General features: G+C 42.2%; 1 protein-coding gene across 1 annotated transcript; it reads right to left on the reverse strand.

The window, feature by feature from the left end:
• Positions 1-24893: 24893 nt before the first annotated feature.
• On the reverse strand, positions 24894-111796 carry CAB39 (calcium binding protein 39). The gene is made up of 9 exons (XM_060015955.1): positions 111437-111796; positions 75753-75908; positions 49317-49481; positions 46848-46966; positions 41540-41708; positions 34437-34496; positions 30782-30847; positions 28076-28219; positions 24894-27449 (listed from the first exon to the last, which is right to left on the reverse strand). The coding sequence occupies exons 2-9, from the start codon at positions 75864-75866 to the stop codon at positions 27261-27263; spliced, it is 1026 nt and encodes a 341-aa protein (XP_059871938.1). The 5' UTR covers positions 75867-75908; positions 111437-111796; the 3' UTR covers positions 24894-27260.
• Between the last annotated feature and the right edge of the window lie 32383 nt (positions 111797-144179).

Here is a 144179-nt window from a genome sequence, read left to right on the forward strand (position 1 = left end):
TATCTAATATATATATTCTGAAGTGATGATTTTATGGAGAAGTATAAGTGGCCAAACGGACTCAAGAAGTAGAAGGGGACTTCCCTGGTTGGCGCAGTGGTCAAGAATCCGCCTGCCAGTGCAGGAGACACGGGTTTGAGCCCTGGTCTGGGAAGATCCCACATGCCGTGGAGCAACTAAGCCTGTGAGCCACAACTACTAAGCCTGCACTCTAGAGCCTGCATACCACAACTACTGAGCCCTCGTGCCACAACTACTGAGCCCGCACCTCTAGAGCGGGTGCTCCACAACAAGAGAAGCCACTGCAATGAGAAGCCCGTGCACCACAACGAAGAGTAGACCCTGCTCACCGCAACTAGAGAAAGCCCGCGCACAGCAACAAAGACCCAACGCAGCCAAAAATTAAAAAAAAAAAAAAGTAGAAGATCACAATGCCCTATAATAAAGGAAGCTACTGGAAAAAGTTCTCAAGCAATTATCTCAAAAAATGGTTCTGAGCAGCCAGGCCACTTAACTGGATAATTCTTTCCAACTAAAGCAATAGTTAATTCTACTGATGCTTTGATTAGTTTCAGGTACAGTTTATGTCTTCTGATACAAAAATCTGACAAATAAAAGAGAAAAACATAAGTTTAGTTATGAATAGAGATACAAAAATTCAGCAGTACCTCACAAGAACAGTGAAATGGCATATAGGACTTCTCCTAAGAATAAAGACACAGATTTCATGTTTGGAAACCTATTTGGGGAGAAATTGCTTAGTAAAATAATGCTTAAAAGTAATAGTTATTCAAACTTGAAAAGCAGAGAAAAGCATAAAGAAACAAAACAACTATTATGACAAAACCCACAATAACCACTGTTAGTGTTCTGTTATTTTTTTCTCCAATATTTCTTACTCTCTGTGTGTATGTTTGTGCTGTGTTTTTTTTACAAAACTGGAACCACATTTTGTGTGTATGCCTGTGTGTGTGTGCGTGTGTGTGTGTGTGTGTGTGTGTGTGTTCTCAACTGAGGGCAATTTTGACCCTCAGGGAACACTTAGCAATGTTTGGTGACATTTTCAGTTGTCACAGTGAGGGAGGAGGAGGGGGCAGGGTAGGTGCTACCAGCCTCTAGTGGGCAGAGAAGCAAGAGATACAGCTGAGCATCCTTTAATGCACAAGACAAAAAATTATCCAGTGTAAAATGTCAATAGTGCCAAGGTCGAGAAACCCTGATTAATATCCTTTTTTCTTTTAAAAATAATTTCAGCGTTTTCTCACGTGGTAGGCAGAATACCCACACACCCCCGCGCCCCAGATCCTAATTTCTGGACCCTGTGAATTTGCTACCTTGCATGGTGAAAGGAACTTTGCAGATGTAATTATGGTTATGAACCTTAAAATAGGGAGATTATCGTGGATTATCTGTGCAAGCCCAGTCTAATCACACAAGCCCTTAAAAAGCAGAGAACTTTCTCCAGTTAGAGTGAGAAAGATGTGGCAGAAGGAGGATGGAGAGAGATTTGAACTATGAGAAGGGCTGGATGCGGCGTTGCTGGTTTGAAGATGATGTGGGCTGGGGGGAGGTGTTGTCAGGGAAACAGGTGCCCTTAAAGCCAGGAGAGAGGCTCCCAGCTGAGAGCAAGAAAACGGAGACCTCGTCCTACACCCACACAGAACTGAGTTCTGCCAACAACCTGAGTGAGCCTGGGAGAACATCCCCCTCCAGAGCCTCCAGATAAGGAGCCCAAGCTGACTGGAACCTTGCTTTTGACCTTGTGAGGCTAGGCACAGAGGAAACAGCAGAGCCCACCTGTACTGTTGACCTGCAGAACTCTGAGTTGAGGAAGCTGCGTTGCACTAAATTTATGATAATATGTTACAGCAGCAATATAAAACAAATACATCTGGCATGATTAAAAATTGTCTCATATTCATGAACCTCTTTGTGTGTAAATCTTTGTCTCATCTCACAGACTTTTTTTTCAAACATTGCCGTGGTCCTCTCCAGAATTTTTTTTTCAGTTTATCATCAGCCATATTTGTGGGAAGTGGCTATACTACCTTTGGTGAAGTCATTTAAAATGTGTCCTTTAATTTGATTAGTAAAAACATATACCTCAACATTATAATTTTTTAAATTGAAGTATAGTTGATTTACAATATTGTGTTAGTTTCAGGTGTACAGCATAGTGCTTCAGTTATTTTTTCTGATTATATTCCATTATAGGTTACTACAAGATATTGAATATATTTTCCTGTGCTATAGAGTAAATCCTTGTTGCTTATCTATTTTATGTACAGTAGTTTTTAATCTGTTAATCCTATACTCCTAATTTGCCCCCCGCCACCACTTTGGTAACCATAAGTTTGTTTTCTACATCTGTGAGTCTGTTTCTGTTTTGCATATAGATTCATTTGTATTATTTTTTAGATTCCACATATAAGTGATATATAGCGTTTGTCTTTCTCTGTCTGACTTCACTAATCATGATATTCTCTAGGTCCATCCATGTTGCTGCAAATGGCAATATTTCATTCTTTTATATGGCTGAGTAATATTCCATTGTATATATACCACATCTTCTTCTTCTTCTTTTTTTTTTTTGCAGTACGCGGGCCTCTCACTGTTGTGGCCTTTCCCGTTGCGGAGAACAGGCTCCGGATGTGCAGGCTCAGCGGCCATGGCTCACGGGCCTAGGCACTCCACGGCATGTGGGATCTTCCCGGACCAGGGCACGAACCCGTGTCCCCTGCATCGGCAGGCGGACTCTCAACCACTGCGCCACCAGGGAAGCCCTACCACATCTTCTTAAGCCAGTTGTCTGTTGATGGGCTCTTGGGTTGTTTCCATGTCTTGGCTATTGTAAATGGTACTGCTATGAACACTGGGGTGCATGTATCTTTCCAAATTAGAGTTTTCATTTTTTTCTGGATGTATACTCAAGAGCGGGGTTGCTGGATCATATGGTAGCTCTATTTAATAATATAACATTTTGTCAATTTTTTATTCAAAAAATTTAAAGTGCCAGATATTTGCTAATTATGTATATTTTAAAAGAACGTCTTAGATTTATCAGTTCTGTTTTTCTGTTTTCTAGTTACTTTATTTCTGCCTTTTAAAAAAGTGAATATTCTTTTTTCTTCAGATTTGTTCTGTTCTTCTTCTTTAACATTTTTTTTTTATTACTAGTGAAGATAAAACATTTGTTCTCATGTTCATTATGTCTCTGCCTACCAATTGGGGTAAATATTACCTATTTCATAGGTAATAATGATTAAGTGATAATATTAGGCATAAATGAGATAATAAACAGCACAGAACTGGAGGTATCATAACTCAAATAACTTTCTGCTGCCGGTTATTGTTGGGATTACTTTCAGTTTTTCACTATTATAAACAATGCTGCAGTGAACATCCTCACTACTCTTCACAAAGGGCATACAGTTCAAACCCCACCAGCTCTGCCACTACTGCTGCTTCCTCTCTGTAGCCTCCCCAGTTGGTGGCGGTGGGGGGGGGGGGGCGGGTGGGAGGTAAGTTCCATTTAAATCATTTGAAAAAGAGTAGTACTATTTTATCTGAATTTTTCAGAACACTGCTCAGAAAAAATAAAAATATCATCAACAGGTATACGAATTTGAAATATATATATATATATATTTTTTTTTTCCGGTACGTGGGCCTCTCACTGTTGTGGCCTCTCCCGTTGCGGAGCACAGGCCCCGGACGCGCAGGCCCAGCGGCCATGGCTCACGGGCCCAGCCGCTCCGTGGCATGTGGGATCTTCCTGGACCGGGGCACAAACCTGTGTCCCCTGCATTGGCAGGCGGACTCTCAACCACTGCGCCACCAGGGAAGCCCTGAAATATATTTTGAATCATGTTTTTTTTTTTACCCCATCACGTTATATGAGACTTAATTTCTAGTAAAATTTTTTAAAATTTAAAATGGAAATATTTTGTTTTTCTGAGGATGCAGTAAATATTTGCATATTGGAGAAATCTCAGACAATATAGGAAGCCAGCTGTATTAGTTAGCGAGGGCAGCCATAGCAAAGTATCACAAATTGAGTGGCTCAAACAATGGAAGTTTTTTGTTTCATAGTTCATAGTCTCATAGTGCCGCGGTTGGTTTCTTCTGAGGTCTGGAGGGAGAATCTTCTCCACGCCTCTCCCCGGGTTCTGCTGATTAACTGGCAATCTTCGGCGTTCCTTGGTGTGTAAAAGCATCACCCAGTCTCTTCCTTCATCTTCACGTGGAGTTTTCCATGTGTATGTCCATGTCCAAATTTCCCCTTTAATAAGGGCACCTATCATATTGGATTAAGGCCCATCTTCATCAGCTCATCTTAACTAATTACATCTGCAACAACTCTATTTCCAAATAAGGTCATATTCTGAGGTACTGAGGGTTAAGGACTTCAACACATGAATTTGGGGGGCACAATTCAACCCATAGCAGCAGCCTTGTCCAAAATTACGCTTTGCTAGGATAACTTCTGTTATCAGTATCGATACACAATTGGTGTATATTCTTCTAGGTCTTCTCTACATGCATATATATACTCACAAAGTTTATCCTGTAAAAAAATGGAATTACACAGTTCTCTAATCGGCTTTTTCAGTTAACAAAATGTTCTGAACAGCTTTCCATGTCATCAAATACAGATTGTAGTTTAATGAGTGTATAGAATTGTATCCTTTGATGTGCCATATGTTACTGATTGAAGAATATTCCAAAATGTTGTTCTTCCAAGCAAAGCAGCCATGAAGATACTTGTATGCTGTGTGCTTCCTTGCTTCCTAGCTTGCTATTTTCCGAAGATACATTGCTACAAGTGGGTCTGCTGGTTTAAATGGCCTACCTCTTGCGAAATATTTTGATACATATTGACAACCTGCCCTTTAGAAAAGCTGTGACTGTTTATACTCCCTTCATCAAAGCACTTCCTCTTTCATACCTGCTCCTCCCCAGTCTTCCACACTTGAGCGAGGACGACTCTGTTCTAGCAGCTAACGCCAGATCTTGATCATCCTGGTGCCTCTTATTTGTCTCCCACCCCGCACTGAATCTACCAGCAACTTCCCTGGTCCAAAGTCTATCCATATCCGACCGCTTCTCCCACCTTGGTCCACGCCATCACCTCACCTGGTCTTTCTCCCGACCCTTTGCAGGGTCCTCCCCACCTTTCCCGGCCCCCGCAAAAATCTGTTCTCGCTTCAGCCGCCAGAGGACGCACTTTTAAAAGTAAATCAACCAAGCCCTGCTTCTCCCCAAGCCTGCCTCTGACTTCTCAGTTCATTCAGGATAAACCCCACAACCCTGGCCAGGCGGCTCCTGACCCTACTCTTTAGGGTTCTGCCTGTGTCCTTTCCCAGTTTTTCTACTCGTGTGTTTCTCTTCATAAAAAACAGAGATCTCTTTGTATATTAGGAATATTAGCTCTGTCCATCAGAAATCACCGGTGTTTTTCCACTTCGACACCTGCATTTTGATTGCATTCATGGATTATTTTGATATAGAAATCCCTCAGATTTTCCATTATGATTTCTTCCTTGCCTGCACACTTAGAAAGACTCTCTTGACGATTGTAACGTATTGGCTTTTCAAGACACATTTTAGAATGAATTTTCGACTTGTCTGCAAAAACCTATTGGGATTTTTATTGGATTTGCTTTAATTTGGGGGAGAGTCTACATTCCTATCCAGAAATATGGTTTGTCTCGCCATTTAAGCTTTATGGTCCCCAGGAAAGTTTTGTGCCTTTCTTTACACAGGTCATAAAGCTGATTCCTAGGAATTCTGTTTTGTAGTTGCTTTTGTGGGGGAAATATATTTGCAGCCAGCCTTCTTCCTGGGAACCCCATCGCAGGTCGGGCCCCTCTTCCTTCCGTCGGGGTACCTGGAGGGAAGAGGGGCACGTTTGGGAACGAAGAACCTGGAAGTGGCGGTGGCCACGCCCAGGGTCCGCCGGTCCGGGCTGAGATTGGCACCTCCCCAGCCTGCTCAGGGCGATTAGGTGGCGCCTCCTGGTGGCCACCTCCAGGGCGGCGCTTCTGCTAATTTTCAATTTCACCTTCGCATCACCCCCCTCGATTTTACTTCCCTGATAGAATTTCGAGACACCTCTCATCAAAGAAGGCAAACATTTTCAACGTTTTTGATTCAGAGAAGTACAATTTGGTAGATGAACTTGTAAAAGTCACTCTAAAGCCAAATCGACTCATAAATGTAGCAGCTATTTTTTCATGCACTCAACACCCGCTGATGGAGGGTGTCTTATGGGCCGGGCTGTAAGGATTTAGGAGTGAATCAAGACAGGCAAGGACCCTACCTTTCCCTTGCATCTTCTATTCTAATGAAAAGAGACCAGAAATAATCAAGTAAATAAATGTGATTATTCCCGAGTGTTACATGCTTTGAAGAAAATAAAACAGTGATGTTTAAGAATGGAGAAGGGGTCAGGGTGGGCTTCCAGGAGGAGGTGTCACTGAAGTGGAGAGCTGGATGGTGACGAGTCATTGCAGGAGGACAGCTGGACTAGAGATTAACCCTCTTATCAAATACGGAGCCTGTATTTTTTTCAGAAGTGGAAATTCAATCAGGAGACAGTGGAATTATATGAGTCTTCGTTGCCTTGTCCATTCTTTCATATTCATATTTTACGATGCAGCTATGTTTCACCCACAAGGTTAAGAGTGAAGTTCCTGTTTGTCTGCAGACCCCACCATTTGTACTTGTTCAGGGAATGTGGATGTTGTCAGCTTTGACCTGGGTGTGGGACGCATCTTGCTTTAGACCTTGAGCTGTCTTTCAGGCTGTGCTTAAGGATTTCCTTTTTTTCTGTAATTATTGCTGTCAATACTAAAAAGAAAGTCTAGGAATTAACGACTCATAGTGTTATGAGCTAAATTGTCACCCCCCCCAATTCCTATGCTGACGTTCTAACCCCCAGTTCCTCAGAATATGACTGTAGGTGGAGGGAGGGCCTTTAAAGTGGTGATTAAGTTAAAATGAGGCCGTTAGGGTGGGCCCTAATCCCATATAACTGATATCTTTAAAAAAGAGGCGATTAGGACACAGACGTGTACAGAAGGAAGACCACGTGAAGACGGCCGTCTACAAGCCAAGGAGAGAGGCCTCAGAAGAAACCAGCCCTGCTGACTTGAGCTTGGACTTCTACCTCCAGGATTATGAGAAAATAAATTTAGGTGGTAAAAAAAAAAAAAAAAAAAAATTTAGGTGGTTTAGGCCAGCCGGTCTCTGTTACTTGTTATGACAGCCTTAGCAAACTCATACACTTAGATGAATGTTATCTTTAGAATGAAATTTAAAAGAATCAAAGCATAATGGTTGAAATAAGTGACTTACTGTAAGAAATACTTGTAAATTTGGGCTTAGAAGGTTGAGCAGCATCCTACTAGGGTTGGGCCATGAGATTATAATGTGTTGAAACCCAAGAAAGCTGAGAGTTAACTAACCATGCTGCACCCGGGCGGGGTGAGGAAAGACTATTAACAGGAAAGAGGCAGAACACGGAGCTCAACGGGCAGGGACCAGACGGCTTTCAGAAACTCATCCATTCAGCCAACTCAAGTAAGTGTCACCTACTTGCTAGAGGATGGAAGTGAATCAAGTTCAAGGGAGGGACGCATGAAGTCAGGAGCAAACTAGACAACAGGGTGAAGCCGTCAGGTTTTCTCACACTGCTGAAAAAGACCATCAAACCATCCTAAGCAACCTTCTGGTTTCTAATTTAGCTTTCCAAGTCCCCTGACCTGGGAAAGAGGGGTTCATCCTCCACCCCAAGTTTTGTTTATTGAACATCTACTTTGTCCCAGGCCCTGAGACATACAGTGAGGGATATGGAGAGAAGTGGGTAGATTCGAGATCTGTTCGGAGGTAGAATAAGAAGAACTTGGAGAGAGATAGGAAGTGTGGGGAGGTGGGAAGGAGAGAGATGACTCGTAGGTTTGGGGCCAAGGGACCGGATGGATGGTGGTGAAATGAGAAGCTGTAGGGAGGACAATTAAGAGCTCTCCTAGCCATATTGGGTTTGAGATGCCCTTCAAGCATCTAGGAGACATCAAATAATTTGATATGTGAGTTCTGGGCGGAGGCTGGGCTGGAGATATAAATTTGGGATTCAGCAGCTTAGATATGGAATTTAAAGTCGTGGGACTGGATGAGGTCCCAATCACATCATCAATCATAGATGGAGAAGCCAAAGGCCAGGATAAATTTTGTTGTGTTAGGTTTTAATTTCCACTTATATCAAAATATTTTCTTATTTTCCTTGTGATTTCTTCTTTGACACATGGAATACTGTGAAGATTGCTTTTTAATTTCTAAATATTTGGAGATTTGAGAGAGATCTTATGTAATTGACCGCTAATTTCTTTCTACTGTGTTCAAAGAACATCCTCTAACATAACGCTGTATAATTTCAATCCTTTTCCTTTCAAGTTTGTTGAGAATCACTTTATAGTCCAGCGTATAGTAGACATTGACAAACATTCCATGTGCACTTGAAAAAACTGTGTAATTTGCAGTTTGGGGTTTAAAGTTCTATTAATGTCCATTACGACAGGTTGTTTGATAATATTGTTCAAATCTCCTGTATTCTCACAGACTTTTTAAAAAATTAACTTTTTTTAGAACAGTTTTAGGTTTACAGAAACATTGTAAATATAGTATGGAGAGTTCCATATGCCTCACACCCCATTTCCCCTCTGTAGGGACCTTTTACATTTGTATGGTACTTTTATTACAATTAATGACTCAATATTGATACATTATTATTAACTAAAGGTCATATTTTATTCAAATTTCCTTAGTTTTTACTTAATGTGCTTTTTCTCTTCCAGGATCTCACTCAGGATCCAACAGGACATTTAGTTATCACATGTCCTTAGGCTCCTCTTGGCTGTGACAGTTTCTCAGATTTGCCTTGTTTTTCATGACTGTTGGATAGTTCTGAGGTATTTTGTAGAACGTCCCTCTAAGAGGGGATTTGTCTGATGGTTTTCACATGGTTAGATAGGGGTCATGGGTTTGGGGGAGGAAGATCACAGAGGTAAGGTGCCATTTTCATCACATCACATCAAAGATACACGTCACAGCATCATTTATGGCCGACGATATTGACCTGGCTGGGGTGATATTTGTCAGTTTAACCAGGCGTCCTGTACTTCACCTGGTAGCCCCCTCTAGTGGTCCTCTGGGACTCTGCCGTATGTCCATTTGGAACATCAGGGACGTAAGGTGGTCTTCAAAAGATTAAAGTTCTTCCTCAGTATTTTTTGTCTGATGTATGAAATGCTTTTCTTACATTATCAAGGTTTCTTTCAGCCAAGAGAGCTCTTAGCCACATTATCATGAGCTTTTTCTCTCATGGGAAATAAGCTGGCTTCAGTAATAGCCCATGAGTCTTTTGAATTCTTCTGATGGAATTTTGGCTTGTACGCTGTAGGTATCCAGCCCAGCTGACCTTGCCATCTGCTTTGGAAAGATTCTCCTATGACGTTCAACAGCGAATTCTCTCTAGATTGGTTTACTTGGCGAACATTCGTTTATTTTTCTTGCTGTAATTCAGGAAGGACTTGAAATTTCTGCTGGTATTATCGCCTCTCCCTTTTTGCGTTTTTCTAACTTCAGTGAAGCTTTCTTAGTTTGAAGACTTTAAATATGAGAGCACTGGCTATTTCATCTGCTTCGACGAATTTAGTGTACATTCTATTTCTTTTAAAGTGTTTTAAAATAACCCTTTCGTTGAGTGGCATCAATCAGTTTCTTCAAAAGTCCTTTTGATTCATCTTCTAAGAAGTCTCCTGTTTTCTGGTGCATTCGTTATAGCTGACTCCAAGCTCCCACCATCCACCTTGTCTTCTAAGAACGCCAGCCAATTGCTTCTCTGTAGCAAGTGGCCACTTGAGGCTTGATCAGATTTTCTTCAGAATTCTCTAACATTTCATTGTGTTTAATATGTTCACTCACTCTCCCTTTTCCTTCTTTGGCTTCTTGTGAAAGCAGCTTCATGCATCCCTACAAATCATCATTTTCATCCAAAGCATCTTTTAGCATTGTCTAAAGCTCTTCTTTTTTTCTTCTGATGCATTTTGAAGCCTGTTGCAGTTGCAGGTACTTGATATCGGATGTGTTTTGATGAATCTTCTAAAGACTGAATGTTTCGTGTAATGCCAGCCATCACCTCAACTTGTTCTGTATGTTTAGATTTCTCTTTGATACATCCTTTTCTAAAAGCCCCTATTTTAAGCCCAAGTAAAGAGTTGTCAGTTTCCAGCTCTTCAATAATGTCCTCCACTTTCTTTTTTTAAGAATTAATTTTCTAGAGGAGACTAGATTCACGGCAAAATTGAGTGAAAGGTATCCAGATTTCCAGTATGACCCCCTGACCCCACACATGCATAGCCTTTTCCCTTATAAACATGCCCCCATCAGATGGTACATTTGTTACAGTTGATAAACCTACATTGACACATTGTTATCACCCCAATTCCATAGTATAGATTAGGGTTCACTCTTGGTGTTGTACATTCTGTGGGTGTGGACAAATGTATAATAATCTGTATCCATCATTATAGTATCATATAGAGTATTTTCACTGCCCTAAAAATCCTGGCCGTTCTAATAGGTGTGTAGTGGTATCACGTTGTTTTAATTTGCATTTCTCTGATGACATATGATGTGGAGCATCTTTTCATGTTTATTTTGCATTTGACTATTTTCTTTGATGAAGTGTCTGTTAAGGTCTTTGACCCATTTTTTTAATCATGGTGTTTGCTTTCTTATTGTTGAGTTTTAAGATTTCTTTGTATATTTTAGATAACAGTACTTTGTCAGATATATCGTTTGCAATTATTTTCTCCCAGTCTGTGGCTTATCTTTTTGTTCTCTCTGTTTTTATTTTATTTATTTATTTTTGGCTGCGTTGGGTCTTCGTAGCAGCACGCGGGATCTTTCATTGTGGTGCAAGTGCTTCTCTCCATGTGGCGCGGGGGCTCCAGAGCGCGTGGGCTCTGTAGTTTGAGGCACACGGGCTTTCTAGTTGTGGTGCACGGGCTCAGTAGTTGCGACGTGCCAGCTTAGTTGCCCCGCGGCATGTGGGATCTTAGTTCCCCGACCAGGGATCGAACCTGCATCCCCTGCATTGGCAGGTGGATTCTTAACCACTGGACCATCAGGGAAGTCCCTCTCTCATTCTCTTGATACTGTCTTTTACAGAGCAGAAGTTTTTAATTTTAATAAAGTCTAGCTTATCAATAATTTCTTTCACGGGTTTTGCTTTTGATGTTGTATCTAAAAGGTCATCACTATACCCAAAGTCATCTAGGTTTTTCTCTACATTATCTTGTAGGAGCTTTATAATTTTACATTTCACATTTAAGTCTATGATCCATTTTGAGTTAATTTTTGTGAAGGGTGAAAGGTCTGTGTTTAGATCTTTCTTTCTTTCCCTCTCAGTCTCTCCCTCCGTCTCTCCAACCCTCCCTCCCTTCCTTCCTTTCTTTTGCATGTAACTGTCTAGTTGTTTCAGCACCATTTGTTGAAAACAACATCTCTGCTCCAGTGCATTGCCAGGGGCACCCAGGCCTTGTCCAGCTTGATGAGTAGTTTGATGTTGTTGATAATGAGTCTGCAGGTTGGCCGGGATTGACTAACTTGGGCTGAACTTGGTTGACAGTTCTGCTGACCTCAGTTGAGCTCACTCCTGCATGTCGGGGCCAGCTGGAGGTTGGCTGCTCTCTGCAGGCCTCAGCCTGGTTCTCTCATGAATCTCAGGGTCAGCTGGAGGTTGACTGATGCTGAGATGGGCTGGGCAGCCCTGCTGATCTTGGCTGGGTTTGCTCGTGTGTCTCAGGGTTGCCTGGGTGTCTGCTGAGGTGGGCAGGGCTTAGCTGGGTGCTCGGCTATTCAAGGCTGCCATGGCCCAGGGACCCGCCTCTAATTGCTGAAGGGAGCTCAGGTGGCCCAGAGCTCCTGCCACCGAGCTCTACCCAGCACCCAGTAATAGCCCCTCAGGGCTTCTTCCTCATCAAACATCTCACTCCTGCAGGAAAAGCTAAAAATCAGGCCTTCCTTGCTCAGGCTGGCCCGTACGTTCTTGAAGAGCCATGTGTCTCTCATCCGCCTCCGAGATGTCAACTACTCTTTTTTTTTTTTGGTCGTTAACAACTCCCTGATTTTAGCCTTGAGTTTCTTTTTTTAAAATTAATTAATTAATTTATGGCTGTGTTGGGTCTTCGTTTCTGTGCGAGGGCTTTCTCTAGTTGTGGCAAGTGGGGGCCGCTCTTCATCGCGGTGCGTGGGCCTCTCACTATTGCGGCCTCTCTTGTTGTGGAGCACAGGCTCTAGAGTGCAGGCTCAGTAGCTGTGGCTCACGGGCCCAGTTGCTCTGCGGCATGTGGGATCTTCCCAGACCAGGGCTCGAACCCGTGTACCCTGCATTGGCAGGCAGATTCTCAACCACTGTGACACCAGAGAAGCCCTCAACCACTCTTTTAACGGCCTTTTCTTTTCTCTTCCTGAAGTCATCATCCCCAGGAAGATGGTAGATTTCCGAAACCAGGATACAGAGTAGGAGCAGAGCAGGTGTAGTCACCCATTTCTTCTCCTTTTCTTATTTCTCTTCCTCCTCCTCCTTCACAGCTTTATTGAAGTATATTTGCTATACAACAAGCTATAGATATTTAATGTATACAATATGATGAGTTTGGACCCATTTCTTCTTTTGTTTCTGTGGCTCGCATCACCTCACCACCCACTAAACAATAGAAAACACATGAAAAAAAATCCCTAGCCTAGCGGGGCTCCAGCGAGTGTGGACACTTCCTCCTTGGCAGGATTGGGACCCTTTTTTTCTGATAGAGCTAGTTTTTGACCATCATAGCGTTTTCACGAAGGAGTAAGTCAGCATCCGCGTCAAAGCTGCGTCTGCTGCTGTGCCGTCATCCCCCCTACACCTTGTCCAAAGGTTACACGCCTTTCATTGTTGCCCTGGAAGAACAGCTGCAGTAAGAGCTCCAGAATCTCAGCCAACTGGACAGCTCGCTCCTCACCTTCTCTTGTTTCCACCTCTCAGAGTCACTGGCCCTCGTTAGGGACTTCCCACGACCCCTCCTTTGGGCTGGGCAGCTGCAGCAAAGTGTGTGGGTGGGGGTGTGGGCATACAGAGGATGCCGTCCCCGTGTGGTAAAGCTGCTGTCTTCACTGGCTTTTGTCTGCTGGTTCCAGCAAGTACTACGAAAGGTGTGTTTCAATGATGGATTGCTGCATAACAAACCACCCTACAACTTCATGGCTTAAAACAACTCATCGTTCCCCATGATTCTGTGGGTCCACTGGGCATTTCTTCTTGTTGAGGTGTTAGCTGGTGTCACCTGTACAGTTGCAACCATCTGGAAGACTCACTCACATGTCTGAGGCCTTGGTACTTGTTGCCTAGGTCGCAACAGCTGTCCTCCAAGGGGCTTCCCTGTCTCTCATATTCAATAGTCTAGTCCAAGAGAGTGAAAGAGAATCTTCCATGCCTCTTAAGGACTTGGGCTGGAATTGATATAGTGTCACTTCTGCTAAATTCAGTTGGTCAAAGCAAGTCACAAGGACAGTCTGGGTTGAAGGAGCGGGAAAACAGCTCCATCTCATGTTGGAAGGCATGGCACATGGTTGGAGGATGGAGGAATTGGTACTGGCTGTCTTTGGAGGCAATCTTACCACAGGGGAGTTGCCTATCCAACGATGACTGTGAATTTAACTATTTCCCACTTAGTTCTGTCAGTTTTCGTTTCACGTATTTTGAAACTCTGTTAATAGGCACAGACATATTTAGGATTGTTATGTCATCTTGATGAATGGACCTATTAATTACTAAGAAATATCCCTCTTTATCTCTGGTAATACTTCTTGCCTCAAAGCCTACTTTATTGATATTAATACGGTTACATCAGCCTTCTTGGAATTAGTGTTTGCATTTGTAATTTTTTCATCCTTTTACTTTTTTTTTTTTTTTTTTTTTTTGCGGTACGCGGGCCTCCCACTGCTGTGGCCTCTCCCGCCGCGGAGCACAGGCTCCAGACGCGCAGGCTCAGCGGCCATGGCTCACGGGCCCAGCCGCTCCGCGGCATGTGGGATCCTCCCGGACCGGGGCACGAACCCGCGTCCCCTGCATCGGCAGGCGGACTCCCAACCACTGAGCCACCAGGGAAGCCCGTCCTTTTACTTTTATATGTACCTTTATATTTATAGTGCACCTATTATAAACAACACGCAGTTAGGTCTTGCTTTTCTATGCAGTCCGACAATTTTTAATTTTATGCAGTCTGACTAGTAATACATTTAATGTAAGTATTTATGTGGGTGAGTTTCAGTCCATTATCTTGCTGTTTGTTTTCTATTTATCCTATCTGATCCTTGTTCCTGGTTTCTCTTTCTCCGTCTTCTTTTGAATGAATCAGGTATGTTGTAGTATTCTATCATTGATTTTGCAGCTGTACTTTCTTAATTTTCATTTATTTGAATTTTTTTAATGGTTGCTTCAGAGATTAAATAAAGCATGTATTCTTACAGTGTATGCTTAATTAGTATTAAGAAACTTCTGCATAACACAAGAAACTTGCAACGATACAATTACTCCTCTCTTGTCTTTCCCCTGGGCTATACCGTGCTTCTATGTATGTTATAAACTCCACAATTTGGCATTATTTTTGCTTTAAAAAGTCAACTGCCTTTTAAAGAAATTAGGAAAGAGAGAAAATAGTCTTCTATGTTTACCCATGTATTTGCATTTCTGGCACTCTTTATTCCTTTCTATTAGATCTGCATTTCCATCTGGTATCATTTCTCTTCAGCCTAATGAGCTCCCTTTAGCGTCTCTTGTACAGTGAGTCTGCAGGCTATGAATTCTCTCAGCTGTAATTTTTCTGGAAATGTCTTATTTCACCTTCATTAAAATTCTTTTTGGTAAAATAGAAATTATTCTTCTTTATGTCCATTTTACAATGATATTTTACCATGACTTTGTACTAGAAAAGTATTATCAATTACTACTTTATTTCCCAATGGATTATATTTAGGCAATAGAAAAAAAATACAATTTTTTTTTTTTTTTTTTTTGCGGTACACGGGCCTCTCACTGCTGTGGCCTCTCCCGTTGTGGAGCACAGGCTCCGGACGCGCAGGCTCAGCGGCCGTGGCTCACGGGCCCAGCCGCTCTGCGGCATGTGGGATCTTCCCGGACCGGGGCACGAACCCGTGTCCCTGCATCGGCAGGCGTACTCTCAACCACTGCGCCACCAGGGAAGCCCTACAAACAATTTTTATTTGTATTTTAAAGTGTTTCCAAACATTAAGGCAGATGGATAGAAGCAAAATATTCTGTCATATATCTTTTTTTTTTTTTGGTTGTTAAATGTATACTTTTTTCAATTCAATAATTTTTAGTAAATCTGTAGCTGAGCAACCATCTTCACAATCCAGTGTTAGAACATTTCAACCACCTTAAAATGTTCCTTCATGCCCATTTGCAATTCATCCTTTCTCCCATCCTCACCCCTAAACAACTGCTGATCTGCTTTCTCTCTCTCATAAATTTGGGACATTTCATATAAATGAAATCAGATAATATGTAATCTTTTGTCTGGATTCTTTCCATTCGCATAATTTTTTTCAGGTTCATCCATGTTGTAGCTTATGTCTGTACTTCTTAACTGCCGAATAGTATTTCATTGTATGAGTCCATCACGTTTTGTTTATACGTTCATTAGTCTTTGGACATTTGGATTGTTTCAAGATTTTCATTATTATGGATAATGTCTTCTGTGAACATTCAGGTCCATGGTTTTGTGTGGGCATATGCTTTCACTGTTCCTGGGAAGATTCTTTGGAGTGGAATTGCTGGGTGACATGGTAAGTTTATGTTAACTGCATGGTTTATCTTTCTCCATCCTTTTACTTCCAACCTATTCGTGTGTTTGAATCTAAGGTGTGTCTTCTGTAGGTAGAATCTAGCTGGATATTGCTTTTTCACCCAGTCAGACAACATCTGCCTTTTGATTGGGATGTTCAGACCATTCACATTTAATGTAATTATTAATACGTCTGGATTTATATTTGCCATTTGGCTACTTGTTTTTTGTATGCCTTTTCCCCCTCTGTTCCTCATTACTGCCTTCTTTTGTGTTAAATACATATTTTTAGTATACCCTTTTAATTCTTTTGTTGATTTTTAAATGACATTTTAAGTTTCTTCCCCCCACAGTGATTGCTTTAGGCATTACAATATGCATTTAACCACAGATTGACACTAACTCAATTCTGGTAAAACACAGAACATTTGCTCCAGTCTAGTTCAATTCCACCCCCCTCTCCTCTGTGCTATTATTGTCATAGACAACAAGTCATTCTATCTATTTACCTATCATCTATCCATATGTATATATGTCATAAACGCAACACTACAGTGTCATACTTATTGCTTTATGCAAACATGTCTTTTGGAAGTTAAGGGAAGAAACAAGAGAAAAACATGTTTATCTGTTACATAAACCTACATATTTACCATTTCTATTTCTCTTTACTTCTTCCCATGGATTTAAGTTAAGATCTGGATTCATTTCCTTTCCCTCAGAGGACTTTATATTTCTTGTAAGGCAGGTCTGCTAGCAATAAAGTCTCTCAGTCTTCATTTATCTAAAAATCTCTCTATTTTACTTCATTTTTGAGGAATCGTTTCACTGGATACACTATTCCTGATTGACAATTTTTTCTTTGGCATTCTGAATATGTCATTCCACTGCCCCAGGCTTCCATCCTTTTAGACGAGAGAAATCAGCTATTATTGTATTGTTGTTTGCCTTTACCGACGAGTTGTTTTTCTCTTGCTGTTATTAAGATCTTCTCTTTGTGGTTTCAACATAATTGAGGTCCTACTATATGGATCTCTTTGAATTTATCTTACTTGGTATTCATGCAGTTTCTTGAATGTGTAGAATGATATTATTGTATATACACTCACGTTGACTATAAGCACTTTCTTCCATCTGGTGCAGGGGTGATCCTTCAGATTCCTCCTAGAACAGGATGAGCTTTGCCTCTCACTGCTGTGGCCTCTCCCGTTGCGGAGCACAGGCTCCGGATGCGCAGGCTCAACGGCCATGGCCCATGGGCCCAGCCGCTCCGCGGCATGTGGGATCCTCCCGGACCAGGGCACGAACCTGCGTCCCCTGCATCGGCAGGCGGACTCCCAACCACTGCGCCACCAGGGAAGCCCTGGGCTGCAGTTTTAATTCCACCATGTTCTCTGTGGTTGGCCCAGTCCCCAGTCTCCTGGGACACCGACTTTTTTATTTTATCGTTTGAACTGGGAGGCATTTGGCTTCAATTTCAGATATTTTTGGTGCATCTTCGGATTCAGCTCTGGCAGAGCCCCAGAATCCAATCACCATAAGAATGTTTGGGATGATGCTGTTTCCTTCTACTTACCATCCTCTACCCTATTGCTGTTTTCTTGGCAAAACTCACAGGAGGAAATTTCTGGGCCAAGTGTCCTTGTGTTTGGTGCTCTTCCAGACTCCAATCTGTACCACAAACCCACTCTGTTTTCCAAGATCTGGCTGATTTCCCCTTATCTTTGCAAAGTCTCTCCATCTATGGCAGCATTGCTCTTACCCAGACCAGGTTATGGAAGCTGCCTCAGTTTCCTGCTCACCTATGAAAGTCTCAGTCCTCTTGGGAATTTAGTTCATCAAGGCTTCCTTGTGTTCACTTTTTGCTAGCTTCATAGAAACATATAATTTCAATTTTGTTTGTTTGTTTTCCTTCTTCTTATCACAGGAATAGAGTCTTTTGAGACCTGGAAACCTTGGCTGCAAGCAGAGGTCAAATCTGGAGTTTCTACTGGGTGTGCTGAACTGTAGAATGAATGCTCTCAACCGCTCTGTTTTACTGTTATTTGAGTCCTGCCCTCATAAGGCTCTGGTGAGGATTAAATGAGCTGATGCACGTACACCCTCAGCCCCATGACTGGCAGGCAGGCAGCGCTCAACAACCAATAGCTATAGTGATGATTACTAAGCACAGTAGCCTTGGGCAGGGCAGATGCTGGGATGTTCCTGAGACTTGCTTTTAACCATCAGCCAGTGTGATGAATCAGGGTAAGGCAGTATTATTCTGAAGGACACTGCTAAAAATGTGACACCTGATGGTTTTTCCAAGCAAGTACTTATTGAGGGCCTACTATGTGCTGGGCACGCTCCCAAGTCCTCATAAACACGGGCTTGTTTCATCCTCATAGAAAGTCTAAGAGGAGGGTTTTACTCTCCCCACTACACAGAGATGAGGAGACAAAGGAGAGAGGAAATGCATATACGGAAATTTTACTCAAAGTCCTGTATGAACTTGACTTTTTGTCTTATACATTTTCAAAATACAGTAATATTTAAACTGACACATTCTTTCACTGAGACAGTTATTAAACCTCTGACCTTCACAAGTGCAGGTCTGGTGTTATAGATTGTATGCTTGTGTCCCCCAAAATTCAGATGTCAAAGTCTAACCCCCAATGTGATGGTATTAGAAGGTGTGTGTGTGGGCCTTTGGGAGGTGATTAGGTCATGAGGGTGGAGTGCTCACCAATGGGATTAATGCCCTTATACAAGAGGCCCCAGAGAGCTCCCTCACCCTGTTTCTGCCATGTGAGGACACAGGGAGAGGGTGGCCATCTGTAACCCATAAGAGGGCCCTCACCAGAACTGACCATGCTGGCGCCCTGATCTTGGCTTCCAGCCTCCAGAACTGTGAGAAATAAATGTCTGTTGTTTGTAAGCCAGCAGTCTACAGCATTTTGTTATAGCAGACTGAAAGGATTAAGACATCTGGGTCAAAGTCCAACATCCTGCAAGAGGAATAAAGGATTTCCCGTCACACTGGCCTCTGTGACATTCCCTCGACGTCAGGGAGCAGCCACTTGGTGGGTGTCCCTGGGAACAGCTATCCATCCCTCCCACTGCCCACACCTGCAGTGGAGTGTTGAACCCCTCCTACAGGGGCCTCGGGGACCCTTTCCTTAGGGTGGTGTTTGGATGGATGTGACGGGAAGCCCACAGTGGCGTGGCTGGACCAAACAAGGGTGTGTTCTTGTCACTTACACACAGTCGGAGTGGGATGTCCAGGCCCGGCCGACTCAGAAAGGCACCACAGCTCCGAGACATTTACCTCCTGCTCACCATCCTTAGCCGGCTGATGCACTCCTGGGCAGAGGGGGTTACATGCGTGGTGTGGATGCAACAGGGCGAGCCTCAGCGAAGGAAACCCCGCCCCCGCAAGCTGCTTCCAGCTGAGTCGCTGCGAGCTGCACACTGAGCTGGGGAGGAACAGCTGGAGCTGCCAGAGGTCCCAGCCCTCCCGGGACTCCCTCGGGGGAAGCGAGCGCCTCGCGTGCTTCCCTGGGCCCAGCCCTGGGCGTTCGCTCTGCGCTGCACCCACACCGGCTGGTGCGGAATGAGGAAGGACCGCAGAGCCCGGAGGAACGTTGCTGCCTCTCAAGTCTCGTCTTCCTGCACCTCGAGCAGGACAGAGATTTGCTGCCCCAGTGTCAGCCCGTAAAGCTGCTACCAGCCAGACTCAAAACCCCGGCCAGTGGCAGCTCGGGAATGTCCTCCACGTGCTGGAGGCACGTGGCCCTCCCGGAAGGCCTGATGGCAGGGTGGACGCCCACCTGTCCCCACCGCCAGAGGCTGGACCTTCGTTAAGGCTTGGTTCACAGTTGCTCCAGCACAGTGTGCCGGTTGCGGCTCCAGGCTCGGCCTCAAGACCCAGGAGATCTCAAGTTCCCAGGGTGGGTGGGCAGCCGCCTCCCTCTTCAGCAAGTCTGAGCACCTGGCCCCAGGGGCGGGGACCGCAGCTACCGGACGACTGGGGTTTTGTTCATTCATTGGGTCAGCGAGAGGCGGCCCCGACGGTGTTTCACGGGCGCTAAAATAAAGGCGCTTCACTGCCGCCTGCTGGAGAAGCGTCGAATTAAGTAGACAACCTGGGGACCATCCGACTGTGAACGGCGCCCCCTGGAAGTGTGCAGCTGCGGCCGCCTAGGTGGGCTGTACCTCTCGGCTGAGCCTGGAGTGAGGGCGGAGGACATAAAGGTGAGTGATATCCCTCCCCCCCACCCCCGGCCGCTCCCCATTCCTGATCCTGAGAAGCTCCTGGTCTGAGGGCAGACGCATAAAAATAAACCGCGATACCATGGTGAGGGATGCACAACACGCTGCGGGCGCCCTGCATCACTCTTCCGCCCAGCCCAGCCCCGCGCCTTCTCTGGGTGGCCGTGCACAGCTCCCTATGGGAGCTGGGTTCAGGCCTGACTCAGTCCTCTGGCCCCCGAGGCTGGTCCACACCACAGCCCAGCCCCCCAGACCTCTCTGGTGGCCACGGCTCAGTGAGCTCTCCGAGACCCGGCATCTCCGCCACGCCCGGTCCCCTGCGTGCCCTCATCCTGGAGAGGCCCGTCCATCTCAAACCCGGACACTTGCCGGAGCTGCTCCTCCTTACTCACTTGCCCTGCCAGGCCTCGCCAGCAGCTGGTTCTGCGGCCAACCCCAGGAGCTGGGTAATCCACACTTGTTTCTTGGCACCTGCAGCTGTCACCTGCCCTCTCTTGCTCTTCCAGGTGTGGTCCTGGGGCCGTAGCACCCTGGGAGCTTGTTAGAAAAGTAGGATCTCATCCCAGACAGACTGGATGCGAATCAGCTTTTAATCAAGGCCACACCCCCGCCCCCCGCCCCGCCCCCCCCCCCCAGTGGCATGTTCATTTCAGGTTGAGAAGCTGCTCTTAGCCTTGCCTCATGGTTCCAGGAACCTGTGAGAAGGGTGCCAGACAAACGGCCTCTCCTCCTGGGCGTTTAATGTAAACAGTTGGTCAGAGTGGGTGAGATTCTGAGACCCACTTTGCCACTGCTCACTGGGCCTCAATTATCTGCTCTTGTTAATTTTGGAGGAAGGCAGGCACTTGGAAGAGGATGTAGAGTGTAAGACTGAGAAAGAAGAAGAGAGATGCTGCCTGCTGAGTCCACTTCCGGCTCTGCCACCTACTGCTGTGTGGCCTTGGCTGAGTGGCTTAACCTCTCTGTCCCTCTGTTTCCTCTTCTGTAAAATCAGGATAACAGAGGGCCTAACCATCTGAGTGTTACGAGGATTAAGTGAGTTAGCCCTTGTAAAATGCTTGGTAATCACTCAGTCAGTATTAATGAGGACTGTTGGCAGTTACTGAAGAACCTTGAAAGAATGTTGACATGGGTGCTTTAGGAAGATTTAGATGGAGATGGTTAGCAAACATTGGGCCGCCAAAATGTTCGTTTGGGTTTTCCGTAACATCTTACTTTTTGGCCAGCCCAATATTTACCTACTAGTTACCACAAAAATAAAGTTGATATGTATTGCATCATCATACAATTAAATTTCTAAGTCTGTTTCCTAAGAAGGGAAAAAAGCTTTCTTATAATTTTAGAAGTCTTGTTATAATTGTTGCAAGGACGTCTGACCTGAAACCTTGAGACCAAAGCATTTGGAGGCAGAACCAACAGGATTTGCTGTTGACTGGATGGGAGGAGATGGTGGGAGACAAGGCAAGGAATCAAGGATGACTGTTGATTTAAGCAACCAGAGCCCTGAGCCTGGAGGGTGGGAGGCCTGCATGAGTTCTGGTTTGGACCTGGTACGTGTGCTGGACACACACGTGCAGTGGTGAAGATGCTGCATGTGCTGCTCTGTCCCCTCACATCCTGAACACCGGAGTGGCCTTTCACCTTGCATTCAGCCACACACGCTGGGTGAACACCACACCCTACCCTCAGCCATTTTTTGGATCCGTGATTTTGTTTCGTTTTATTATGAAACGTTTCAAGCACAAAACGTTTCAGGCAGAAAACTGAAAGGATTTTACAGGGGAAAACGATATAACGGGGGGAGGAAAGTCAAAGCTCCCATGCAGAAAAATTCCAAGAAATATATGTAGGTACTTGCTTCTAAGGAGATGGAGCCTAACCCCCACCCCTTGAGTGTGGGCTGCTTATATCGACTGCTTCCTAAGAGGACAGACTTGAAAGAGGGAAGATGAAAGAGCAGCTTTGCATTGGAGAAACCTGACAACACTAGCTCAGCCAGGAGATCAAGGTCAGCATCGACAGGAATAGGTCCTGGTGACACTGTGCATCCTTGATATGCTGTGATGAGGATGTCTTCCTCCCCTAAACCCATAATCTCATTCGAATCACGAGGAAAACATCAGACAAATCCCACCTACGGGAGATTCTACAAAATGCCTGACCAGTGCTCCTCAAAACTGTCATCAAAAGCAGGGAAAGTCTGAGACTGCACAGCCAAGAGGAGCCCCCGGGGACATGATGACTAAATGTCATGTGCGATCCTGGATGGGGTCCCGGCAGAGAAAAAAAGACATTAGGGGAAAACAAACGAAGGATACCTGCATAAAGTATGGACTTTAGTTGATAATAACACGTAAGTATTACGTGTTCATTAATTGTGACATTAATTGTGACAAATGTTCATTAATTGTGACAAATGTCCCATACTAATTTAAGATGTTAATAATAACAGAGAAACCAGGTGCGGGGTATAAGGGAACTCTCTATACTATCTTTGCAATTTTTTTCTGTAAAACTAAAACGCTTCTAAAAAGTAACGTTTCTTAAAAAACACAACAACCATATACCCATCATGCAAATCCTACCCTTCACACTTTACTATCCTTATCATACTTCACATCTTTATCACACATCTGCCCTATCCTTTTTTTTTTTTTTAAACAGCCTCGCTTGACTGCTTCTTCCTTTTTGCTCAGAACGGCACTCAGGAAGCCCGGGACCCGCGGCACCCACCTGCCACAGGATCCCTGGGTCCCTTCACATTGGTTAGGCTGGCTTTGCTTTCCGGACGCCCCATGCCCCAGGCTTGGCAGCCGCTGAAAACAAAGAGCTCTACTGCCACCTAGTGGATCTTTAAAGGTAAAGCGTTGAGTGCAGGAAAACGGGAAGGAGGCCCAGAGTTGATTCCACCCTAGTCCCTTCCACACTGATCCCCATCTCAATTCTAATTTAGACCCGGACATTTCCTAACTCTGGCCCCGATTCCCAACTGTGCAATCATTTTGTAGGGTTATACTATACTTTACTAAAAAAAGAAAAAAACTCTTTTGGAAGCGGGCAGAGCATGAGGGGATTGGGAATTTCCCTTTTGCTAGCAGTTTTGACGCTTGGGGACCGAGGGAGGGTCCCCGGGCAGCGCGCGGACACCGGCCTTCCGTGCACGCGCTGCACCCTACCGCCGCAGCGCGGACCGGAGCCGAGGTCCGGTGTGCGGCCCCCGCCCGACGGCCACGCGGGGACCCGGGCTGCGCCATCCCCCGAGGGTCACTGTGGGGCCTCGTGCAAGCGCGGGACCGCGCGGCCCGCGAAGCAACAGCCGGCGCCCCGGAAGGCGTGAACTCCGGGAGGCGGCAGTGCCCGCGAGAAGGTGTAAGTCTCTGGTCGCGTTAACCGTCTGGGGCTAAGTGCCCGGCGGCTGCGAGGGACCGGAAGAGCGCGCTGGCGCCGGAAGCGGGGTCGCCGCTCGGCGGGAGGGAGCACCTTGAGACTGTGGTGGGGAGTCTCACCTCGTCCTTCGTGCCTTCACTTCTCTGGCGGGAGGGTCGTGAGGTGTGGGGAGGACACAGGAGTGGCGGTGCCCCGCCTCGGGGCCTCTGCGGGGCGCGCTGGGCGCGGGGACTCCCGCTACCAGAACAAGCGCGTGAGCGCGGCCGCCCTCCTCGCGCCTTCGCCACCACGGTCTGTTTGACCGTCACAGATGAAGGGAGAAGCCGGATAACTTCAGCTGCGGGCGTGGGGACGGGGGGCGGGGCGGGGGCTGCAGGAGGAAGCGGAACTCGCGTGAGAGCCCGAATCCAGGCCTCGGTGTGGACTCTCCTTCCGCGCGAAGCGCGGCTCCCCGCTCACCCTCAGGAGCGGCAGCGTCGCCTGGTCCCGTCGTCTTTGGAGAAGCGCGACAGACACGTGGGTTGCACTACCTATAAGAGATTATAACAAGCAAAACGCTGTTATTCAGATTTCAGATGAGTGCTTTTGGCAAGAACACGTCGGGGAGGATGAAGACCCCATCCGCTGACAAGGGTTACAATAAACCTCGAGGGCAGGGTTGTGTGCCACGTCTTAGCAGGTGGCCTGGAGGACGGACCTCCTTGCAGGTGCCGTTTAACATTGTGCTTCCTTCCATAGTTCTTTCAACCTTCATTATAGTTTCACTCAAGGGACTTCGCCAGTGGTCCCAGGGTAGAGAATCTACCTTCCAATGCAGGGGACTCGGGTTCAATCCCTGGTGGGGGAACTAAGGCCCCACGTGCTGCTAGGCAGCTAAGCCCACGCAGGGCCACTACTGAGCTCCCGCACCTCAAGGCAGCAACTAAGATCCAACACAGCACCGCCCCGCCCCCCCAAAAAAGAAAATATAATTTCACTCAAGTAATTTATAAAGAGTCCTGCCAAGTACTCACTTTTATCTTAGCGTATTAATAATCACAGAACCAGCAACAGGATCTACTCCCCAAATGCTACGGTCTAAGAAGCAACGCTTGCATAAGGCTTAATAATACTTAACTGTGAAAGGAAAGGCCAGGGAGCTATGACCTAAATGAAAACCACATTTTTGACAACAAAAATAAAACCTCGAAGGGGAAAAAAAAGACTTAGAGGCTTGTGTATTAACTGTTCCCGGGTACAGTTTGTGACAAACTTTGTGCTACTGTGTCTCCTGATGGTGGTGTTCACAGTGACACAAATGAATTTATCTATGACATCATAAAACCAAAAAACCGACAATGCTGTTTCTCCAAAATTTTATTTTAATTTAAATTACAGGGCCAGCCAGATAATCTGATAAGAAATTTACTTTTCCTCAAGAGAAAGGAAACGCTTCCATGGCATTGTTAACAATTGTATACATCTCCACCTTTTTTAAGGGTTAAAAAATCACACATTGAGTAACTGACTTATGTAAAATGAAACCTTTATAACACAAAAAGAAACCACTTCCAGTATAATAGTTTTGGTAATATGAATATATTAAATGATCATAACTTCAAATGCAACTTTTCAACTTTGAATGTTTTCACATTTTAACAACAAAAACCCCAAAGTCTTAACTATCCCCAGATTCCAATGCAATAGTAATACATCAGTGTTTTCTTTGACACACTGCACCCCTGTCTTCCACACAAAGGCTCTAGTGCTATGACAGCATTGCCAAAGTGGAAGCTGTTGTTTCAAGTTCTAAGAACCAGCTTGGCAAGGAAACCTTTCTTCCACTTGGTGTAATTAATGTTTGCACACGGAATCCGGATACCCAGCACTGGACCACAAGAACCAGAATGATGCATTGCAGCCAAGTCTGCCTTCCTAAACATCTTGGATATTTTCATTTCAAGGAGCTTGGATTGCTTTCTCTAGTTCCGATAGAAAAACATGAATTATTTTACACAGATTTTGGTAAAGACAGCCTCAGGAAAACCAATTATAAGTGTAGACTGCCATTTCAATTAAACAGAATAAAATATATCTATGTTTTCTGGAGCTGTTTTCCTAACTGGTGCTCCTAGAAGGAGATCTTAAAGCCGCTGAAACATCAATTGGGAGTCTCACTTTACTGGCTGATAAATAATTCAATTAGTAAGAGAGGCTAGCAAAGAATAATTATATAAATTTCTTAATCAGCTACAGCCATGCTGAATTCGAACTGACAAACTCTGATTTGTAAGTTGTTAGTTGTGATCTTCATATCACTAAGATGAACAGATACCATTCTAATAACTTTACATAGATATATTCTAGGAGACGTTGTTCTGCCGTGGTCACAGTAACAAAAATGTGGTGCAAAATCAGTTACTTTATAAATACTGATAATTTGCAGCATTAAGGAACAGGACATTAAAAAAAATAAATTTCCCCATAGGACACCTATGACTAGGAACTCTTCTTTTCCTAAGAGAAGCCAAAGTTTTAATTATTCAGTTTCACAACTATTGTACTGGATTACTTTAAGAAAGAAAAGGTGCTCTACAGAGGTCTCCCCCACACACAAAGAATCGGCGTTAATTTAGCATAATCGGTATCATTCATGGATCTGGAGAACTCATGACTCATTTTAAATGAGTAAGGCCAATATTATGCAGGAAAGTGTAGCTGACTGAGTTCCAGATCTGTATTGTAGCCTACTGATGGCACCCCATTGGATAACTGAATACAAAGGACTGGTTTACTTTTTCTTTTAATGCTGTGATACTTAAATCAGCATTTTCAGGTGATCTGAAGTATTTCAATTACATATTATGAGCATTCATTTTTTGCAAAAACTCAATATTAGGTAATAGTTACATACTAATACAATAACATTCCTCTGCTGTACAAATTAAATCATTTAAAAGAAATGAGCATTCTAAGAATTATATACAAAAGGAAACTGTAAGCATTGTTGAAATGAAATGCGAGGTGTCGTTGCTAGCTCTACTGTTTTAAAATACCTTCAAAAAGTAAAATTAACAAATACCCTTCAACATATCCAGGTTTACAAGTCTCAAGAAAATCAAATGTCAAAAAATTCTAGAAAGCTGTGAAAAGCATATATACATTTTCCTTATGACCTTACGAAGCTTCACAATTTTGAGAAGCTGCTAAGTTTCAGTATCAATTTATTCGTGTGTCAACTTTATCCACCCAAGAAGCTCACATCTTGGATATAGTTCCCCTATGATTTCAAATAAAGCTCTGCACAGTCTTCCATTAGTGAAGGCATATAATCTTACCAAGAATCCACACCCAGATCTTTAACAAAGATAAATGCAAACAAGCAGGTCTGCTCTGATAATATCAGTGCCCTCTTCCCCTAACACACACTATCATCTATGCATTTGCCTTCATGAACCTAGCCATGTTCAGAACTTCTACAGCAAACGGAGTCTTTGAATTCTGAAATGACACAAAGATCAAGAAAAAGTCCACGTGTGCTCTAGTGTGCAAGAAAGCAGCAGCTACGTTCTCCAACTTGGACTAAAAAAAACAAACAAGGTAAAATGAAAACCGTTCACTTAACAGCAGATTAGCAGTAATGTTCCTCATGAATTGATAACAGTGCCTGATGCTGAATAGCTAACAGCAAATGCTGAATTTGGATTTAATATTTTAGATGTTTACAGGAAATTAGGCTTCTTGCTGAGCTGGTCTCTTCAAATCCCTGATCTGTTTAACTAAATAGGTCTTCTCATCGTTAAACTGTTCATCCTCGGTCCTGTCATTCTGGAACTTGCTGAGGAACTCTATAAGTTTGGTCTGGTTCTTGAGGAGGATGTCTAGGATGGGCTGCGTCTTGTTAGGATTGGCTACAAACACCTGCACAGAGAAAATTCAACATCAGCCAAAGGGAAAGAACAAGACACGGGGACATGTATGCCGCAGTTAGCAGAGCACATGCTATACACATCCAATGCTTCCCTGGGGCCTGTGGTGAAGCCAGGATTATTAATTCAGAGGTCTTCGCTTTGGAAGACCTTATTTTACAATTTAAAAAAGGGGGAGAATTACATGTTTAGCACAAAAAGGACTGACATATTCACTCATGCTCTGAAACTCAGCAGTTGGTATTAAATATAGACTTTGACTGTAGAATAAAATGAGCAGGAGTTATTTCTGGGCAGAGGAGGTCAGAATGGATTTTAAGAACAAAAAGCTCCGTGGAAAGCATTAAGAAATGGATTACCCTTTACGTGATGATTAATAATCTTCTACGCCAAAGATAAACGACACCCCTCTACAAATAAACTTTTCTTGTTCCCAAATGCGAATGGTATATACCCTGTTTCTGGGTCTGTTTTTGTTTAAATGTTGTACCACACAACTATGAAAATTGACTGAACTGAGCTGTGTCACTGAGATTACCAAAATGAACCTAATAAAACTTCAGTAATTTGTAAATGAAATGGGATGAACAACTAGTGTTTATGCTTTTAGTACTCTACCTTAAAAACGTGGAAGGCCTCAAACTGGATGTTACGGCTTTTGTCTCGTAGAAGGTTCATCATTAACTTGAGGTTCTCAGGTTTACTGATGTATTTTGTCATAATTGTGAAGTTGTGTCTGTCTAATAGTAGCTCACCGAGAAGCTGAGAAGACAAACAATTACTCTTCCATTATCATTTAAGATTTGAAGTAAAACCAAAGTTTTAAAAACAATTCATTAAATTATCATCATTATTAAGCACAGAATATTAGTAGGCACTCAAAAGACTGATGAACTGAACTGAATTACGACCTAAATGCTAACGAGCGCCTCCTATTTGTTACTTGAACACCTACCTCTTCTTCTGGGGTTTAAACCTATGGTGAGTCTGACACTGCTCTCTGAAGAGGACATTCAAGTCACATTTGGCCCAGAATCTGAGACTGTCAGAACCTAGTCTTTAAATATGCATTTGTGTTATCTCAGTAAAAAGAAACTGGTCAGACGATAAGTTACTGAATAACTATATACCTTAGCTTAATTTAAAAATAATTTTACTATTTCTTATTTTATTTATCTGAACTTTACAGGACAAAGGGTTTCATGTACAAAGTTTTCCACATACTTACCCCTAAACACACCAAACTTATCATTTTATCTTATCTGATTCAGAAAGGTTTATAAAAACAAATACTTTTCTGTTCCTTCTTAAGCAAGGTATCCTGAAGATACTCTAAGCTTTTCTTAGTGACTCCTCAACATTACTAAAAATGACATTAATTAAGCTAAAAAAAAGTTCATGCCTTCAGCTAAGTCTGTGCTTCCTGAGTTCTACGGAGTTGACTATACCGTATCAGCCCTTAATTTTAAAATTGTCCCTGCTTGTTCTAGATTTCTCTTTTTCTGAAGCCAGCAGTCACCTCTTCATGCTGTCAGTGTGCCAACTTCTAGTCAAGGACTAGTGTGCAGGTGGTATAACCTGCCTGGGGACAGGGACCAAGCTGTGGTCCTTGTGGACACAGGCAGAAGCAGAGCAGTGGAGAGCCTGGCCCCTGGCACCAGCCTGGGTTTCAGTCCTGACTCCCTGCTCCCTGTGAATTCTCTAACCTTGAGAATGTTATTTAACTTCTCTGTGCCTCAGTTTTATCATCTGTACAGTGGGAGTGGATAATGGACCTATATCTTATGAGAGTATAGTAAGAAATAAAAGCATGAATACATGAAAAGCACGTTGGACCCGAGTCTAAAAAGAGACATGGAGTGAGGTCTAAGGGAAGGAAAATGCATGGATAGAGCTACTTTGCCATGGTTTACTTGCTGTTATTAATTCCTTTCTGGGTTCCTGGCTACGCTCTAGATACCTGAAGTTTCCAGATAACTGATCTCTAGATAAATAACATGTCATCATAGTAAATCAAAAATAACCTGATGTGCAGGAAAACAAATCTATTCTACTTAGGATTTATAAAGAATTTAGAGGAAGAATTCAAAAGCTCACATAGGTTTCACATCAAATCTGAATCACAAAATATACAACTTTCAAAGTAAGAAGCCCAGTATTTACTCTTACGGAGGCTCAAAAGGTAGTATTAAGTATGTATAGACTTATTGGGTGTTAATTTTCTGTCACAGAAACCAAATAAATACTGAAAATGACTCATTTCAATGTGATTATTTAGAGAAGGATGACCAGTAATTTAAAGAATTTCTTTGGACATAAAAATAAAAAATTGGGGGAATTACTTGGCAGTCCAGTGGTTAGGACTCCACGCTCTCACTGCCGAGGGCCAGGGTTCATTCCCTGGTCTTAGAACTAAGATCCCATAAGCCATGCAGCGGGGCCAAAAATAAACAAGCAAAAACAAACAAACAAACAAATAAATTGAAGCTTGGTACAGGGAATACAAATTTGCTGGTAAAATAAATATAGGGATAAATAAATGCCAATGTGGCAGCAAAAAGGAGTACAAATTAAAATACATTTTTAGAGTACCACTGGTCCTCAAAATTTCTCCATGTGTTCATGAGAAACTGTAGGAATGAAAGACTTGCTTCATATCCATTCCTTCGCTAGCCATACAGTGTCTCTGGGGCAACGATTCAAATCTGCTGTTGCAGCCGAAACAGCCACAGACAATATGTAAATAAAAGAATGCATCTGTGTTCCAATAAAACTTTATTTACAAAAATACACAGTGGGCTGGATTTGGTAGTTTGCCAAACCCTGTTCTAGAGTTTTAAATATTTAAGTTTCAAATGGAATTGTCCACATCCTATTTTGATACAAAGCAGCCAAACTCGTCTACGGTTCACAGTGTCACTGCTCACGGCCACCCCTCTCCCTTCACACAGCAAGCTTGTGCCATCTGGGCAGCATTCTGGGGAACAAAACACCTGCAGCGCCTTCAATTTGGTGATACGATTCTAAGTTTTAACAATAGGCTCCCAAATCTAAAATACCTCATTACTAAATGATTAAATCCTCTTCAAAATTCTGTATGTTCCATTTTGGTATCTCTAACACATGAGGAGGTGAGCAGGGGCAGCTGCCCCGCAGGAACCACTGCTGAACCCAGCCTGTTCCTTTCCACAAAAATCTTGACCATGGGCAAGTCTATTTTCCCTGTAAAGGTCTAGAACCTATAGCACCATATCTCCCTTTCCCCAAACACACATTTCAAATAAGGGGTGGAGAGAAATGAATTACTTCAATAATTTGTCATACCTTGAGTGACTGTCTTTTTGTCACATAATTTTCTGAATGAAGTAACTTCTCATATTCACTGAAGAACTAAAAGACAAGAAAACACGTATCAGAGTTATTTTTTTAAAGACCAGTAATAACATTAAAAAGCTTGAGTACAAACTTCTAACAGCACAAAGGCCAATCGCTGCCCAAGCTCAGCCCCTCCTGTCTGCTTCACACCCATCCTCAAGGTGATACCCACTGGTTACCTCCACGAAGAAGGCTCCTGGCCCCCTCCCAGCTCTAGCCAGGTGCGCATATAGCTTAAATCTGGTCCTCTTCTGTCCAAAGTCCATATGCACACAACATAACTCCCGTTCCCCCCACTGTTTTCTCACTGTTGAGTCAGCTCTCATTTCCTGGTGTTAGATTAGAAAATTCCTATTTTTTACAACTCAACTAGTCCAAAGCACAAGCACAAAGAGAAAAGTTGCCTGTTCTTTCAAAGCAAGAAGAGAAAATAATTAAAAATAGGAGAGAGAAGAAATTTAGCACTTTTAAAGAGGCAGGTGTCCCACAGAAGGTAGGACTTGAGCTCAAACTTGAATAATGGGAGAGATTTTGTTCAGAAATGGGGAGGAGAAGAGATACTCTTGGGGAATAGAAAGGGAAGAACACAGCATGAGCGAAGACCTGGAAAATGCAAAATGATACAGATTTTAAGAGCTGACGAATGTCCACTAGATTTACAAAATGGTGCTCCCTAACAAGAACAGTGTCCCTGGAATGGTAAGGAGCAGAAGCAGAGGAAAGCAGGGAGGTGGGAAACAGAAGTGAAGGGCACACAAGGGCTAGGGCCACACTTCCCAAAAGTTAGAAGAGAAGGCCACTTAGCTGTTTGTTTTAACTACAGACAGGTTTTAAAAGTTCCAAAGTTTTGCAGTACTAGTATGACTCTGCTGGGTATCAGTGCTTTACTGAGACCTTTCCTTGGTTGTGGTGGGTGGTAGAGGATGCCTGCTTTGTAATTTGTCCATGCTAAAACCGTTTCTACCTTTGCTTTATGATGGGTTCTCATCAGCCATTCGTCTGTGGTTTAGAGCAGGGGTTGGCAAACTACAGCTCATGGGCCAAATCCAACCCACCGTCTGTTTTTATACAAGTTTTATTGGAACGCAGCCATGCTCACTTGTGTATGGTAAACAAATTCAGTTTATGAACTCTTTATGGCTGCTTTTGCAGTAGAACAGACAGGAGAGCTGACAGAGACTGCATGGCTATGAAACCTCAAATATTTACTATCTGGGTGGCCCTTTAGAGAAAACGTTTTCCAGCCCTTGGTTTAAAGCTAACCAGAACTGCCTATGCATTCATTCTGTTGCTTATCTCTAGGCAGAGGTGGGATGGCCATCTATTTAGTATGCAAGCAACTAAAACTCTTCTCTTCAGAGATGGCTGTTAACCCTACCTTCTCTCAAATGATCGTCAAGCCAATGATCAAACAATTGGGTCTGCCTTTAATCAATAATGCAGAAACAGGAACACCTCAAGTTCTCGACAGAAAATGCAAGTTAAGATTTTCTGCTGCATAATTTTTAGGGTAAGCTTGGTTGCAAATTATTCTCAAGGAGAACTGCCTGGTTAGATTTTATCCCTGGGCCAGCAATAAAGGACTAGGAGAGACAGAGGTCAGGCACTGTTTGGGCCCCTCAAAGATTTGCTCTCCGTGAGCGCCATTCTATTTACTGCAGAGGCACGCTCGGTGACTGCGTCCACTACATGACACTGTAATTCAATTCCCGTCTAAGAATGTCGATGGAAGAAATTTGTTCCAGGTCCCAGTGCTAGAAAAGGCTGTTTCTTTTGAACAAGCTTTACAGATACTGTGAGCTTTTCCTTGGTTTTGTTTCCCTCTATGCTTTAATTATTAGAAAGCTCAGAGTCAAGTGTACAGATTCTAGAGCATGTGTCTTTGCCCAGTAACTCCACCTCGGCTTAGTTTAAATTGCCTGCACCTCCCCACTTTCCTTCTCCTCCTTGGATCTGACTGCACTGCATGCACATTTTTGTCAGCTGCTGCACATAAATTGGCTAAAATCCTGTTAACCAATGTCACCCATTAATAACATACAGGAAAATATTTTATCACAAAATTAAAGCGACATCATTGCCGGTAGCAAATTTCTGGGAAATTAGTTTTTATCTTTGGTAGGTTTTAAATTAAGATACTCATATGTTTAATTAAAAAAAAAACCCTTGAGACCATGTGGTAATAGAAATAATAATGCTAATGTTTATTAAATGCCTACTGTGCTCCAGGCACTGTGTCTTGCATTTGACACACACATTCTTATCTAATCCTCACAGCAACCCAGTAGTAAGAAGGTGCTATTATGAGCCTTCTTTTAGAGCTGAAGATCCTAAAGGCACAGAGGGTGAATGAAGGCTGCTGCCCAAGAGCTAGAAGCACACGGTGGAGCTGGGACTCGAAGCCAAACTCCACGCAGTCTGGTGCCAAAGCCCACGCTTCTAACTACTGTAAAAGGCACCAACAAAATGACTGTGCTTCCGATTTAAACCAACAAATGCACAGGAAAAAAAAACACACCCACATCCCAATGTACACGGGCAGAAAAAAAAAAAAAGACCAGCTATGTTTAAGCCATTGATGAGGCTATTTATGAGGGAATTACTATGTACTCAGCACTGTGTTATGATGTTACTGGGAGTGGGGGGGAAAGACGGGAAAAGGAACACAAGAGAATTAGAAAGCATAGGTTTTGCCTCCAAGAATCTTCTAATTTAGTTCAATGGCACAGTGAACAATGAAGTATTAACAATACCTAGGATTTTAAAAATTCAAACAACTAGTGGAAGAATGCAAACCTAAGCCAAATGTTGGGGGAGAGAGAGAAATTTTAAGTGGATTGTTACTATCATAACTTCTCCAGGAGCACCTATGAGATCTTGGACAATGCCTACATTAAACTAGTACAGCATAAGGAAGTGCTCATGGGAATTGTGGAGAGCAGAGCTGACACATGGTGGAAGAGAACACATGACGCTACTGCTGTGATGATCAAGGGCAACCAGGTTATCAGAGCACCCAGCACTATTCACAAACCTCTGGGGGTTCTACTACTAGCTCAATCTGGAGGGGGCCTTAAGGCTGGGCTAATCCAATGTCTTCATTTTACAAATATGGACAGACTTCTGAGTCCCCCAGCGGGCCTTGGTCTTGGTCACAAGGAGTCAGCAGCAGAGCAAGGGCAGAACTGGCTGCTGTGTCCTCTAGGCTAGAGTTCTGCCCATCTACCTGCTGCTGTGCCCCTTTCTCTCTATTTGTAAGCAGCAGGAATGTGAGCAACTAACGGAAAGTAAGGGGAAGATAAGAAGTCAGACGGTAATTTTCTTTTTATCTTAACTGTATATTATCATTCAGCAGCAAAGTGCTTTATTTCCCTCTTCTAAAGCGAGAAAAGATGCAAAGTGCAGTGTGTCGTCAAAAAGATAAAATTCTGTTCTGACCACGTAACGCTCTATACCTTGTTTTAGTAGAGAAATGACTACAGCATCAATTAAAAACATTGTATTTCCAAAATAAATACTCTGGTACAAAATCTAATTAAAATCTTTCATTTCTGGTAACAAAACTTACAATGTGCTATTTTAAAATAGTGTTTTATGTACTTACTCTATCATAATGTTGTTCCAAAAATTCTGCGCTGAGCAATTTATGTCTTGTAAGTAAATCCTAGGAAAAGAAAATACACTTTTTACAGTTGTTTGGCATTCAAGTTCTTTTAGAAAAGAGAATCCTAAACATTCCACGCCATTTTACCTGATAAAAACTGTTGTTAAAAATTACTATACTTAAAAACACTTGAGCATGAATTGTACTGAAAATGTTGATTCTATGTAAGAGCAAATAAAATCATTAATAATCAAATTGTGATTGTAATGATTGTCACAGGCCTACAGCTCTTAGAAGGAAAAATTAAAAAGAAAATTTATAAGGCAATGGAGATAAAAACTCAAAGAAAGGGAATCAAGAATTGAAATGAAATAAAAGTAAAACGGTTGTGATAAAACGTCAAATAGTATACTGCTCCTGGTGGCGAAAGAGGACATTTCTTTTATTAGAAAAAGTACTGGAGGTTCCATCTTCTTCCTCCTAAATTGAGTTACATTCAGTTTCATACTGAATGCAATCTTTTTTCAGAGGTAGAATGTTTTTTAAAAGCCCCATCATATTATAAACATTAGCTCCTAAGTAAGCAGACTAATGCTGCAAACATGTAGCACCAGAAGTTAGTATGACCTAGAGTCCAATTGTGCACCCCTATGAAATCGAGCTTATGCCTCACCCCATGAATTTCCCTGGAAACAACTCAAGGATCATTCATTCAGAAAACACCTACTATGTGCCAGATAAAGTTCTAGGTGCTGGGGCTACAAAGACAAAAAGATATGGTCCTTGCCTTCAAGGACATAGAAGTTAGCAATGAATTAGGCTTGGTCTCACAAGGTGGGAACAAGAATGGAAACACGTGACAGCAGGAACAGCCAGTTCATCTTCGGTGAATTAATGAATTAAATTCCTTTACAGCTGCCCACTGGAGAGGTCACTGCCAATAATCGCTTTTCTGCAAACCAACTTTCCTTTAACTTGTTTTCTTTGCTGTGTATGTTTGACTTACCCAGGTTACAATGAACTAGTGTTTCCTGAAGTATGTCCTGAGAAGTGCTCTAAGGAATGCTCCATGGTCAACGAATGAGGAAAGAGCTACAGCTCTGGTGCCCTCGTGGGGATCCATCAGGTTTCAAGAGATTTTGCAGGGAGCTCTTTTGCTGCCTGCTTGTTAGCACCCTTCCCTGAAAGGCCTCCTTTGCATAGGCTTTCCCCTGGCCTAGTTACTTCCAACCTTTGGACCTCGACTCAAACATCGCCTCCATGGGGGACCCTTCCTGACTGGTCACTGGCACCAAAGCATGGTCACAGTTATGACTTGACATCTGTGGGATTATTTTATTAATGTCTCTCTCATGATAGGCTGTAAAGTCTGTACATACAAGGGTCATGTCTACGAAGTCTATACATACAAGGGTCATGTCTATTTTTACTAACCTCTGAATCCCCAGCACCTATGCAGTATCCAGCACATAGTAAGAGCTTAATATTTAATAAATAAATGAATGAACCAACAGAATCAGGGAACATGTTTGGGAAAACAGCACATTAAGCAATCTTCAAAGTATGCTTTTAAGAAGGCTTCTAACTCTACCCCAAAGATTTACAGGTGTTCAAACTGCTGGATGGGGTATGTGTCCTATGCCCATGGAAGGTCTACCCAATTTTTCCTAAATCCCCCTTGGGGATTAAACAGGCAAAATTAGAAAACCTGGAGTTTGAGTACCTTCAAGCATCTGGAAAGAAATGCTGAGGCTTCCCCACATGGGAAGGAGGAGATGGCAGGGCTAGAAGAATTTATATTATCTATTGGTCCATGGGGTCAGATGTGAGGGAGACAGGAACATGAGAACCTTATGGGAATGTATCAAGCATGCTTGTTAAAGAGTGTGTCCCGCCTCTAACACGCTACTGTGTGGTCTATGACGGTCTCCCCTGAGTTAGGAGCCTCAAGGGCAGGCGTTTGTCTGGACAGATCACTGCTGAACTGGGAATTCCCTGGCAGTCCAGTGGTTAGGACTCTGCACTTCCACTGCAGGGGGCCCCAGTCAGGGAACTAAGATCCCACAAGCCGTGCAGTGTGGCCAAAAAAAAAAAAAAAAAAAGAGATCACTGCTGAACCTCAGGACCTAAAGACACGAGCAGGCACTCAGAGACTTGTGGAATGAACTGAATGAACAATGAAAAAGTGAATTTAAGGACTGCTGTGGCTAGATCCATGCAAGACTGAGTGTCACGTCTACTTTTTGTGGCTGGGTCTTTCTGAAGGCCACTGTGAGGAAGTACAGAGCCAGGAGCCAGGTGCTCACCACTCTGTCATGATATGACGAAACAGAATGCCAAAGGAGGGGGTCTCAGAGACAACGGCTCTCCACTGGGGTTGGTTTCTTAGGAACAGGTAGGTAGAAAGTATTACTCTGAAAAGCAAAGATCCTAAATATGCTGCGCCAGAGTTTTTTCTTTAGGTCTGAGTAAGGCGACTATTTACCTTGAAAGCTGTACCTCCAGCAGCAGCAAGAGGCTCACAGTTGGGCCACACATGACAAGGGGGAACCTCAAACATCTCCCCATCAGAGATTCTACTTGTTATCATCTGGTTTAAAGAGACCAGGAAGCTCAGGAAACCACTGCCAATCTAGGAATCACTTCTCCATGGCCTTGGGGTAGGGACACTGGAAAGGGGTGCTGAGGCTGCTAAAGCAGCCCTCCTTTAAGGAGAGTAAAACATGGGCAGGGAAGGAACCACTGCCGGGAGCCGGTAAAAAGGCTGATACTAAGCTGGGAAAAGAGGAAGTGGGGACTTGCGCAGAGCCTCTGTCTCCTGAGAGGTGGGAGAAGACCTTACCCTTGGAACTAGAGCCGAGAGCTCTGGAGAGCTCAAACCAGGCTGGGGTGGGGGTTGCGGGGGGGGCAGAAACCGACAGATCAGAAAACGAAGGCAAGTGGTCATGCAGCCAGCATCTGGTAAGCGACCTGCAGAGTGGACAGGGTGCACGCGGTCCCAGATCAGCAGAGCTGCTGGGCCAGACAGCAGGGGGACAGAAAGAACCTGTTAAATTCCAGTATAGCCGAGACCCTGGTATTACCTGGAGAAAGGTCAGGGGTCATCTCCCAAGTCCAGCAGGTTGAGCAGCCGACTTTTAGGGTGGGCTGAATTAAAAAGATTCCTAAAAGTTATGTGAGTTTGGGTCCCGAACATCATGTCACAAAGACAGCCCTGGAATCCCTGAAGAAATGCTGCTCACCCGGGGGCTATTTTCACAGAGGCTTGGCAAGTCATGTGGCCCAGTTTCGTACTTGATGACTGTCTATGTCCAAGGACAAGAGACTCAGTTCTTCCAACTGTGTGGTTCACCTTTGGAGCTCTGAAAGTCAGAAAGTTCCTCCTGTGCTAGAGAGTCAAAACCTATCCCCAGGTTATTTCCAGAAAACTGTCAGAGTCAACAGAACTAGGTTTAGTACATTTTCTCTAGGACCCACTTTAAATACAAGTGGTGCTCTCACGCAAGTCCCTACCGAGTCTCCTCTTCTTCAGGCTAAATACGTCCAGTTCCTTTAACCACTCCTCGAATGACAGGTTCTCAGTCCCCCTCACCATCTACTGTCTTCTGAAAGTCATCTATTTGTCTATGTGCCTCTTAAAGTGTAGCGCCTGGAATGGAACACATTTATGTGTTGTTACCTTATAAGCTTATAGTGGGGTTGAGACCATCGACAGCTCCTTAGGTCACACATTCTGTGGTCACAGGTAGCTTAGGGGCAGGGCAACAGCATCATACTGTTTAATTTTACCGGACGTACTCAGAATTTTGTTTACTCAGGGTGGGCTCTCTAGTCAGACTGCCTGGGTTCAAATTCTGGCTTCCCCATTTATGGTCTGACTTCCCCCAACATTTCTAGGCTTCAGTTTCCTTATCTGTAAAGGAGATAATAACAGTATCTCCTTCATAGGGTTGAGTATGATATGACGTTACCTGCCTTTTAGTCATTATTACACTCTGTAACAATTACACCTAGCATTACCTATTATTATTATGCCTTACTCCCACATCTCATATTGACAGAGCTGAGTCCTCAGGAGGACGACCTCAGTTCATCCGTATTTAATTTCAACCTGTTATCTTCTGGCCTCTCTGGATCTTTATGAGGCCTTATTTCAGGATCTCTGTTATCTGCCTTCTATCCCCTCATGGTATACATTTGTTATCACCCTTTATCTAAGTCTCTAATAAAAATGTTCAGCTGTGCTGAGTAAAGACAAATCCACTAAAAATTCTGCTCCAGGAGGGTGGCAATCCATTTTCTGGCTCCTTATGGATATGGCGTTCAATTAATTATGAACTGCTACCCTGAAACTCCATCTAGCTCCTACCTTTTCATTGTTTCCATGAAAACAGACCTGTACAATTATTCAACATCTAATATATCCACATTGTCATAAAGGAATAATTCTAATAGCTACTGTTCACTGCACCCATACTATGTGAAGACACAATAACCCTGACATACTAGTATTACCTACATTTTGACAGATGAAAAGACTGAGGTTAAATCAGCAGCAGAGCTGGGAACTGAATCCAGGCAGCCACACCCTTAGCCCCCTGATCTACTGGCGTCTATGAGATTAGTATGACTGAACTTACTCTTAGTGAATCCATGCTGGCTGTGGGTACACGGTTTCCTTTCCAAAATGCTCAGAAATCATCTCTTTAGCAATACTTTCTAGTACCTTACACAGGTATAATATCGAGCTCCACCAGCCTCTCTGGGGAATCTACCTTCTTTTACTCTGGAAAATTGGAAATATATTTGTTGGCCTTCTGATGTCCCTCCCCATCTCCTTAATTCCTCAAAAAAAAAAAAAAAATCACGAACAAATATTTGGCCACTGATTTACTATCTCAGAACCCCATTCGTTCAAGCTATGAATCTTAGACATATTTCACGCAGGTAGTTTTAATTCCCTTTTAAGACTCAGCACCTGTTCCTTGGACTTTAAATCCAGGGTTATGGATAAGCTGCATTTGTCTCAAAGTTTTTGTGTGTAGAATGCACTTTCTGGGAAGGTAGCTCTGGTCATATTCTCGAAGGAGAGCACGAACCATCTACTCTTTTCTGATATAAAAATGTTCTTTGCAAAGAAGACATTAGCAAACCAGAAGAGGAGCGGTCCTCCCTCCCTGCTTGTCAGCACCTCTGGTGTGAAAGTGAGACCAGAGCCGACCAGACATTTTAAGCAGGGGTGGGTGGTACCTTCGGCGTGTTTGGTAGGTCTGTGCCTCTCTTATATTGTCTTAGTTTTGGGCTCTACTTAACTTTGCTTCTTGGAGAGCTCTCCATTCAGGAGGCTCTTTAATCAGCTCTGCCCCTTCTGAGTCATCGGGAGCAGCTGAGATACAGAAGCCAAGCTCGCTCCTCACTGCTCTCTCTTCTAGAGCTCATCCTTAGAATCCTACATGGTTTTAAAGTTTCTCTTCTTCAGGTAGGGACTGCCTGACTCTGCCCAATCCTTCCCTCTCTGGCTACCACGACCTGACAGGGCTGCTTTACCCACAGTGATTCCATCACCACCGTTTTCTTCTTGGTGAGAATTTCATTCAAAAAAGCAATCCTATCTGAGATGGAATTATCAGCAAGGCCAATCAGGGACTCACATCTGTGGCACAGAGTTAGTCAGCACATCTCTCTCACCTCTGAGCCAACTGCGCCAGGAGCGTGTGACCTGTGCTCTTCTTGGTCAGGCGGTCTGGCTGCATTCTCCCACCCCACTGCTGCTCCTCTCCTCTGCCCTCACCCTCCTCCTCCCAGAGTGTCCCACGCTCAGGCTTCTGGCTTTCTTCCCACCCAGGAGTATCCCTTCTTGACACATGGTGCTGCTACATCTCCCTTCATTACAGGTCTGCTTCTTTTGAATGGGGCGTCCCCTTCCATCAATATATCCCAGGTCATGAGTCCCATCCCACCAAGTGCAGTGATACGTAAGATGTCATATTTTCCACTCTATGTTATAATCTCATATTCATTTCATTTTGCTTTGTACATTAACATATAAATATCTGAGGTCTTCTGACATCCTCTCTAATAATCCCTAGGCGGCCAAGTTCCCAGGCTTTCATCCCATTTTGAGGGTGTTCATTCGCTCTGAGGGACAAATTTTATTCAGAGACCAAGATGTGCTCATTATCTCAATGGCTCTTTATACATAAAAGTGAACCTTCACAAAAACAGTGGCCACTTCTCACTGTAACAGTGTTCATCGTTTCTGAGCACAGTAGTCTGCAGGTTAGTATATTAAATTCTGATTATATTAAAATTACAGTTCTAAATATTCACTTATGAGGTCAGACATTTTACATAAGGGAATATAACGTATAAAGGCTTGCTCTCATTGTGAAAAACACTAAAAAACATTACTGCTTTATCTACATACCTTAAACAGCACAGAACTTTGCAACTCAAAACAAAAATGTGCATGTTGTACAGTGGTATCGTATCATCTGTGTATTTAATTTACACAAACACACAACAGGGAGACAAGGTAGGCAGGGGAGGGGGGAGTAGTAGTGCTGGTGATTCTGCACCCCCACCCCTTGTGTTTAATAAACAAGCTCTGGCCTGAGCAGGAGATGGGAGAGAGAAGTCCACTGTGCCCTTGGGCCTGTCCACAATAGGGAAATCTCTGTCCTGAGTGTGGTTCTAGTATACTGCAAATTAACAATGGCCCTGAACAGAAGCCAACTACTTTGTCTGATGCTTAATCAAAGAAACTGCTGCAGTATGTTCCAACACAGGAGAAAAATCTGATTTTCACATGTAGTGCATATCTATATACTGTACTTGATGGGTAATTTAACAGAAAAGTGTACTTTTGACCGTACAGGACTTTTGCCTTTTAGACAGACTTTAGAATCTAACTTTTCTACCCTTTTTAAGCTGTGACTCTACTGCGTATACCTGAGTCACAATACATATTTAAATATATCTTCTTTCTTCCCGCTAGAGGGCAGCCATGTATAGACTTGGAGGGTAGAGAAGGTTTAGGAAAAACAGCACACCTGTTAATCTCATTTGTATGTATATTTAGAATTCTACAGTTTTTATGTTACCTTGAATGTGGCAAATGCATCTGAAGCTATATCAAATGTTGACATTTCGACATATCTGAAGAAATCATAAAACTGTTCTGACCACAAAATGATTTTTGCAAGTGGCTCATGTCTGATGCATTCTCTCAACATTATTCCACAATTCAGAGCTATTTCTGGAGACTCATATCTGCAAAAAGAAAAGACAAAGATGACTGCTTTTTTTCCCCATCACTGTTCTTTTAAAAACTCTAACAGTTCCAATTTTTAGAACAGGAAGTTTCAGACATGTCCTAATTAAGTGACAGAGCAGGTTACGAAATGCATCTCTCTCAGAGTAGAATATGTGCTCAGAGGGATTTAGTCTAGAGGGCACACACACATTAGTTGGTCGTGACTGCTTCAACCCGAAGAAAAATAACAGCCGTGAGAGCGATCATGAAAATAAAAGCTTATTACTTAAGCTAAAAGATCTGAAGAGACGTCTACAGGGTCACACCTCCAAATACGGTTTAGTTTTACATGTGGTGCTCTCACCACTTCAGAAAAACCAAAAAACAATATGAAATAAGCAAAATAGTTTCCTAAAATTCATAGTATCTAAACGGGTCTATCAAATATACAGCATTTATACTTGTTTCAATTCAGTACTCAAAATAGTACTTTCAAGACCGTTGGCAGCAACACATAAATGCTACAAAGGATGTCACCAAGTGCCTAGTCAGGGATGGCCCGAGGGCTCTCGCAGTGGACACAGGGGACTCCACGGCATCCCTCATCAGCTTTCCGCACAGCCTTCCTCTACACCCACCTCAATGTCTCTTGCCTCTTCCTTCCCCGTGATCAGAAAGAGAACCTTGTTTTCCTCTCAGCCCAGCAGACTCTTCCATTCTGATGTACATCAAACCCCTTGGACTGGACTCTGCTATTCTGCTCAAACACATCACTCTGTTCCTCCACCTCCTTCCAAGCTGCACACACAGGCTTAATATCCTTCCCCACTCAGTGTCCTCTACTTTCCTGCCATCGAATCCATTTCCTAACGTTTTACGAGTAAATGCCTCTGCTTCGCTAAAACAAATGGTCTTTTCTCATAAATTCTGCTATTTAATTTCCTGACAATGCAGATCGTTGCATCTCTCTCTTTAAAAAAAGAAAAGTTCTCCCAGCTCTCCTTTCTACCTCCTCTGTTTCTATTTCTCGCCTGGCTGAGGTCCTTCCTCTGTTGCCTCTGGCCTGCTAGTGAATGCTCCTACGACCTCATGGTTCCCTCCATGGCTCCTAAATTGCCCCAGCTCAGATCTACCCTGGGCTGTAGTGAGGCATTTTCTGTTGCTTCTGGACAACTTCAGTTAAAGGCCTACCATAAACTCTACAAGTCTAATATGGCATCACTATTTTGCTTCAGATACCTGGGTCTAAAACAGGTTTAACAGAACTTTCTTTGGTAATGGAAATGTTCTATAACTATGCGGTCTACTGAGCACTTGAAATCTGGCTAGTATGACTGAGGGACTGAATTTTAAATGTCATTTAATTTAAATTAATTTAAAATTAAATAATTACATGTTGTTAGTAGGTACAGTATTGAACAGCACAGTTCTAAACCTTCCCCTCTTTACCTACTCCCAACCTTCCCATCCTCAATGTCACCACCCCCCTTTTAAATACTTCTTTGCAATATCTCAGTTTCATTTTCTTTTATCCATTCCCAGTGCTGCATGAAGTCACACCTAGTCACTCAAGTGACCCCTAACCAGCACCTTTGTTCAAGCTCTGTCTTAACAAATCTATCCGACGACTAGTGTTATCAATAGCCTTTCCAGCTTAGGAGCTTATAATGATTTCTTCTTGCTAATCAAATAGACAAACTTTGATGCCCAGGCTTCCCCACATCATAGCTACTCTTCTGGTACAAATCCTCTCCCACTATGCCATAAAACACTCTGACTATCTCCTTCCTGTTGTCAATCACTGTGTTCATTCCTGCCCTTGTACTCACTCTTTTTTCTGCCTATGCAAATTTGAAACTATCTGGAACCTCAATCCTAAGTCCATCTTCTGTTACCAACTCTTGCCTTATTGACTAAACCCACATTTTATCCCCTGAAATCCACTAGTAGTGTTATCTAGTAGAATTATCCTTCTGTTGTACATATGTTCATCACAGATCCCCAACAAAAGCAAAACCACGTTCCTTTGTATCACTTGTGGCATGGCAGCTAGAAGGCTTACTGGCTCTTAGGTGTTATTAAAATGTCTGCTCCCAACATGGCTGATCACACAATTCATTTCTGCTGATCTGTAACAGGCAGGAGACTAGAAAGACAAGGGTAAGACACTTTGGTGCAACAAGTTGGGCAGGTTTTGATGGCAGTTTGTCAAGCTTGTCTTAAACAATTAAATGTAAACCCGTGAGTACAAGGTAAACAGTTACGCTGTACAACCTGTTAGCACATTAACATTTAAATCGCCAGTGGAAAAATGATTGCTCCAGATTTAGACTAACACTAGCAACAGGATTATTTTCAAATGCACACTAATACTGTTAGCATAACTCCCCCAAATGTCTAACATCAAAGTGTCAATACTTATAGCCTGAGTGGCTAATCACATTGCGTTAAAGTAGTCCAAACTAATTAATCAACAAAAGCAGAAAAATCTTTTTATTTTTTTGGCCACGCTGCATGGCTTGCAGTATCTTAGTTCCCCAACCAGGGATTGAACCTGGGCCCTCAGCAGTGAAAGCGCCGAGTCCTAACTACTGGATTGTCAGGGAATTCCCAAAAAAGCAGAAACATCTTAAACAGGTAGTTTCAACAGGGCCCCTGGAAGAAATGGCTGTTTCCGGGTCTGAGGCAGGATCTGTACAAAATGAGCAAGGGACATCTTGTGCCAGACTGCAAGGAAGCCATCAAAGACGAATGGGGTCTTGCCAAAAGGACATAGGAGCCAATTTGAAGGAGCTCCCAATAGCCCAAGACGGGGCAATTTGGACATAAAAATTTGGTCATAATGACTGCAACGGACTGAGACACATCAAATATATTTTAAAACCCCCTAAAACTTGAGGTCATAATGGTGCTTAAGACAATAACATACTCATTGCTCATCTAAGGAAGTGGCTAGGGCACCAATCGATTATACTAAAAAATGATACAGTGGAAAAAAATCAAGCATCTATTCTGTCTTTCCTATAGAAATCACTGCTGAGGAACAAAACACATTTAATATACAGAGAAGGAATAACAGAATTAGGAAATCACCATTTTGAACCTAGACAATGATCCTCAGTGGATACTAAAACCATTAGGTGAAGGGTTGATGGAGGACTTTATAATGGACAGACTGACAACACCTACATCCACTGATCAATCTAAATATCACCAGAAGTAGGACAACCTGCGTTGCCCAACAGGAAGCAATCCCATCACAATCCCATCCATGAAGAATTCCTGCCCCCCCAAACTGAAGCTGAATCTAATCAAACTAACTTGAAAGAACAGAGGATAGAGGAACATGGTTACAGGTGAAACCACAGGATGCAAATCCCAAATATGTGGTTTCCCTGCAAAACAAATGACCCAGTTGCTTCAACAAATAAATGGTGTTAAAAGAAGGGGGCAGGAACTATTATAGATTAACAGAGTTAAGAGTCATATCAACCAAATTCAGTTTGTGGACCTTGCTTGAAAACTGATTTAAACAAAATGAAAAATGACATTTTTGGTGAAAATCAAGGAAATCTGAACAGTGACTGGGCATTAGATAATATCAGGTTTTTAAATGATATTATGGTTATGTTAAAGAATCCTTTATTATGTACTAGGGATGCATACTGAAGTGATGTTATGTTTGAGGAGGAAAAACAAGAGGCAAGGAATAGATGAAACAAGAATGTTAATAAATGTTAGTAATTGTTGAAGCCTGGTGACAGGTAGGAAAGGGGTTGTAAGGGGTGGGGGGACGGCTTCTGTGGGATCCCAACACCAATGGCTTCTCCTCGCCTCCGTAAACTGAGGTTTCTGCTCTGGTCAGCTCAGTTGAGAGCTTGAAACCTTTCTTTAAATATTACCTCAAAAGTCTTACTTTACATGACATTAAACAATGTTCATATCATATCCCTGGCCACTCTAAAGTGAAAACACAGGCAGAGTTAACTAATTCATAGATTTTAACAACCGCTGCTTTCTATGGAAAAAGGAAGACTGGCTTTAAAAATACACAAAGGCATCTGGCAGCTGCTCTAAGAACACTAAAATTTCAGACTACTCACTACATGTTCATACACGCAGCTCTGGATTGATACAACAAAAAATCAGATGCCAAAAATTCCGTATGGCAACATCTGAAGAAGCAACATAGATAGTTAGAACTAGAAAGAAGGAAATAGAATGCTGGCATCCAACACATGCACTGACTCATGCTTTGTCTAAACGAGTTTGAACTTGGGGCAAGTGTTAAACCACAGAGATATGAATCAGAGTGAGGCAAGCTATAAAGCTGGGGTAGGAGAGCAAGCTGATTCACGCCACCAGTCATGCCAATAAAACAGCTGCCCGCCAATTTAACAGAACGCCACCAGTGCACACGTACCCAGAGCTGGCAAACAACTCTGGTGTGAAACAACAGGAGGTTACTTTGCCAATCAGCGATGACAGAGAAGAGGACTTTTTTCTTAACTTTTAGTTTTAAGGCTTTTTTGGTTTTTGTTTGATTTTTTTTTTTTGAAACTGACAGGCTACCCAAAGATAAATGCCTGCTTAGTTCAACAGTAATTCCAGGAAGATGCACTGTGAATTACCAGATTAAGTGGGTAAGTGGACACACACAGGTGAAAAGCAAAGGGAAGTACGTCATAAACATGTACTTTGTTGACTGTTGACTGAACAAGGTTAAGCTATATAGCATCCAAGCTCCATTTACTGGGAAGCCTTTACTGCAGTACCGTGTGCATGTACGTCCAAAGAAGATGTCTTTAAATACATGATTTAGCTGATATTTCAACAATTAAGGTTTTTACATCTTAGAGAACAGAAACAAGAACACAGAGGACTTATTTTTTTCTTCAGTCATGTATGGTTTGAGAATTTAAAGGCTCACAATTCACCTAACTTTAAAATCCCATGGGCATTTTCAAATTCAGTTTAGCTCACAGGTTAAATTTTAAGGAGGGAAATGTGTTCCAGAACTACGGGAAAATGAGCTGATGAAACTACAGAGGAAATGCTTTCTGACATTCACCATCCTGTTTTTGCCCAAGACCATCTTTCCTTTTTATTTTCCAAGTCAAAAATATAAATCTTATTACATTATACTTTATACATACCCTTTCAATAACATGAACAAAATATTCTGTTGGGTGCAGATGTATTCAACAGTAGGAGTTCTTGTACCAATTTGTCTTCTGAGAATATTGTTGAAAATCTGAGCCACGTCTTTCTTGCCCTATTAAGGAAGACAAAAATATCAAAATGCCTGACTAAATGCCAAAATGCCCTAAATAAACTCAAATCTAGGTACTGTATATTTATAATTATGACTGAATATCTGACTTTAAAATGTTCGTAGACATTAAATTTTCTTATTTTATTTCTTCCTTCGTAATTTCAAATTCTAAGTTTTAATAGTGAATTTTTTTTTAAAGATTTTTTTGATGTGGACCATTTTTTTAAAGTCTTTATTGAATGTCACAATATTGGTTCTGTTTTATGTTTTGTTTCTTTGGCCTCGAGGCATGTGGGATCTTAGCTCCCCGACCAGGGATCGAACCCACACCCCCTGCACTAGAAGGTGAAGTCATAACCACTGGACCACCAGGGAAGTCCCTAAGTTTTAATAGTAAAGTATTTTTGACATGAATAATGTGTTGACAAAGTGAAATCTTACTATATATAATTTCAATGATTTCTAACTCTCAGAATCATGCTGACTCAGATATGAAAAACAAAACCTTGCTATTTGCTTACATTGTTCAGGGATCCGATTCCCACCCAAGCAGCTTCAAATAGGATGCTTGTATTGTAAACAATACATATAGCTTCCTTTTATAGTGGTGGAAGGAGGAGAAACTGTATTGTTAGTGTAATAAAAATGAAAGAATTCTGTAAGAAGTTGAGCTTTAATGGCAAGTAGACATATCCTCCTACTAAACTAGGTGTAATTGGGAAAAACTTTATATATAGATAATTAAGGTACTAAGTATCACATGATGCAACAGTTCAGAGATCAGTGTTACACCACTGTACTTCACGAAACAAAATAGGTAGATGTTAACACAATACAGCGAAACTTATAATCAGAAAGCTGCACAAGAAAGTAACAAATGCAGAAGTAGACCCCAAGAGATGTTTCAGAACTGCCACTTTATAAGGCTGACAAGTCTGCAGGAGAGTGAGTGAAACGCTAGCTTTCCAGCACTAGAGATCACCCTGGGGCCTATGCTAGGTCAGGAGTAGTAATGGCAATCTCGAAGAACCAGTCTCAAGGGCACACATTTCTTTTAAATTAAATTTATGTCTCTAAAGTCCCAAATGAATATTAAGTTCAAGGTCCAGGTTGGGGAGTGGGGTGGCAAGACGAAGGAGAAGGAACTGGATGGTCCAGTGCACTCCCACCTTTGTAGTGGAGATAAAAATCCTTGTTGTTGGAATTTGACACTCTATTAAAGATATATGAAACCAGCTATATAAATGGAAATATCATAGTTCTGTCTGTTCTAAAAGACAGAAGTAAATTTTTATTCTCTTTTATTATCTATTGATAATACATTCAAGTAACCTATGAACCACATCTTCCCCACCCTTCTCTAAAACTGAATCTAGCTACAGGTGTCTGTCATTTTCTCCCCTGGTTTTCCAAGTACCTGAATAGACATACAATCCCTCAGGACGATAAACACTGGGGCTTAAACAAAGCACAGCCATAACGAAGAGTCGAAGAGGAGACTGCTCACGACTATGCCAGAGCCCTTCATTACACACTTCTCAGACTAGTTTATTCAGACTGGTATCAGGGACCATTCTTCTCACTAATAAATGCACTAAATATCCAACATGGGATGATCTGGCTGTATAAGCCTGGGCACCAATCTCAAACGCCTACCAGGGACGAGCAGGAAATGCAAATGAGCGCAGCAGGCCGAGGTAGAAAAAGCACGCTGTGCCGTCTGTGGCACACCCAAGTGTGGATGCCAACGTCACGGGCTGAGGGGCCACACAAGACTACAAGGCCCAATGTTGCCAAATTTTCCAAGGGAAGCCAGAAATTCAAAATTGTGTATAAAATCTCCTGCTGTTTTAATGTTATCCTCATTTAAATGTTTAAAAGCAGTGCCAAGCAAACAAAACACATATAATCTCGACTGTAGTGAGTTCTCAGCAGGTTAAAAACAAACAAACAAAAAAACCTAGATGTTCTCTAAGATCTCATCTACCTCAAAAATTCTAACACTCTATGGTCTTCTTTAGATTGTTTTTTCCTTGAGAGCCAAGAACCAGTGAATTATGTAAACCAGCAGCTGTTTATTAAATACAGCCTAAATGAAAGGGCATAACAAATACCTAAAAAACTTCATATACGATGTAGTGAAAGAGGGGGAAAAAACCTGGCCTAAGTCCGAGATACCCTTGAGTTCCTGAGTTGGCCCCGCTAATCAGACAGGCAGCCCGGGTATGCTTACAGGTCAGTACCCCTGAGCCAAGAGCCCAACAGGAACCTTAAAATGTTTCAGAGAGAACATACGGAAAATGACTACGAATAGTTAGTGTTTTTGAAAAATAAAAAACTGATTTCTTACCTCAAAGTCAATGAGCTGTAAATCAGCTACTAGGGTGCTAAGGAGCCCACTATTATACAGTTCTTGAGCGAGCTGTGCCACCGCTTCTGTCTGTGGCTCCTTTTCATTTGTGCCATACAGAATTTCTTTCATGGCAACCAGATTTTTGGAAACTTCTTCTGTAGCCTGATTTTGGGGGAGAGGAGAAAATTCATTTTCACAAACATATATAACACATCTACACTTGCTAAATACCTTCTCTATATATTACATACCCCCAGACCCCTGTACAAGACACAAAGGTGGGCAAGCCCCATCCTGGCCCTCAGGAGTCAAAAACTGCATGTGTGTGCACAGGTGGGGACTGACGTATGTGCTCGACAGGGAAGGCCAGCAGATTCACAACCTGTATACTTGAACGCTGAAAACAATGTTGTTGTAGTAGAAACAGAACAGGGAGAAAAAGTTCAGTTCTGCTCAAATGGGAGGGAAACAACATGGAAGAGGCACCTGAGCTGACCATGAGAATGGAGAGACACTGCCAAGCAAGAACTGGCTGGGGAGAAGGAGACTGAGGGGAACGAATGGCATGAACTGGGGATGAGGGAGAGGAAGCAGCACAGGGCCTGTCAGAGAAAAGGTGTGGAGGGAATAAGCGAGTGACAGAAGAAATGAAGCTGAAAGAGGCTTTGAGTGCAAAGCTAAAATACTGGCAATAAATAAAAAGTCACTAAAAACTTCCACTTCTGGCAGGATGAAAAACAAGGGTCAGATTTACCTTCCCCCATGAAAAAGACCAAAAATTGGAGGAAAATATTTGAAACAATGAATTTTAAACATTGAACTTCAGGCAGCACAGGAGAGTGATTCCTGAGAGAAGGGAAACAGACGAAATGAACGTCACAATTGCCCCAGCTTACTGCCTGCCCGGAGAAAATTTCCAGGCCACGTCACAGGGAGAGGGAAGCCAGGCAGAACAGGCAAACTCCACGTGAGGAGACAGAGCTGGTAATCTATGGAGGCCAAGGAGACTTGGAACTTCTGCAGGGCCAGGTACCAGAGAGGAGACAGCTACGCTGAAGAGAGTGTTAGAGACCTGCAAAGACTCACTTGCTACTCTATCTGAGTACTGGTAAGCACATGCATGCGAGTAAGTACCCAAGGCCAGGGAACAGAGCCATGGAGCTCACGCAAGGCTCCCATCAACCTGACGGAAAACCTCATATTCACAGGCATAAAGCAGAGCTCTCAAAGGGTTTTGTCTCTGCTGTTATAAAAAATTAGCCCTGGACTAAACTCTGCTCTCCAAAAAGCTTAAAAGCAAGCCTGGAAAGAATCAAAACTGGAAAACACAACCAATAATGAGGAGGAAAAACAGTCAACAGTAACAGCCCTGCAAAGTGACACAGATGGTAGAAATCAAACAAGGACATTAAAAGTTACTATAACTATAGTCAGTACATTCAGGGAAAAAACGAGCATGTTAAGTAAAGGTATGGAAGACGTAAAAAAACCCCCACCAAAATCAAACACTTAAAAATAAAAACTAAAATTTCTGAAATAAAAATTACACTGGATGGGATCAATAGCAGAGCAGACAGTGCAGAAGAAATGGTTAGTAAATATGATGACAGAGCAATGAAAGCTATTCAAAATGAAACACAAAGAGAGGGAGACAAAAGACAGCACAGCAGTGAGCTACAGGATGACTGTAAGCAGTCTGATACATGTGTAACTGCAGTCCCCAAAGGAGGGGGAAGGACAGACAAAATATGTGAAGACATAATAGCTGAAAATTTTCCAAATTTGATGAAAACTATAATCCCATGGAGCCAAGAAGTTCAAAAAAAATTCCAAGCACAAGAAACAGGAAGAAAACTATGCCAAGCCATTTGCTTAAATTGCAAATGCTTAAATTCAGTGAAGAGAAAATCCTAAAAGCAACCAGAGGGGGGGAAAACATTACAGACAAAGAATCAAAAAATAACAGACTTCTTGACAGAAATGATGCAAGTCAAAAGATAGTGGAGGAACATCATTAAAATTCTGGGGGAAAAACAAAACTAAACTGCCATTGTAGAATTCTATACCTAGTAAAAATATTATACAAAAATGAAGGTGAAATAAGAATTTTTAAGACACAGAAAAGCTGGAAGATTTTGTCACCAGCAGACCTGCACTATAGGAAACGTTTAAGGAAGTCCTACAGGAGGAGATTCAAGATGAAAATCTGTGTATACAGAAAAGAATGAAGAGCACCGGAGACAGAAATGTGGATAAATGGAAATGATTTTTCCATTACTAAAAAAAAGTCTCTAAAAGACAACTGGCTGTTTAAAGCATAAATAACTGTATTTTGGGGTTATGCCATATGTAGAACAAGAATATGTGGCAACAATAGCTCCAAGGGGGGGCAGTGTTAAGGTTTTTATACATGAAGCAGTATAATATTTCTTGAAGACAAACCACAAGTTAAAAGGCATACACTGTAAGTTCTAAAAGAAACACTAAAAAAACCAAAAGAGTTATAGCTAATAAGCCAACGAAGTAGAATACTAAAGATATGTAAGAAAAATAAAGGCTATAAAAAGCTAAATAAATGGAAATATTTATGACCAGAAATTACTTCAGGGAGATTACTTAGCACAGATTCAGAGGACATCAGCCTTTAATGGTACCTAAAGAATCATCTAGGTCCACGGTATTCCCTTCTACAACCTTCTAAATCTTCTTACCAAATGACCACATTGCTTCACCTTAAATATTTCCAGTGTCCAGTAATGCAGGATTAGCAGACTTCAGAATCAGACAGCTGTTAGAAAATTTCATAGTGAAACGAACATTGCCTCACTATAGTGTCGGCTGGTCCTGGGTCTGCACTGCAGATAAGGTAGTATCTTCATTGGCTCCTCATTGAAAACAGCTTGCCTGTCTTCCCTAAATAGTCTTCTCCAGAAAAACCTCCTCTCAGCTACTTTAACTATCCTCCTAAGAAAGACAGGATTAATGTTTCAACTCTATCCAGATGGAATGATGCACAAGACACCGGACCACCATTTCCCTGCAAATGTTGCAAATTTAATGTAGCTCAGGGCTACCTTTAAGAATTTTTGCAATTATATCATATAATTCATTCAAAGCCAGATCTTCGGAATAAGCACTGCAATGATGGCTTTAACTCTTCTCACTATTTAATTTAATCTCATTAATAGCCCATCATTCAACACTGTGGAGGTATTTCTGAATTCTGAAGGACATCCAAAATGCCAGCTATTGTACCCATATTTGTATCATCTGAAATCTGATAGGTAGGTATGCCTCGCATGGCCTCAATCATTAACCAAAATGCCGAAAAGGAAGTAACTGAATGGAGCCTAACATTATGCCTTTGAATCATCATGCTCTTTTCAGTAATGATCTATAAATAATCTTTGGGCATGGCTGCTCAGCCACTTACATATACACTTATTTCCAAATGATATTCTAAAGGCTTTTTGTTAAATATTCTGATAAAATAAGAATATACTATTTCCTCCACATTTCCTGAATATAAGGAAATGAAATAAAGTTAATTTGGTACGACCGTTTTACTTAAGTCTATGCTGATTTCTACTGACTACTGCTTTCTTTTCTAAATGCTTACAAAGTACCTTCCTAATAATCCCATTATGAAACCTTATTCAGTGTCAATGTAAGCAGACCCTTTACCTCTCTGAGTCTGCTGTCACTACCCTATTCTGTTAATGTCTTAGATTTCTGACAGCAGTTTGTTGTCATCCCATATATAAATTGTAAGTACCCCAGAATGTACTTTTTCTGGACCAGGAGATAAAAATCATTTATCAACAGTAAATGTTCTCTTATAATCTAATTACATGTGTTGCCTTTACAATTTCATTTTATTAATCTCTATTCTTAAGATGATTCTCTTTGACAGGGAAGTATCTAACATTTAGTAGGTTTTCTGAGTATATTATCTGCTGAATTTACTCACTGACCCTACTACGTCATAGACCTTAGCCCCGTCTGCTTCTCTGACTAGATCAAAGTTTTGAGGTTCTTAATAACCCTTCATGTGTCTCAGTTTATACTCTGCTTTGAAAATCTGAGATCAGACCATACTCTATGCTTTCTGATAGTAAAGGATGAAGAAGTGCTCACTATGAACAAAAGATGAAGATCAAAATGCTCACTATGTTGGGGGGAAGGGGAGTGATAGCTACAGTATGGGGTTTCTTTTTGAGGAGATGGAATTTTAAAAATTGATTGTGTTGTTTGTGGTTGCACATTATCGGTGAATAAACTACGAACTACTGAATTGTACACTTTAGATGGGTGAACTATATGATATGCAAGCTGTATCTCAAAAAAGCTGTTTTTAAAAAATGGAGGAGAGAAGCGAGGAAATAGAAAGCTACTTATGGTGCTTCTAAGATGAAAGGCACCCTGGATTCAAACATAAAGCCCTCTTCTTCCCTTTCAGCAGATGACACTGTTACTACATTATGAGCGGGGAGGAAAACACCATCGAATTCTCTCCTCTGCTAACCATTATACTCACCTACCTATATTAACCCTCCTTGCTTCTAACCATTATACTCACCTACCTATATTAACCCTCCTTGCTTCTGGATTCCACTCATCTCCTGCCTTCTCAGGATCTCATCCTGTCTGTTACCTTATCTCCTCATATAGTCGACTCCCCTCTTACCTGATTCCTCCAAACTCAATTTTAAATATGATCTATTAGATTCCCACTAACAAAACTAAACAAGCTCTCCTTTGACTCCATAACCCCCTCCCAGCTACTGCCCGCCATAATTAAGCCTCTCAGAACACCTCCCTGTGTCTGTTACAGCCCACATCTCTTTCCTATTCACTCTTCAGCCCAATCCCGTGAGACTTCTACAGCCAGTACTTTATAGCTTTCAGACAGCCACCAACGACCTGCCTGCCATTAAAGACAATTTCTAGCCTTCATCATGCATGAGCTCTCGGCAGCATTTGAAGTTGGCTACACTCTGCTTTTAAAACCGCTCCTCCCTGTCCTCTGTGACTTACCAACACCCTACTTTTTTTCTTCCTGTCTCCCTGGTTGCTCCTCTGTCTCCTTTTTGGCTCATCCTCCTGGAGTGGGCCATTTAAATATTGGGAATTCCTCCAGGCAGAGTACAGGGCCCTCTTCTTCTCATTCTATCATCTCTCCCTAGGTAACCTCATCCACACACAACTTTAATGAACACCTAAATGCAGATGCCTCACAGATTCCTATCTCTAATCCAGTTCTCTTACTAGTATATTAAGCAACCTGCTAGAAGTGTCTCTACTTGGATGTCTCAAGGTACCTCAAACCTAATGCATCTAGAACAGAACTCATGCTCTTGCCCCAAAGCCTATGTTCTTCCCTTGTTCCCTATTTCTGGGAATGAGATGCCACTACTGATGCTCTTAACGTGTCAGAAACTTAGGATTCATCCTCGACTCTTCCCTCTTCCTCACCCTGCCCCGATATCTAATCCATCACCAAGTCTCCAAAATCCATCCATTTATACTCCACCATCACCACCAAAGTCCCCATAACTCTTGTCTGGACGACTAAGGAGCCTACTGACTGGTTTCCTTGAATTCCCTACAGTCCATTTTCCACATCACAATTAGAATGATCTTTTCATAACACAAATATGATTAAGATTTGTGCTTAAATCCTTTGTCTTAAAATGCTTAAATCTTTGTGTTTAAAATGCTTCAATTACCTATTGCTCTTAGGATGGAGAAAATTCCCTTTTAACATGGCCCATAAAACCCTGCATGGTCTGACCCTACCTCTCTGACCTCACCCTGCACTGCAATTCCTCCCCCACTATCTATATACCAATGCTCTGGTCACACTGGGCTCCTTTCGGGCCCCTGCACATGTGGGTGCCTATGCCCACAATGCTCTTCGTGCTCATATTCCGCCCCACCTCCCAGCCAACTCCCGCTCTTCCTTCACTGCTCAGCTCAACGATCACCTCCTCAGAGAAGTCTTTCCAAGTCAATTCTATCATACATTCTCCTACTACCTGGTACTGCTTCACAGTGTTTCTCACAGCTGTACATAACTCTGCTTTTCCTTGTATTTCTAATGAATGTCTGTTTCCTTCTGCTCCAGTAGCAGCCCAGTGCGTGCAGGTGCTCCATTCATGCTTGATGAGCGGCTGAACGTGAGTATACGTGATCACCGGGATACAAAATCCAGATGAACACTGGATGTAGGGAAATGTGATGTTCTCACACCATAAAGTCAAGGAATTCCTCTAAAAAAGTAGTGCAGATCCAGGGACCTGAAGGAAGGACACTCTGCAACACCTCACCAAGAAAAGTTGAGGGAATCTACCTGACAGTTTCAGTGGTGAGCAAGGAACCTAACTCCCTGTTTCCTCAGAGAAAACAGTCTGGAAGGATACACACCAAACTGAGTACAATATGCCTATGGGGAGGGGCAAGAAGAATACTTTCACTCTGCACTTTCTGTATTTCAGATTTGTTTGAATGTTTTACAGTTCATATTTTAATTTTTTAAGAGCAAAATGACAAAGGGAATGAGAGAAATAGATCAAAGTGTTTACTAAGTTGGTAACAATTGGCTTATCTAATTTCTGCTTCTGTTTCCCTCCTTTCACTCCTCCCCACACATCACCCCTAAATTTTTAAGATTTCTAACAAATAACTAAGTATTGTGTATAGGTCTACACACGTAAATAGGCCTACCAACCACGCCTTGAAAACCAGTGCCACAAACACTGCCAGATAGAAAGCTAAAGGCTAGAATTGGGCTTAACAGGTAAAAGGCTACTCAAACTACCGAGAAGTAGAGAATGGCACTGGGGACAAGTGACTTCCAAACCTGGGTATTTCCATGGTTAGTTACCATCGACACAGGATAATCAGCAGCATGATATAAAAGAAAAACTAAAATTCATCAACTTTATTGTTTACTAACAGTCCTGATACATGAGAGCAATCAAGTTCATATTCCAATTGACGACTTCTAATTTTATGTATATTTCAACCATTTGTGTGAGTTCTGTTCCCCATTACAAGTTGAACACAATTACAAGTTGATTTTAAAAAGGCTTGAAAAAGAAATAAACATGACCAAATATTACTAAAAGATGATCAGAAAAGCTTATGAAATTAAGTGATTCACCAGAAAAGGTGATGCAGCAAGAATTTACTGAATGAAGACACACATACAGAGTAAATAAACTTGGCTGTTCTTGTTTAGACTTCACTTGGTTCCCTTCATCAGCATTCACATTAGTGACCCTGCCCAGGCCCCCCTCTCTGGCCAGCCTGCATTATGTCAGCACGTTCTCTGCCTCTCTGACCACATCCTCCTTATCTGCCACCCCCCTGCTTGTCTCCTCACACCTACTAAGTAAGCTGTTCACACAGCTCCTCACACACTGTACCATGGTCAAGCTGCTGAGATCATCATGACACCTAATCCACCGGGCTCCCTAATGACCGTGTGACCTGTCCTGTTAAGACAAAGTTTCAGGGCTGCCCGTGCTCACAGCTCCAGGTCTCCTGCTCCCCTAAACAATGTGGGGTGTCCTTTACTGAAGACTTTCTCTACTTCAGCCCCCAGGGTAGAGAAGGTGATGGAACCTGTGCACACCTGGTTCCCTAAAATTCATGCTGTTCAACTGCTTTCTCTCCAGCCAGAAACATTCCTTCAAACTGGATTGATTTTTCAACCAGTTACTCCCAGCAGCAAATACTTCAAAACTGCTTCACTTTCCACAACAGAACTTAGTTCTCTTTCTCTGTTCCGTATCCGAACATCTAGCTTCACCTCCCCCATTTGGAAATCTAGTGAAAACATCTTCGACTTCTTTGATCCATCTTGATGTATTTCTGCCATCCTCTGTCTCGACCCTGGAGATACACCAGAATCACCTGGGGAAATTTTAGACAAAGATGCTCACTCCCCTAAGAGACTTACTAAATGACAAAGGAAAAATAGTACTTTTACACAGAGACGCCACTTAACCATGTGATCATCATGAATGGTACTGAGACTACTGGCCTCGTGTGCCTCCTGAAAGGACCCGCTGCAAAGGGCATGGCATCACTTCTGTGGTCTTTCTTGCCAAAAAGGCATCACCTGCATTGAATCATGAGGAAACATCAGCCAAACCCAAATTAAGGAACATTCTACAAAATAAGTGGCCAGTATTTTTCCAAAGTGTCAAGGTCATGATGTCAAACACAAAGAAACTGTTCCTGATTAAAGGAGAGTAAGTAGATGTTACAGCTAAAAGCAATGTGTGATCCTGAACTGCATCTTGGTGCAGAAAAAGGACATTAGCAGACACTGCGGAAATTTGAAAAAGGTCTGTGGATTAGTCAACAGTATTGTATCAATGTTAGCTTCCTGATTTGATCATTGCACGGTGGCTACATAAAATGTTAACATCTGGGGAAGCAGGGTGAAGGGTACTCTTTTGTAATCATTTTATCAGCCTTAAAAGCTAATCAATCCTCTTATTTTGCTTCTACTTCACAGGTAAGAGGCAGCTCTCCGTAATCCCCAGGCTGGTGGCTCTATATATGTGTGCTGGGGAAAGGGCTCCTACATGAAAAGGAGGCTGGCCTTGCCTCAAGTCCCCCCTTGCAATTTTGCCAGTTGTGTGGCCTCATGCAAGGTTGCTGGGCCCGACGCCTGGTGGGATCTATTCCATTTCTTAAGATCTCAAATTCCAAATAAAGGTTCTCCCAATTCTCTTCTGCCCCGTCATCTACTCTCACTCTCTCGCCCTGGAGGCTTTGTCTCTTCTCAAGTGACCCCAAATGCTCACACTACTCCTCTCCCCTCTCATGGCCCATTCCCCCCTCCTGCCATTCTCCTCCTGATGCCACAGCAGCTGCTACCTTGTCTCAGCCCCTGGCCTTGCAGTGCTCTATCTCCTCATCTGCACCTCTCATTTCCCTAACATACATTCAAGGGCCTTAGAAAGGGCTTGCTTACACTTCTTTACACCCTCCTCCCTCCAATGTGACTGAGACAGTGATTTACACACGGTCTGACTTCATGATTTTGTTAAATAACTGAATTGTCTAGGACATTTTGTCAGTAGAACATGGTGTTCTGAGACACAGATGCTACACTTATGTGGCCAGTGAGCCTTATATTATGTTTCATGGGTACAGTCTACTAACAGTAGCCAACTGTTTTAATAAATACATGGTGATGAAGAGAAACATGTGAGAAGCACCCCCCTCATGATAAGCCCATTCACTTGACTGGAAAATGATGTGAACTGTGTCTCACTAACTCACACACTGCTGACTCGTCTAGGTGAGAGACACAGAATTTTAGGCTCCTGATTGTTTTCTTGCGGCTTTTGAGAAGTGGTTTACCCTGTATGATTCTACTAAGCAGCCACATATATAGTGGGAGTCTGGGGACACCCAGCTGAGCAGAGTCATGGAGGAAGGAGTCTGAGGCTTGGCAGAGCTGCTCAGAGTCAAGGCCGGGGTAGGGTGCGGGGCAGGCATACTAATCCTGTACCATGAAGCCTCAGTGACTTCCACAACCAGTTGATAACGACTTTATTTCTACTTAGTATCTTTTAAAAATACTTAAAAATTAAACAATTTAAGGTACAGGATCTACTTAAGCAGTAACCAATATTCCAAAGTTCACACCTACTACTCTCACCTCACTAGTAACAATATCACAACTATACTTCTTCCCCTCCCAGGGTGAGGAGACAAGTAACTACTTCAAAATTTTAAGCGTCATGCCCATAATGATATCCCCAATTAGAAGTAAGGCTGTGAGACTTCCCACTGCCTGTTTTCTCTTTAAAAAAATACAGTGAGGTGGAAAAAAAGCAACTAGCAAGCCAAACATTTGTACAAGTGGCCTATTTCAAGACTTCCAAGAATTCAGATTTCATACTAAATCTCTTGCCTTAAACCCAATGTTTCCACAGTACCCATCCCTGTACCATTTTACCGTCATCAGTGGCAACCACTCAGATACCAAGTAGTGATACAAAAACACATTTTTAGAAGACCAGAGGAGCTACTCACTCACCCGTAAATGCTTCCAGACCACATCCCTGAAGTGCTCGTAGCCCTTATCACCCACACCTCTTCTGGACCCAACAAGGCCCAACTACTCAGTAGATCCCAAACTGGCCTTACGGTGGGAGGTGTCTCATCACAGATGGAGGTACAGGGTTTATCTGCTGGAGTACAACACTGGGTCTGCCCTCCCCTTGGCTCCCAATTTTTAATAGATAAAGTTACTTGTTAAGCCCAACTTACCAATATATAAAGCACACTTAAACACAGCAAGAGTAAAACGCTTAAAGTATAGATATGGCTAATTGAGAAATTAAAAGGCTAATAACCTTAAAAGAAAATATTCTACTTTATCGTGATATTAACTTAAAATGATGAAACATTTTCCCTCTCCTATTAGAGGCAAAGACTTCTAGAAGATATACCGGTAGTGGAAAAATATATTGGTACAACTTTATTGGAGGGCAATTTAGCAAAATGTATCAAAAAGCCTTAAAAGGTGCAATCCCTCTGAATCACCCATTATACTTCTAGGGAATTCACCCTGGGGAAACATAATTACACAAAGATGTTACGTACAAGCAGTGTCATTTACAATAGCAAAGGATCAGAACTACAAGTTATCCCACTGAACTGGTTAAATCATGGTGTACCCATAAAATGGAAGATTATGGCAAGCTTTAAAAACAATTAAGTAGATCTATACTGACATGCAAAGATGTTAACACTAAAATTAAAAAACAGGGACTTCGCTGGTGGCGCAGTGGTTAAGAATCCACCTGCCAATGTAGGGGACACGGGTGCGATCCCTGGTCCAGGAAGGTCCCACATGCTGCACAGCAACTAAGCCTGTGCACCACAACTACTGAGCCCGCGTGCCTAGAGCCAGTGCTCTGCAATAAGAGAAGCCACCGCAATGAGAAGCCCGCACACCGCAACGCAGAGTAGCCCCCGCTCGCCACAACTAGAGAAAGCCACACGCAGCAACGAAGACACAACGCAGCCAAAAATAAATAAATAAATATTTTTTAAAAAATTAAAAAACAAACAAGGACCTAGAATAGCATGACCTCGTGTTTAGTAACTTACCGGCCCCAGAAAGAGAGGGAGAGAGCTAGAATATGCATGAGAATCTGCGAGGATATCCCACTATCGTAACAGTAGTCATTTCATGTGGGAGTGGAATTAGGATGAGCTTTATTTTGCCTTTTATACTCTGTTGAATTTTCTGAATTTTTGGAATGAACATATTACTAAAACATAACACTTCATATAGACAGAAATATAGAAATCAATTAAAACTATCAGGCTTAATGAAGGAAGCATAGATCTCTTGCACACACATATGTACCCACACACCCACGCTCCCACATTACCTACAGAGTGCTTACAAAAAGGGAAAGAGGGAGAAGCTGCAAATTTCGGCCTCCTCTCCCCTCACGTAATGGTTTCAAACGAACAGGACTTTGTCAAAAAGATACTTAAGTAAAGAGAAAGAATCTGATGACTCTAAGGTTTTGAGCCAGAAAGGCAATATTTCTTAAACCAGTCACTCAGGAAGAGAGAGACCAATTCTGGGGCAGAGAAAATGAATTTTTGAGTTGAATATGTTAAGTCTGAAGGGATGCCTCAGTATGGAATCACAATATCTTAAGTGTTGAAGAGATGTCAGAAGTCATCGAAATCAGTGGTTTTTAAGTGCTTTTGGGGGCCACTGATAATCACACTTCCTAATCCTGCTGCCATCATTTTTCAAAGTAAAGACCTTGTGTAGAACCCTAACATACCAATAAGGATAAGGTAAAATTGAAAAAGTGGATGAAGGGAGAAAGAACACCTGAAACCATGGCCTGCCTGCTTCTCCAGAGCACCCTTTGCACGTCTGTGGAACATTAAGTTTAAAAGCAAAACAAGAATATTACTCAGCCATAAAAAAGAATGAAATAATGCCATTTGCAGCAACATGGATGGACCTAGAGATTATCATACTAAGTGAAGTAAGACAGAGAAAGACAAGTATCATATGATGTCACTTCTATGTGGAATCTAAAAAAAATGATATAAATGAACTTATTTACAAAACAGAAACAGACTCACGGACACAGAAAACAAATTTAATGGTCACCAAAGGGGACAGTGTGGGGAAGGGAAGAGCAATAAATTGGGAGTTTGGGATTAACACGTACACACTACTATATATAAAACAGATAAACAACAAGGATCTACTGTACACTACAGGGAACTATGTTCAATACCTTGTAATAACCTATAATGGAAAATAATCTGAAAAAGAATATACACACACATATATATTTCTGAATCACTTTGTTGTACACCTGAAACTAACACAACATTGTAAATTAACTATACTTCAATTTTTAAAAATGGGTAAAAAAAACACCCTTAAAAAACAAGGCAAAACAAACACAGAACAACACTTGCCTTGCACACCACACCCCCGATTTCTCACGCAATAAGAATCCTGTTATAATCTATCTCATCAAGAGTATTTTATCAGGACTTCTCTGGTGGTGCAGTGGTTAAGAATCCACTTGCCAGTGCAGGGGATATGGGTTCGAGCCCTGGTCCGGGAAGATCCCACATGCCGCAGAGCAACTAAGCCCGTGCACCACAACTACTGAGCCTGCGCTCTAGAGCCCACATGCCACAACTACTGAAGCCCGTGAGCCTAGAGCCTGTGCTCCCCAACAAGAGAAGCCACTGCAATGAGAAGCCCGCACGCTGCAACCAAGACGCAACGCAGTCAAAAATAAATAAATAAAATTTTAAAAGAAGTATCTTATCAAGTTTCTTTAGATATGTACGTAGCTCTCTTTTCGTGGGTCATATGGTTTTTGTCACAACTACTCAACTCTGCCACTGCAGCAGGAAAACAGCCACAGACCATGTGTCAATGAATGGGTATGGCTGTGTTCCAATAGAACTTTATTTACAAAACCAAGTAATGGGCTGACCTGGGCCACAGTTTATTCACTCATGCTCTGAAAGATATCTGGTGGGTAGAAGTAAAGGCCAAAGGATATGTGAACCTGAGGTTAAATGTGGACACCCATCAAATCCTTTCAATCCTCCCTCAGAAATCTAGTCTCACATCTTGCTTCTCCTCCTTACCCTTAAGCTTTCCTTGTCATCAGAGTCCTCTTATCAAGTTAATCTTTTGCCATTATGTCTATCTTTACAACACTTCCAATCTCACCCCATCTCTGACTTTGAAACATTACTAGTAGGAATGTAATGGGAAAGAGGTTGGTGGGTTTCTTATAAAACTAAACATGGGGTTTCCCTGGTGGTGCAGTGGTTGAGAGTCCGCCTGCCGATGCAGGGGACACGGGTTCACGCCCCGGTCCGGGAGGATGGGCCCGTGAGCCATGGCCGCTGAGCCTGTGCGTCCAGAACCTGTGCTCCGCAGCGGGAGAGGACACAGCAGTGAGAGGCCCGCGTACCGCAAAAAAAAAAAAAAAAAAAAAAAAAAACTAAACATGATCTTACCCAAGAATTGTACTCTTGGGCATTTATCCTACAGAAAGGAAAACTTATGCTCACACAAAACCTGTATGAAAATGTTCATAGTAGCTTTATTTGTAATAGCCCAAACTGGAAACACTCTAGATGTCCTTCAAAGGGTGAATGGTTAAACATTTACCCTATGTACACACTATGGTACATTCATGGAATGGAATACTACTCAGCAATCAAAAGTAATTATTGATATTCACAACTACTTGCACAGATATATGGGGAATTAAGGTGAATGGGCAAAAAAGCCAATCTCAAAATGTTACATACTATAGGATTCTATTTACAAAACATTCTTGAAATAACAAAATTATAGGTTGGGAGAACAGATTAGTGGTTGCCAGCAAGGGTTAGAGATGGGGGAGAGGAGATGGGTGTGGCTATAATGGGATAGCAGGAGGGGGCCTTGCGGTTATGGAAGAGCTCTGCATCTTGATTGTGGTAGTGGTTACACGTGTGATAAAACTGCACAGAGCTACACACATACACTCACAAAACTGTAAAGCTGGTGAAATGTGAATAAGGCCTGTGGACTACACCAACGTCAACTTCCTGGTCTTGATACTGTATATAGTTATGTAAGATGTTAACATTGCGGGAAACTGGGTATAAGGTACATGGGATCACCCTGTATACTTTTTTGCACCTTCCTGTGAATTAAAAATTATCTAACGATAAAGATTTAAAACAAAGCAGGACAACAACAACTGCAGATTTCTTCAGCTCCCTCAGTCTATCTTTAGGTTGTAAATAGGGCACTTTTCAATCTACCACAATCTACATCTCTAGCTTCACTTCCTACCATTCTCCTCTGGTAACTCCTATAGTCACCCTGAACTTGTCACTGTTTTCTGGATATGCCATGCTTTAGTCTGTTTCACATTCTGCTCCCTCTCACTCTCTGCCTGCCAAACACCTTTAAACCACTTCAAATGTCACCTAATGCTATCTAATGTACCCGTCTCTGACAGAGGTAGTAACTGCTTTATCCTCTTGGTTCCCATAGAATTTCACTCATACCTCCAAGTATCTCTACACTATATTGTTTTACATACCTATTTCCTCTACTAGCTTATAAACTCCTTAAGAACAGGGACAAAACTTGATCCATGTGTCCATCTATCTGCCCATATATATATATAAGGGCACTAAAATGTCTATGAATTCAATCAAGTTGGGAATCTTCTGCAAAAGATGACAATGGAAGTGATGACAGTAATTACTCTTATTGTTATCTTTTGCAAAAAAAACTGTCCTGCTAACTACTGTAAGGATGGAGCTCAGCATAAGGAAACATAATTCAAATGCAAATCATTCTTTATAGTCATCTTTTTTAGAAGCAATTTTGAAATGATTAAGCAGAATTTTCCTTGCTTCTGTTCCCTATTAGTTTACACAACCAAGTGTATAATTTACACGTAACTTATAATTTACATGTATAATTTACACGTAACTAGTTATTATTATTGAGAAATGCCTCAAAGAACCCAGATTTTTTGAGGAGGAGGAGGCTTAAATCATTTATTATTTTGTCTTATATAGTCTTCTCTTTTTTTGAGTTTCTTTATACCCACTTTTTTTTTACATCTTTATTGGAGTATAATTGCTTTACAATGGTGTGTTAATTTCTGCTTTATAACAAAGTGAATCAGTTATACATATACATATGTTCCCATATCTCTCTCCTCTTTCATCTCCCTCCTCCCACCCTCCCTATCCCACTATACCCACTCTTTAGCAAAAGAATCATTTTAAACAAAGTCCTCTAAATATATATCAATCTATTTTACTGCCTTAAATATTAATTCATTCTCAAAAAGGGATTAGATGATCTCATTAAAAAAAGGAAGTTCTTAAAGTAAATTAAGATAAAGGATGTGAGATGGAATCTAAAAGTAAACTGAGAAATATTGCTGGTGCCAAATACTTAATAATGAGACCAATTCTATTATCATATTAATTTCTAAATTAAAAAAAAATCCTACACACATATGTGTCTCTCCACTAAAGAAAATGTCTGAGTATACTAAGCTGAAAGATCATGGACTAAAAAAAAAACCTATTAATAACCTTCTGGTGTCAAAGATTACTCTAAACAAGTTTAGTAACCATGAGTCACTGTTAGATGGCTATGCTATGAAAAGGCTATTCCCTTCCCCCCTCTTAAATATGCCAGCAAACTTACTCCTCTCATGAAATGAGTGAATATAGCTATTCAACACTGTGAACACATGCATTCACAGTGATGAAGGGAACCAAGGATAAGCTGAGCAAGGCAGCTATACCTCCTTTACATAGCATGCAGTGGGCAGAGTGTGTAACCAGTCATTATGTATGCAGATCTATGGGGCTGTCAGCAATGAAAGAACAAATTCCACTCCACCCCACGCCCATGCCCCAATTACCTAAAAATAGGGATGGTAAGATAAACCGTGTTTTCTAAAAGTATAAGGAAAGTAGTTTTCAAATTCTCTTTAAAAGGTATGGCACAGTTCCTAAGGGAGTAATCTATTTGTATTATAGACAAGTCTTAATATGGCAACTGTGTACCATACAGAACAAGTAAAAACATCAACACACTACAAAGAAAGAAACACTCAAACGTTATATTTATCATTTTGTCTACAAGATCACAAGAAATGAGTGAGAAAATGCCCATGGATATAATGAATAAAGCAAAAACAGACAAAATTTTACCATGGGTTTGGCAGAGCTAGGAGTGAATACCACCTCTGATTCTAATATAACAGGTGTTCTAGGAAACAAGAGCTTTCTTCATGTGGATCGTGAGAATAATAACAACAAATAATTCTACCTCAAAATAAGACGGAGGCCTATTCTCTACAAAGGCACCTTGCAAAATATGGCGTTGGATATAACAATGTGTCAATCGTACAAAGCTTGAATTCCTTCTAAAAGACCTAAGTGACCACCTAGCCCACACCAATACACATCCAGAAACAGGAACCTTGCGATCTCCCATGGAAGCCAACTTCTACTTATTATTTTCCCTAATATCAGGATGAAATTGGACTCCCTGTTTTTCCTCCACTCACGGGGCCTTAATTCTATCTCCTGTCACTGTCTGGAAGCTTCCCTTATCTGATATTAGATGATCCCCTAAAAACATTTTACTAAGAGCTCTAGGGCTCAAATTTTATTCTTTCTCTACATCACACCTCCAGTTCATTCAACTGTTTCTCATGGCAGAACTTTGAATTTCTGTACTAACCTGGTCACTCCCCTCTCAATATACTCTGGTTTCTCTACATCCTCAAACATGGACTTATTATCTACACAGAGCAGAAGATGATCATTTTGAATTTAGTGTTTTTCTATTATTGCAACCTAGGTTTTCAATAGTCTTTTTCAGGTGCTTTATTACATGATCTATTTATTCTCAGGGCAAACATCTGTGGTTTCTAAGCCACCTATATCTCAATTGGTACACGGATAGTCTTTTACTCTCTTCATTGAGTCATAATTAACATACAACAAAGCACACATATTTAAAAGAGTACAATTTGATAACTTTGGTCTTTTGTACACACCTCTGAAGCCCTCGAGACAGTGAACATGCCCATCACCACCATGATTCCACTGTAATCCCCTCATACCACCAACCCCACTCTAACCCTCCACATACATCCCTGCCAACCCCAAAGCAATCGCTGATCTGTTTTCTGTCATTACGGCTATTCACAGAGTTTTGTATAAACAGAATCATACATTATGTACTATTTATAGTCTGGCTTCTTTCACTCAACACAATTATTTTGAGATTCATTCATATTGTTGTGTACAGCAATAGTTCATTCCTTTTTATTGCTGAGTAGTATTCCATTCTATGGATGTGTCACAACAGGTTTATTCACAGACCTGGGCAATTTCCTGTTGTGGATATTCCAAATAAAGTTGCTATGAACATTTATGTAGAAGTCTTTGTATGGACATATATTTCTTGTTCTCTTGGGTAAATACCTAGGAGTGAAATGGCTAGATGTAAGTTTAGCTTTTCAAGAAACGGCCAAACTTTGTTCCAAAGTGGTTGTATTATCTTACTTTCCCACCAGCAGTTCCAGTTGCTCTGCATAACCACCAGCATTTGATATAGCCAGTATTTTCAATTTTAGCCATTCTGATAGGTGTGAAGTGGTATCTCATCATAGCTTTACTTTGCAATTTCCTAAGATTAATATCTTTTCAAGTGCTTATCTGAAATCTGTGTATCAGCTTTGGTGAACTGTATACTTAATCCATTTTTTTTTTTTTTTACTGGATTGTTTGTTTTCTTTTTTCACATATTCTCAATGTAACCTTTTATCAAATATATGCTTTGCAAAAATTTTCCTCAGTCTGTGACTTGTCTTTTCATGCTTTCAACAGTGTCTTCTGAAGAGTTGAAGGTTTTAGTGTTGGTGAATTCCAACTTATTATTTTTTTCTTTTATTGAGTATGCTTTTGGTGTCATATCTAAGAATTCTTTGCCTATCCCAAGGTCATGAAGATTTTTCTCCTGTTCTCTATAAGCTTTATAATTTTAGGTTTTACATTTAGTTGTGTGATCCATTTTGAATCAATTTGTGTATATGGTATGAGGCATGGGTCCAACATATTTTTTGCACGTGGCTATCAAATTGTTTCAGCACCAATTGTTGAAACTACTGTCCTTTCTCCACTGAATTGCATTCTCACCTTTGTCAAAAATTGTCCATACATGTGTAGGTTTCTTTCTGGATTCTCTATTCTGTTCTACTGATCTATTTGTCTATCTAATATGTCTTTATGTTGATATCACACTGCTTTGATTACTCCAGCTTTATAATTCTTGAAATCAGATGGTGTGAACCCTCCAACTTTTTGTTCCAAGCTGTTTTATTCTAGGTCTTTTGCATTTGCATATATATTTTAGAACCAACTTGTCAATTTCTATTAAAAAGTCCACTGGGATTACAATGAAGTTATAAATCATTTGGGAGGGAACTGACATTTTAACAATATTGAGTCTTCCAACCCATGAATAAAGTGTATCTCTCGCTTACTAAGGTCTTTCATTCTCTTAGCAATATTTTGTAGTTTTTAGTGTGCAGGTCTTTCATTTCTTTTGTCAGAGTATCTCTGTTTCATATTTTTTGATGCTATTCCAAATGATACTCTTAAATTTCAACTTTGGTTCTGTCATTTCTACTACAGAGAAATACAATTGCTCTTTGTATATCAATATTATAACCTGTAACCTTGCTAAACTCATACAGTAACTCAACTACGGTTTTTGTAGATTCCTTCATTTCTGAGTAGGTGATCATATCATCAATACAGGTTTTTACTTCTTTCTTTCCATGCCTTTTATTTCTTTTTCTTGCCTGACTGCATAGTCTGCAATCTACAAGTACAAAGTTGAATAGAAGAGGTGAAAGTGGACATCCCTGTCTTATTAGTGATCTTAGAGATAAATGAGCCTTTTACCATTACGTATAATGCTACCTGTAGGATTTTTTTTTAACATCTTTATTGGAGTATAATTGCTTTACAATGGTGTGTTAGTTTCTGCTTTATAACAAGTGAATTAGCTATACATATACATATATCCCCATATCACCTCCATCTTGCGCCTCCCTCCCACCCTCCCTATCCCATCCCTCTAGGTGGTCACAAAGCCCACAGCTGAACTCCCTGTGCTATGCACCTACTTCCCACTAGCTATTTTACATTTGGTAGTGTATGTATGTCCATGCCACTCTCTCACTTCATCCCAGCTTACCCTTCCCACTCCCGCTGTCCTCAAGTCCATTCTCTACCCATAGGGTTTTTATACATGCCCTTTACTAGGTCAAGGAAGTTCTCTTCTATCCTAGTTTGCAGAGTTTTTATCAGGAATGCTAAAATTTGGTTTAGAATTTTTGCGTCTATGTTCATGAGGGATATTAGTCTGTCGTTTTCTTGTAATGTCTTTGATTTGCGTATCAGGATAATCGTGGACTCATAGAATGAGTTAAGAACTATTCCTCATAAATTTTCTGGAAAAGTTTGTGTAGAAATTGTGTTATATTTCCCTTAAATGTTTGGTAGAAATCTCTAGTGAAGCCATCTGTGCCTAGATTTTTCTTTGTGGGAAGATTAACTAAATTTTGAATTACTTTAATAGATACAGGGCTATTAAGGTTATCTATTTTTTTCTTGAGTGAGTTTGAGCCATTTGTGTCTTTCAAGGAATTTGCCTATTTCATCTAAGTTGTTAAATTTATTGGCAAGTAGTTGTTCATAATATTTCCTTATTACCCTTTTAATACCTGTAGAATCTGTAGTGATGTCAGCTCTCTTATTCCAGATATTGGTAATTGTTTTTATCTCCTGATGAGTCTTAGCTAGATTTTATTAATTTTATTCAACTTCTGATAGAACCAGTTTTGGTTTTATTTTTTGCTCTGGCTTTTATTTAACTAATTTCTGCTTTGATCTTTATTTATATCCTTTCTCCTTACTTTATAATTTGCTCTCCTTTTTCTACTTTCTTAAGGTAGAAGCTGAGACCTTTCTTCTTTTCTATCATATGCATTTAGTGCTATAAAATTTCTGAGTAATGCTTCAGCAACATCTCACTAGCTCTGCTATGTTTTTATTCCACTCAAATAACTTTGATCCATGAATTATTTGTAAGTATGATATTTAGTTTCCAAATATTTTGGAATATTTCCAAGGCTCTTTCTGTTATTGATGTCTAATTTAATTCCACTGTGATCACAGGTACATGTCACATACATTTAGCCTTTTACTAGCTGATTTTCTGCCTACTTCTATCAGTCATTGAGATTGGGGTACTGAAATCTCCAATTATAATTGTGGATTTGATGGTTTCATCTTCTTGTTTTATCAGTTTTTGCTTTATTTTGCTTTATTTTAAAGCTGTTATTAGGTGCATAAACATTTAAGATTGTTATGTCCCTTGGATTAACTGACCCCTATTTTATCATGAAATAACTATCCTGGATAATATTCTTTGCTCTGAAATCTATTTTTGTCTGATATTAATAGAGCCCCTCCAGTTTTCTTTTGACAAGTGTTAACATGGTATATCTTTCTCCATCCTTTTACTTGTAACCTAATTGTGTCATTGTCACTTTAAGTACATTTCTTGTAGGCACATATAGTTAGGATTTTTTCTCTTTTAACCATTTTTTAAAATCAAAATATAGTTCATTTACAAAGTTGTGTTAGTTTCAGGTGTACAGCAAAGTGATTCAGTTATACATATATATAATATTCTTTTTCAGATTCTTTTCCATTATAGGTTATTATAAGATATTGAATACAGTTCCCTGTGCTATACAGTAGGTTCCTGTTGTTTATCTGTTTTATATATAGTGATGTGTGTATGTTAATCCCAAACTCCTAATTTATCCCTGCTATACCCCCCCTTTGGTAACCATAAATTTATTTTCTATGTTTGTGAGTCTATTTCTGGTTTGTAAATAAATTCATTTATATCATTTTTTTTTTAGATTTCACGTAAGTGATATCATATGATATTTGTCTTTCTCTGTCTGACTTACTTCACTTAATATGATAATCTCTAGGTCCATCCAGATAGGACTTTTTTGTCCAACCTGACAATCTCTGCCTTTTAATTGGGGTGTTCAGACCATCTATACTTAATGTGATTATTGATATGGTACATTTGAGTTTATCATCTTGCTATTTGTTTTCCATTTGTTCCATCTGTTCCTTAAAGCCATTTTTCCCTCTTTTTCTGCCTTCTTTTGGTTTAATCAAATATTTTTAGTAATCATGTTGTATTTTCTCCTTTGGTATCTCATCTGTTTAGACCCTAGTACAGAGCTATACTTTCATCTGTACTGCATTTTATCAGTTACAATCATGTCCTTCCTCCAACTCCTGCCCCACTACCCCCAGCTCATTGACCCTTCTTTGGTGCCTGATTTAGTCACCTATAGAGTTTCCTATCCTTCTCCAATTTTTATCATTCACAAGCTCCGCTAATTAAACCTTTTAATTCTCCTCAGATAAATCAGTGACAATAAATGTTATTAAAAGTTTAAAGTTGGGGACAGTATCCTGCAACAGATCACCAAAACCCTGCCTAGGTGCTCAGAGTTATCCACTAATCAGATCCACTGGGTATAATTATTCATCCAATCAGGAAAAGTGTCCACTAAGCATCCTGAATTACAGGGGAAGATAATTAATAAACACAAAACTATATGGAAGATACTAGGACCAACAGGGTAGATCTCTTGAGAAGGGTCATTTATCTCACTATTTCTGTGGGTGGTAGCACTACAAGGGAATGTGATACTTGGTCACCATCATAAAGTTCAGAAGATATCTGGCTGGGATACCCTCTTATTGGTCATAAACTCAACATACAAATTATTACAACATTCTCAGTAATACATGTTTTATCCTATTCAGTAGAATTAAGAGTTTAGAAGAGTTACCTTGACAGAACTATGTTAACTCTGTATTCCATTTTCAATAAATAAAAAATAATTATCGAGCTGTCTTTGGAAAGCTTATGTTCTAACAGAGGGAAGAACTAGTAAAAACAACAACAAAAAATCATTAAGTATATTAAAGGTGTTAAGTGATACACAGAAAACCAGAGCAAGACCGGGGGAACAGGAATGCCGGGGACTAGGCTGCATTTTAAATAGGGGGTTGGGTGAAAAGTGACATTTAAGCAAAGACTTGAAGGCAATAAGGGAGTTAGCCAAGCAGAGAGTTGGAGAAAGAACATTCTAGGTAAAGGGGACAGCCCAATGCAAAAGCCATAAGGCAGGACTGTGACTGAAGTACACAAGGAAAAGCAAGCCAATGTGGGGGGAATACTAGGAGAAGGGACCATTGAGGTCACAGGCCTGACTGACCAGGGCAAGGGTGGGCATTTATTTTTTGGTAAAAGCACCAGACAGGAAATATTTTAAGCTTTATAGGCCACATAAAGTCTCTGTTGCGTAATCTTCTTTGCTTTTTAAACCAACCCTTTAGAAATGTAAAAACCATTCTTAGCTCATGAGCCTTACAAAAACAGGCCTAGGCAGGATTTGACCTGTAGAACTTAGTTCAGCCCTTGTAAGGATTCTGACTTTTACTCTAAGGGAAATATTATTTGACTCATGTTTTGAAAGAATCACTATGGTTGTGGAAAGGCAAGGGAGACCAGTTAGAAGAATACTACAGTAATCCGGAGCAAAGATAATGGTAGCTCAGACCCAGGTAGTGACTAAGAAAACGGGGTGAAGTGGTCATTAGAGTCTGGCTTTTTAACACCCCCCTTCCCCCCCGCAATAAAGTGGATGTATTTGCTCATGAATTGGATCTGGGAAGTGTGAAAGGAGTCATGGATGACTCAAGACTTTTGGCCTGAACAACTAGAAGGATGGCGTATCATTAACCATGATTGGAAAGACTGTGAGTGGATGTGTGAAATGTGTGTTTTGCTTCAAAACAAAGTAGAATTCATATTCCTTAAATTCCAGCACAACTTTGTAGCTACTTTATTAACTCTTCCACAACTTCAGAATCATTTTTTGTCAGGGTACAAAAAGATCCTGCTGTGATGTGAATGGAACTGCTTTAAGCTTAAAAATTAATTTGATAAGAAATGGCATCTTAACTATATTCCATCCAATAACATGGACCAAGTATTCTTTTGTACCTCTGAATAAGGTTTTATAGTTCTCTTCATATAGGTTCTGCATACTTCCTGATGAAAGTATTCCCAGACACCTTATTTTTTTGTTGTTGCTACTGTAAATAAAATACTTTTAAAAAAAAAAATTACAATTTCTAGATCGTTTTGATGGTATTTAGGGAAGCTATGCATTTTGTATTTAGCTGCCCTAGTGAACTCTCATTTTCACACTGATTCTCTTGTGTTTTGTAAAGATATATGAATATCTCAACATTGTAATTTCCCCTCTTTATTTTAAATAGCTGTGTTTTTTATTTCTAAACTGTTTCTTTATGTGTTGCCTAGAATTTCCAGAACAACTCTAGATAAAAAGTCATAGCAAGCACCCTGGTTTTAATGGGACTACATTCAAGTTTTCAGTCTTAAGTATGATGTCGAAGTTGCTTTTCGTGGTTTTTAATTTAGAGGTTGTATTTTCATCTCTCCATTGTTTTCAGGTCTCATTCCCTCTTCACCATTTGCATTAGTGCTATTTCCTTCTGAATCTTGATAAGACAGTGAAATCAGAAAGTTCAGGGTTTTCCTCCCTATTTCTAATCTATTTCAGGAAAGTAATTTGCATTGATTGCTCCTCAATCTTCAGAGTTGTCCCCTTCCTTTGAAATAAAATTTATTTTTCATAAATTTAACTAATTTTCTTTGCTTTATTTAGCAGGAGGTCTATTCTTGCTTATGTTTAGAGCAAGAATTCTCAACCTCTGTGTTACCAAAAAAGGTTCCCTGAGACCCTTTCAAGGGGTCCATGAGGTCAAAACTGCTTTCATATCAATGTAAACACATAATTTGCCTTTTTCCACCGTTGCCATTTGCACTGATGGTGTTGACCTCTAGCCTAAGTCAAGGCAGTGACAACAAACTATAGTAGTTATCGTTGTAGTTTTCATCATCACGCACTCAGCTTCAAAAAACTGTTTCACTTAAGAGTGTCATGAGAAAGCAGGAAAAAAATTCATTTTATTAAACTTTGACCTGAGTATACATACAACTTTTTAACACTTGGTGTGATAAATAGGAAGTACACATAAAGCACCTTCTGCCCCTTACTGAAGACTGCTTGTCTTGAAGAAAAGTACTTGTATGATAATGTTTGAGCTATGAGCTGAACAAACTATTTTCTTTATGGAACATCACTTTTCCTTGAAAGAAAAACTGACAAATTATTCCGGCTTGTATATTTGGCAGACATTTTCTCAAAAATAAACAAAGTGAACCTGTATCCTTAAGGAAAACAACCAACGAACAGTATTTGTTGCCAGATTTGAATTTTGAAATTTGAATACAACATAAGTAAGTTTGACCACTTTCCAAAACTTATACTTTTCTGATGAGATCACAGTGGTGATATTTTAAAATGTGAATTTTTGATACTGAATAATGTGTCAACGTTTGGAAGATGTATGTAACTCAGTGATCCAATATTTTCTAAATGACCAGTGCATGTTACAAAGTCATGCATGGATAAAGGACCTTTTCAAAGTACTGAGTACGAAAAGTTCATTTATACAGTTTGAGTCTATTACAACCAAGAAACTATCAACTGTTGAATTTTGCTGTGGTATCAAAAAATATTCAAAATTATCTGAAAGGCTATTAAAATACTCCTCTCTTTTCCAATTATGCATCTGTATGAGGCCAGATTTTCTTCATATACTTCAACCAAAATAACATAACAGCCATCTTTAAAAGAAGTTAGTTTCATCATATTATTAACATTTATCTACATCTCTTACTAAGGTACGCAAGAAACTGTCTAGAATTTCCATGGAAGATCTAAAGTAAAATTGAATTATAGAAAATTTCACTAATTGTAGATTGCTTCCAGTGACAGAAAGATACAACTAAATAGCCTATAATTACAAATCTTAATCCCACGAGCGCGAAATTCCTTTCTTTATAAGAATACAGGTAAACCACAGTCTTAGACTTAAAAAGATGGTAGAAATTAAGCAGTTTAAGTGTCAACTCAAAACAAAAAACAACCTGCTAAAATAAAAGATAGGATGGAAAATCCTGTTCCAATCAAAACACTCATCCAGTGAATCATCAGGCATCCAGCCCATGGGAGACAGGTACTGTGGAGGGCACAGGTGGGCCAGAAATGACACATGGGTCAAAGAGCTCAAGGTCTAGTAAGGAAGAAAAAATATGACACAAATAAATTCATGTTGAAGATGGCAGCACTCCTGCCATTTCCAAAGGAGGTGGCCAAATGGTAGATTCATTTTAGAGTGTAAGGGTAAGGTCGGGAGAGGGAATATTCTGGGAAGCCATACGGGAAAAAGAAATGAATTGCGTGGTTCTGAAAAATGAATGGGGGCTGAGGGGAAAATGGTGCAGGGGTGAAAACAAGACAAAGACAGTATGGCTAATTGTTTGCTATTAATTGCTTTCAATGAACAGAGACAAGCTGAGATTGTTAGAGCATACAGAAAAAGGGAGAAAGGGGTTGAAATTCACCTAGAGAAGCACAGGCCAGGTCACAAAGGGTCTCGTGTACTATGTGAGAAGGCTGAACTGAAGGTTTAAAGCAGGGGAGATATTTCAGAAAGAGCCCTAAAGAGGCTACTGCTAAGGTCCATAAAAAAGGTCATGAGGATTTTCGTGAAGTAGGAATGGAAGTTGGGATCAATTCATAAACCCCTTAGGAAGTAGGGGTTCATACTATTTATTGAAAGATGATTATTTTTGGGGGGGGGGGACAGATTGGTATGAAAGTCAGGTTTTGGCCTGTGGTGACTGGGTAGAAGAAGATACTTGTCATGGATACAGAGAACACAAAAAGAAAATCAGGAGAGGTTATCTCCCTAAGAGGACTACCCGTGGAAACACTGATTTCAGAAATGAGATAAACTACATCAACAATGAAAAAAAAACCCCGAAATTTAAATAGAATTGAAAACCTCAAATGAAAAACTGAGAAAAAAGTCAAAAATGTATTTGTTAGATGGCAGTACAGGAGAAAACACGTGGTGTTTAAGCACCAGCAAATGCCACTTTAGGACTAAATTTTAAAAACCCCAAATAAACCCAAATTGAGATTTACTGATTTTTAGAAATCACCTCATAACTTGTCTTACATTTGCTCCTAATCAAAAGATTAAAAATATAAAATAAAGCCAAATACACACCTTTTCCGCTTTTTTGTCAGAGATGTCTTGCTTTTCCAGCACGGCCATGCTCTCCTTCAGGTTCTTCACGATGTCTGCAGGAGATTTGTGAGATTTTCCAAATGGGAACGGCATGGCGGCAGCGACCGGCGCCTCACTGCGCTCTGCCTGCTTCACCTGGGGACACAGCACATGGTACAAGTGAGAAAAAGTGAGGTGGACAGAAGACATACTTTCTAAACCCTAATCTGAGAAGAAAAACAGTGTTTGAGAAAGTTACTTTATATCGCTTTCAAAATCAGTACTAGGAAACCCACAAATATATAAGAAATGATAATAAAATTACAGAACACTTTGTACTTTTCAAAATATCTTTTTAATCCCCTGCTCTCCTAACCACCCATTTGAGGAGGAACATGATGGTGCTAATGATGGAGGGTAACTAGCACCGCCAGGCTCCCTATTAAGCAATTGAATCCATCATCTATGGGATCTTTTCAAACAATTCCCCGAGGACATTAATTCTACTCCCATTTACAGGTAACATTGAATGAGTTGAATAACATTAAGAAACTGCCTCAAGGTACTAAGGGGTAAAACCAGCTCAGGTCTGTCTTGATCCAAAGCGTCCTTAATCACCACACTATACCTCCAATTAATAGATATCTCAGTTTCACAGTTGAGGAAACTGAGGTAAAAAGTTAGGCAAGGAGCTTAGCCAAAAAGCACTAGCAACAGACCCACTCTCTAGGTCTCTCCAGATGCGCCTTTTCCAGTGTTCATGCTGATGCTGCTTCCTCAGCATCCTGTGGGTACACCCTTCCTCCTCTTCAGTCAATCCTATGGTCTCAGGGCTGGAGAGAACCTTGGACAGAGCCTTGGACATATCTCCCATCAGATCCTCAAATTCTTTAAGTGACGGTTTCAACGTGTACTTTTTCTGCCTGGATATGACTATATCCCATGAAGGAACTCACTGCACAAATTCTGGGGACAATGAACTTCTGGAAGTTCTTAAAATTTTGCAGGTAGCAGAAAACAACATTTCAACCACATAAACCACAATATTACATCATGCAAAAGGAGGACATCAACTATTCCAAAAGGTCACCATGAAAAAACAAAGTTAACAAGATAAGCAATGAAAGTAACTTTGGAACATGTCAGAAGTTACAATTTCTTTCACTAAATAAACTAAAATAATTTACACTCACAGGCATTAAACAATCTCATATAAGATACCAAAAGACAACACTTTTCCGAAGAACCTTATAGATCACTTAGATGAGTGATTTTCAAACTGTGAGTTCCAAACTCCTATATTTCACCATCCCTGGCACCCACTGCCCACCTCTGCCAAAGTGGGGAGAGGTGGGTCTCAGATACCTCAACCCTACTTTGGTTTTTTTCCCCCATCAACATAAAGTATCTCTGTTGAACAGCATCATAACACTTCCTTTGACCTATGCCTAAGACTTCACTGGAAGAAAGTATTGGAATGCTTTTTCTCTAAAGTATGAGATACAGTGAACTGCATATCTGTTTACAAATAAACATTTAGGGGAAAAGAACGTGCAAATGAATGCTAACAAGAAGCTTACAACTAAATCATGAACAAGTATGTTATTTCTTGACATGCTTTGATATGATGTTTTGACCAATCTCTATACTCAAATATCACCTATATAGTTCACCTTCTGTCAGCTTATAAATCCTCTTTTGATCACATTAAAACCACATCTTCATTAACCAAAGGGAAATGTCCTCAAACACAGGTTCTAAATTTACTTCCAAATATTTTTTCTATGACAAGAAGTTTGGATCAACTACAGGTGGCTGTTACATTTTTCTCTCTGATTACCTGGCAAGATGGGACCCAAATTCTGGATCATTCTTTTCCATTACTTTTTTCTTTTTATTTATTTAAAATTATTTTATTTTTTTTGAAGAAGGGTAGGGGGCAATGCAGCCTGCTTCTCTATGAACAGAGTGGATTCACACTCACGATAAGTCCTATGAAACCATAATCTTCCCTGTTTGTACTCCACAAATAATAGCAGTGATCTATAAGTCAATGCTGGGTAAAAGGTGGGAATGTTTAATGGAATTTTGCAGGAAATGTTAGGGTGCCATGCAACAGAGATATTTTCAGCTCTGACTCAACAGCGGAAGAAGTGACTTCCCAGGGCAAAGGGGGTTTTAAAAAGTCCTACCAAAAAAAAAAAAAGTCCTACCACACACCAAATATTGGTCCACAGCAAAAAGAGTACAGCTGCAGAAGAGAATACATATATAAAATGCTTTTGTTGAGGGAAAGGGGAAGCATGACACAATCATTCCTCTTAATTAATACACTGGGCAGTCAAGATTCTACAGAACATATAAACTAATAAAACTATACTTTGGGCTTCCCTGGTGGCGCAGTGGTTGAGAGTCCGCCTGCCGATGCAGGGGACACGGGTTCGTGCCCCGGTCCAGGAGGATCCCACATGCCGCGGAGTCGCTGGGCCCGTGAGCCACGGCCGCTGAGCCTGCGCGTCCGGAGCCTGTGCTCCGCAACGGGAGAGGCCACAACAGAGAGAGGCCCGCGTACCGCAAAAAAAAAAAAGTATAAATAAAAACTATATCATATAGTTCTTACTTTAAAGCCTGAGTGCAATAATTAAACAAATCCTTTTATTTCTTTCATTTACATCCTCAAATCCACCAATTCTTGATCAACACAACTAAGACAGATTTGGGGGGTCAAAAACAAGGAAATAATACCCCTTAAAACTTCTGCATTAGAATTTCTTATGTCTAAGTTTGCTTTGCATTAAGCTTATGCTAATGTATGCCACTCAGCGTTCCAACTTTTTAAATAATTAATTGAAAACATAGAAAAGTTTAAAATTCATGAATGGCTGCTAAGTGATGACCAAGTAGGTAGCCAATACATGTGCCTAGAACATTGATTGCTAAAAGGCTGAGAAATGCGTTAAGAAATAAAAGTTTTAATAAACATGTTAGATTAATATGCACAGAGCTACTAAGTATTTATCGTGTTCCTGACTTTAATAAAGAAAACAAAAGCAGCTATTGAGGCAAATGTTATAATATGGTGAAATCATGGATGTGTCATATAAGCATGTTCATTAAAGATGGGGAGAAAGATCCCAAAACAATTGATCAAAAGAGGGAGTACCTCTGGGGAGCAGGAAGAGAGTGGGCAACTGGTATTTTTTCTTACAAGCTCTTTTTGTAACTATTTGCGTCCTTCAATTTCACATGTATAATTTGATAAACATAAAACTAAGTGTAGGGCTTCCCTGGTGGCACAGTGATTGGGAGTCTGCCTGCCGATGCAGGGGACACGGGTTCGTGCCCCAGTCCAGGAAGACCCCACATGCTTGCGTACCGCAAAAAAAAAAAAAAAAACTAAGTGTAAAGAAATCAATGAATAATATAAAACAATCTATCCTTAATACATAAAAAGTACTATTCATAAAACATTTCCATGGAAGGCTGAATGACACAGAAAAGTAAGGCTGCCAATTTACTAATCTTACTCATCTCCAAAGTCAGAGCCAATAAAACCAGCAAACTTTGATCATGATCTATAAGAAAGCTATTTAATGTTACACACACGTGCATGTGCACACACACACAGCTAAAAAAAAATATGGATGACTAACCTAGATCTCATGAATCACTAAGTTTAGAGACAATAAAGAACAACCTGAAATCCACACGAAGATTTGGAACCACATACAAACTTAGTTTAAGGGTTGAACATGAAGCTTCAGTCTCCTTACTTCAGTCCTTACAAGTAATAGAAGTGAATCCCTTCACAGAATAACTCATGACCTTCCAACAGTGCTCAAATGATAGCAAAGGCACCACTGAGAGTGAACTCTCCAGCCCACACTGCTTTCTCCCAGGAGTGGAGACGGTGCCTTGAAAGGGGCCTGGTCCACCATCAAGCAGAACTATTCACAGGGTTCTGTCTCCTTGAAGGATGTGAAACACTCAGGTACATGTCTGAGTTTTGGAACTGACAATCCCAAGAGTATGAAGATGCCAAAGCTGGAAGTAGCAATGGTTAAACAAAGGATAAGATGGTTACAAGACACTTTTCACCTGCCTGACTCTCATTTCCCACTTTCTTCCTTTGTCATACGTGTTTGAGAGAATTCTAGGGAACAATAACAGCAAGAGTTCACTGAGTAAGGCCCTTCAATAACTTTTCATTGCCCTTATGGTAAAATCCAAATTCCCTACCATAGCTTTACCCATCTCCAACTCGCACAGCCCACAGAGGCTCGCACAGAGGTCCAGCCACGCTGAGGTCCTTTCTGTTCCCTAAATATGCCAACTACCTCTAAGCCAGAGTACCACAAACTTGCAAGTATGGTAAAAATCTTAATTTTTAAATCTAAATGGATATATGGGTTTTCACTGCCACTCAACTATTCTGTACATTCAAATTTCTTCTTAAACTATGTTTTGCCTAAACTATGTTTCAGACATAACTAGAGTTCATGAAGGAAATGGACAGAAATACGTACTATAATTGAAAAAATTCATTTAGTTTTCAAATACTCACTTCCCGATCCCTTCAAAAACAAAATTGGTTCATAATAAACCTCAGTAGGAGTCCTTGGGCTGAGTCAAAACTACCAATGCCACTGGCAGAACGCCAGCCATGTCCGCATTTAGAGGGCTGTGGAAACCCGTGCCTACCATCTCGCACACTGGCGGTAAGCGTGCTCCTGATGGTTTATTAGTGGTGTATGCCTGAATCCCAAAGGTAAAGAAGAGTTAGAGGGGAAATATAACTTGAAAATTGGGAGGAGGGAGGCCAGGGTGGGGAATAATTTAGCATGCTTTTAAACTAAAATTAATATTTATGAAATAACATGCTAAATCTGCATGAAAGGAATTTGCAGGAACATTTAGCACTGTTACACCCCTTAGGTTTCACGCATTTGTTTTTCTGTCTTTCCAAATGCTCTTTCTTTCTGCCTTTAACTTAATGACTCATCTTTTTTCCAATGGTGATGTACTTTAAGGTTCTATCTTGGCTGTCTTCTTACCCTATATTCTCTGAGTGATCTCATCTACCCACGTTTTCAACAACCTGAAATCTACCTCCAGCCCCGACCAATCAGCCTACATTTCTAACTACTGCTCCACGAAAGATGTCCTCAAGGCAACTCAAACCTCATCCCCAAGTCCTGCTTATTTTTCTAAATTCCCCTTCACAGTGAATGGATCCATTGTTCACCCAATCACAAAACCTGGTCACCATAGCAGACTCTTTCCACTCATTAACTCTTCCATATAATCAGTTCACAATTTCAGTAAATTCTGTTTTCTAAATCTCTCTGTCCCTACAGACATCAAGTGTAGACCCTCGCTATTCTCCACAAAGGGCAGTGGTTGTCAATGGGGCCAATATCACCCCTAGGAGATGTTCTTGAAAATTTGGGCGCCACGATGACTGGGACATTTACTGACCCACTGAAATCACTTTAAAAAGGTGGGTGGGGTTGCTTTTTGTGCCACTGTTCACATAAGCACAGTCCTTAGCTAGCTTCTATATCCTTGGGGTAGGGAGGAGAGGGCTAGGCTGGGAGTCAGAATAAATGAAGTTTTTCTATCTACTCCTGCATCTATGTCCATCACTGAGTGTTAAACTTCTAGCTTTTAAAAAATGGTTATACTATTCATCATGCAAAATTCAAACATTAAAGGACTACTCAAGGTAGAAAGTGAAAATCACCTGCAAAGCCTACAGGGACAGCTAGTATTAACAGTTTGATATATATTTTTCTTTTTGTTACTTGCTCTATATTTGTGGTCTTTCACATGGCGACTCGACTCTTCTCTAAAACAGATGGAGACCAGATGATAGCAGAAATGGTCACCTCCATCTTACAAAGCACAAAAACTTCAAGTCACTGGTCTGTTAGGTTAATACTCCTCAGAGTACAAAGCTCCATACCAAGAAACCGCTGGAGAACATACAGAACACCCACTGGGAAACTAGAAGGGTAACACCATTAGCTAGGACTGTTAGGCACTGACCTTCTTAGGCAATCTGACTGCTTTGGGCTCATGCAACATTCCCCTAAATGCAGCTAACTCTAGTCACCTATGTACTGATAAATATTGAAAAGTAGTCAAATGGTCCATAAGCCACTAATTAGGACATTCATTCATTCAAGTACCAACCGTGCACTCACTATGTACCATACAAACTTAAGGCACCAAGAGTGGCTGCTCTCAAGAAGACAACATTCTGGCATATATGGATGTGGGTGTATATGTTTTAAGACAATACAGAAAAGCTCCTGAATGACAACACATTCCTAAACAGTTGAGTTCACAGGACTCTGTGCTAACATATATGTTAGATCTGACTCATAAACTTGGTGGTCAAATGCCAAAACTGCAAACAAAAAACCCCACATATAATAATAAGACTGTTGCAGAGGACTATCAAGGTACTTAATTAAGCAGTCATGGAAAGTGTGAAATGTCGTAAACATTTGAATCCATTTTTTAGATAGCTGGCTCTGAGACCTAAATCCCCTGCTTCTAGGGTTAATGTTACTTGATTCAGATAAATATTAAATATCTACAACATGCTAGATCTTGTGTTAGGTGCTAGACTACCCATATAGTAAGGTAGGGCAATTATATAAGGCACAGTAGTTAATTACACGGGCTTTAAAGATAACCCGGGTTCAAATCCTGGCTTCACCATGCCTTAGCTGACTTAGACTTTTCTAAGCCCCCTTTCCTCATCTCTAAAATGGGAGAAACAATAGCAACCTAACAACTTGGTATAAGAATTGCATGTGTTTCAAGTGTTTAGAACAGCATCTGCATATGGTAAAATTTGAATAAACAGCAGTTAAGCATAATTACATGGTTTTTTTTTCCCTTCTAAAATCTGATTCATGACTACTGTTTCCAAGGCCAAAATGGGTTTTAAAAAAGGTATCCAGGGCTTCCCTGGTGGTGCAGTGGTTGAGAGTCCGCCTGCCGATGCAGGGGACACGGGTTCGTGCCCCAGTCTGGGAGGATCCCACATGCCGTGAAGTGGCTGAGCCCGTGAGCCATGGCTGCTGAGCCTGCGCCTCCGGAGTCTATGCTCCGCAACGCGAGAGGCCACAACAGTGAGAGGCCTGCGTACCGCAAAAAAAAAAAAAAAAAAAAAAAAAAAGGTATCCACACAGACTGTATAGCAATATAAGATGAGTGATCTTATCCTTTTAAAACCTGCATCTAAAAGTTTTGATTCAGTTTTTGGAAGGATAGGCTACATGCCCTTCTAAGCTGCAAATAAGATGCAATGACTCAGCTCCATTAAAATAAACCATGGATAGCTTTAAGAAGCAACTGGACCTTTGGTTAATTACCAAAGCTACCATATACAAAGCTCATCATCAACTATGTCAAAACCAAAATCAAGTGTTCAAGAGCATACAAGACGACCTGTAAAGTGTCCTTTGCAATTAATGTATCTTGATCAGACTTTCAGGGGCCAATGATGTGCAACACTGGATACGATGCAGGAGTTAGACTGACATTTTTTTATAGCCTAGATGGTAAATCAGATGGTTGCCATGGTGGTAATAGTAGCAATATTTTAAATAATGTAAGATCTCTCCTACAGTACTACACTTCACAGTTTACAAAGCCCCGTCACTTCTCTGTTTATTCCCTCCCCCAATGACCTCTCACTTCATTCAGAATAAAATCCACACTCCTGACCAAGGCCTGCAAGGCTCCTTGATCTACTGCTCTCTGTCCTCATCTCTTACACTCGAGGCTTTAGCCATACTGCCTGGCTTGACATTCCTGGGCCCGGCCTAAGTACATTCCTCATACTGTTCATGGAGAGTTCTTTGCTCAGATCACTATGGCTCTCTCCCTCATTTTACTCACAGGGTCTTCCCTGACCAATGTTTCCAAAAGGGCACCTTTCCCCTAATCTCATCTCCTTATCCCGCTTCATTGCTCTTCCAGTACTTGTCACCATTACCTGACATATATGTCCCAGGAAAAGGACTCTGTTTGTTTCACTCATTCATTGTTGTATACCCAGACCCTGGAACAGTGTCTAGAACATACTTGTAGAATATCTGTAGAACAAGCAAACTATCTTTTGATTCTCAAGGAAAGAGTAGAACTCCTCTGATTCATTACTAAGTTTTATTTTTTTTCTATTCTATAGATGAGTAAACTAAGGCACAAAGATATTGAATAATTTGTTCAAACACCATGAAGCTAGTTAGTAAAGTGGAAGAGAAAGGACTTCCAAGGTTTTGACTCCAACTCTTAATGCACCATCTATCAGATTAACCAGTGTCTTTCATATGACAATGAATATGTTCACTATGTATCAGGAGACTTAAAAATGCTTCTCTCTTAAACCTGCTTCTCTTAGATTTATGTACCAAGATGGCAGCTGAATCATTACTTAAGACAGTTGAAAAAAAGGGAAAAAGCCCCAGGAAATATAATTGAACATTGTGAACTCATTTAAAAATCAATTCTTCTGAAGATTTCTACTGACGTGAAAAAATGCCCACAATTCCTTTTAACTGAAAACACTTTAGATACAAAGGTGCATATATGTATTTATATGCACCACATATACATATGAGTGTATATATGTATATAAAATAGTCATGTGTTCTATATATGCAAACACATATGTTGACTAAGAGGAAAAAAATCAGAGGTTAATAATGGGTAGTGAGAATGTGTGTTCCATATTAAATTTTTCTTAATGTTAAATATTTACAATGTACATGTACAGTTTTTTCCTGATTATAAAAGTGCTATTAAAAAAAATTAGTACAAGATCATTCCCAATAAAAGGAACCAGGGCTCCATGAAGGAGCAGGAAAATATATAAGATGAGCCGAGCCTAGGGCATGTTACCTCAGAAAGCAAAGATGGATGAGGTCCTGCCAAAAAAGACACAGGAGCCAATCTGAAAGGCTCCCACAGGCCTAAGATGGTACAATTTTGGCATAAAAAAGAAAAATTATTGCAATGAATTGACATGCAAATTAAAATTTGCATATATAATATGTTATGTATTTAATAGTAGTACAAGTAACAATAATACAGTTAATATAAAACATTAAAACCCATGAAAATTATAATACTAAAAAAGAAAATTCATTCGTCACCTTAGAGTTTGTGAGAACTCAATACCCCCCAAACTGGTAAATAAAAGAAAGGGAATGGCACATTTATCCTGTCTTTACTGCGTAGCCTGTATTTGAGGGTAACCAAATAGTTGAAAGGGAAAGTTTTTTTATAGAAGATTCATATAGTTAATAAATGTAGAAAGAAAAGTAGAAAATTATCATTTTGCAATCCTTGATGAAATAAGGGATCTAGGCAACAATTATCAACAGCCATTAAAATCATAGGTGAAAGGTTGATGGAGAACTTCATAGTAGATAACTGGAGCTGATAACTTGGAACACTGATCTATCATTAAAAATAGGAAAATCAGACATCAATGTGTCTCATGATAGGATGCAATAGGAAGTAGAAAGGTCCATCTATAAAAATATTTGATCTCCTTTCCTCCACTTAAAAAAAAAAACTGAAGCTAATCAAGTTCCTAAACCTATCAGTCTATAGGAAACACGGGAGATGAAGGAACAAGTTAAACATCACATGGAATCACCAAGTCAAACCCAGAACAAGGGCCCCTCGACAAGACGAATATTGGGTTTCTGCAGCAAATCAAATAGCATTAGCAGAGCGGGGGAGGAAAGGCAGTGGAGAATGTTAAGTAATAAAAGAAACTCACTAGACATAGTCAAATATATGGCTCTTCTCTGGAGCCTGATTCAAATAAACAAACTATACAAAAGATACTTGGGCAAGTCAGGAAAATTATACTGGGTAGGATAATTAAGAAATTACTGTTAATTTCGTTAGGTATTATAATATAGTAGATATGTAAAAAATATCCTTATCAATTAGGCATACATACTGAAATACACGTGATTTGGGATTTGCTTCAAAATACTACAGTACCACCCCTCCCTAACAGTAAGGTGGGGGGGATAGATGAAACAAGGTGAGCAAAATATTAGTAACTGTTGGAGCTAGAACTTCATTATACTAGAGTATTTGAATATACTTGAACATTTTCATAATTTTTAAAAATCAGTAATAGAGAACATTTTTTACTCTAAAGAATTGTTATGCTTCTTGTAATTGGTATGTCCATTGTGCTTTGCTTTTGCTTTTTTCCCCTTTATTTGCCTAAACGGTCAAAGTTAAATTTATGTATAACTGCAAAGTGATCACCTTAAACCATGTTTCTCACATAAAAACAACCCTTTCTCCTCTATAGTCTCACAGCTCTTACTTAACTGTTCCAATGTATATGTGTTGTCATTCTGTCCACTGTAATTCAATAAACTAACTTATCTGCTGATGGCACAGGAAAAGAATATCTACAGAGGAAATAGGTACACACAGGCAATGCCTTCAATAGCTGACTTATAGTGCCCCTCCCTGAAATTCTTGGAAAACTACAGCAATGCCAGCATGAGTATCCCCGCCTTGGGAATGCCCCCCTTTTCTCTACTTGTTCAAAATCCTGCCCATGTCTAATTCCACTTTTAAATAACAGCTCCTCCATGAAGACCCCCACAGTAATCTTCCTCCTCACTCCTGAGCTTTCAAAACCTCGATTATAGTGTGCTTTTATTATTTACATATGTATCACCCTCAATGAGTCAGGAAGCCCCAAAACTGAATGTGGCAAAACTGAATACCAGCCAACATGTTACATTCTCGTAACATTTGGCATATTGCTTTGCATTAAGACTCCAGACACATGTATTGAGTGGAACTGAAAAACAGTTCTCAAAACAAAGAAGGCCACAGAAACGATTGATACATAAACAACCAGGAGTTAACCAGAAAGTTTTAATCTGAAACCCAGCCAGAACAGGGCTAGGGGCCACCACCTAGATGGTCTTGGAGGATAAGTGAGCAGGAAATCTAGGTAAGCACCTATAATCTAGCTATTGCTATGTACAAAGTTGGACCCACACCTGCTCACTTAACTGTTCCAATCTATAAGTTGCCACCTGTATGTTGTTTGTGCCATGAATATAAACATGGAAAAATTCTGACTAAAGTGTAATAGATTCATGTAATTAACCAAGATGAAATACTGAAAGGGTGGATCTGGGTTCCCAAGATTGTGGCACAATTTGTAGAACCATCCTGTTTTGGATCTTCACAACTTTTTTGCATTGACTTTTTATTAATGTTATATTAGAATGAACTTAATTGACTGATCACTTGGGCATTATATTGTGATGTGTATTCTCTAAATCCAACACTTTCTATCCATGAAACTACCCCTTCCCACTTTCCCCAATTTCTATGGTAAATACTTGCTGTACGTCTTTAGATTCACATAAAAGGTCCATCCTGAGATCCCATGTTGAACGTCTGCATCAGAATTCAAGGCAAGTCTTTTGACTTCAAATTCTCTTTGTATTTATTTGTCCTATCATCTTACAAACAGATCAAGTATCACAAAATGTACAACATGGAAGTATGACTTAATTATCAAAAAGTAATCAGAAATAAATGTTCACTAAGTGTCTTTTTAAAAATATTGATCTTTAAATTCTGATCAAATAGACAAAAGGCAATTTCTAAGATTATTATGAGTTAAATAAATATGAAAAGGATACCCTTGACTGTCCCCTCCCCCCCCCGAAAAAACCCCCCACAGTATCAAAAAACAAAAATTGGCCCACATCTCTGTTCCATATGCTTTGGAGAGGACTTTTATTGCTCATCGTTGACAACCCACGTTCCTTTTTTCTATTAAATAACAAGTGCATTGCATAGAGAGCTAGGAACTACCTTCCAGTTCCAACTAAAATCTCCCAAACACATGTATAGGTCTGAGTGACCACGAACTTCTCCAGCCACTCATCTTTTGGGAAAATGTCATATTAACTAAAACAAATCTCCTTTAGGCATATGCCTAATACTTTTTCCCAGATCACTTTTTAAAAAGAGAGATTGTTGGAGACCTCAAATCTCTAACATTTTCAGAATTTAGAAGTGTAGGTTAGGGTAGACTATTCTTGGTGGAACTTTCTCCATGACCCTAAAGCTAAATGCACCAATTACATACATCACATCATACGGACCATTAATTCTGTTTTTTGTTGTTGTTTTTATTGTTTTTGGTCATCAAAAGTAGTAAATAATCACTAGGTGAATCAATCTTTAATAGTATTCCCATAAATTTAAATTTCGAGAAAAAATTCCTATTTTAAATTAATAGCTTTTGTTATGTATGAATTACAGATCGAGAACTTAATGAAATGGGCTTAGTAAATACAATGTTTAGAAATAATTTCACTTTTGTGTTCTTCTAATAGGCTTTCTATTAACCCTTGAAAGTTTCTTTTACTCACACTAAACATGCGAATGTCAAATTATGAATGTTTATGAAATATGCTCTAATGATAAAGTTCATTCTTTATTTGAACAACAAAGCAAGAGACACCTGTTTATAGGAGAGAGCTTTGCTTCAGACAAAGTAATTTTTAGACAAAAGTAGTTTTACAAGGATTTTTTTAAAGCACCAGCTCTTGTTAAAAAAAAAAAAAATCTGTGTATTAATTTTACAAACAGGAATCTCATGTTAAGCCTCAAACACTTTTTAAGAGAACCATACTACTAGTGTCAAGTTTTACTGTGGTAATTTCAGTGTATCATGCAGTCATTAAGGATTTCCAAGACTAAAATTATGATAATTAAGTACAACAGAATACTTCAAGCTACCTTAGATCCTTTCTGGAACAGGGCAGGGCACATATAAACAACCACTTAAACAGTTCTAGAATTCACTTAGAGATATGGCTGGAAGTATTTTAACCAAACTGGAATTACCTAAGTAATTCTTAGGAGTTAAGACTGTATCATGTTTCAGAGCTCTCTGACTTCTTTCTTGTAAGTTTAAATTTTAACCTTAAAAATACACACACACACACACACACACACACACACACACACACACTAACTTGAACCTGGCTTCTGCAGAAAAGTTTGCTCTTATACATCTGCTTTTTTCTCCATCTGAGTATTGGCCCCATAATAGTTTTCAAATATCTTTTGTTGTTTAAAAGAAAGGTAGTTTGCTCAGGACTAAAATAAGTGCCATGAATGGGACTACTCTTCTAAATGTTTTTTAACTTGCACCAAAAGCTTATGCCAATTTACACTGTCATCAACAGTGGATGACGGCAGCTATTTCCTCACCAGCCAACCAACACCAGCCCTACTAACCCTTTTGATTTTTGCCAACCTGTCAGATTAAAAATGCTATTCTCTTGACCTTCTCTTCCCCACATATCAACTTGATTCTTTGAATTGCTGATCACTGATGACAGTGAACACATTTTCATGCCTATTATCCATTTGTATTTCCTTAGCAAAATTGTTTGTACATCTCTAATGTCCATTATTCTACTGGGTCTGGAGTCTTTTTCTCATTGATTGATAGGATACTTATAATTATGAACATTATCCCTTTGTCTTTTTTTTGCAAATATGTTAGTTTTTCCATTTGCATTCCAACTTTTTGTCATGTACAAAGTTCTCATTTTCTTATAGCTTTATCTATAATCTTTTTCTTTATGAATTCTGGGTTTCCTATCAAGCTTGTAACTGCATACTGACTATGATGCAAGATTTCATATTATAGGTATCAGACATTATTTACAGTTAAACAATGGTATCCTTTTCTGAAATTAGTTCTAGTAGAATCTAATTTAACAAACCTCACTATGATATCCAGTTTGACAGTGAGGCACCTTTCACACTAGCACTGCTTAGTTGTGGGAAAAATCAATCAAGAAATCCACTATAGTAACATGAATCAGTGACCTTTCTCCAATAGCCACCTAATTAAGTTATTGGGGGTGGGGTGGTACAGAATGCATTCTTTATAAATGGTGACTATACTAAAATACATGTTAAATAAGGATGATGCCAAATAAACATTTAAATGATGTATTTTTCAAAAATACAAATCTGTGATTTGAGAATATTTTTAATGTCATGTAGAAAGAAGAACTCAACGCACTTTGAACAGCCTAATCAGACATATTAATATATAAATTACCATCACCATGCTAGCCTGTGAGTTGTCTGGGAACAAGAGCCATAATATTCCCATTCAGTCTGCGTTACATTTAGCACTGTCGGCAGCCAAATTCCTATAAAATGTATCCAGTTGTGCTTTTGTTACAGATAAGGAAGATAAAACTTGAAGAGTTGACTCAATCAGAGGACTGCCCTCAGTTATTCTCCAGGATTCCAGCTTGTCACCACCCCTCTTAAAAGTGTGGTGTTCCAAACCAGACCCTGTACTCCACATATGATCCAAGACTACCTATCCATAGATTTCATAAATGTAGTCTTAAACTCCATTAATAGTTTTGATACATTACATGGCAGCTCTCTATTGAGCAACATAATTGACCTGTATGTTCTGTAGTGAACCACATCCGCACCCATTGTTTACTACTGCCTTTTGGGACATAACCTGCTGGACTGAGCAATTATTCCTATTAAATTGCTTCTGATTTAGATTCAATATACATTTGACATTTAAAAATTTTTCTTGCATCTCTAGTTTGTTAACCAGAGTATTATTAGCTTTCCTTACCAGATTCCTGTCAAATACAAATCTGTTCAGCAAGTCACACAGGTCTTCCTTTATTCCCTGTTAAAGGCACAGTACAAATACTGGAACCTTCCAATTAAAGCCGGCCATCAGTTTGTACTGTGTGTACAGTCGTTGATTTTTTAATTTTTCTGACATCAGTCTTAGCAGTTTTATTTTTTTTTAACATCTTTAATGGAGTATAATTTCTTTACAATGGTGTGTTAGTTTCTGCTTTATAACAAAGTGAATCAGCTATACATATACATATGTCCCCATATCTCTTCCCTCTTGCATCTCCCTCCCACCCTCCCTATCCCACCCCTCTAGGTGGTCACAAAGCACCGAGCTGATCTCCCTGTGCTATGCGGCTGCTTCCCACTATTTTGTGTGTACAGCCATTTAAACAACCACAAGGCCACCAGGTCACCTAACTCATTACCACTAGCAGTGATAGCTTCCAGATTTCTCTGATTTCAAGACACATATATTCATACATAAAAAATATGTATCACATACACACAGACACACACAAAGTACCACCAAACAGCACTTATCCTCACTATGCAAAATTACACTGACATTCTCCATTCTATTTTATTCTATCCTAGACCCCTGTTCCCTTCCCTCCCTTTTAAAATGCTAGTCATAGCCCACTAAATTGATCTCATAACCAACTGATAGGATGGGACGGGCAGTTTGTAAAATAGATTTATAATCAACCTGAGTAGTTCATTTACTAACGATAGCTATCTTATTCACAATGCTTAATTTCTCAAATTATCACAAGGCAAAAAGATTTCATCACTTGGTTTAAGACTTGAAATCATAGTTACATATTACAAAGCATTATTTAGAAATACTTGTAATACATGACTAATTAACTGATTTCCATGAATATGTTAAAGGCCTTTTATCAGTATGGATCTGCCATCTTTAATTTTATCTACACCGATTCATTCACAGATATTCTAAGGAATTAAGTTACATTACCATAGTTGTAGAATTAGTTTCAGAAACATGAACTTCAACTATTCCTTGACAAATTAGCACTGAATTTAATAATATGAAGGTTAATCAGTGTCCACATTTTTAAACGTGAAATCATTAATCTTCAAGGAAAAAATTATAAATCCATTTTTCTTCTGGTTCAATTTACTACTCACTTTGCCACAAGGTTGTGGAAGCATAGTCCATATGACCATGAGTAAACATCACAGCCTCACCCATGTTTGGTAAAGAAGAAAAAGCAAATAGCCAATCCTGCTCTTTTAAAAAGATGGTAATTCCTTAAAAAAATTGTGTAATTCAAAACTTGAACAGTAAACAAGTGAGAAAATTTGAAACAAAGTTCAAACAAGAAAAATAAAAGCCTTTTCGAAAATTATTTTTTTGTCAAAGAATTAAGATAGATTGAAAAAGTAAGAAAATACTGTGGTTCTAAAAAGTTACACCTGAGAGTGTTGAAATGATTTTTATTTTTTTCCTTTCAGTCATTCCAATTAAGAACTGTATTTTGAAAAAAAAAAATTCCTTTTTAAAATTTATAACCGTAAAACTTATTTCTAGAGGATCAGATGTAAACCTGAAAAATCACTCTCCTTCAAGGTTCAGCATTGCTATTTCTGTTCTGGCTAAATGCCCACAAAAGCATAAACATGCCACAAAACCAGCCTGAGCTGAAGCACCATAGTTGGAGATTTGAAGGTTTGTTTTCTTTTAAAACTGCTCAAAGGCCACCGTATGGTGGTATTCAGTGTAAACAGACTTTTTCCAGCAGAAATATTTAGAGTCACAGAATACACAGTTGCATGGCCCTTTAGAGGATCATGTAGAACATTTTACCCAAAGATGATTTCTCTGAGAATTCTTCTAACCAGTCAACATTCCTTTCCACCCCTCCAAATCAACACACTAACTGGCATATGGAGGCTTGATCCTGAGTTGAGAGAAAAACTCTAGATGAAATAATGAGGCTAAAAACATTTTATATCAGAGGAAGTAACTGAATTCATTTGTCACCTGATTGGCATGTTCGTATATAAAAACTCTTGCTTGTGTTTTTGGAGGGTAAAAGTTCTCAATCCTACAGCCAAAACTCAGCTTGTGGACCAAAAGATGTGGTCATGCCTCATGTGGTACACACAGGAATTCTTCCAGGACTCAGAATACAGCTAGGGAGACAAGGCACACACAGCAAGAGTGAAATCTATGGAAGACTAATACATGCCACCAGACCCTGCATGACAAAACCCAAATAAGAGAGCCAAGTGGCAAGCTCAGAGGACAGACAGGGCACTGTGTGTTGAAGGTCTCACACTTCATTCGACAGGGGAGATGATTCTTGAGCTGCATTTTGTAGACAAAATAAATTGGGATAAAAGTCAGAAAATGTATTACAATTGATTAGAGAGCTTTATGCAACAATCTGAACTCTGATAAGGAAACAAAAATTATTTTGTAATTTCATCAAGCTCTGGTGGGTAATAAAGTGTTGAATGAAAAGGAAGGCAGAAGGCAGTGAGTTTACAGAACTCACTGTAAACTTAAGTGCTGTTTACAGAATAAACACATGGCTTCTTTTATTACTCAAAGAACATTCCCCACTTTATGGAGTGGTGCTTTTAGGTGAGTGTTGACATCACAATACAGTCACGATGGAAAACTTGCTTTTTATCTGAAAGCTGTATTGAAAATGCACAACAGAGACATCTTATATCCAAGGGAGTATAGACAGTTAAGTTTTAGGTAGAGGCCACAAAACATTCAGGAAAAGCTACAAAGGATACATTTTCTTCCATTAAAAACTTATTTCCTTCTACAAAAATTCTGAACATGGGATTCTGTTTTTCCTTTACTGTTTCAGCAGAAGAATGCTACCAACTCAAGTGAATATGATTACTAGGCCTCAAAAATCCACCTTCTTAGTTTTTAACTTGATCTACCAAATATTTGGGTTATTGCTAACCATGTCACCAACCTATCAGAATCACAGTGGTTTAAACAGGAAGTTAATGAGTTAAATGTTAAAATTAGGCTTTCTACAGGTATTCTGTGGGTAGGGGGCACACAGGGTGAGCTTGTTCCATAAAAGTGGGAGTCTGGTGATCCAGGCTTTCTTGAAGTTTTTCCAAACTAAAATGGTGTTAGCCTTGAATCTCACAGTGGCTTTTAAACCTTGCCCTAAGGTCTCCCTAAGGAGCAGGTGAGGGTCCACCTCATCTCTAGCCCAAACACCTCACTTCTATCAGTTTTTTATGTTGGGCTTCTGTGTCAGAAATTTAACAAATTAAAAAAAAATTACTACCTTATGACGTAAAACACTATCCATTAAACATGTTTGGGGGACTTCCCTGGTGGTCCACTCGTTAAGACTCCATGCTCCCAATGCAGGGGACACATGGGTTCGATCCCTAGTCAGGGAACTAAGATCTTGCATACCACGCGGTACAGCCAAATAAAATAAAATTTAAAAAACAAAAAACAAAACCAAAAAACATGTCTGCATGTTGGACATAGAACTGTTTTCTGAGGAATTCAATGACCTGGCCTCCAAGTCAATTTATACATCTAGATTTGAAATCAAGTCCTGGTTAAACTCTTCAATTTTTCAAAGGCAGATGATTAGTGCTGCTGGCCCCCTCAGTTAATTGTTAGAGTAGTTACTAGAAAACTATAACCTTGGACCTCTTTGGTACTCAATTTTCATAAAAAGTTCAATGGCATGAACGATTATAGGGGGCCATTTCCATAGCTATAGAGCATCAGAAAAGTAGTGATTTAATTAAACTGTGCTCCAGTCTAACATTATTCCTATGTCTTGTACTAAGATGCCTTATACTTGAACTGGGTACCTTTACAGACACTTCAGAGAACAGAGAGAAGTGTACCAAGGACCCAGAGCCTTCATTAATAAAGGATCCACAGGGTCTCAATTCCTGGAAAAATTATGCTTCTCTTAAGTGGCTGGTTTACTTTTTATCTCATGAACACAGCCTTGCAATTGATCGATTTCTTCTTTGTTTTGGCTTCTAAAACTCAAAGCCAAATGGGTGGTCCCCAACTAGCTAGTGTAAAAGACATGCATTTATTTGTGTACTAACCCTGCCCCAGGAATCATTTTGTCTTTCCTTATTTTTCCTTTGCTCCTTATCTAATTCTCTGGGGTGAGGGAGAGGATGAGACAGAAAGGGGAAAAGAGAAGGAAACATACCCCTATTTTTTTGCATTTCCCTAAAATGGAAGGCAAGAAACATGAAAAAAAAAATAACTAGCTAATCTTAACATAAGGGTGTGGTTTTAACCTTACCACCATGATAAACTTGTTAAATACTGCAAGATCTAGTGCGTCAATTTTCTCGCTCAGGTGGAAACAGGTAACACTGCTAAGGGGACATCCCGTCTGGGAAGAGATTACTAAATTAAGTCAAACACGGAAAGTGTATTGAGGCAATCAACGTGTATGGTGTGCAGCAAAATAAAGTACTTCCATCACTGTTCTTCAGAGTCAAATAATTTCTATGAGTAACAATGGCCCCGGCCTCTTTTCTAACATAGAGAGATGGCTGTCACAGCTCCTCCATCACTCAAAGAGCTCTGACTCCAGCATGCAACTCCTATTCAGTCCCTGTCATTTGGTAAGTAAGGATAAATAAAAAATACTTCCAAGTTTATTCAACATATTTTTCAAGCCCCTATTACCTATGAGGCTTTACAGATACAAGGTCTGAATGGCTGTGTTTACAGAAAATATTTTTAGCCAGTTATACAAAATGTATTCTATTCAACTAGTGTAAAAAATACCATTCATAAATTAAAATAATGGCTGAATTATACTTCCAAACCTCTATTCTATTCCAATGTCTTCTAGGAAATTAGGAAAAACAACAAGAATACAACTAGGGGTCAGGGCATTTGGGGCGGGGGGGGGGGGGGGCGGGTGGGCGGTGCAGAGGCAAAGGGCACTTCACTGTAGCTGAAACAAACTGAGAATGATGTGATAAATCAAAATGCTACTCAATCAACAAACACTGCTGGTTTAGACTAAAAGCAGAACACCCAGCCCCTCCTTCTGTATTTCCAGGATTGTTGATACAAATGCAGTAGCTTTTTAGTCAGAGGTGGATTTCCTTTAGGATACTATGGTCCAATTCTTTACAGACTCCTCTGGGCCTTGAGGATATCTATGGCCAGAGGAGCTAAGATGGAGCCTGTTTTTAAGGCTAAAAAGAAAGATAAAGGACAAAAGAATAGCAAGAAATATGTGGCCTCAGGGCAGACAAATAACCAAGAAGTCCTTTAGAACTTGCATCTTGGACACCTAAACAAATCAGATAGGAGGCTAAGAATGCCAACAATCCTCACAGCTGGGAACATCATAAGGTCACTCTATAGGGTCATAAGGTCCCCAGCACCATCTCCTTCTGGCAACTGCCCCTCCCACCCCACACCATTAACACAGCTCCAATAGGAGGTGCTATAGTCCTGTAAGAACCATACCCCTGCTGTCCCCAGCAAAGTAACCTAGAGGGGAAGGTAGACCCCAGACTAAAGTGTCTATTGAGGGGCTGAAGCTCCATGAAAGAAATGTAGGTGACCAGGCTTTCTATCAGGTGGAGAAAGCTGGTCTGCAGAGAGAGGATGCTGGGGGGAGGGGGGCCACGACAGTGAGTAAACAGAGAAACGCAGTGGCAGATGGACACTCACAATAGAGTTTGTGTCCCTGGTGAGAACTCTTGGTGAGACCCCAGTGCATTTCTGCCTTGAGTGTTTGACTCCTCCCTGAGATAAACTTTCACTAAATCTCTGCCTTGTTGGAAGAAAGGGAGTTCCAAGTAACACAGGGGCTACTTCCTAGGCATCACTGCTCCAGCCCTGTGCCTCAGAAAGGCAACTCTAATAAGGGTAGGGCTTAGACATTGCTCTCTCAACCTTTTAGAGGCCAAAACTGGAGCAGTGAAGACTAAGAGTGGCACCATCTTTTACTCTACCGTGTAAAATGACACATTTCAGATCTCCAGCCCCACATACCTACTTTTGGGGCTGGAGATCTGAAATGTGTCATTAAATGACACAGGAAGTAACATAAAAAAATGAAAATGTGTAAATAGATATGTCCATTTATTGTCACAAACTGAGAATAAAGCTCAATATTATATAAGCAAATGCAAATTAAATGCAATTTTTTCCCATGGACATCCTAAAGTGAACTCTCAAGATGATTTTGTGAAACCCTTTATCTTTCCCTTGAAAACAGTTGCTCTGAAATGTGGAAGAAATATGGAAACGTTTAAGAATTAAAGATTACATAAATATATAAGTGTAGTAAATACAGGTATATCATCTCTTTAAACAGTCCTTTTAAGAAACCATAAACAAAACGAAAAGACAACCTACAGACTGGGAGAAAATATTTGCTAACAATGCAACCGACAAGGGCTTAATTTTCAAAATACACAAACAGCTCATACAACTCAGCAACAACAACAAAAAAACCCAATTAAAAAGTGGGGGCTTCCCTGGTGGCACAGCGGTTGAGAGTCCGCCTGCCAATGCAGGGGACACGGGTTCGTGCCCCGGTCCGGGAAGATCCCACATGCCGCAGAGCGGCTGGGCCCGTGAGCCATGGCCGCTGAGCCTGTGCGTCCAGAGCCTGTGCTCCGCAACAGGAGAGGCCACAACAGTGAGAGACCCGCGTACCACAAAAAAAAAAAAAAAAAGGGCAGAAGATCTAGATAGACACTTCTCCAAAGAAGACATACAGATAGCCAATAGGCACATGAAAAGATGCTCAAAATCACTAAGTATTAGAGAAATGCAAATTAAAATTAAAATGAGGTACCACCTTACACGGGTCAGAATGGCCATCATCAAAAAAGTCTACAAATAACAAATGCTGGAAAGGGTGTAGAGAAAAGGGAACCCTCCTACACTGTCGGTGGGAATGTAAATTGGCTCAGCCATTATGGAAAACAGTATGGAGGTTCCTTAAAAAAAACTAAAAACAGAGTTGCCATATGATCCAGCAATCCCACTCCTTGGCATATATCCAGAGGAAACGCTAATTTGAAAAGATACATGCACGCAAATGTTCACAGCAGCACTATTTACAATAGCCAAGACATGGAAGCAACCTAAATGTCCACTGACAGATGAATGGATAAAGAAGATGTGGTGTATACACACAATGGAATACTACTCAGCCATAAAAAAGAATGAAATAATGCTATTTGCAGCAACTTGGATGGACCCAGAGATACTAGTGAAGTAAGTCAGAAAGAGAAAGACAAATACCATGAGATCACTTACATGTGGAATCTAAAATATGACACAAATTAACTTATTTACAAAACAGAAACAGACTCACAGACATAGAAAACAAACTTACGGTTACCAAAGGGAAAAGGTGTGTGGGGGGGTACATTAGGAGTTTGGGATTAACAGACACACACTACTACATATAAAACAGATAATCAACAAGGACCTGCTGTATAGCACAGGGAACTCTACTCAACATTCTGTAATAACCTGCATGGGAAAAGAACCTGAAAAAAGACGGATATATGTATAACTGAATCACTTTGCTGTACACCAGAAACTAACACAACATTGTAAATCAACTATACCTCAAAAACAAATTTTCTTCTAAAAAAAGTCTTTTTCAGAGTTATATGGCATCCAACAACAACCATTTAAAAACTAGAACTCCACAACTTCTCTTTCTTCAGTAGTTCCTGAGAAGCTACACATATGAGTGGAGGAAGAGTGAAAGAGGGAATTGGGGCAAAAACAAGGTGTTTACACTTAGAATCTCTCCATTCAGATGTCTGACTTGAGGTAAAGCAGAACATTTTAGAGTTAGAACATCGGAGTTCTCATTCATAGAGAAAAGTCTTTTGGTTCAAAAGAAGAACCAGATAGCTGCCATGGCTCCAGAATAAATGTCTCAAAAATCAAGCTGCTTTAGGAGGAGACACCTGAGGATCTGAGAGACAACCCTGCTCCTTAAGCATCAAAAATAATAAATAAGTAAATAAGGCAGGGAAGGGGTCCAAGAACAGCTAGTTTTGCAATTGCTAAATGTTAGATGACATAATTTATCATCCAAACCAGGACAATTCAGGGAATAAAGGGTGACACAATGAATAATTATGTGAGGACAACAGGCATAAACCTGGACTTTTCCTGGCAAGCCAAGACATTTGGTTACCCCTACTAAACTATGGCCATCTTGCCTCCCCTATGACCAGCCAACTTTTCTATTTCATTTACTCTGATTTAGCAAAGGCAAAGCACCCTCCACCTACAGCAAGGCCTAGCAGGGTCACCTGCATATAAATACTTGTCAGTGATGACGAAAATAAGTCTTTCTTAGCAATATCTGGTATTTCAAATCAGCAAACATCTACAATTCACCAGGAAGAATATGCCCATGTCATGGAATAACTTAACTCTTGAATCTCCCACCAACTACTCTGCTCCAGGCCAGGTAGTCAACAATTTGCCAGTTCCCCTATGTCTTAAATATTATCCTGACTCATCCTATCCTGCTCTCATTGTTGAAGGGATCAGAACAAGCTGATCCAATTGATCTAATTTGCCCCAAAGGTTAATTGTACTCTGTATTTACAACATTTACATAGCATTTACATTGTATTAGGTATTGTAAGTAATCTAGAGATGATTTAAAATATACTGGCGGATGTACAAAGGTTATAGACAAATACTATGCCATTTTATACATAAGGGCATATTCTGGTATCCATGGGGGTCCTTGGAACCAACTCCGCTCAACCCCCGCCTGTGGATACAGAGGGCCAGGCTGTACATAAAATTGCCTTATCTCACGTCTCAACCCACCCCTAGTAGCATAAGCATTATCAGTTTTTAAAATCTCTATTTAATAGCCTCTGCCCCATTGTTTATTTGAATTTCTTTTATTTAGCCACTATCTGAATTGACTACTCATTTATCCAGTGCTTTTAGTCTTACAACCTGTTTGAAAAACAACATCTTTTAAGAGCTGAGAACATAAGATCTTATCACACCCAAGTTGGAATCCAAGACCCGCCATTTAGTACAAGTGTGCACAAAAGCTCTTGGGCAAAACATTTACTTTCTGAGTCTCGATTATTTACAAAATGATAGGATGACTATTAAATTTTTAACATGAATAAAATGCCCAGGGTAGTACTGAAAACACGGGGAGAGCTTACTAATAAATGGCAGTTATCAGTCTGTATGAGCTTTTACTATTACTGAAGTAAATATTAACCTTTTGTCTATCATTATGCAAAGTTTTTTCGCATATTTACCTTAGTGTCTTTTCCCTTTCAATCACTTGACAGCAATGGAAATAAGCCTGCTTCTCATCCAAAGGTCTGATAAATATTCAGATAAATGTTCTAATTTATGTTTTTATTTGTTTTCTCATTCTCCCATCAGATTTATTTTCATAAAGGGGTAGCTTAATTATCAAACTCGATTTTCCCAAAGAACAAATAACCAATTATCTAAAAATCTTTTGCTAAACACTCCTTCCTCCTTCCCCACTGATGTACGATTTCACTTATGTATTAGGTGCATATATACCTCTCACTGAACTCCCTAAGTTGACTTTTTAAAAATCTGACTGTATTCTCTGGCCAAGAATACACTAATTTAACTTGGGAAATTTTCTTGCTTCATAACATTCAGTACTCACATTCAGGAACATGTTAACTCTCCATTCTTAAGTCTTTTTTCACTCAGTTAAGTTTATACTAGTTTTCTTCAGAGATCCTAAACATTTCATATCAATCCCCCCAACTTAGGAATTTTATTTTTTGTTGCTATGATGAGATTTTTCTCCCAGTATTTTTATAACTGGGTATTGCTAACAAGAAAAATGCTACCAACATTTAAATATCTTTATGTGGTATACACCTATCTTATTAAACTCTCACTTTTAGTTTTTCAGTTGATTCTGTTGGTTTTCCTAGGTTTAAGATTGCAACATCTGCAAATATTGCTATTTTCCACCATTTTTTTCAAGCAGTTATACCTTTTATTTGATGCATTCTTGCATTGGCCAGGATAATATCAAACACCAAAGGTGTATGGCACGCTTGTTTCATTTTCTGATTTCAAGGGGAATTCCACCAATGTTTTCCCATTTAGTAGGTTGTTTGCTGTTGGTTTAAAACAGATATTCTTTTAAAGAGTTCATAATCAGGAAGAACTGTTGAATTAGCATTGTTATCTTGGCACATACTGGTATGATACCGCATGTTCAATGTATGCTGATACCAGACCTCAAGGGTTCAAAAACTAGGCTCTGTGACTTACTGGCAATTTATCCTTGGACATATAATTTAACTTCTTGGCCTAAATTTCTTCACGCATAAAATGAGGGTAATAATAACAACCTCTTTCTTAGGGCTGTTTTGAGGACTGTTAACTGAGATAATATATTAGAGCAATGCCTGGCACACAGTAAATACCAAGCGTTATTTGTCTTCTTTAATTAAGAGAATTTCCTATTTAATTAAATTTGCTGGTGTTTTACTGAGAATTTTCATGGCTATTTCCACAAGTGAAATCGAAACATAGTTTTCTTCTTTTGTAATGTCTCAGCAGGTTGTCTCTCTTATATTTTATTGTGTTTTTAAGAGTTCATGCTGGTTTTTAAACATGAATTTTATACCTCCTGGTATTTTTGTAGAATCTAGAATAAATGAGATCGTTTATTGATAAGTTTTTCAAGATTTTTAAAAGAACTTATCCTGTCTATATTATAGAGGTCTGAAGATTCCCTCCTTTTTTTGGTTGGGAGGCCACGGCCTTTAATATACATGTAATATATTCCATGATTAACAATCTATTGAAGTGCAGCAGCTCTTAAGACAATTCCTAAAAGCAACCAGTTCCACCTTTATCGTTAGCTCTTTCAAAGTTGCACATGACATACAAATTTAGAGCCACTGTCTTTCTCTCTGGTCACTTCCTTCCGGATGCACTGCTATGCCTTGTTCCTCTTCCCTATTCCTTCCTCTTCTTAACAACAACAAAAGCATCTGCAAAAGATAGCTGTGCCCTTTCCAAACACCTATGATAGCCTAGGCTAAGGGCACTCATCCCTCACTACATTTAATTTTAAAAGTGGGGGAGCTTTCATAAGATAAAAGAGAAAAAAGCTAACCCCCCCCCATAAGGTTTTAGCTTTTGTGAGGATGGAGTGCACTCCCCTACTGTCCAGTCCTCTTCCATCAACTTACTTCCAGTCACTCACTAGGTAGTCTTCAGGAACAAGAGCAAGACTAGCTCTTGGGTAAACAAATGGGTTATGACCAATCTTAAAGAACAGGGGTGAATAATTCTAACAATATAAAACTAGGAAGTATTTACTTTGCTGTGTGCACATACAGGAAGATGGTACCAGTTCTAGTTCCTCCTTGCCTACTTGAGAAGGCAAGGCACAGGGATGCGGGCCACTGTATCTGCAACTGATTTGCCAGATGCAGCCTAGGAAAAGTGTATTATTATAAAGCTATACAATAAACATAATACAATAAACATAAGTATAATAAGCTAAACATAAGCTAATACAATAAACATAAGTAAAGTGATCTTGTAAAGACATCAAAATGACTTCTAAGTCCTAAAAAATATTCCAACTTAAATTATACGATTTAACATTTTTCAGACAATCTCAAATATGAATGAAACTATGAATCCTTACAGATCCATATCTTGGCTACATCCTAATCCAACACACTTAATAGAATCCTATTAGGAAAAGAAATAGTTAATAAATGGACAGTAGCTTCTAGAAGTTAACACTCTGCTAAGGACTCACCCCTTTCTGGAATCTGTCCAGCAATCATCAAGTTCACTGTCTATGATTTGTGGATTCCACCTTTTCCTCTTTTGGAAGAACAGTACATTAGCTTCTCTCCTCTTCCTGCACAGCTCTCTCTCTTCACAGCTCCTCAAAGACCCCTGACAGCTACTCAGTAATGTGCAAGTTGTCTCAGTGTCCTAGGATATCACACATCCTGACCAAAAAAACTTGATCTCATCTGTTTCTGTAACAGAAATTTCCTATGTTCCAGGATGATTCTACATTTCAATACCTTGTGGTGAAGGCAACAGAGTATGGTGGGATACAAGTGCACCCTCCGGGACCAGGGTTTCAAATTTAGGGCCCCTTTCTAGGTGTATGATTTCAGACCAATTACTTAGTTTCTTTTTCTCTGTTTACTCAACTGAAAATATGGTAATGAAAATAGGATTATTAAAGGAGTAAATGAGGTAAATATATATAGCGGTCTTAAACTTTATACCAGCAGGTAACATATATGTGCCATGTTAGTAATTATTTATTCTTTTTACCTCATTCCTCTTACTTACACAAGTACAGAATCTTTATGCTTCTTTAATACTGACTTGGTCTGCCTCAGTGATGCTGATTAGAACCTCTCATTTCAGAAACTTCAGGTCATACTGAGGACAAATGGGCAATAAAAGAAACAACAGGAGAAAATTTAATTAGGGATGGACAATGTAAATGCCTCAACAGGTGACAAAAATGACTGAAGCAGCCAGCTAAGTTCAGGACAATGGAGAACAGTCTACAAACTGGATTTGGCCCCCACCATTGTTAATACGCTCTAAATGTTCCTTTTCTTAGGTCAGGACACAAAAATTAAACCCTCAATAGCATTATAAAATACTGAGGATGGGGGAATTTAAAAAATGCAGAAATGGAGATAAAACAGGAAAGAACAACTTTTACCTTGTTCTTCTTTTAGTGAACTACAACTATAAGAATACTAAATTAACCACTGATATAGGTATGTACTTATTTGTATTTAATTACATGCTATAAAGAAAGATTATTCTAAACTTAAGATACTGTTAAAAAATAGTTTAAAAAATACAATAATATGGCATGAAGCAATTATGAGTCCATTTACAATTAGGAGGCAAATCAACTTTAAGTGGGTCCTTACGGCTATTTTAAAGCTTACTATTCCAAAGGGCTGATATCAGAGCAAATGATATATCCAGCTACAGATCAAAAAGAGTTCAGGTTCACCTGAAGGCCACTTTAACACTTTCAAAGTCCTAAAATATTTTTGAAAGTGTGTACAGTGCAGAAGGAGTTTTATAACTTCAGTTATCATAAAAGCTAAAAGGTATTGGGCACTTAAAGCATATCAGACACATTATGCAAAGCACTTCTTACTGAATCCTCCAATCCTCAAGACTACTTCATCCGTAGGTTCTACTCTTGCTATTTTACAGATGAGAAAGCTGAAGCAGAATGGACACAGAACACCCTGCCCAAGAAAACACAACCAGAATCTAAATCCAGGAATTCTAAAGCGAGAGCCCTTCCTCTTCTAGGCTGAGCTTTAGTTTTCTCACTCACAAAACAGTCTTGACAGTATCTTCTCACTCTAAATCTTAAGAGTTTATAAATTCATGTAACCTCACAGTGTTTCTCGAATTGAATGGTGAATTATTTCAGTAACTAATAACATACATTTAAAAATAGAACAAAATAAGAAGTATCAGAACACATGCACTGTACATAGGCAGGCCTAAGTATTGTTTCATGAAACTTCTTTTTCAGTTTTGACAGTGTATTTATATATGTGCTGGGTCACTGATTAAAAATGGAATTTCTCACTGTGGGCTGAAGTTCAAAAAAAGGGGGGGCGGAGCTTGAAAAGCCACTCACCTAAAGCGTTCATTCTTTTACTTAACAAAACTGAAAATAAATTATTCCAACCTTAATTGAATTCCAACTTGCTGTAAGTAATCATTCCAATTAAAAAGTAAATGCTTTGAATTCCATACTAATAAGTATGGAAATAAGAGGTTCTCCCAAATTATGTTCCAACAGAACCCTCCTTCAAGGTGTTTGTGGGTACTTCCTGGGGAAAGGAGGTGTTCTTGTTACCAAATAAACTCGAAAATTGGGAAATACTGTACATTACATTTCCCTCCTGGACAGTCAAAATGCACATCATTAAAAACTCTGAAAAGCTCTGCAGAAAAACAATAACACGACCATCATCAAAAAATAAAAACTGATTAACTGTTTTTAATCCAATGCTTTCTAAACTTAAAATTTCTCTGGAACCTCTCCTACCAACTACTAATCTCTCATAAAACCATATTGTAAACAGAAAACCGAAAGATCTGCAAGGATCATTTTAATGACCTGAGTTTCTGTCTCCCTGCTGGAGAATCCAGAAAAAGTAAACTGGCTGATAACATGCCATCAAAGAGGGGAAGAGTTGTTTACCTGGACTAGGAAACCTCTGAGACTGACATATAGAACAGGACCCATTATAATGGGCAGTAAAGACTGCCTGTGGAACAAATTAATTCAGAATAGCTGTCTGAGGAGTCATAAATGCTCAGGGGTGGTGAATATCACTCTCATCTCTTATCAGTTACAGAACCCTGGGCTAGAAACCATCCTATGATCTAAGCCAGCCTACCACCCTTTCACAGGTAGAGGATTAGTACCAATTATAACCAAAGAATACTATCTTGAGCATGTTCTTCACATCTTCAAATCTGTTTCTACATGTTTGGTCTTTTCTTTTCCATTCACATTGCCTTTAGTTAATATTTTTCCTTTCTGCAAAACAAACAGCTCATAACACTTCACAACATATAGTATTGATACTTAAAAGTTGACAGTGAAACTAGATGTGAGGCTTAAGGATTTGTTAATCATTAACTTACTAAGCTTGTACTTCACAACCACATAACACTAGATCGTAACCATTTATTCATAAGTACAAAAGAAGAAAATTTGAAAAATAAATACATTTTGATGTAACATTACCTGAAGCAGAAAACTACTGCATTGTGAAATAACACGAGGCACCTGACCAACCAGAAGAAAAAAATGTAAAAGCATGGTTACGTGCCACAGAGCTCACGTAAAGAAACTGACTTCAAGACCACAGGCAAAAGGAGAGGTGTCCAGTAGAGGGGGGAAAAGCCTACAGAAAGCTTACACATAGGATCACTGAAAATAAGAGCAAAAGAGACTGAAAGGGCTTTTCGGTCTGGTCCCCTTAGTATAATAATGGGACGACTGAAGCCTAGAGAGGTGGAAAGACTTGCCCAGAGTGACGTGATTAGTGAACGAGTCAGGACCCAGCCCAGATCTTCCAATTCCCAGGCTTCTGCATTGCCCACTATAACACAAAGCCTCCCATCTTCTCTACAAGACCAACATGAAAAATAAACACTACTTACTGGCCTAATAATCACTAATCAAATTATGACTCTATACAACTAGAGCATTTAGAAGAAAACATCTCATTTTGTGTTACAACATGTGGTTGCTGCCTAGAAACCTATTAATACCCTCTTAGGTATACTTACAAACCTTCATTCTAAAGTACTAAATCAAAAGAAGTCAGCAAGAAACCAAAATCCTATGGACTGAGATAAAACTATGTCATATGAGAGAGTCATACTGTTTCCGGGAGCACACATTTTGAAGTGAGGCAAATCTGGGTTCAAATCCTAGCTCAACTGTTCAATGTCTGTGTGACCTTGGACATGCCCTCACCTTGGCTTCCATCTGTAATGATGCTGGGGGATAATACCACTTGATTCTTCACCTATTTCAACTTTATATTCATACAACTACCCCCCTTCCAAAAAAAACTTGTCATCTACATCATGATTATAAACATTAGTATATTAAACACCTTTAAAAAAAGGATTAAGTGCCATAAAACATTTAACATATGAATACAATCTTTGTAAATTTTTTGTGAAAAAATTCAAAGAAGACATTACTGCATAAAGTATAAAATTAACTTTCTTTCAAGCAAACTGGATAAAGAACAAAGAACCAGACTCTACATCAGTCCTACAACTAATAAGCAGCACAACCCTACGCAAGTGACTCCACCTCGCAGAAAACTCCACCAGTTACAGCTCAAAGTCAGCCACACCCCATTCCAGTTATGGTGCAGGAAGAACCATTCGGACTACAGGGTTCCTAAAGCTCTCTTCTACTTGAAACAGTGTAGCATCAGCACCATCACAAAACTCAGTATGAATCGGCCCTGTTCTAAGCACTCTAGACATAGTAACTCGTTTAATCCCCCTACAATCTTCTCAGATGGTCTGTATCATTCCTATCCAAGGAATCTAAGCTAGAGAGAAGTGAAGGAATTTGCCTGAAGTTACAGAGCCCATAAGAGGGCTGAGGGGTTCAACAATCCAGGAGTCTGGTTGCATCTGTGCTTTTAACCACAGGTAATACTGGCTCTCAGAATCCTATAAATCCCAGAGCGGGCCTTAAACTATAGACATGTAAACAGAAAACTGTTAATGCTATTTCTTCCTTGTGTCCAAATACAGCTGATACATAATCTACTGTGGAGGGAGAGAACAGTGACTAACATGTTAAGGGTACCCTGTAAAAGAAAAAACTACAGTTCATTTGACAAAGTTATAAAGTAGCAACTTAAGATCAAGCTACAAAATGTGTATTTTGTTTCTCAAACATGTTATTAAAATAATCAAAGTGTTGTGATATTTTAACATTATCATACTTCCTTGGTTATAAAAATTTATCTGCTGGATAATGCTCCTAAGGAATAATTATCATATAAAACCAGAATGCCACTAAATATTGGTTAACTACATTTTCTGCCTCTGTAACCATGCACAGGAAAATATATATATATACATATCAAGAAGCACACACAAACCTACAACCTAAACACTGTATTCTGAGTATGGAAATCTCAAATTAGACACAATGTACTAAGGGTTATGCAAATAGGTATGTGCCAGACACTGCCAACATAAACGGCCAGGGCAGGCTTGACCTCCCTCCTTTGGAGCTACTTCACACCTGACTGACTTCTTGCAATTCTCTGCATGCCACTCTTCCTTCCTCTGCCAACTTAACATCACAGTTGCTAAAAACCCACAATTCTGCCATCCCCTCACCCCTTCTATCTCAAGAGAAAAGTTAAAAGCACAGTGGCGCCAGGGAAGCTCAGTGGGGTAGAAAACAAATCACATTGGAGGACAACATACACATGCACACACATGCATGTGCACACACCCCCGCAAAATGCTGACTGCAATAAGCTGTTAACCTTAATTTCATCACCACAGTCTATCATCTGCCACCTAGTCTTGCAATAACTCTTTTCAGAATCCTTGGAAGGCCTAAGAAACAGAAGCAGAACAAACATTTAGCGTTTACTCCCAGACAAGTCTACTCTATAAATGGTGGTGGTACAAATATTTGCCTCACTGTGCTCTGCCCTCATACTCTGGACTGACAGGGTAGTGATTAGGTTCCAGTTGGATAGTCGTTTGAGTGGTGAGACACATAAGTAAGAAGTCCCATAGATCAATTCCTTCTTTAATTAAGGATGGCTCCAAACTAGCCTTCTCTCCAATAGAAAACAGATTACAGACTGATGACCAAACTGTTACGCAATGTTTAGGCTACTTGGCTTGATCTGCATTCACACAAACACAAGATCTTTATATCTCAATAATTAAATAACAAGACAAGTCATAAGCAACCTAACACAGAGTTTCTAAGATTTGATCTTCTTTTCCACAATTTCATCACACAACAAAGTTTTTCCAACATTTTGCCATTATATACACTAATCCACCTATCAGACTCCTGCTTCTATTAACACCAGAAAACACCCGTAAAATCAAATTTCTAAATAAAAGAAGCCATGGAAGACGGAAATTGATGTTTAAAATAGAGACACCACCAGAAAGGTAACCAGAAGACACTACCTGAAATGATGAAATCCTGCTGTATATATTGGATTTTGTATTTGCCTGCTAAGGTGAGGTGGGTGGAGGTAGGGGGGTGGGATTTGGGTTTGTGTCTGTATTTTATGACAGGTGGCACAACTGTGAATGATCAATGAACAACTCCTCTTGGAAAAAAGACGCTTGGTAAAATATGGCAGTAATTACAGAAATCTATAACCTACAAAAGTTGATCAAAAGAAAAATACATCAGTAAATATTCAAAAGTAATAAAGGATGCCTTGTGGTATACACATTTGCAAAATACAAATAAAGATTCAAATTAAACCATATTAGGACTTCCCTGGCGGTCCAGTGGTTAAGACTCTGTGCTTCCACTGTAGGGGGCATGGGTTCATTCGATCCCTGGTCGGGGAACTGAGATCCTGCATTCTCGGGGCGCAGCCAAAAAGATTAAAATAAATAAATAAAAATAAGACCAGATTATAAAACCAAGCCCCATACTTAAACTGGGCTTTCTCAGCTCTTCCTTTACAGTAACTTTATGAAAATTTATAGTCTAACTCAGCATCACACTTTAAATGCCATTAGAAAGAGAAACAGAGACCTCATTAATGCAGTTTAGACTGTAAAGCACAAGGGAAAAAACTGGTTTAAACAAGAACCTGCTAATGAACTAAAGTGATCTGCCTTGAAAAAAAAAAAGTCCCTTTTGTTACAGCAGCAAATTATTTCACAACAAATTCTATATTTTACTAAAGAAATACCGACAGAAAAATGAAATACACCTAGCCTGAATCTTTGTGATGTTATGATCAAAAAGTAGTTAACCTATATGGATGGCCTTAGTATAAAGACTATTTTTTAGGGGCGGGGGGAGATGGGGTGGAGTGGGAAGGGGAGGTGCATCACAGTGTATGGGAGATATTATACCAGCTATGAAAGTAACCTTTTTATAGTGCCTTTTAAAAAAAAGTACATCCACTCATATAGCAGAAATGTGTGATCTCTTCCATACCTGATGACAACACACATCCCAAGTAATAAAACCTTTCTTCATTCAACAAGCAATAGGATCCAAATCTTACAGAGAAGTTAAAAAATAGTCTTCAAACAAGAAGGCTTTAGAAAAATTTCCGTCCACAGCAACAGTTATTAAGCATGACTACTGCATTTTATCTGAGGTAAATAAGGCTATCTTGTCAGAAAAAATAATACACTTAAGAAGAAAGACTTCCCTTACACTTCAGTAAAACTATTTTTATATGAAGATATTCAATGACAAAAATGAAAAGCCTAAGAAAAGCTATATATGCATAGCTTATTTCATTATGTAAAAAAAAAAAACATAAAAAGACTGAAAAGGAAATATGCAAAAATGTTAATAGTAACATAAGTGGTGAGATTACATAAGATAATTTTTAAAAATTCTACAGTACTTCCTGCAAAAGTCTTTTTTTTAACTGAAAAAAAGTTGGCATTCACTTGTCATATAAACAAACAACAAATAAGTCCTTACAAAACCAACACAGGTTCTAAGCTGCTTCCATAGACCATACTTCTAGACTTCGAATAAAGGTGCTAATTATTTGCTAGTAATCTGGAAAAAAGGAACAAAATAAAGCCAAAGACTTTCATTTCTGGCTCTCCTATAAATATTTTCATAACTAAAAACTAATAAAGAAATTTTTACCTTTCTAAGAAAAGGTTCTATGTCCAACTTTCTATTTGTGACAATCTGATTTTTTAAAGCATCAGTTTAGACTGCTTTACACAAAAACCATCTCAAAGAACTAAGTTATGTTCAGTTCAGTAGTTCCAAAATGTAGACACCTAATACACAGTGCGAGAAGTTTTGATGCATTTTAGTGAACTGCACCAACAGAAACACCTCATTTTACACACACCTTTCCATTACTTCTTAAGAGCCTTATATCTAAAGAAGGTTTTTGCAAAAGGTCCTTTGCTTAGCCTGGACGTGGATTTATTTGAATATCCGGGAAGCTGTCAAAATCGATCTCAAACTGCATTATATTCAAGGCACAGAATGTCACCTCTTTACTGGGCCTCCTTCTCTCCTTTCTTTCACAAGAGCGCCCTTAATATCCCCTAGCTTACATTTCCGGGCCCATGAGTCACTGAGAAATCAGCTCTAAGTTTCCTTAAAATGCCACTCAAACGGCTCCTCTACAGCATTCAACGATCTGCCCCCCCCAGCAACTCTTTGGCCTACCCCCAGTCCCCACTGTGGCCCTACGCAATAAACTGCACTATCTACTATTTCTAGACTATACCTTTTTACCTTTGTCCTCTAGCTTTGCGGCTCCTCCACATACCGTTCTCTTCTGCAACCCTCCCCTCTCCCAAATGCCGTCGGGCCTTCAAGACCCGCTTTGTACCGCCTCGCCCAAGAAGCCTTCCAGATTTCTGCTAGGCGGAAGTGATCGATCAGTCCGGTCTTCCCTGGGTAGCTTTCTAGCATTCTGTAGTTCTTTCACAGGACTTATCATCTCCTTCCCGGTATCGTGGTTATTTGTGTACTAGCCTTATCTCCTGCACCACAGCGTAAGCTCCTCGGGGGAGGGGACCGCGGGCCCGGGTTCCCTTTTGAATCCCTCTGGCGCGGACCGACCAGGGCGCCTGCACGCACTCAGCGCGCAGGCTGGTTCAACCGAACTCGGGAACGCTCCGACCGCACAATTCCTAACCAGAAATCGGTTAGGCATTTTCCCGAACTGAAGAACGCAGAGATGCTATCCGCCTCCTGATAACAGGAAGTTTACCAGGGACCAGAAGCGAGGTGGCCGGAGCCCTTGTGCAGTGGGAGTGACAGTTACCCGGGCCCGCACTCCCCTGTCCTCCCGGCTCCGGCCGCAGACGCCCCCACGCCGCCAGCCCCGCCACAGAACCGCGGAAAGCTGGCAGGAGAGCACGGGGCCTCCGGAGACCCGGCCGCAGGCCCGTGGGCGCCGCGCCGGCGAGGACGAGAGGGTAAGGCTCCGCGAGGAGCCCGGGCCGGGCGGAGAGGGCAGGCCGGGCCGCTCCCGCCGACTCCCGGGCTGGGGCCGCCGCCGCCACCCGAGAAAATGGAGGCAGCCCCGGAGCCGGTGACGGGCCGGGGCAGGGAGGCGGAAGCCGGGCTGGCGTCCGCGCCTCGAAAAGGGTCGGGCTGGGGGCCACTCACGGGGCTGGGCCGGGCGGCTCCCTCTCCGCCTCCGCGTCGTCGCCGTCTCCGTCCTCGGCCGCCGCCGCCTCGGGCTGCTCGCTCGGTCCCCGCGGCGCGGCTTGGGCGCTCGGCCCCTCCGTTGTCTTCCGCCCGCTCCTGCTCCCGGTGACAGGATCCCGCGGCAGCAGCGGCGGCTGCGCGAGCGGACGGCGGCCCAGGGACTCCCGCGGCGGCCGCCGCACTGCTGCTCTCGCTCGCTTGCTCCGGCTGCGGCTCTGCTGCGGGGCCCCGCACAGCCTTCGCCCGGCTCCCGGAGTCTCAGTCTCTCCCAGGCCGCGCCGCTCCCCGCTCCCGGCCCGAGCCCGGCTTTGACGTGCGTCTGCGCAGCCGCCGAGGGCGCGACGTCGGGCGGTGCCGCAACGCGCCCTTCGGCCTCGGGCGCCCTCGGGCGGCCGGGCGGACTCGGGGCGTAGGAGTCCGCGCCGAGCCGCAGCGGGAGGGGGAGCAGACAAAAGCGGAAGCAGAGAACGGGAGTTCCTCTCCTTTCACCTGCAGCTTAGATGTTGGTGCTCAGCCCGGTCTCGTCATTCTAAGAACTCTAACCGAAGGAATCCTACGTCCACTGTCTGCGACCACTTCCTGAACTCTTAACAAAGCTCTATTTCTGCTAAAGGCCGGGGGCTGACTTGTGCAGACTCATTCCTTCCTACTTTCGAGGGACAGGTAACTCTCATTTTAGCATCCTCTGAGAGAGAGTGTAGAAAGTGATCGAATGACCCATATTGGTAGGATTCAAAAGCCTGGATTTAAATCTCAACTCCACCATTTAGTCGCTATGGGCTATTTCCTGTCCCTGTTCCTACGTTCCTTCACATACACTCACACAGAAGTATAATAGCATAGTACCATGGGCTTATGAGGTTGAACGAGATAATGCATCGCAAAGCTCTGACAACAGACTCTGGTACATAAAAATGCCATACATGTATATTTTCATTTCTTTCTGTTGCTTTGCTTTTAATTTGTAACTGAACAGCTATTTTTGAGTATCTGTTGTGTGCCAAGCACTGTTCTAGGTGGTGGGGCACTGAACGAAACATTACCTGCTCCTGAGACAACAAATAAACCAACATATGTATGATATCAGATGGTTTTTAGTACTATGGAGAAAAAGCACACAGGCTAAGGAGGCGAGGGAGTGCAGGGTATTGTTATTTCTAGCGCTCCCGCAGGGGGCAAGCTACTTGAAGAAAGAGCCTGCTGTGAGCTATGAGTATGGAAAAGCAGAAGGAACAGCAAGGACCAAGGCCCTGAGGTGGGGATGCCTTGGAGCCCAGCAAGGCAAGAGCCCTGAGGTGAGAGAGGAGAGATAAGAAGAGAGGGAGGCCATATAGACCAAAGTGAGGACTTTGGTTTTTACTCTGAATGAGAGTGGGAGATATTTGGAGGGTTTTGAGCAGAGAAAGGATGTGGTCTGACATTTCAAAAGAATTACTCTGGTTGTGGTGTGAAGTCCAGCCTGAAGGGCCTGAGAGTTTCATCCAGACCAGTTGGAAGGCTTTGGAAATAGTCCAGTGACAAGAAGACAGACTCAGCCCAGTGGAAGACTAAAGAAGTAGTCGTGTTCTAGACACATTTAAAAGGGGGAGCTGACATGACTTTGCTGAATTCTTTTTTTTTTTTAAGATAGATTTTATTCGTTTAAAAAATTTTTTTGTTTATTTATTTTTGGCTGCACTGGGTCTTCATTGCTGCGCACAGGCTTTCTCTAGTTGCGGCGAGCAGGGGCTACTCTTTGTTGTGGTGCATGGGCTTCTTATTGTGGTGGCTTTTGCTGCAGAGCACAGGCTCTAGGCACGTGGGCTTCAGTAGTTGTGGCACGTGGGCTCAGTAGTAGTGGCGCACGGGCTTAGTTGCTCCACAGCGTGTGGAATCTTCCCAGACCAGGGTTTGAACCCGTGTCCCCTGCATTGGCAGGCAGATTCCTAACCACTGCGCCACCAGGGAAGCCTGATTTTACTGATTTCTAAGTTTTTGTGTGTGTGTTTCTTTGTCTTTTGTTTTCTCAAGCAACTGGAAGATACAATTTGGGGAAATGGGGAAGACTTAAACAGAAACAGATATGAAGGGAGGAACTTGGAAATACATTTGGGGGCATATTAAGTTGAGCTGCCTGTGAGACACCCAAGGAGGGAGCTTGATGTAGAAGTCTGGGGTTTGGGGAAGAGGTCTGCACTGGAGATAGAATTGGGGGAGTCCTCAGAGTAAGTAAAATCTCAATACAGTACTCAGGGAGATCCTTTAGGGAGAGAGGGTTAATAAAAGACAAGGCCAAGGGTGAGCCTGGGCCTCAACACTGAGAGGTCAGGGAGATGACAAGGAACCAGCAAAGGATGCTGAGAGGAGCCAGCGTGGCCGGAGGAGATCCAGGAGAGGTTCACATGCGGGAAGATCAGGGATGGAGGATGGATCCATGGCTCTGAATGTGGCTAACAGTTCAAGTAAGATTAGTAGTGGTGATTGGTCATTGGTGTCAGTGCCACAGAGGTAACTAGTGGCCTTGGGAAGAGCTGTTTCAGCAGAAGTGGGTGGGAAAGCCTGACAGGAGTGGTCTCTAGAAAGAATAAGACCTAGAAAGACCTCTGTAGAGAGAATTGGGCTCTAGAATGAGAGACCATGGGTGCAGACAATTTTTTCATGAAGCTTTGTTCTAAAGGAGAGCAGAAAAATGGGGCAGCAGCCAGAAGGGAGAGTGAAGTCAAAACAGATTTTTTGTTTTATTTCATTTTGTTTTGTTTTGAGGATGGGAGCTGTTAGAGCCAGCTTCCGTGTTGAGAGGAATGATTCAGTAGTGAGGGAAAATTTGATGATGACTGGGGTGGGGCAGCATTTTGTGGAGAGTTATCCTTGAGTGAGCAAGTAGAGAAGGTTGCAGCGCACAGTGGCGGGTCTGGCCTTGGAGACCAGCAAGGCAAGCGTTCCCTCACAGTGACGGAGGACAGGCAGCCCCGGGGATGAGGTGGCAGAACGTGTGGACGTTTCCTTTGAGGGCTTCTCTTTTCTCAGGGAAATGGGAAGCAAGCAAGGTCATCAGCTTAGAGCGTGGACAAGGTGGAGGTGTTGGAAGCTGGAGGGGAGAGGGGAAGGTGTACAGACGGGCCAGTCAGCGGGATTAGTCTGTCTTTCAGAGGCCACAATTTGCTGGGATGGTGCCAGCGCAGGATGGTGGAGACTTGGATTCAGCCGGGGTTATTTTTGTTAGATAATTCCATGGAGAGAAAAAGGGGAAAGGAAGGCGAGAGTATATACAAGGAAGTAATAATAATAATTGCTGACTGTTGCCTCCGAGCTGGATAGGAAGGAATGAGGAAATGGGGGAGGAGGTGGGAGCCATGGGAGGGCAGAGACTCTGTGGAAGTGGCAGCAGGATCTAAGGAATGATGGGTGAAAGGATGGTGTAATCAGCACCGTAGGCCAAGTGAGCTGGAAAGGAGGAGGTGCTAGAAAGGAGGAGAGCCAGGTTGCTTACCATGAGACTATGGAAGAAGCAGTTTCCGGTAAATGTCAAGGCCTGGGACAGCTTCTCAAAATAATGTCCACGTGCATTACCAGGGGATCTTGATGAAATGCAGATATTGATTCCCTTGGTCGAGGGTGGGGCCTGTGATTCGCCATTTCTAACAAGTTGGCGGTGGGATGGGGGAGGATTATTCTTATTCTGGTTATAGCCTTGATACCAAAACCTCAATAAATGCAACACACACACAAAGAAAACCAGTGACTCCTGCCAGTGAATATATATAATCTTGCCAGTGAATATATATATGAAAAACCTAAATAAAAAGTATGAAATATAAGTAAAATAATAACACATTACAAGTAAAGTTCATTCCAACCAAGGACAATTGATCTCAAACATATTAGAAGCTATTAGAAAAACTATAGCTGTCTAGGCTCAGAGAGAAATCAACTGATGACAAGCCCTGAGCAAGCTGGTTCCTGAGGCTGTCTCTGCTTCTCTCTAGTTACCAGGGAAGGGAGGCACCTCGCCCTCTTCAGTGAGCAGACTGCAAGTTTTATCTAATTTTGAAACTTTGTTCAATGAGGAGTTTACTCCCACTGCATTTTTTTTTTAAGAGTTTTCTTTTTAACGGCAGTCCCCCAAAAGGTGGGCTTTATTGTGCTGACATTCCACAAAAACAAGTAGGGACCCAATTTCCCACAGAATAAAAGAATGCACGGGGGTGGATAATCCCACATGCAAGGTTTGGATTCCTTTGATTTAAGGGTCAGAGCAGGATTCCAGATTAATCTTTTAACTGGGATAAGTCCACTGCAGCTGAGAATTATAGCAGCAAGATGGCAGAAGTTTCTGGAAAAAGGAGTTTGTAACAAATTCTGAAGCCAAAGTGAAAGAAGCAGCGTCATCTGAGGACTTGACCATCTGAGCACTTGAATTTGCCCTTGGGGAGATACCTTTTCAATCCTTCTACTGGACTCCAAGCCCTTTCTATTAATATAATATATATGTATTATATAATATACTCTATACTTTATAGTCTATGAGGCATGACCTCTTTCTTGGAAATTCCTTGACCTCTTCACCTTGAAGCCCTCTCTACAGGGGCCCCTCAGTCTCCCATGCTATGTCCACAGACCTCAGAGTCACACAGGAGGGTCATCATTCTCCTGGAGTCCGTATTGGTCCTGTGTTAATGCTTCCATCACGTTCATTTCCCTTCCTGTCTTCTGCTGAAGCTGGGCCATCGAAAAAGGCACCTCCCTGCCTTAATCACACCACTCGTGAAAGGACTTTGAAGCCTGACTCACAGCTTCCCTCCCCACCCCACCCTGTGCCTGACTTCTCCAGGGCAACATAAGTGCCACTCATCTGATATGTTAGGTCATGGTTCCCTCATACTCTCTGCCCCAGTGACCTCCACTTCCACTCTACTCACCAACCACCTGGTTAGCGCCATCCTGGTCTCTGCAGTCACCAAGATTCCACCTTTGAAGCCTGAACTCTGTAACTCTCCTGTTTAACTGCTCTTTCCACCCATTCACCCTTCCCACACCCTCATACCCACAAAACCTGCTCTGAATCTCATTAAAACTTTGTTTATTCAACAAATACATATTGAGAGCACATAATTACTGGGCACAAGCCGTGGGAATGAGACAGTGGGCCAATACATGGCCCCTGCATTCAGTGAGCCTGTGGTCCAGGAAAGGCACACAAAAAAACAGCAATTACAGAAGAGTGAGACTTGAAGTATAAATAAGATTTAGCCAGTTGAAAATGGGGGTAAATGCTCAAAGAAAATCATGTGAATAGCACCCAACGCAGGAAAGCGCAGTGAACATACAGTATATACAACTTAGAGCTTGCGGAGGCGAATTTTATTTTTTTAATTTGTTATTTCTTTTTTTCCCCGACTTCTGAAGTATTATTGACATACAACATATGTAAGTTTAAGGTGTACAATATGGTGATTAGATACATGTATGTATTGCAAAAGGACTACCATGATAAGGTTACTTCAAATCTTCACCCCCTCACATAATTATGGTTTTGTGTGTATGTGTGTGGTGATAACATTTAAGATCTACTCTCTGCTAATTATAGTCACCACGCTGTACATTAGATATGTACATCTCTATGAGCATTACATATGTGATATATGTACATTATATATATTATATGTATATTAGATATAGTATGAACATCTCTCCATTTCCCCCACCTGCAGCCCCTGGCAGCCATCATTCTACTCTCTATTTCTGTGAGTTCATCTTTTTTAGATTCTGCATATATAAATGAGAACATGCAGTATTTGTCTTTCTCCGTCTGACTTATTTCACTTAGTAGAATACCTGAATACCCTCCAGGTCCATCCATGTTGTCGCAAATGGCAGGAACGCGGAGGGAACTTGGCACTAGATAAGGCTGAAGGATAAACAAAGTTCTAATATTTGAAGATCCTTATCATCCGTGTTAAGGAGACTGGATTTCAACATGAAGGCGATGGGGGTAGGTTGGGTGGAATGAACACTGAAACTTTAAGCCATGGAGTGACCAGCTCAGATCTGTGCTTCAGACTTATAAACGTCACTCTGATCCTGCATGCACTGTGGGTGGGAAGAAGGCCAGACTAGAGGTAGTGAGGCCAGTGGGAGGCTATTTTCATTCTGGCAAGAGAAATGGGGCCTGAACTAGGGGGCATGGAAAAAAAGTGAATCAGTTAGGAAAAAAAAATATCTAGAAGGCAGTAGTTGGTGATTTGAAGGCTATAGATGGTAGGGGAGAATATAGAATATAGGATGAAAACCTGGCTTTTGACATAGGCAACTGGTTGGAGAATAGGGCTAATTCATTAGATGGATGCCATCTAGGAGAAGTCAAAAGATAGGAGGAAAACCAGGAGAGCATAATGTCCCACAGACACATTTCCAGAGAAAGAATAGTCAGCAGGCTAGTGCTACAGTAGGATCAAGTGATACAAAGTTGGAAGTTATCGGTTGGATGTGGCAACAGGAGGATTTTGGTGACCTTGGAGAGAGCCGTACCAGTGGAGTGATGGGTGAAGAGGCACTCGTATGGCAGTGGGTTTAAGGTGTGAACAGGAGCTATGGAGAGGGAAAATATGAGTAGAGGTTGCACTTTCAAGACAGGGAAGTGGAGAGGAAGGCCTGGTCAAGAGAGGGTCTGGGAGACAGCGGAGGCTTGAGCACGTTTAAGTGCTTGTGGGAAGGAACAGTTAAAGAAGTTGAAGATACAAGAAAAAGAAGGGAATCACAGATGCCTGGAGGTCCCTAAGGAGGGAGGAGATTTCATGGGAGCATAGGAGAAGGACGAGGGCTCCCACTTTGTAATAGCAAAGACAGAAGAGGGTGGAGGTCCGGGAAGATGGTGGCTCAGTAAAATCAGGGGAATGTTTCCGGGAGTTGAGGTATGCAGGATGTGTTTTGTTAAGAAAATAAAAAGAGTAATTTTGTCCTAAAGTAAACGGACTGGTTTTTCCATAATGAGAAAGAGGAACGTGTAGGTTACAACCTGAATGGATATAGAAAGGTACAGAAGGTCTAGAAAAGGGGATTTTATTTGTCAAAGCTGGCTAAGTTTTGGTGGATTTTTTTAATGGATTTATTTATAAGATTTTTTAAAAAGAGTTTTAGTATCAAATATACGGACACAAAACTAGAATTTGTTTTTCTCTCCGTTAAAATGAGAAAATTATTGGTCTGCCCTTCGTGAGAGGTTTGGTAGATTGACTAATGGCCCCCTAAAGGTGGCTATGGCCCAATCTCTGGAACCTGTGAATATGTCACCTTACATGGTGAAAGGAACTTTGCAGAGGTGATTAAGTTAAGGACCTTGAGATGGGGAGATTACTCTGGACATCTGGTGGGCCCAGTGTAATCACAAGGGTCCTTATAGGAGGGAGGCAGGAGGGTCAGAATAAGAAAAAGGTGATATGACAACAGACACTGAAAGAGATTGAAAGCTAGTTCACTGCTGGCTTTGAAGATTGGGGAAGGGGCCGTGAGCCAGGAATGAAAAGGGCCTGTAGACGCTGGACAAAGCAGGGAAATGGATGCTCTCCTGAAGCTTCCAGAAGGAACCAGCTTTGCTGACATCTTAACTTTAACCCAGTGAGACTGATTTTGGACTTCCGATCTCTAGAACTATAAGATAATAAATCTGTGTTGTTTTAAGCTCCCAAATTTGTTAGAGCAGCAACCAGAAATGAATATGAAGCTGTAAAAGGTTATTCTGTACCTTCTGTGTGGTTTGCCAAGCTAACAAAGATTCTGTGTTTTGCCAGAATAACTTTTTATGGTTTATGCTGACTTTATTATGTCCCCGATTCTTTAAGAGAACAAAGTTTTCTTACTTAGGAAAGAGCTAAGATTCTTTACAATCACGTTACCTCCTATGCTTATTTTTAAAATCCTTTCTTGTCACTTTTAGTAAGTACCAAGTATTATTTCTCAGGAACTCATGATCCTACCGTATTCAGGTGTTCAAATATCCTGACAACTTTTGATATTTTGTCTTACCCCAAATTGATCCTAAATAATACCTTTTGCACCCAAGACTGTCTTTAAGATTTCCCAAAGGAAAAAACACAAAGGATTTGTTCTCTCATTGTAAAAAGAGAAAAGGCAGGAAATAATTGGGTTTATTTGATGGTTACTACTGATGAGTTGCATAGGAAGAGTTGTTAAATCAGAAGAGATGCTGCTTAGCATGTCCCAGGGTAATAAATCAGTTTGGTAAATTGTAATTAAATTCGGATTTCAGGAACTATATGCTCTGGGGAAAATTCCTAGAGCGTTGCCAATGCTCTCATTGGCCCTGTTGTTTCTTGGTGCTGCTGTACCTGATAGTACAGTCATCCCTCAGTATCCACAAGGATCTGGTTCTAGGATCTCCCACAGATACCAAAATCTGTGGATACTCAAGTCTTATAGAAAACTGCAAAGTATTTGCATATAACCTACTCACATCCTCCCGTATTCCTTAGGTTACTTATAATACCTAACACAATGTAAATGTTATGCAAATACAATGTAAATGCTATTTGAATAGTTGCCAGTGTGCTGCAAGTTCAAGTTTTGCTTTTTTGGAATTTTTTTTTTCCAGAATATTTTCTGTTCTCGGTTGCTGGAATCCACAGATGTAGAACCCATGGACACAGGACCAACTGTAGACAACCACAGGAGGTGTCGTCAGGCATAATTTAGCTATTTCCTAAAATGGTAACTCAGCCATAGCTTCTTTAATTTGAATTTAACCACTACAGTGGCAGTTTTCAACTGGAAACTAATATCCTTTACTATGGGCTTATATTAATATGCAGAGGTTTAGGACCAATTCCAGATTTACAGGGTCTCTTTACTTGATATTCTTTATATATTCTTAGCGTATATTATGTCAGGATTACTATATGTTATATCTGAAGATATTTTTCCTCTGAAGATTATGTTCCTCCATTTTTATAAATTAGATATAATGTCTACTCTTCTTTGAAAATAGAGTTACTCGTTATGTTAACAGATATTTTACCTAAAACATTTTCTGGATTGACTTTATTATTTTGGTTTCTGTGCTGTAGAAAAAACCAAATTTCCTTGTCAGTTGTATTATTCTTGTTATGAACTCCCAGCCTATCTTTCACTTTTGAAAATGTCAGTAACAGGTTAACCACAGCCATCTTATTTTGTCATCTAAAGGTAGTTTTTTGGGTTTCTCTGATGCTTCCCTGAAAGCACTTACAATCAGCTATAGACTAGAGTGCTTGTCTTTGACAAAGAAGCGCTGTCTCAGAGTCCTGTGGAAAAGGACTGTGCTAGGCACTTTGGGGTACAGGCTTCTGGTGGCCTTATTTAGACAACTGTGAGACCATACCAGTGGGCTGAGTCAGGATTTCTAGAATTCGAGCTGAGACACAGATGAATTCATGAGAATACAAAACCAAAATCCAGGGGAACAAGAATTAGTTACCTAGGACCGAATGAATGAATGAGGGGTGATGGTGGGTTTTGTTAGGAATATTGTTGGTGGTGTTTTAATGTTCTGTTTTCTAGGTATATAAGGAACTCCATTCTCTTTTCCTAAAGCTATCTATAACTCATAATAATTCAGTAGACTATGCTTTGCTAACCAGAAACAAACCATGTGTAAATATCTTATGCTCCCTCCTTGATGGTTCCAAAATTCAGAAAGTCTTGTGAGTATTCTTAATTTCACGGCAATATAATTATTTGCATAGGTTCAATAAGAATCTGTCTTCCTTTTTAACAGGACAAAATTGGAAGCACTGGTTATGACCCCAAGGCTTTGCCTGGAATATCATATTTGAGAATGATGTTCATTTGATCAGAAATGACCTGACACTTCTAAGGAACTAAGGTTGATTTTATGGAGCCAATGGTTACAAAGCCTTCTTGGGAAAACTGACCTGGTACTTGTTTGCCGAGTTCCCAGCCTTACAGGTGAGTAAGGAAGGTCACTTCCTGGCAGGCCCATGAGCCTTAGGATAATTGGGCAACCTTGAGAAGAGAGGAATTTGCTCAAATTTATGAGCACTGCAGGTGAATTTGATGGCAAATCCTAGGCTTGGCTTCCTAGCCTGAAGAGGCTTTCAACAGTCCAATCTGAGATACCTTATTAGAACTTCCAGCAAACGAACTTAAGCAGGCCTATGTGGAAGATTGCCATTCTGGACGTACCTATGTAAATAGGCCAAATCTACTGAAACCAGCCTTATTTTGTGATCAAGAAAAACCTTTCTTTGAGGTTATCTTTGTCAAAAGAGGGGTATCAAAAAAGAGAAAATTTGTGTTTCAATTATAGCACACCCTTCCAGGTTATCAGACTCTCACCCTGTTTGTTGCCTTTGAGTTTTTTTTCTTTTTTGCAATTCTTTGTACATTGCAGGTAGCTGATGACTGTGCAAACTCTGTCTTGTCTGATGAGATTTCACTGACCTCCTTCCCCCACCCCTCATGGAAAAACCAGTTTTGGTACCTTCCTTTAAGTTGGACTGGATCTGTTGCCTTGTCAAAATTGTCGATCCTTACCACATTTTCAAGTCTTTCAGTTTTCTTCAATATCTGACTACAATCTTCCAAACTAACTTTTCAAATTTTTCTCCCTCCTGCCTGACTCAGCATTACCAAGAACTAAAACCTGGCTACCTGGATCCCTATCAGCACTTCAGGTTGCCTTGCAGCTGGCCTTTCCCCCCAGAATCTGAAGAAGCTCTGCAAGCTGTAGCCTAGTGACTCGGCAGCAACCTTTAAGGACCCAGCTCCACAGCAGACCATGCACAGGCTGGAATTCTCCCTGGACAAGCTGCTGCTTTACCACTAAGGAAGGCCAACAAAATACTTGGATCACACGTGCCCGTGAATGAAAGGTAGCCAAGACGACGCACAACATCACCAAGAGTATGGCCATCTTAGCTTTGAGAAACTCAAGGAGTGATGCTGCAAGATTTTCCTCCTCTAGAATCCCCTGGACTGGTGAATTCTCAAGGTTCAATGCCTGGCTCTTTACCTTAATACAATTCTTATACTATTATGTCTCTATTTTAGGCATCCCTCTTTTAAGATATCTGATCTCCAGGACCATAAAACAACTGACCTCTGCCCCACCTCCCAACAGATGCACCACCAGTTTTAGAAGAACAACACCAGCGAGAATCCTGGAGAGACTGTTTCTTAGGCCCTGCTTCCTGCCACTTGGGAGACTTATGCTTGCCTCTGAGTTGTTCAGTGACGAAAGATAGTCATCTGGAATGGGGAGGCGGGGCTGACATTACTGAGCGTTATCTGAGCTCCGTGCAACTTCAGCAGTGATGCTTAAGAAATCCCCCCTACCCCTCTGTGCCTTGGAAAGGACAAACCAGCTCACCACAAAGGACCACACTGCCCTCAGAGTTTCCAAGAGAAGTCTCAACTCCATCCTTTCTCATGACTCCTGTAAGATTCCAAGATGACTCCCTTGTTTACCTGCCTCTCTAAAACCCCTGGTCCCCTTCCTTTTCTTTGAGACGTTCCTCATCAGTGGATGTTCTCCTTATTGCAATCACCTGAATAAATCATCTTCTTAATTATCAGGTGAATTTTTTCTGTCACAGCTCCTGTGAGGACCTCCCTTTGATGGCAGCCGGCACGTTGCCGCCGACTGCCTGGCTGGAATAACAACCAACTGTGCCCTGATACTCTGTTCAGCCCTCCTGAGGACAACCACCCTTTCAACAGCTCAGGACATGAGTAAACAGAGAAGGACAGCATGGCCCTAGTTGCCTCAGGTAGTGTTGGAGTTACGGAAGGAAGCTCTCACGTCCTATGTTGAATGGGACAGCAAGGAATCAGTCTGAGATACTTCTGAGATGAGCTGGGGGTAAACACACCCAGGGATGTCTTTAACATCAGCTGGACAGGTGCCGGGCAGGGCGCAGGCTGAGGCAGAGCTGGACCGCAGCAGGTGCTGCTCACGGGGGAGCTGTCGGACTGACCATTATGAAGCGAAGGGTGAATCTGAAAGTCAGAAATGCCAGAGGCAGCCCTAAAAGCTGGGAGGAGGGGAGATCCCAAAGAGGGAAAGTCCAGGGGAAAGACTGGCCAGGAAGTAAAAGGTGTACAGGCCTTTAGCCAACCCTGACCCCGTCTGATTCCTCTTCCTGGAGGGGAGCGAGGGCAGGCGGGGAAGGCTCCACTGGGCAGAATATGTACCCTCAGGGGTCTCCGATGGCAGCATGTGACAGGATTCACCACCTCTGCAACTTCACAGGAAGTTGAATCAGAAAGAGGCCTTCCAGATTTCAGCAAGGGCATGATGCTGAGAAGGGAGAGGAGACCAGATGATGTCTCCATTCTGGAATTGTCTCTCTTGTAGCCTGAGAGATCTAGACATCCGTGGTGTTTTTTTTTTTTTTTTTTTTTTTAGTGTATCAGATATGATTCCCCTTGGTGAAGCAAGCATGTCTGGGGCGAGGTCCTAGGGGACAATGTTAGCCAGGAAGCTCGTGAGAATCCTCAGGGCCCTTGGGTATTCTCTGTGCTGTCCCCTGGCCTAGCACAGTGCCTGGGACTGAGGAGCCATTTTAAGAAGCTTAAGAATCTGTACTTACTGTACAAAGTTGTGTCCTGGGTCATAAAAAATCTGATAAAGTTAGAAAGCTCATTAGAGGCAGGATGAGGGCATGGGTCATGCTGACTATATGACATGCAGCCAGGAGTCATATTAAACATGTTTATTCACCAGAACTACACTCTTTCTACAAGTATATTACTAAGCAGAATGGATTCTGGCTAAAAATCATCTCTGTGGATAGCAATGGTAGGACCTCTCTGGGCTCTGGCTCACTTATTATTTGAATAAAACCAGGGGACAGAGAGGTGGATTGACACTCATTGGGCTTTGAACTGTGCTTCCAGAACTGGGGTACAAACTCAGGCCACTAGGTAGTCAGTGGATTAGAATCTAACCTTGACCAATAGGGCTGTGATGGCTGGAAATGGGCTCTGGTCCAGGAGATCATGTGCATTGTCTTGGTGACATCCTCCGTAACACCAGCAATTCGAGAGGCCACAACCATTACAGAGTCCAGTTTTTCAGGGGCCTCTGGCATCCAAGGGGAATAGGGAGCCTTTAGAGTGTTCTTGGCCCTTGCCTGGACCTGAGTATATTCTGCCAGAAACCTCACATCTGGATGTGTCTGGGTTTCTGTCCTGGCAGAAGTACAGGCCTGTGTGCTGGCTCTTCCCCAGGGAACATGCTGAAGGGGTCATAATGGCAGAGCAAGCCTCCCCTGTCCCCTGTCCTCTGGAAGTCCCTACCCAATGGTACAGGACCTTGTCCAGGGGCTGCTGAATGCAACACTGGCCTGTTGCTGGTATCTGGTCATGCTGGAGGTTCTAGGAGTGCTAAGCTATAATTTATTTAGAATGGAGCACCTTCCTTGAGTTAGGCTGGCCTCTGCCAGCTCCTGTTATTTGGGCTCATATGATAAAGGTTTAGCTGAGAGGTTGCCTAGGCTAGCTGTTTGAAAACCCCGTCTTTGAAAGTTAAGTGCCCACTCTAAGTGACCAGGGCTGAGTTTTCCTGTCTCTGAGAGCTGTTTCCAGATGCTGTCGTTAGCCTTTGAGGCCCAGTATGTCAGATTCTGTTAAGTTCATCTCTCCAAGCCTTAAAACCTCTTTTAATGTTATCTGTGTCCTGGGAGTTGGTTTCTCACAGAACTAGATTCTTTGAAAAATTGGCAACAGAGCAAAAGTTTTCTAGCAACATGGTGGCCCCGTATATACGTTTGGGAGGCTTCCAAGCCAGGCGGACATGGGTGGGCTGAGTTAGAATAGGCTTGGATGAGGGCAGATAAGATCGTGATTTGAGGAGGAGTTTTTGCTAATTTGGGGGTCCAAAGAATATTCCTTTTATTCTGAGGAAGTCTGTTGACAGGATGGTAATGAAAAAGTGAGTTTTTTTGTTTGTTTTTTTTTTTGCGGTACGCAGTCCTCTCACTGTTGTGGCCTCTCCCGTTGCAGAGCACAGGCTCCGGATGCGCAGGCTCAGCGGCCATGGCTCACAGGCCCAGCCGCTCCACGGCATGTGGGATCTTCCCGGACCGGGGCACGAACCTGTGTCCCCTGCATCGGCAGGTGGACTCTCAACCCCTGTGCCACCAGGGAAGCCCAAAGGTGAGTTTTTGAATACCTATGGCAACCAGAGAAATATTATTCCTGATGTATAAGAGTTTTGCCCCTTGAATGCAGAAACCTGGTCAAGTCAACCTTAAGTATTTTGCATATACATTTTGGGGGAGGGGACACTGGCCCGCACGTAGTGTAAAGACAGGGTCCAGGAAATAACTGCGGGTCAGAACATCAGTCAAGTAGGGCTTTGCCCCTGACCAGGAGGCCTTGGAGGACTACACCTGTGAGTCCTCAGAACCCACCTGGTGTGGTTCAGGCCTCAGAGTATCACCGAAGACCTGGACTGATCCCCACACGTCCAGAAGGCCTTCTCTGCTGGCCCACAGGCCCACATCTGAACTGTTTGTCCTCAGAATGTCCAGCTTAATGGATGGACTGGTTCCTCCAAATTGACTTCATGAATTGAAAATGATTGGAAGTGAGTCTCTTACTGTGACCACCTTGATAGCCACCATACAGGGTCTGGGCCTGGTGAGAAAAAATAGAGGCAGGGGTTTGAGGGCTCAAAGTACTTACATGGGATTTGTATGAATATGCAACCTAGTTATATCCTAGTTTCCCTTCCAGACTGATGTCTCCTGTCTTGGTGGACCCAGCCCCATTCAGGGCTGTCCTGTTTTAGCTGGAGCTCCCAGTTTTTCTTCTTTACAATGACATCAGTCCTTGCTGGGTGTGGTCAAGGATTTGCTAACTCCCCATTGTAAGTTTCTTCTAGGTTGTCCTGGACAGAAGACCTGAGCTTCAAAAGATGAATATACTCTTCAAACTCTGCGTCTTGTATAATCTGGTTGAAGGACACCTACCTAGGAGAGTGCTGGTTGCAGGAACTGGACGAGGCTCTATGTTCAAGTATCCAAGTGAGACTGAGACCAACGGTTTCCAGTTGGGTGGCGCCAGGAGCAGTGGGGCGTCCAATACGGGTTACAGACAGCAGCTGAGGAGCTTGTAGGTGTGCTCTCGGTGGCAGAGGGGAAGCCCAGTACAGGGACTCATCTGTGCTATCTGTCTATAGTGGTGTGAACCAGAGTTTAGAAGTCTCTTTGACACCCTGTAATTTGTCATGAAAAAGATCATAGTTACCTATGAAAGGTAGCCAGATCCTTTCTGTCCTTGATTTTAGGGTGAAGAGTTGGATCTTGATTTCTGTAAATGACATCTTTCTTGGGGGCTGGGAGGGGATAGTTGGGAAAGAGCATCTCTTAAGTTGAGGAAAGTGCATGATTCCCTTGGGTGGTTTGTCCATTTGGCTGGTGGGAGTGTGTGTGTGTGTGTGTGTGTGTGTGTGTGTGTGTGGTGCATACAGGTGAGTGAGTGTATGTGAGAGTGAACATGAATGTGTATAAATGTGAGGGAGGTATAGCAGGAGGTGGCCTGTAACACTTGCACAGGAAGCTGACTGACCCACCCCAGGCAGTGCATGCTGGGCTGGTCAGAAAGGCAAGAAGATGTTCAGTTCTATTAACCTGTTGTCTTTTACCCATTTCTTTCCCTACCTCTCCAAAATGGGTTGAGTTTGGCAGGTAGGACAAGCCTCAATACAGGTATACCCGACCTCATACTGAAGGGTGACCAATGACCTCTGCCAGAAGAAGGATCCAGGGGTCAAAGCCTTCCAGGGACTAGAATGGAGACACCAAGCCCTCACTCAAGCATCAGCCTGGGCTGGAATCTGGCCTTCCCAAGATCCTGTGACGGTGGAAGAGAGCTCAGGGAAGTTGCCGGCTACTGTGGTTTAGTCCCACTGATTCCAGAAAGAATTGTTCAGACCTAGAATGAAGAAGACTCTCTCCAGTCCAGGCATGGTCTGAGTGACAATGCACCATGGTACATGCCCAGATTGGTGCAGCTAGATGCAGCTGATGGACTTGGCACCCGGCCTCCACTTGCCATCAGGGCCTCCAAGAAGGAACTGCAATATCTCCGGCTATTTTAGGAGTGATACAGAAGATGTTATTTGTATTGCCACGGCGTCTGAGGAACGGTACATAAGGTACGTTAAGTGTCCTGGAGATGGCCCAGAGCAAATTCATCAAACTGAAACTTGATTTCTTCCAGGCTGAGGATCTGTGTGTATAGTCTCGGTGTGGCTTCTGCAAACCCCAGTGCATCCAGCCATACCAATTCCATATTCACAGCACACTCTACTAGCCACTCCCAGGATCATGCAAGTAAATTTCCAGTCATTTGTGGAACCAGCCAGGGATAGGGACAGACTATGCCGTAGACAAGTTTCATATGAAAAGAGATAAAAATTATTTTCAAAATATATAAAGTATCAACACTGTAACATCTTCATTAAAAGTGTTTGTAGGGCTTCCCTGGTGGCGCAGTGGTTGGGAGTCCGCCTGCCGGTGCAGGGGACACGGGTTCGTGCCCTGGTCCGGGAGGATCCCACGTGCTGCGGAGCGGCTGGGCCCGTGGGCCGTGGCTGCTGAGGCTGCGCATCCGGAGCCTGTGCTCCGCAACGGGAGAGGCCACAGCAGTGAGAGGCCTGCGTACCGCAACAACAACAACAACAACAACAACAACAAAAAGTGTTTGTAATCTCTTTGTAGATCTAAGTTGATCCAAGTGTTCAGTAGCCCAGGCCTCTTTTACAGTGATTACATCGCAAACCACGTCAGAGCACAGGCCAGATTATGGGTAGAGGAGGTACCGCTAAAAACATAAAATCCCATCAAGTTCACCAATAATCATTACATGCTCTCATTCAAATTACCAAGCAAATAAGCTCTAACACTATGGAATGTTTTAAATTAAAATTACATTAAAACAGCCCAATTTCTATCTCACTGTTTCAAATGTAAGTTCCATCACTGACTGTTTTAACAAAAATGATCTCTAAAGAAAAGTCATCTTGATTAAATTAAAGGACAAATTGCATCATAGAAAGTATTTCTAAGCATGTTGCTATTTGCCAAGCTATCTTATGATAAAAAACTCAGTTCTGCATTTTTGTATGATCTATATTTTCTAAATATAAACCTGTTATACAACTTTATACTTTCCTTGAGTGGAATTGGGCACACTTACACAATTGTATGCTGAATTATAAACAAAACTGAGCATTTTCACATTTGCTCTATTCAGCCATAAAGGTAACATAACAGTTGGCAATTCTACCATTAAAGTAATTCATTAATAATTCCCTTCTCCTAAGATAATGAATGTCCTGAGTCACTACTTACACAAGTTTCTCTATAAGCTTATTTATCTCGATTTTTTTTTTTTCTTTCTTTTGCGGTACGCGGGCCTCTCACTGTTGTGGCCTCTTCCGTTGCGGAGCACAGGCTCCGGACGCGCAGGCTCAGCGGCCATGGCTCACGGGCCCAGCCGCTCTGCGGCATGTGGGATCTTCCCGGACCGGGTCACGAACCCGTGTCCCCTGCGTCGGCAGGCGGACTCCCAACCACTGCGCCACCAGGGAAGCCCCTATCTTGATGTTTTAATGTCTTTCCCTGATTCTTATAATTGGGACCTGTAAAACCATAAACATTTGACATCCTGCAGAACTTTTCCAGATCAGTGCAGATCAAACCCTGATTTTACTTTAAATATTACCCTGCTCCATTAAGCAATGAAATTCTTTCCTAAAAGCCATTTCGAAAAGCACACTAAACATTCAAATCTTAAAGTCAAATACAAATACCCAGATACTCACACACTAACAAAATTTTAACAAAACTGATACAATTCATACTGAACCAATCATCTGGGTGTGGGGTGAATGAGGGCAGAGGGAGCTGGGTTCTACCGCGGGTAAATGCAGGCGTTCCTTCCAGATCTACTGCCGTGTACCTAACAGTGTTCCTTCCTTTCTTTAAAGATTGATAGGGAGCTTTGCACCAAACAACGGTCTCTCTCTTCCGGTTAAAAAGAAGAAAGGAAAGAAAAAGTCTTAGATTTTCAACTTCCAACTTTACAGTAACCAAAGCTTATGGCTTCTCAACTCTTCCAGGTCTGGCGGAGCTTAGCCTCTGGTTCTCTAAGGCTCAGGAAGATTTGTTCTGCATGTTCTTCTTTGCTCCTTGCTGAGTCATTCGTGAGGCTCGATCACTTCATCTGAGCTCATTTGCCTTTCCCAGGCTTGGAACCGGCATCACTCACATTTCAGTTGCCACTGTAAAGTTCCAAGGAGACGATCGATTATTACTTCACTTTTAATTTCTCCTCCTGTTAATCCCTCTCTGTTTTCTACCCCTGCCCCCCCCACAGCCCCGCACCCGTCTTCTAGTCTGTATTCCAGTCCTGCCTACACATCAGAGCACTTCCCCCAACAAGCCGTGCAAGGGCACCTCCTAAGGCCCGTAATGACAGTTGTGCAGAGTCTGAGGGTAGGAATCAAACAATTCACAAAGACTTTAAGACTGTTTTTTAAAATCTTGAAGGGATAGTATTAAAATCGCAAATTTTTTGGAAACTACTCTGCACAGGTCCTGTGCCAGAGGCTTCACCTATGTGATTGCTGATCCTAAAGCAAAAGGGAAATGCTGCACTTCATCAAATCAAATGCTACTCTGTGTAACATTAAGGACAAAGAAACCCCAACAACACCTTGTCAGCTGTGTTGTAACCTGACACTGATTGCAGATTGCATCCTAATTTCAGAGATGTTAAAATGTGAAGGAAAAAAAAAGTGCGTCTTAGACTTGATGGTGAGGAATTGTACAGAGAAAACTGACGCTCAGAGAGGCTGGGTAATGTGGCCAGAACCACAGAGCTAATCAGAGGCAGAGCTGGCTTTAGATTGTGCCAGAGTCCATTGCCTCTCCAGACGTTTGAAGGCTTTTTCTCCTGACTGGTTTCCTTTTCCTTGCCTGCCTGTGTCTCAGGAACCAGTCCCTAAGCCATCTGTCCTGGATAAAAGAGCCTCTGCTTTCAGACAACTGACAGAGCTAAAGCAAGTGTCCTTTTGAGACTGCGTCCCCTCCTCACGGTGCCTAATTATAGAGACTGCCCATTCTGCTGTCGCTAGGTTATTTTTGGCAGGGGGAGGGTGGGAGGGGAAGGAGTGATGGCCATGCAGGCTTCCCCTTCTCCCCCAGCTACTGGCTTCTTTATCTCTTACCCTGAGGCAGCAGCGGAGGGGCCATGGTCCTTGCCAAGTGGATTAATAAAAGCTGATTTAGGGGGCTAGAAGCTGCTGGGGAAATCTACCCACCCCTCTCCTTATCAGGTCTTCTCGCCCTACTCCATCAAAATGTGCTGCCCCTCTGATCCCAAACTCAACATCACCCCTTAGACTTCAAAGTTTTGTTTCCCTCCGAACTGATGTCCTGTGTCTCCCGAGATGAACTCCCACCTGCCGAGGCTACTTCCCACTTACTTGTTTATTCATTGGATGATTTAATAAATATTTAGTGAGCACCCACTACACAGTACTCTGAAAATGAGTGATAAGCCAGCGCACGCACGGTTCCTGCCCTCTTGGGGTTCACAGCCTAATGCGGGAGACGGTTGTCATCAAAGAAGCTTGTAAATTACTGGAGAATGACAAGTGTGATAAAAGTTTCTCAGGAAGAGCTGCAGCTGAGCTAGCACTCCCCCGGTATCCTGTGTGCTCCCCTGCATTTCCCAACACCCCCGCTCTTGCAGTTTCAGTTGGGCCCAAGTGATTAATTCTGGCCAAGGACCATGAGTGGACATGGTGTGTATCACCTCCAGGGAAAGACTTGAAGAGCTGAGGTGCATCTCTTTCAACTCTCTTTGTTCTGTTTTGATGACCGTGGGCACCATGTAGATGGTGGAGCTACAGGGTTAAGGGGTCTACCCAACCCACACTGAACATTACATTTAGGGGAAATAAGCCTCTATTGTGCTTGTCCACTGAGACCTTGGTTTGACCCCGTAGCTAGTGGTAATTGCCTTCACAGAATCACATGTTCCTGTGAGGGAAAACAGGGAGACAACTGACCAGGCAAAGAGCCGGGAAAGGCATCCTTAGGAAAGTGACATTTAGGTCAGGGTCCAAAGGAAGAGTGGGAATGAACTTGGAGAACACTGTGTGTGTGTTGGGGGGAGCATTCCAGACAAACTCACAGCCTGTGCAAAGGCCCTGTATACATTTCAGTCCTTATCTTCCTGGGTCACTTTGTTGATGTGACATGGTGACCACACTCTCATTTTTCAGACTTCTCACTTCCTTGGCTTCCAAGACAGCCTCTCGCCTGGCTCCTCCTAGTCAATCAACCAATTCTTCCAAGACTTTTTTTTTTTTTTTTGCTGTACGCGGGCCTCTCACTGCTGTGGCCTCTTCCATTGTGGAGCACAGGCTCCGGATGCGCAGGCTCAGCGGCCATGGCTCACGGGCCCAGCCGCTCCACGGCATGTGGGATCTTCCCGGACCAGGGCACGAACCCGCGTCCCCTGCATCTGCAGGCGGACTCTCAGCCACTGCGCCACCAGGGAAGCCCTCTTCCAAGACTCTTTGATGGAGGCTCTGGATCTTAAGACCCGAGTCTTGCTCCTTGGAGTTCTATGCTCGGCGTGGTGCTCTTTTCCCTCCTCTTCTGTGTCATTTCTCATCCATCTAAGAATTTCTTTCACTTCTATGTTACCAATGCTCTGATAGATATTGATATCTTTAGCCCTGATACTGCCTGTAAAGGTTAAAAAAAGTATTCTATCACATACGGATTGCATTTCTTGCTCCTCCATGAACATGGCTGACCACCACGTCCCAGTTCCTCGGGGTATGTACCCGCAGGTCTCAGCTCCTGCTCTTTCTTCAGTCTCACTCACTGTCTAGTCATTGCAGACTCCAGTACATGCCATGTTGCCTCAGGTGTCTCTTCTCATTCTTACTCATCCTCAGTGCTCACCTTAGGCATTACCTCTCTGCCAGGAACCTTTGCCCGTCTGGCATCCTCAGGCAGAGCCATGTGCTGCCCTTCTGGGCATGCCTCCATCGCTGCATGTAACACAGCACCTCAGACCCAGCCGCTCTCTCTCCCTCTCTCTGTCTCTCTGTCTCTCTGTCTCTCTCCACCTCTCTGTCTCTGTCTCTCTCTCTCTCACGGCCCCCACCCCTCTGCACACTTGTTACACTCTCCCCAAGACAGCTGGGAAGCTTTGCCTTTGCATGTGGCACTGACCCCAGCCTATGTCACCTCCCAGCTGCAGGGTCCACGAGCCAGCTTCTAAGCAGCAGCACCTCTGGGACTCGGGACTCACTTCTGCATCCCCAGGAGAAAGTGATTGGGCCACTTTGGGTAAGGGATGATCCATGGGCAAATTAGAGTTGGGGGTAGGAAAGGGACCTCTTGGAGCTGTGGCCAGCAAGGAAATGATACGCATCTCTGGTAGAGCTGATTTAAAAAATAAACCATGAAAGGAAACTTCTAGAAAGAAGCACTAAAGCTGGGTCCTCTTCCGCATGTCCTGAGCTAGCCTCTTTGAGTAGCTCCTGTGAAGCTACCTGGGCGGGGCCTTCTTCTGATGCATCGGAGCGTTAATGCTACATTGTGATTCACATGTTTGTTGAAAATCAGAATTTTGTGTCCATTGATTCTTTGCCTGAAGTCCTCTTCTATAAGGGTTCACAGAAATGATATTGGCTGGATCCCCAGAATTGGCTTCAAGAGAGCCTGAGCTAATGTTCCTTGGGTGGTCCCAGGGTCATGTGGAGGCTGTGTCTTGACTTTCCCCAGGCCCTCACGCCTTGGAGACTGGCTGGTGATCACGGATTCAGATACTCAGGGGATCTGGGTGCTCTCAAGGGGCAAGTGGCCATGCCTGTGACAGCACTGGGGAAAAGGACCAGTCAGCAGGATGCCCGGCTAGGCCTGGAGCCCCAAGGAGAAACCCAACCAAATGGCCGTCCCCCAGGAGCACGTAGCGAGAGATACACATAAATGACCCCCTGATACTTCATCCCTTTTGCTGCTTTGTGTATCTTCATAGAACTCTAAATCTGACATGCCATGTAGTTTACTTATTTATTTAATTTATGTTTGTTTCCCTCCCATACACTCTGAAATGCAGATGCCATAAGGGTGGGGATTTTTGTTTGTTTGTTTCTTTTGTTCACTGCTACACCCATAGGGCTGAGGGCAGGTGCATAGTAGATACTTAAGTATTTGTTGAAGGAATGAAGTACTAGGAGTAAGGTCTGTGCCAGGTGCTGGAGAAGTTTAGTCCATCCTAGGGATTCTGAGACGGCTTTCTGCAGCCAGTGTGCCTAAGCAGTGTCTCTCAGCACTAGCCAGGTGAATCCAGGTAGGAGGAGGAAGGAGGGTGTCACAGGCAAAGGCTCAGAAGGAGGGAATATCCTGACGTATGCTTGGACTGGCTGCCCTCAGTGAAGAAAGGCTTCTGGATGTGGGTGCAGCTGCAGCGGCTGAGCGTACAGGGACCCAGGCATACAAATACTGAGTGGGTGAAAGTCGAGCTTTGGGGTGGCTGAGGCTGGGTGACACACCGGCACTCACTCCTGTGTTGGAACTCAGCATAGACCCAGGAGGAGGGTGTGCCATGTGGAGGCCTCTCCCAGTAACCGGACAGCCAAGCCCCTCTTGCAGTCAATCCCACTAGACACAGAGCAGGAGCTCAGTCTGTAACAGGAGAGAGGCTTAGGATCTCGGTCAGCAGAGGGACAGAAGGGGCCAGGACCTGGCGACAAGCACCCAGGTTGGCACAGGATTCCAAATGTCAGGGAGACAGTGAATGACGGCGACTTCAATCTATCCCTCGTTTTGACTGGGGTGGCTCGGCCCCTGCCACAGGGAGATGCTGCTGGGAAAGCGTTCCCTGCAGAAGAAGGCTTCGTTGTTCTCACTTGGGATGGTGCCCTTGCTCCGCTTTTAGCCCGATGGCAGCAGAGCCCCACCCTCAGCTACTGAGGTATGAATGTTCCGTTTACAGGCTCGCTCTCAGCCTGTCTCTGAACGCTACTCCCAGGAGAAGCCGGGTCAGTCCACAGGCTGAGCCCCGCAGGCTAAGCCTTCCCGTTGAACCCGGGTCCTGAATCACGTCACCACCTGTCCTCATAGTGAATTCCCCTCTCAGGCCTTTGCTGCCACTAGCCCTCATTTGGGACCGCCTCAGTTCATCAGAGATGCCCTTGGGATGCTGAGGGTCAACAGGCCCAGGGGGCCAGGGTCAGAGTTGCTTTTGTTCTGGGAGGCTTCTTGGCCCTATGCGTATGTGCCCACTGTCCCCAGGCCAGCTCTGCAGAGCAAGGGCACAGGGCAGTGATGTTGAACACTGTGGCTGCTGCACCCTCGGAGACCACGCTGTGGCCTGCAGTGCTCCCAGGCGTGTCACACCACGGAGTGGCCCACCCAGCTCCTGCTAGGGCAGGAGGCCCCTCTGCGGTCAGCCTGGTGCTTGCGCTTGGTTCTGAGTTGGCAGTTTGCTCACACCCTAACTCCTGTGCTATGATGGCCCCTCCAGGAAGCACCCTGTCTAGACCCGCAGCTCCTACAAAGTCTGGCCTGTGGCCCCAGGATCCAAGGGCGGATTTGGCCAAGCTCAAATGTGGGGTGGGCCTCAGCTAACCTAGATGCCCCCTCTGGTTGGCACGGATGCAGCTGCAACCCAGGCAGGTAGAGGCAGCCTCTCTGCAGAGGCCTGAATAAGGAGTAGGAGTGGGGAGGCCGGGGGGTGGAGCAGTAGCTTCCCTCTTCCCCCCACCTCACTCTGTTTTATATCCTGTCTGCTTCCCCCAGATTGGGGCACACACTGGGTTGCTTTGCTCCCTCGCTCCCCTCTCTCTGCCCTCCGCTAAGCTACTCACTATTCCCTGGGCTGGCTCTTCCCTTGTCTCCACACGGGATGGGGAAAGCACGTTCAGCTGAAAGCTAACTTAGGGGCATGGGGTGGTGGGCTGGATTAAGTAATTTAGAATTCTTTTTCAAGGTGATAGTCTGACTTTCAAGACCTTTTTTTTTTTTCCCTGTGGAAGTTGAATAGCACATAGATTTTTTTCTTTATTTAACTCTAGTAACAAATCCTAAATTTTCCCTAGGCAGAAACCACACAGACAAAGGTGGAAGTTCCAGGTCTCACTAATATTTTTCAAACCCATCGCATACTTTTCTACTCATACATTCATCATGTACAAAGTTCTTGCTCCAAATAATAATAATAATAATAATAATTTAAAAGTTTTATTTGGCTGCTTGAGAAAAAGAACTGAAATCTCCTCTTTGTTTCCTGCTTCATATTTTCTGGATAATGAATGAGTCACACCATGAAGGAGTCTGTTGGGAGCAGCCCTTTATTCTCGTGTCTCAAGTCCCACCATCCCTGCTCCATTTCTGGCCTCCCTTGTAACCCCACAGCTGTCCTACATATTCCAGAAGAATGTGGGGTCTCTCCCTCTGGTTGTCTGCTGTGGAGAAACTGTTCCCCAGGAGACGATGGCAGGATGTCAGGACACAACTGGACCAGCGGAGAGGGGCGCCCTGCAGTTGTCAAGGGGACACAAATGGAGGTCACATCTTCCCCTGCACTCTGCTGTCTGGACATTTGCTTGGGAAGCAGGGGGGTGATGAAGGAGAAATAAGTCACATTTCTTCATACCTGCCTGTGATCACTGAGTATTTATGGAACACCTGTTGTGTGACATCCAAGGGTTAGGCTGGAAGAGACAATTGTGTCTCCAGCTCCGTGGGCCTCCCTCTGTAGGAGGATGCAAACCTTGCACTGGGAACCGAATCACTGCGGCGCTGGAACAGCAACTCCATGCGTGTAGCCTCAGTCGTCTCCTCCCTCACCCACTCCCATCCCAATCTGCATGGGAACCGCCGCAGCACCCTTCGCCTTGCATCCCATCTCTGAGACCCATTGGTTAAAAATCTGGGCCTTGGCTTCTGAGTGACCAGTTCAGATCCTGCCTCTGCTACTTAACTAGTTGTGTGACTTCTGTTAATCTCTCTGAGCCTCAATTTTCTCGTCTATAAATTGGGGATCGCACTAGGTCTCCCGGGCTTCCCTGGTGGCGCAGTGGTTGAGAGTCTGCCTGCCGATGCAGGGCACATGGGTTCGTGCCCCGGTCCAGGAGGATCCCACATGGCACGGAGCGGCTGGGCCCGTGAGCCATGGCCGCTGAGCCTGCGCGTCCGGAGCCTGTGCTCCGCAACGGGAGAGGTGACAATAGTGAGAGGCCCGTGTACCGCAAAACAAAAAAAAACAAAAATCAAAAAAACTAGGTCTCCCGTCATAGGGTTTTGTGAAGATTAAATGAGATTGTGTTGGGAAGGGGTTTAGCTAGGGACCTGGCTTGTCAGGAGCCAAGGATTCTGTGATCCGTCACCTGCCTGGAGTCTGTAGCCAACTCTGGCTGGGAGCTCTGAGCTGCGGCAGAAAGAGGAGGGTCTGCAGCCCTGGTTGGGGAAATAAGACCAACCCATGGGGAGAAAATAGAGGACAAATTAGGAGCTAAATGGTGATATGGGCCACAAACAAATTAGGATTTATATAAGATAAGGGAGGACCTGGGTGCCTAAGGAGGTCTCAGAGCGTGTAGAGCTGGTGGCTGATGGGACCAGAGGAAGTAAAGACCATTCTTGTGAAGCTGAGTTAGGGCCGATTCAGGATGAGCCAGCCCCGTGCAGCCCACCTGGTGGGCTCCGAAGACCATCTGCTGCCCCAAGGCAGTTTGCACTTGAATTTATTAAGCACCTACTATGTGATAAGCATACATTTACAGAACATCTCTAGTTTCACAAAACATTATTTTGGGAAATATAAATACATGATTTGGAGACTTGCTGTTAAATATATACCTAGAGGCTTCCTGGGTAGATGTTTGGCAGAGCTGAAAAGCTCACTTGTTTTTCTGTGATGAGAGCCCAATTTAGAAGGTTTTCATTCTAGGCTTGGCTTGGTATGATTTTACTCTGTAATTCCCGGCCTCCCCTTATTTTTCTAGTCATGCAAAGCTTCCTTATTTAGAAAAAAATATTAGTTACAAGTTGTTACTTTTTTTAAAATTCAAATACCCATTACACTTGGTTTTGTGGTTATGTTGGAGAATGGACCATTCTTAGGAGATGCAGCTGAAGCATTTAGGGCTGATGTGTCCCCATGACTAAATTCACTCCCAAATCCTGATAGATAGAAAATATTGGCAATTGTTGAATCTAGATGGAGTGTTCACGAGTGTTTCTTGTCCTATTCTTTCCATTTTTCTCTATGTTTGGAAATTGGCAAATAAAAAGATAGAGAAAACCCATCGAACTATAGAGAAAAAATGGAGTAAGAGGAATCGCTGTCCTTTCTTGGCTGGTAGTTTTAGGATCTACCAGCCTAGGGCACTTCCCTTTTCATGCCTGGAGCTGGAGGGTATTTCCCCTCATACTTCAGCGCTGTTTAAAATTTGGGCCGTTCCTACAGGCCTCCGATTTCTGTTCTCTGCCTTGAGGTCTCCTCTGTGTCTCTCACTGGCTTCATCCTCAGCCTGCTGGTCTTTCTGAGGATTTGCCAGACTGTACCCTGGCTGCCATGGCAACAGAGGAGCAGCCCCGGAAGAGGCTGAGAGGGGATGGAGAACCTCTTACTTCTGAGAATTCTAGATGTGGGTTCTTTTGGGGACATATTGTGTGAACCTCAAGAATCCCTGAGCAAGCACCTGTCAGCCTCAAGTTTTGGGCAGAGGACTGGGGTTGGGGCTGGGGAGAGGACCAAGACCCTCCCCTTAGCTTTGGGGGCGGGGGTCTGAGAAGGGAGATCTTGCGGAGGAAGTATCATTGCACTGGGCTTACTGAGAGATTTATGTCTTCCTGATGGCGTCTCAAGGGTGATTTAAACTCTGAGCTCTTTTGACCTTATTTGCTAACTTTAGACCTAACCTCCATGTAGCATGCGATGGCCCCGGGTAATAAAGTGCTCATTCCTTCCTTCCACCCATACTGACTGAGTGCTTATTTTCGGCCCCATACTGTGCCAGCACTGGGGACACAGGGCTCCACTGTGCCTTCAGACTGCAGTTGCCCCAGGGGCTGGGAGAGGAGGGAGGGGTCAGTGCGGGTTTCCTCAGAGGGGTGGGACCCGGGGCAGGTAAAAGAGGGCTTGAAATTAGAGAGAGGGTGGGGGTCACAGTGAGTGAAGGCACCATCTGATCAATGCACATTCTCTGGGTGAATGGAGATTAGTGGGCCTTGGTCAAGCTGTGAAAAGCCTAAAATTAGCCTGACCAGCTGGGCCCAGACTGTGCGGGACACCCCCTTACCCCCCTGGCCTCCTCAAGTTTCAGAAAGCACGAGTGTGTGCAGAGCAGCAGGCTTTGCCCAGGTCACAGCAGGCAGACGGGGCACCTGGGGCCAGGCTGGGCAGAGGTGCAGCTCCCAGCAGGGTTGCGGTCCCCACGGGGCCTCCTAGCCCTGCAGGGCCTGAAAAGAGGGAAGGGGGAGCCCCTGTCCTTCCCCTCTCCTTCTTGACACAGTTTCCTCTTTTGCTTCCCTGTTCTCCTTCCAGACCTGCAGGCCTGGCAGTGTGGCCAGCGACAGGTCAGAGCACTGCCTGGGCCAGCAAACCAGAGCCTGGGGCGGGACGAGCCTAACGGGGTTCGGGGCAGGGCAGAGGCCTGGACGGGCAACTTCCTGGGGCGCTGGGGGAGGAGCAACCAGAATACCTCATCCTTCCCGCATACTCTGTGCCAGCCTCCTTTCTGACCTTGCCTGAAAGTCCCTCCGTTACTCACCATCGGGTGCTATCATCAAGCCTGAGAAGTGGTTTGAGAAGCTAATCTTGTCTTAGAAGGCTCTGGAGCTGGTCTGAGTGGTAGGGAGCAGTAAGTAGGGGGGTGGGGAGGTAAGAAGGAGGTGGCTCAGCCTGGTGGTGGTGGCAGCAGAGTGAGGCTGGGTAGCTGGACAGCATCTTGGTGTCCCCCACCCGTTTCCCATGCAGGACCATCCCCATACCGGACATCCGCAATGTGATTGCTCTTAGGGGCTGTATTATGTCTCCAGCCCCACCCCCATTCATTTGTGGAAGCCCTCTCCCCTAGTACCTCGGAATGTAACTTTGAGAGTTACAGTCTTTAAAGAGGTAATTAAGTTAAAATGAGGGTGGGCCCTAATCCAATATGACCACTATCCTTATAAGAAGAGGTGATCCGGACACAGATACACACAGAGGTATGACCCTGGAAGGACACAGGGAGAAGACACTATCTGCTACCCAAGGACAGAGGCCTCAGAAGGAACCAGCCCTCCAAACTCAATCTTGGACTTCTGCCTCCAGGACCGTAAGAAAATAATTTTTGATCGTGGAAGTACCCTCCCCCGCCCCCAGTCTGTGGTGCTTGTCATGGCGGCCCTGGCAGTCTAACAGGCCCTCAGTCCTTCTCCCCAGAATGCCCTGCCTGATGCCCTCTGTCTATTCATCTTCTTCCCATCTTTTCTCCTGGGTCACCAACCCCAGCTTTCACATGGCTCTAATTTGCAAATGCCACCTCTGGTCCCGAGGTCTTATCTGCAGCTGTGCTGGAAGATTCCGGAGAGTTAAACAGCACTGAGAACAGGCAGGAGGGCCCAGAAAGGTGTCCGCAGAAGGTGTGATGATCGCAAGCCCCCTCATAAGTCGCTCAGCCTAAGCTGATGGCAACGAGAGCCCGTCAGTACAGAGTTGTCGGAGCCCTACCATGTCCCCTGCACCTGCTAAGCATCCCACGTGCCTGGCAGCATAATTCACTGAAATATTAACTTGGGGCTCCTCCTTCCACCTGCCTGCACCCGCTTTCCAACACAGCACCATGCTTGTATGTCCTAGCCTTGGACATTAACGGAGCCTAGACTTTAGCAGGTGGCAAATGGGCTATGATTCCCTAGGAATAATATTAAAACTGGTACACAATCTCCACACCCCAGCTTCACATCCCTTCTTTGGCAGAGTGGATGGGGAAACCTCCAAGAAGCTGTGATGAGGGGCAGTGGCCAACCCCTCCTCCCCCGGGCCCCCTCCCCCAGCTGCCATGGGCACCAGGCTCACAGTGTCCGGGAGACCCCAGGGCAAGCGGTAAAAATGGAGGCTGCAGGATGCTGGTGCATAGGGGCCGCACGTATGTGAATGAGACAGGAGGGTGCATGGTTAGAGAAGCAAAAAGTCTACCCACCACTGGCCAGCCCATACCACGCAATCCCTCCAGATCCACAGCCCTAGGCCCTGCCCCTCTCAGTTCTGGACTCTCCTGCCAGTCTTGGGGCCATTGTTGCTGGTGGGAATGGTCTTGGGCCAGGCTCTTAGCTACAGCACTGACCTTACCAGGGGTCTAATGCATCACTCACCCTCACTGTACTGAGCTCTGCTGAGAGCAGTGTGCCAGGCACCTACCCAATGTCTATTGTCCCCTTCTTTCTACTAGCAGGACCCTGAGTTGGGGAGAGGGGTAGCAATGTACCCAGCTAAAATACTTCCTAGGATCCTTCGTAGCTAGTGGTGGCCATGTCGATCCAGTTCTGCCCAATGGAATGAGAGGAGAAGTCAGGTAGTAGATATTGAAAAAGGAACTAACTCAGCAGACATGTTCGTCAGTTCTTTACCTCTGATTGCTGACTTCACCCTTTCCCCTTTCTACCTTCCTGGAAGACAGTTTGGAGGCCTGGAGGTGCAGCAGCCACCTTTCAACCATGAGGACAAAAGCCAGGTGCTGAGTGTGGTGGAGGAGAAATAAAGAAGGAATCTGGCTAACAGCCCTAAGTAGTAGCACCGGCCCTTGACTGCCAACTCTGAATTTATTTTTTGCAAGAGATTAAAAAAGATGTCTTCTTTGTTTAAGCCCCTGTTACTCTAGTTTTCAGGTACTTGCAGGTAAACATAGTCCTAACTGACACACAGCCCTTCCTACACAAAATCTGGTGGCTCCTTCTGAAATCTCAGCACCTACCCCAGCCAACCCTAGAGCAGCCCCACCCAAGGATGGCCGTGCCTCTACTCTGACCCCACCACCCTGAGGTGGTGGCCCAGAGGAGTGCAGGGGTGTAGGGCCACAGGCTCAGAGAGGTTAAGTAACTTCTCCTGCATCACATGGCTAGTAAGAGTCAGGATAAGCTCTTCTATCTCAGAGGCACTGTTTCTTCTCCGATACTAAGGTGGGTGAGGTCGGGCAGGGATGTGGGAGTTTGCAGACCAGCGAATCTGCTGTGATTTCCTAGGAATCATCATCATCATCATAAATAGATCAAAGCCTCATTGAAGGCTTTGCAAATGTTGCCTCAGGGAGACCTAACCTGACTACTCTATTTAAAATTTCAACCCCTATTTCCTGATTCCATTACCCTGCTCTATTTTTTTTTTCTGTAGAATAGATCACCTTCTAGCACAGTATTTAACTTATTTTTATTATTTTGGCTGTACATGTCTGTCCCCTCTCTCCCCACTCCAGGTTTAAGCCCCACACAAATAGCGGTCTTGGTTTGCTTTGTTTATGAATACATTCTAAGAGCCTAGAATAATGCTGGCCTAAAAAGGTACTTGTTGAACTGAATTAAATAGCAATGTTTCCCGAGCACCACCTATTAGGGGCTTGTGTCCTCCCCAAAATTCATATGCTGAAGTCCTAACGCCCAGTACCTGAGAATGTGGTTATAGGTGGAGACAGGTCTTTGAAGAGGTAATGAAGTTAAAATGAGGTCATTAGGGTGAGCCCTAATCCGACATGACTGCTATCCTTATAATAAGGGGAGGTTAGGACACAGACACATAGAGAAGGAAGACCATGTGAAGACAACAGAGAGAAGAAGGCCACCTACAAACCACGCAGAGAGGCTTCAGAAGAAACCAATCCTGCTGCCACCCTGACTGCGGATTTCTAGCTTCCAGAATCATGAGAAAATAACCTTCTGTAGTTTAAGCCGCCCAGTCTGTGGTCCTTTGCTATGTAGCCCTAGTGAGCGAATACAGCACCCATGCTTAGCTCTGTGTGACGGCTTTGTACACGTTGTCTCATTTGATCTTAACCACAATCCTAAGAGATAAGTACTTACTTCTCAGGTGCGGAAACTGAGGCCCAGGAAGTGATGATGGGGGCAGGCGCTAGGGAAAGGCTACATCTTGGTGTGTTAGGCCTCCTGGGGCTGGGGGGAGGGGGCCCCAGCTGCTGACTCACCAGGGCCCCCTCCTTATCCGGAGTTCTGCGGGAGGTCAGGCCGGTCCTCCATCTGCCCCGCTCCCAACCCCACCCCTAAATGGGTCTACGCTGGACCCCTCGCCCTCTCACCCGCTCTCTCAGCAGCTTTGAGCAAACCCGTGATCTGAGATGTTGCTGGTACCACCCAAAGAGACAAGTCTCTACAGTACAACTTCAGGCACTGAAGCCAGTGGAAGGAGGAGAAGGAAGACGGCTTTGGGGGAAAGCATTTCCTCAGTGTCCCTGGAAGCAGTTGGTCCTGAGGCACTACCTGCAGGCCCGCCCAGTGGGGCAGACCCCCCCAAGATTAGGGTGTAAGCAGCCCACTTGTTCTTCAGCTGCCACTTCTAGTCAGGACAACAGTCGTGGTTGGGGTTTATTGAGGTCCAGCAGGTGCCGAGCTTTGTCCTCAGTGCATGATGTCGAGTTTCTCGTTTAATCCTCTAAGCAGCCCTGCGAGACGGTCACTGATACTGTCACCATTTTACAGGTGGGGACACAGAAGCTTAGAGAGCTCAAGTGACTAATAATCGGTTGGGCTGGGACCCCGTCTGAGTTCAGTGTTAGGTCCCTTCACCGTCGACTGACACCGGCTGTGCACCTTGCCATGTGCTGCCTTAGGCTGCAGTTGGTCAAGCCTGTCCCCCAAACTCCTCACTCTAGAGAATTAGGAAAGAGGACAGAAACTCTGACAGCTAGCGGGACAAAGGTCTGAACTCCTGAACATGTGGTCGGTAACCTCTCCTGCCTCTGCACTCCCACCCCCAGATCGCCTCTTCCTGGGAGTTGAGATTGTCTCCTCTTCCCCCTTCAAGACCACACCATGCCCATCTCAGCCAGGGTCACGGGGAGGTGGAAGTGCCCCCGCCACCAGCTCTCTGTCACCGGTAGCTGGTTGTGGAATGGCCTGGTTACTCCACAGCAGAGGATGGGGATCGTCCAAGGCATCCCGGAGGAACGATCACAGTCTGGGGACAGTGTGAAGCCAGGCCTGTGGGGCCTGGGTGGAGGCCCGCCTGGGCTCTGCCCTCGGGAGCCCTCCCCTCTGGTCTCCAGAGCCCTTGCCCTTTCCTCGTGCGGGTGTTCCCTTCGCACCAAGGAGGGGCCTTCGGAGACTTTCTGACTACTGACTTTGTAAGCTTGGTTTCGGGAGTCTGGCTGGGAACCTCTGTCCTCCCCTGCTGGCCTCACAGCCCTGGACACTCTGCAGGTCAGCATCTGGGTGAAGGTGAACCAGAGCAGGCCCTTCTCCACCCTGTCCCCAGAGCCAGAGGGCAGCTGTCTGTGAGCCAGCCACCTCTCCCCGGTATGAGTGTGGCAGACGGATGCGGGTGGCACACCCTCTGTGTCTGCTGGGCCCTCTGCATGTGCAGGGGGCCTAGGGATGGAGCCCATGTGCCCGGGAGCACGGCCTGTTCCTGTTGACAAGACTGCCTGGCACAGTCCCTGCCCCCAACAGGAAGG

The sequence above is a fragment of the Delphinus delphis genome, chromosome 7 (assembly GCF_949987515.2).
Source record: "Delphinus delphis chromosome 7, mDelDel1.2, whole genome shotgun sequence".
In the NCBI taxonomy this organism is placed as follows: Eukaryota; Metazoa; Chordata; class Mammalia; order Artiodactyla; family Delphinidae; genus Delphinus; species Delphinus delphis.

What these genes read in the sequence shown, in the direction of transcription:
- CAB39 (XM_060015955.1), bottom strand. Translation starts at nt 75,866, where the DNA reads ATGCCGTTCCCATTTGGAAAATCTCACAAATCTCCTGCAGACATCGTG. An exon ending in TACAGCTCATTGACTTTGAG is followed by an intron (nt 46,967 to 49,316) that starts GTAAGAAATCAG and finishes CTTCCTTAATAG; the next exon opens with GGCAAGAAAGACGTGGCTCA. An exon ending in AGGCCTTCCACGTTTTTAAG is followed by an intron (nt 27,450 to 28,075) that starts GTAGAGTACTAA and finishes TTCTCTGTGCAG; the next exon opens with GTGTTTGTAGCCAATCCTAA.